General features: G+C 39.8%; 8 protein-coding genes across 12 annotated transcripts in view; 6 read left to right on the top strand and 2 right to left on the bottom strand.

Annotated features, from left to right (window-relative positions):
* ssh1a (slingshot protein phosphatase 1a) overlaps positions 1-17,307 on the top strand; it is a 59,266-nt gene extending 41,959 nt beyond the window's left edge. For both annotated transcript variants that reach the window (XM_026939581.3, XM_026939582.3), the window contains 11 exons: positions 845-966; positions 3,855-3,923; positions 4,620-4,685; positions 6,785-6,979; positions 7,340-7,433; positions 7,749-7,877; positions 8,008-8,054; positions 8,229-8,375; positions 8,813-9,013; positions 9,324-9,966; positions 10,235-17,307. In XM_026939581.3, coding sequence (XP_026795382.2) covers positions 845-966; positions 3,855-3,923; positions 4,620-4,685; positions 6,785-6,979; positions 7,340-7,433; positions 7,749-7,877; positions 8,008-8,054; positions 8,229-8,375; positions 8,813-9,013; positions 9,324-9,966; positions 10,235-11,296 — 2,775 coding nt within the window. In that variant the 3' untranslated portion in view covers positions 11,297-17,307. The remainder of the gene's footprint in view (positions 1-844; positions 967-3,854; positions 3,924-4,619; positions 4,686-6,784; positions 6,980-7,339; positions 7,434-7,748; positions 7,878-8,007; positions 8,055-8,228; positions 8,376-8,812; positions 9,014-9,323; positions 9,967-10,234) is intronic.
* A 7,539-nt stretch (positions 17,308-24,846) lies between these two features.
* Positions 24,847-73,515, top strand: coro1ca (coronin, actin binding protein, 1Ca). Of its 2 annotated transcripts, none has more exons than XM_034298934.2 (11): positions 24,847-27,421; positions 46,222-46,418; positions 59,847-59,969; positions 63,444-63,573; positions 64,229-64,410; positions 64,678-64,797; positions 65,445-65,549; positions 65,974-66,119; positions 67,146-67,203; positions 68,902-69,156; positions 69,862-73,515. In XM_034298934.2, exons 1-11 carry the CDS (start codon positions 24,853-24,855, stop codon positions 69,979-69,981), a joined length of 4,005 nt encoding a protein of 1,334 aa, XP_034154825.2. In that variant the 5' UTR covers positions 24,847-24,852; the 3' UTR covers positions 69,982-73,515. The 2 variants fall into 2 exon arrangements, with proteins under 2 accessions (XP_034154825.2, XP_053084799.1); XM_053228824.1 differs by lacking the exon at positions 24,847-27,421 and adding an exon at positions 28,126-28,283.
* Positions 73,516-73,664: 149 nt separating this feature from the next.
* selplg (selectin P ligand) lies at positions 73,665-77,482 on the top strand. Of its 2 annotated transcripts, none has more exons than XM_026939660.3 (2): positions 73,665-73,830; positions 74,335-77,482. In XM_026939660.3, exon 2 carries the CDS (start codon positions 74,344-74,346, stop codon positions 75,307-75,309), a length of 966 nt encoding a protein of 321 aa, XP_026795461.3. In that variant the 5' UTR covers positions 73,665-73,830; positions 74,335-74,343; the 3' UTR covers positions 75,310-77,482. The 2 variants fall into 2 exon arrangements, with proteins under 2 accessions (XP_026795461.3, XP_026795462.3); XM_026939661.3 differs by having other exon boundaries at positions 73,665-73,843.
* A 1,491-nt stretch (positions 77,483-78,973) lies between these two features.
* On the top strand, positions 78,974-84,912 carry tmem119a (transmembrane protein 119a). Of its 2 annotated transcripts, none has more exons than XM_026940103.3 (2): positions 78,974-79,170; positions 84,137-84,912. In XM_026940103.3, the coding sequence occupies exon 2, from the start codon at positions 84,150-84,152 to the stop codon at positions 84,822-84,824; it is 675 nt and encodes a 224-aa protein (XP_026795904.3). In that variant the 5' UTR covers positions 78,974-79,170; positions 84,137-84,149; the 3' UTR covers positions 84,825-84,912. The 2 variants fall into 2 exon arrangements, with proteins under 2 accessions (XP_026795904.3, XP_026795903.3); XM_026940102.3 differs by lacking the exon at positions 78,974-79,170 and adding an exon at positions 82,014-82,101.
* Positions 84,913-88,576: 3,664 nt separating this feature from the next.
* LOC128317351 (leucine-rich repeat and transmembrane domain-containing protein 1) lies at positions 88,577-91,888 on the top strand. The gene is made up of 3 exons (XM_053229250.1): positions 88,577-88,615; positions 88,784-88,805; positions 89,216-91,888. The coding sequence occupies exons 1-3, from the start codon at positions 88,577-88,579 to the stop codon at positions 90,541-90,543; spliced, it is 1,389 nt and encodes a 462-aa protein (XP_053085225.1). The 3' UTR covers positions 90,544-91,888.
* On the bottom strand, positions 91,360-93,537 carry iscu (iron-sulfur cluster assembly enzyme). Its single transcript, XM_026939615.3, has 5 exons — positions 93,384-93,537; positions 92,778-92,891; positions 92,554-92,664; positions 92,322-92,400; positions 91,360-92,165 (listed from the first exon to the last, which is right to left on the bottom strand). Exons 1-5 carry the CDS (start codon positions 93,483-93,485, stop codon positions 92,077-92,079), a joined length of 495 nt encoding a protein of 164 aa, XP_026795416.1. The 5' UTR covers positions 93,486-93,537; the 3' UTR covers positions 91,360-92,076.
* Positions 93,538-94,666: 1,129 nt separating this feature from the next.
* Positions 94,667-115,135, top strand: sart3 (spliceosome associated factor 3, U4/U6 recycling protein). Its single transcript, XM_026939800.3, has 19 exons — positions 94,667-95,122; positions 101,166-101,292; positions 102,154-102,261; positions 102,836-103,020; positions 103,213-103,318; positions 105,854-105,978; positions 106,079-106,234; positions 108,460-108,598; positions 109,202-109,309; positions 109,645-109,722; positions 109,952-110,010; positions 110,351-110,460; positions 110,711-110,823; positions 111,252-111,328; positions 112,013-112,181; positions 112,260-112,705; positions 112,950-113,102; positions 113,437-113,612; positions 114,777-115,135. Exons 1-19 carry the CDS (start codon positions 94,922-94,924, stop codon positions 114,967-114,969), a joined length of 2,829 nt encoding a protein of 942 aa, XP_026795601.3. The 5' UTR covers positions 94,667-94,921; the 3' UTR covers positions 114,970-115,135.
* A 1,712-nt stretch (positions 115,136-116,847) lies between these two features.
* On the bottom strand, positions 116,848-122,796 carry ficd (FIC domain protein adenylyltransferase). The gene is made up of 3 exons (XM_026939803.3): positions 122,653-122,796; positions 120,110-120,422; positions 116,848-119,688 (listed from the first exon to the last, which is right to left on the bottom strand). Exons 2-3 carry the CDS (start codon positions 120,378-120,380, stop codon positions 118,610-118,612), a joined length of 1,350 nt encoding a protein of 449 aa, XP_026795604.1. The 5' UTR covers positions 120,381-120,422; positions 122,653-122,796; the 3' UTR covers positions 116,848-118,609.
* Between the last annotated feature and the right edge of the window lie 20,846 nt (positions 122,797-143,642).

The following is a 143,642-nucleotide window of genomic DNA, read 5'->3' as shown; positions in this document are numbered from 1 at the left end:
CCGCTAGTATCTCCTCGCGCCGACCTTAGTGACATCAGTCGGCTGTCTTTTGCGAAATCTGCGATATACTTCATCGATATAGGAAAATATCTATCATTAGATATTTTTTTATTATCATCCTCAGATATGCATTGCCATATTGCACAGCCCTAAGTAGATATAATACATATAAACACATTTCCAAAAACATCTGCTATAACAAAACTGGAGTGTTGTAATGAAAAATGTAATATAATGCAGAACTTCTTATGTAATTGCTTTATCCTGGTCAGGGTCCCGGCAATGTTTTATGTTGTTTTCAATATTTAAATCAAAAAACATTTTTTTCCCCTTTATTTCTCCACACATCATGAGTGTCCTCTATGGCCATGTTTATATAGATATATCTGGATGTAGTGCTGAAACATGTGACCTCTACGCTCATTTTTTCATCTGCTCTTTATCAGTGAACAAACTTTTCCACCGCAGCCAATGTAAAACCTTTATCCACAATGTTAAGCCATTTAGTTCTGCTTTTTTAATTCACATTTCCAAATTTCACATAAAAGAGCTAGTTGGGAAACCTTAGATTTTAGGTAAAATATTAGATATTTTTAACCACAGTAAACTTCACACTTCATTCTTGGGCAGTTTCTGTGTATCATCTAGGTATTAATAATACATTACATCTCACTGAATCTCCCAGTGTGAACTAAAGTGCATATAAGTAAGCAAGAGCGAAATCAGATCATTCATTATCCAGATATCGCTAATGGGATGTTTGCTGTCTACTGACATAAGTGGCTGTTTCTTATTATCTGTGTGTGTGTGTGTGTGTGTGTGTGTGTGTGTTTATGGGTGGCAGGCGGTGCGGTTGGAGAGCGCTTGGTCAGATCGTGTGCGGTACATGGTGGTGGTTTACACCAGCGGCAGACAGGACACGGAGGAAAACATTCTGCTGGGGATGGACTTCAGCAATAAAGACAGGTAATCACACACACACACACACACACACACACACACACACACACACACACACACACAGGTTTGCCTTCAGAAATACTTTTGCTCAATGCTAACAATGAATAGACTTCATCGTACTAGCTTTTGCACATTGCTGACCATGTTAGCACTGTTTTTTCAGACTTTCCTTTGTATTAACAGCACTTTTCTGTTCTTCTATTGGCCAACTGAATCACTGACAAAAAAAAAAAATCAAGGAAAAAGCACACACAACATTTTCACATTTTCTCTGTCTTGTGTTTACTGTCAAGGTCAGTGTCAACCTTTTCCCACCGTCAACTTTTTTTTTTTTTCCTTTTTCCCAATGGTCAAAAAAAACACTTTACTGCAAACTTCCATGATTAAGAACATACGCAGGTGTAACCACTCACTCATTACCTGCTTGTTCTCTGCGACTCCTCTGCATGTTCACAGTCGGTGCTTGACCACACCTTTCTGCCACAATGATCTAAACATTTGTGTAACTCTGTGGATGAGGAAGTTTTGTGCCTTTGCTGTAGTTTTGGAGACAGAAAATTGAGAGAATTGGAGCTCCTTGTGTGACTTGACTGAATCTTCTAGATTACAAAATTGGAATAATGACAAAATATTTTCGACTCGATATGTCGTATATCTTCTTATATTTGCTCCTCTGTTCATGTTTTCCATGCACACTCTGCTGGAACCAAAAAAAAGCTAACAGAGGCATTTTTCATTTATGAAACTTTCCCTTAAGATTACATGAAAACATGCACTGATGTCAAGTATGAAACAAATCCAAGACCAGATGATGCATGAATTTTTAAGCTCAACTTCGACCCTAGCCTTAGAGTCCAAATCCAAAGCCTAACCCCACTGCTAGATAAGAACAAGGCTAAAACAAGATTAGCGTAGTTTTGCTTAACTAATAATGAATACAAATTTCAAACTCATTAGCTACCAAAAACCAAGACCTAATGAATAAACAACTTTACGCTTGCTAGCAAGCTGATTATTGTAATTTCTCTTAGTCCACACTAGCTCAGTGAAGGTGTATCTCAGACCTGACTGAAATCAGGAAGATGAACCTGGTGGTTTGAGTTAGGTTCTGCTGCTACTTCCTCCTCGGTGAGACAGACCAGCTGAGCTTTACTACACTGCGTTAATCTCTGTGGTTACGCACTCATCAAGTCTAACTGCACTCAGACGCTCTGAGTCAGTGTGATGGGCCGCTCGAGCCGACGACGCGAACAGCTGCGATAATAGATCAGTAGCAAGACTTCACATGATTCACTTCAGCTGAAGTCATGAGCATTCAAGTGAAGAGAATCATGATGGAGAAGAGTGTAGATCTTCTGCACCAAATAAGAAGAAAAATACTTTAAATTCCACTTTGTAATTTCTCTAACCTTATGATTTACTAAAAATATCTTGCATACGAAGCATGCTTTTTGTCTTTGGAAGTGTCTTACTTTGCAGTGTTTGTTTGGTGGGAAAACAAATTAGTCAAATATAGTCAAATAGCCATGAATGTATTTGAAGTTTACATCATTAGATTTACACTGGAGCTACAAAGCTAGCATAACTAACAAGTAAGCTACCAGTTTGACCTGTTAAAGGTCACTTCAATAATCTTTCAAGCTGCACTGCATCTATAACATCTTCTATTAAACTGTAGTGATAAAATATCAAAACACAACAGAAAAAATGTTTATTTCACTATTTTTATTCACTCATGTCCATTGCATTATCCAAAACTTAGTAACTTTGAAGAAGTTTTTAAGCTCTACCCACTTCACATTATAACTTACATGCTAGTTTCCTTTTTAAATCTTACAAACCACACAGTAAGCCACATTGTATTTGTAAAACTGTAAAACTGTTTTTCCTCTAATTCAGTTGTTCTCGATACCCAGAACCAAACATTTCCCAAAATGTTGATTATTATTGGATTTACGTTAGATTTTTATACTGAAAATGGCATCAAATATTTTTATATTTTATACAGCACGTTTTCTTGATTAAATAAAGAAACCAAGTAATGACATTCCAACACACCATGCTGTTGAGAGTGTCTTCTCAGTGAAGTTACATTTGAATTAATTTAGTTAATTTTAATTAACATTTTAATTCTAATCACTAGATTTTTATGTAGGTTTTATTAAGTATGCAAAATTCCAATATAGACAATCTTAGGCAAAGCTTGTCTGGTGTTTAAAAAAAAAAACCCTGTTAATAATGCCTTGAATCATCACACACTCGCCTCAAACAGGTGTGTCGAGTTGCTCAGTGTCTCAAACAGGTTTGTGTGTATGATTTGTGACAGTGTGCGACACACCGAGCTATAAAAACGAACGAAAGGATGTCACAGAGCTAAATACAAACTCAGCGAGGAGGCGTGGTGCAAAGACTGGGCATGTAAATGCACGTTAAAGATAGTGATAGTCAAAGTGATAACGTAATATTCCAGTTCACATTTGTGATGATTTAGACGTCAGGTTTGTGCGATGCTAGAGTCTATAGGCTGTAAACTTATGTTACGCGTTAGCTACATTTGCCTCAAGAGGTGTGGCACCCAATAAAAGTCTCGGGTGGTTTTTACTTATATGATGTCGGTTAAGAAGCTCGCAGGACAAAAAAATATAAATAAATTGAAATTTGTTTATCTTTTGGGAAACAGAATCTTTAAAGTTTGTTAGAAAATAGCGTGAGCAATTACGAACAAAAATAACGGAAGTGGGCGGGATTGGGATTTAAAAAAAAAAAGCTTTAAACATCAGACATGTCTTGGCTGAACAACTATATTCAGGGCAATTACAGTGTTTACGTAGGATGTTTGCAGACTGAAAGAGTCAGAGTTGGGTAACAGTTGTGTTTTTTTTTTGTCCTCACAGTAAAAGCTGCTCTATAGGGATGGTTCTGCCTCTTTGGAGCGACACAAAGATCCATTTGGACGGAGACGGGTGAGTGCATCCTCCCCTACTGGTCCAAACACACAAATGCAGCCTCAGTGTGTGTGAATATTGTAGCAACCGTCACCAAATGTTAAAAACGTTTTTTAGAAGTCAGTCATTCTGTCGTCTACAGTTAGAGCACCAGCAGTGTTTTAATGTGTATTTTATTTGTAATCACAGACGTAGCATCACAATGATTTTGGAACAAATTGAGCAACTGGTGTTTGAGCAGGATATTCAGATTCAGAGCTCTGGTTCATAAAAGAATGTCTTAAAAAAAAAAAAAAAAAAAAAAAAAAAAAACAATAATGATGATGATGATGGTTATAAATCTGGGTAAAAACTGTATATTAGTTTTCCATTCCAGGGAAGTTAAAAACAGATTCATCTGATTTGGGATTTGAAATCGGATATTATCATAATATCACTCATATTCTTACTCCTATAACATTTATGGCCGAAAAATAAGTAGTTATGTAGTGCGTATAGATAAATAAGGTATTATCCATGTTTCTTTGTTGCTATATTACATACAGTATTCATCACATTAAAGGTGTTTAGGAAGAGAATGTAAGATGCCCATTAATTGTATGCGAGAGGCTAAACAGGAAGTCAAAAATATTTATTTTAATTTCCAATCATTCAAGAGGAAACGTTAAGCTTTCGAAGTGGATCGGTTGTTGACCTTTGTGTTCCCGTCTGCAGGGGTTTCAGCGTGACTACAGCAGGACGCACACACATCTTTAAACCTGTGTCCGTTCAGGCCATGTGGTAAGACACACTCAAAATCTAGCAATGTAGGCTCTTATTGTCCCCTTAATGGAACAGTTCAGTCAGAAATAAATCCTGTACTAGGTTTTCCCTGATTGCTACTGGTAGCTGATAAGCTGATAAGATTGTTTCTAGTTTTGTAAAATAGCAGAATAAGTATACTTAAAAAAAAAACATTAATGGAACTAAAATCAGATAAAATGTACAATTTGTCATTCATTAATAGATTAAAAATTAATAGTCGGCAAATTGGTGTGGTATAAAAGAAATAAAACACATCAGGACGTGCTGTTATAGGAAAATAATCAACAACAAGCTGGTGTTACTGTTACCTCCCTGAAGTTGATTACATTAATATAATAATCCAGTATGAGCTATTATATTATCATATACAATTCTGCCTTCAGACTTCAGGCCTCCAACCTGAGTGTGATGCTGGTGCTGAGGAAGAACGTGATTCCTTTTCTCACAATGGAGAAGTGACAGTTTTGTGACGTCATTTTGTGCATTTTTCTATATAACAGTGTGTTATAGAGTGTCAGAAACCACAACCTGTTCTGTTTGGAAAAACATTAACATGCAGTTTGCAGACATGCTAAACTGGTAGCTATAAACTTCCCTTACTTGTTAGCTACAGTCGCTTTTTAAGTCTAGTGCAAAACCAGGAAGGAGCAAACTTTGGATTTGACTTATCGATTACAGTTGGGGTAAAGGGAAAATTAGGAAAAGCATTGCGTTAACCCTTGACTGCCTTCTGAATGTAAATTTAGCTCAGAAAGGCAAGAAGAGTTTTAATATTATCGCAGATATTATCGCAAATATTCAAAGATCAACAGGAAATTTGAAAGCTGGTCCTACTGCATTCATAGTCATATTTATTTGAATAAAAAATGGAAGGTGATACCTCATGACACAGCAGCATTGTTGTTCTGAGAAGCTCTGGTTTCATGTGGCCAGAGTGTGAATAACTCATTTCATTACGATGGAAAAAGGAAGCGATGACGGTAGATACGCGTGCGTGCTTTCAGCTGATCGTGGTCATACAGAAGGCCTTGTTCAGGTGGCTGGGTGGGTCAGGAGCTTTATTTCTGAGCACACACTGCTTGTTAACACTGTTGATCAGATCTACTGAGAGATTCACCAAACTCAGCCATTGGCTGCCACCTGTTGGTGGGTGTGTGTAACTGACATTGCTTACTGATGAGATTATTTTGTATGCACTTCACGTTTTCCTCCCAGGTTCTGACTGATGGAATCGAATAGAGGAGACGTTTATTTTTATAGTGTTTTACAGACAGTGCACTTACCCTAGTGATTTATGCCAGCTTTACACTGTATGATTTTCATCTCCATGTTGTTGTCACAGACAAGAATTGCATGTCATAAAATAATTCTGTATGCGTCTTAATATGCATAATGTGATTGGCTCATCTGCCAGTTTAGTGCCTTTGCGGCCAAAGACAGCCGACGCCAAAGTTCTGGCAATGTGTCAGAAATGCTTGAGTAAAATCTCAGGATGTGAGTGCTGCTCCAACACTCATCTAAAAAACCACCAATAGCAGGACTGCATAGAAAAAAAACCAGCAACGGCAAAACGTAAACGAAACATGCTAATGGACTGGAAACATATCCTTATTTTAAGAATGTTTCTCTTTACGTGTCTCTGTTACATGTCTCCTCTGACTGATGACGTAAGCAGAAATTTGCTTTATCATTAGAGGATCTTCGTCGTATAATCTGAAATGGAGAACATGTTAACACACAGTATGATATACAATTCAGCCAAGATTTTTTTACAGTGTGAAAAGTACTAGATTGTTGATTCTAGGCTTAAGCCCATAAATGATAAGACAGCTATGGACAAAAGAAACCTTGAGAGGATTTAGTGGGAAGTTCAGTCTAATCTGGACGGCACTGTGAACCATTAATTTTATCTGAAAGTAAAGGAATTGATGTTTATATTGAGTAATGGTTAAACGTATACTTAGAAGTATGCGTATAATAGACAGATTGGCCATCGTCAGGTGCAGGTATGAGCGAGCAGGATGGGAACAGTCCAGTTTCCGGTCTCTCACTCCTGACCTTTGCGCTGTTACCAGGTCGGCTCTGCAGGTGCTGCACAAAGCATGCGAGGTGTCGCGGAGATATAACTACTTCCCTGGCGGAATTGCACTCACCTGGACGGGCTACTATGAGAGCTGCATCTCCTCCGAACAGAGCTGCATCAATGAGTGGAACGCCATGCAGGACCTGGAGACGCTGCGACCCGACTCGCCCGCCATGTTCGGAGACAAGTGAGTTCTTAATCTTACCTTGATCTAACCTGATCACTTTGTTCTTTGAAGAGTGCAATGTATCCTCAGTATATTTCAGTATATTTTAGGGTCTCGTCCACTGACATACACTAAGTTTTTGGTAGTAAAATTTTCTTTTCTTTGTCTAGTTTCTTTGACATACTGTGACATGAAATAAGGTAGCTGAATAAGCGGAAAACTCTCAAAATAGATCCCGGATCAATCGCTCTTCAACCTGGTGCATGTGCTTGGAGCATAGCAGCTTGATTCTACGTATATCAAGTAGTTTTTTTGTAGCTTTTATCGTGGCTCAAACCGAAGCGCTTCTGTGATTTAATCTTCATCTGGCGTTCTTTCCAGGCCGACGGAGGGAGAGCGAACCGAATGCCTCATCAAAACCAAACTCAGGAGCATCATGATGCTGCAGGACCTGGAGAATGTGACGTCTAAGGAGGTGACGAACAAACCTGCCGTGTGTAGCTCTGTAATGTCAGAGTGAAATTCCTAGAATGTACCAAATGTCACACATTCTGCATAAAACATAAAAGTTTATAATTTATTTAGCATTAAATGCACTCCTACACTCTGTTAATCAGAGCACAGTACCTTCTGGCCAATCAGAATTGAGAATTTACAAGCAATGTTGTATAAATTTAATTAATGGTAGGTAAATAGATGTGCTCATGATTAGTCTAGCTATTGTAGCTCTAGTGTTAAGGATGTTTAAAAAAAACCCATTGTGTTATGTGTTTGTTCACACCTCTGTCAGATCCGTAACGAGCTCGAGCAGCACATGAACTGCAATCTGAAGGAGTACAAAGAGTTCATTGACAACGAGATTCTGCTGATCCTGGGTCAGATGGATAAAGCCACGCTCATATTCGACCACCTCTACCTGGTTAGTGGAAAAATTAAAAGTTTTAATGGCTTGTTAAACGTTTTAAAGTTAAAGGAGTACTAAAAATAACAATAATGCTGAAAACAATGTGTGTTATGTAAATCCTGTGGGTTTTTAAAATGTATTTTAGGGATCTGAATGGAACGCTTCGAATCTAGAGGAGCTACAGGAGACAGGGTGCGTTAAACTGTATGGATGTATAGAAACGACTTTTAATGCTGTCAGTGTATGCTCTTATAGCTTTCTTGGATTCTCCTATTAACCAAACATTTTAGTATGGATGCATGTTATGCAATATGATATACCCTGAATGGGACGCCCTTAATCAACACTGTAACGTTTTGTTCTTAGGGTGGGCTACATCCTAAATGTCACACGTGAGATCGACAACTTTTTCCCGGGGACTTTTTGTTACCACAATGTGCGTGTGTACGATGAAGAGACCACGGACCTGCTGGCTCACTGGAACGACACGTACAACTTCATCGTTAAGGCTAAGTAAGACGCACACAACAGTCAGTAGTGTTTTATTTTTGTTCTTCTTGTTGTTGTCGTTTTATGAAATTTTATTTCTCAAACAAGTTGACCTATCTTCACTATGTTACCACGTTTGCTAAAAAGCAGTAGCGTCAGTAGCAGAAAATGCGTAGAGGGCGATAGTTATGGAGTCAGGTATTGGTCATTAAGATACAATAAACTGTTGTGAACATAGGTGTGTTACTGTTTCTATTCATTATATGTTGGCAGAACAGTTAGGAAAAAAATCAAATGATACGTGGACAGAAAATTTAAATATACTTCAGTTTATTATTATGGTGGTATGATCATGTTTAACACAGTGACAGAATCAGTCCTTAGAAAGGTTTGGATGCTACTGTGTTCATTCCTTGGTTTTAATTTTTGTTTCACACTTTCTCACCTCTCTGAATTTTCAGGAAGAACCATTCTAAGTGTCTGGTCCACTGTAAGATGGGTGTAAGCCGCTCGGCATCTACGGTCATAGCCTACGCCATGAAAGAGTACGGCTGGACCCTGGAGAAGGCCTACAACTTCGTCAAAGAGAAACGCAGTGTCACGCGGCCCAATGACAGCTTCATGAGACAGCTAGCCGAATATGAGGGCATTCTGGATGCAAGGTAAGCATTTTCCCCACAGAGGAGATCTGCTTTACAATTTCACCATTCAAAATATACTTATGTAATACCAAAAATACCAAGCGTTATGACTGTTGGACTGCAGTTGGGCAGTTACATTAGTTTTTTGGCAGACCTTTCACTTTAATGAAAAATCTTTGTAAAGTAAGTTTCTCAGAAAAAAAACAATTCACTATTATGTTTGAAAAATGCCCTTCCATTATCATTTCCAGCATTAGTTATGTAGTAACCAATATCCATTTGCACAATATTTAAAAGGGGCAATCATGCAACTTTTGTAAATACTCTACAGCAAGCAACGTCACAATCGGCTGTGGCATCCAGACTCTGAGTGTGATCACCCTGACTGTCAGCGTCCGGCAGCACCCTGCTGCGCCGACTCCTCGTCCCCAGGGGCCGGTCCCTCGTGCTGCGAAGCTGCTGCTCACTCTTCGCCCCTTGCTTTGGAACTTGACCCGTCCAACCCCCAAAACTACAACTACTATTTCCGGCGTCTGTCGGACTCTGCGCTGGACAGCGAGCCGTCAACACCGGTGCGTATGCCGCCGCCGCTGCTGGATGTGGATCGCGTCTACATTGAGATCGAGGATGTGGAGCGTGATGCCCTGCTGGATGATGAGGCATTTGAAACACCCCGCTTCACCGCTCCTGCTGGAGAGGGCACAGCAGCACAGACTTGCACCCGTGGTGCCGAACCGTTGGAGGAGCTGCGCCTGCGCCTTGAGTTCAGCACTGTAGAAGAGGAAGATGAGGAGGAGGCAAAAAAAGAACAGGAGGAGATGCAGGCACTGGCCGAGGGGGGGAGGAGAGAGAGAGAAGGAGGTGTGGGGGGGGCAGAGTGTGAGGCGAGTGGCATCGATCTGGGTAACATGAATCACCTGTGCAACGAGAACTCCAACAACAACAACCACCTCCGAACACAAAACAATCTTGCTGTGAGTAAAGGTTTTGCTGACTTGTTTGATTTGTTGTTGTCTGACTGCTTTATGTCGTGATTGTAGCTGTGTAACAGAAAATATGTCAGAATTATAGTCAGAAAATGTAGTAAATATAATTTCTGTCATAGACGCTCCATTCCTCAGTCATTGTTCTGGAAGTTTTTTGTTTTAAAGACCCTAATTACTACAGACTGAATTTGGTTATGTGACCTTTAGCTAAAACATTTTTTTCAGTAATGTTCTGTTGTCTGGCCTTTCTGTATAGGAGAATACCCTTAAGAAACAGGCATCTAAACCCAGACCACTATCCAGCTCTCTCACAGCCCCCAGTACCGTCTCTAATGCCAGTGGACATGGCCTTGTCCCCTTACCCCTCTCTGGTGTGCCTAGTATCTCTGTCGAAGTGCCAGCTTGCAGCAGTGTTGCAGTCAAGGCCATCACACCCACGCGCCTATGGCCTTGTGGCCCAAACTGCAAGTGCACCAAGTGCAGCAAGACAGCTTCAGATTCGTGTGTCTCCTCAGCCATTCCACCCTTGGTGCATAAGGACAAGTCCGGAAGCCTGTCACAGAAACCTGATCTTCAGCAAACAAAGGATACAGCACTGGGGCAAGTGGTCAAAAGGAATGAAGTATCAGCAGGCAAGGACAAGGCAGAAGAGAGGTCTCCAGTTATTCCCAGAGAGGGGAGCTCGCAGCAACAGCAGGAGACACTAGACCAGCTCCATAGGTCCGGCCTGGTCAGGCGGCGAGCTGAGAGGCTGGAGAAACTTTCAGGCTTGTTCCAGGAACGTTTCCGCGAACACGCAGGGACTACAGCACGAGACTCTGCAGAGACAACAGAGCGTCCTTCTGCATCTGTCGAATCTTCATCTGGAATGGGCGGTACTCCAGCAGACTTTTGGACATCAGTGCCACCTGTAGCTGAAGACTCGGGAGCACTTACGCCAGTCTCATCCCCACACGGCTCCACGCTGACACGCAGCTCGAGCAGCGACAGCATCCGCAGCATTCGTGGAAAGCCGGGTCTGGTGCGGCAGCGGGCACAGGAGATAGAAGCGAGGATGCGCCTGGCCGGACTCACAGTGCCTTCCCGTCTAAAGCGCTCCAACTCATTAGCCAAGCTCGGCAGTCTCACCTTCTCCACGGAGGACCTGTGCTCCTCAGCATGCTCTTCTGACGCTGGCACCCTTCTTCTTCTCACGCTCTCCCCGGAGCCAGAGGGCACTATCAGTCCAGATTGGGACCGTGCCAATCTCTGCTCTGCCACTACAGCCATGGAGCTCTTCAGTCCCGGAGCAACAGGAACACCTGAGCCCAGGAGCTGACAATAAGGGAGGGGGATTTGTGCAAGATGATGATGTATTTGGACAAAGCTTCCCTTCCTGAAAACCTCTTTCTCTTAAATGGAAGGATTGGCCATCCGCAAATCGATACCCAGGTGGGGCGTTAGGGTTTGCAGTAAAAAGATCTCTTTAATGGGTGGATTGGAAAAGGCCCGGCTGAAGTTCCTGGAATATGTGTGGAAGGACTGTGCTTTACCCAAATTAAAATGTAGAGTTGGGGAAAAAACAGGGTTTGCAACACAAAAACTGCTGTCCCAAAAGCCTTTCCTCTTACTTGAGAGGATTGGTCATCTACAAATGGTGTCAAAGGGAACATCCTGCTGAAGTTCTTACAACTTGCATGGAAGGACTGCGCAGTAGATGAACTAACAAATAGAGTTCAGAATGAACAGACCTTTTAAATGCTGTGAATATTAAAAATATGCTACTCAAGGAAACAGGTTATCCAAATATTTCGAGAAGGCTCTTGTGGTTTTAAGGCTTTTGTTGCATGGAACTGAAGCTGAAAATGTGTGAGAAAAACTACGTGTACACCGAGTGCTCTTCGGCCAAGCGTCCAAGGAAACCATTGCTTTGGTTCCCCTTCCTGCTGAGCAGCCATATTTCACAAGAAATTGCTACCTGTTGTCTGTGCGTCTACACATCAAAGTCTGGTTCGGTGTGAATCCCATCTTCCTGCTTACTCACATTTTTGATGACTTTCTGGATACTTCTGAACAGCAAAGGGAAAGGGATTTCCAAATCACTGCTGGTTACTTAGTGTGTGCTGAGAAGTTTCTAGAATGGAAAAACACAATTCTGTTTCAATCTCTCTGCTGATCACTCTGCTCTGTATATCAACAGATGTTGCTGGAGATACATAGCTGTATTTTGCTCTGGTCTGAATTCCATGGTTCATTTTACCACTGAATGTTAACACTGGGCACATGATGGCAGTCTGGACTTGTTTGAAATATTATATTGAAAACACTAAGATGTGTTTGTGTCTGTGTGTGGGAGAAGGCTTTCAAGTCTTCTTAAGGTGTTTTGGAGAAACAGTGGTTGATATTTTGTCTCAGACCCTCATAGTGATGATTTCCTTGAATGCTTTAATATGGAAGCTATCACTTTAGCACCTTAGGGACTTTTTGGTATCTGTCAAAAATGTGATTCAGTGAGAACGCTGCATTTGGGGGCTACGTCAATCACTACGGTCATTTACCCCGGTTTTGGGTTAGATGATGAGAAACTAATCCTGGTTGTCATGTAACGTCCAGAGCTATATTTTCCAGCGGTAGAACTCTACAAGGGCAGCTCTTGTCAACCCTTAACTTGGCACACACTCAGTGTGTTCGCAGGTCTACTGGGTTATAGCACAAAATAAATATATGTCCTCTAAAATCCACAAAGCTCCACAAACACGCCTATGACGAACCAGCAATGCATATCAGTGGAGGCTAAAACATCCTATGAACGTGGTATAAGGATGTTTCTGGAACATCAGCCCCAGACAAGATTCCTGAGCAATCACAGTTACTCTGTATTCACACTAGCAAGAGAAAAAGCAGCAGGCATCCGTTCATTTTCATCACACAGGGTGTATGTTCGTCACAGAGTTGCGAATCCAGCAATAAGGAGGAGGGGGGGTATTTTATTTATAAATTCAATTAACATCTGGATTAAGATTTTTCTCAATTCGGCCAAACTTCGCCACGGGTTATCTGTCTGCCCACTTCTACTTCCTTACAACTTCAGTTCCTACTTGCATTTAGTTCCAATTCTACATTGATTGCCACTTGAAAATGAAATAGAAACTGAAGTTGCCTCAGTTCTATCTTATTATAGTATTAAATTGTGTTTTTAGCGAAAGAAACCCAGGGATTTGTATAAATTCTAGACTAGAGCATATACACTTTCATTACTTCCTTTTTCCAAGGAATAAAACACGACCCGGTGGTGATGCGTAGATTATTTTCCCATAACAGCAAATCCCTAAAGTGTTTTAGTCCTCTTATATCACAGCAACTTACTGTGACTTTTTATGCTTTTATAGTGTTTAACGTTATGTACGTGAAACAAGGTAGTTCCTGTTACTATTACTTACATTATAGAAGCTATAAAAAGTAATTCCCTCACCTTCTCTTGAAGTTAATAAGAAAAAACCCAGCTTGTCATTTAACCTAGAAACCACAAAACTCAACATCATGGCGGAAAACTTGCTGACTGTTACAAAGCGCTGACACTGGAGACTCCTTCCAAAAAAAAAAATGCTAAATAAAAATCTCCTTACAGAAAACTTCACCATATCAACAATTATATGTTTTTCTTTGTTAAATAGCAACAGTTTATTGTTAGATTTCGATTGTGGTGCGTCCACCATACAAGTTCCTGTGAAAGATCTGTTACTATGGAAATAATAACGTATTAGAACAAACACATTAATATAAACCTGTGGTTTGAGTTGCAGACAGAACTACTGACAGAGCTGCCGTTACCTAAAATTAGTCCACGCCTTCTGACCAATCAGAATTAAGAATTCAGCAGCACTGTGGTATAAGGGGATTTATAAAAGTGACGACAGTTGCGCTACACAACCATGAAAACATGGAAAACGCGGACCAGGAGTGACATCATTGACATGTTAGCTGCTAGTATGAACGCAGAGTAAGATTATAACGACTCTCTCCTTTGTAATACTGTACGTTTCACTTAGAGTGGAAGATTCTAGATGTAGTAAGCAGGTTCTAGTTACCGAATGGTTTCTTCAGATATTTGCCTTGATCTAGAAAGAGCCGGAAGGGTAGAGATCAAAAAGAAATGAGGTCTGTTTTCTCCTACTGAACAAATATAAATCGAAATTTCTATATAATTATTTGAATTTTTAAAGATGAATATGATTTGATCAAATCTTGGTGTGTTTTGAAATACATTTCAGACTTAAAAATCACAGACACACAAACACAACTATGTGTATGTATGTATGTATTGTGTGTGTGTGTGTGTGTGTGTGTGTGTGTGTGTGTGTGTGCGCCGTTTGTCTGTAATTGCATTCCAACATGACTGAGTTTGGGAGTTTGTTGATTTCTATCAGGATCATGTGATGTGTATCTGTCGTATGATAGTGTGTGCTGTCCTGAGGGTCTCAAAATTCCTGTGTGTGAGATCACAAGATCGACAGCCACACACACACACACACACACACACACACACACACACACACACAAACTCAGTTATACAGGTATTCTATGTTCCAGCACACTCATTCACCCATCACTATTACACACACTCATTCTCTGTCAGGTTTGTTCCCATTTTTTCAAATCAGTCGACAAGTTTCAATATTTAAGTACTTGAGTTATTTTTTATTATGCAAAATACCTTTTTTTTAAATCTTATTTTGTACATCTAACAATGCTGTTCTGTTGTATGCGTGTTTCTGACTGAAGTGTGTCTTGTATATACCTTTGCATGCGAGCGCGAGTGACGTCCCAAACCATGGACCGTGCGATTACTGTGAAATATTTATGAGAGATGAAAAGAAAAAAAAAAAACCCTTCCAAGTGTGTGAGTGCACGTTAGTATTTATCCATGAGCAGGCTCATACGATACACACACGCTCCAATCGAATGCACACGCATCACAATGCACTGTATGTAAATATGTTTGTAGGTGACAAAATGGCCGGTACTTGCATCCTCATTACAACTCTGAAGGGAAACCTTTGGTTTTTGGCTTGAAAAAGGCACTACTGTACACCTGCACAACAACCTGATATCTGAATTTTACTTCCAAATCCTGATATCGTACTGTTAAAAAAAACATCTTGGGTTTCCTGAGACAAGGTTGGGCTCGGATTCACCGAGGAAACATCAAGTTCACACGTCTGCGTTGCTGATCAAAGGAAAAGCTAGTGATTTTAGCGAAACAATATTACCCACGTACACAGATTGCAATCAACAAATTTGAATAAATTATAATCGATAGCTCCAAAGATTTCAAATTCCCATGGTTTTTTTTTTTTTTAATAGAGCTGAAGCATTTTAATGTTTATTTTCTTTTTTTTTTTTTTTTTCCACAGACTCGTTCGCAGTCTGTGTGTTTTTACAGCAGATGTGCTCCACATTATTGTGCAATTTCAGATTACTCATATTAGGGAGGAACTGCATTGACGCAGGGTGCTTGGCCCCCTTTTTTTTTTTTACTCATCCCCACAAACAGAAGCACTAGCGAGAGCTGCTAGTTACTGCCCATGATTTTAAAAGAATCACCACTCTGTTGTGTCAAATGATTATTATCAGAAATTTCAGCCATAGCTCTGTGAATTCTGTTTACAAGGTTTTTTGGTAACGCTTTACATGAAGGTTCCCTTAACTGGCGATATTTAACACATGAAAAAATGCAAGCTGCAGCATTAACACAACATCAGTAATATTAACGAAGTGGCTAACACTTGTATTAATTAATAAACCAAATAAGCCAAATAATCACCTGCATTAAACAGTGTTCATGAAATGAAGCCCAGAATGAATAACACCTGAATGAAAACACGTTAGTGTCTGAAAAGCAAGTTCATTAAGTTATCAACAGGATAACAGGGAACAGGGAACATTAAATCTTTGCTCTCTCATGTGGATTTTTAGTCAGACCAGGTTATTTCATTAACAATTCAGACAAATGTTGTTGTAGTTTGGTAACACTACTTACAGTTTATTAATGCTGACATTTAAGATTTGTTAATGTTTACTAATGGAACCCTAATGTAAAATGTTATTAGGTTTGGTTTCTTTGGCTGGTTGTGCTTTTGGACATTATGTTTTTCAAAAATGTACACTGATTTATGATTTAATCAGGGACAAGCCATTTCATTTTGTCCAAAACAAGCATTGTGGAAATCTGATTGATGAGTTTACTGATGAGTTGTCTGTCATAATCATCTTCTGGTTCCCAAATCTTAGGGAAAAACAGGGTCCTCACTTTTCCTAGGTGCAATGATGCAGAGATTCATTTCCATCCATCTTTCAGGAGCAGCTGCGAGACTATAGATTTGTGATTCCCGAGTAGAAGTGTTGAGGAAAATTCTGGGATGTGTTTTGAATTTGGGAACCTGAGTTTGATTTTCCTGTATGCCCTCTAGGGCTCGAGTGTTTGCGTTTTAACGTTCTTGCCAATCCCGTTCCACTGAGCCACGATTCATGCCAAGAGTGTCCCTGAACACCCTTCACCCTGACACAAGCCATTGCCATTTCGCCTCTGATGCCACTTCAAGTCAAAGGAGTTGCTGGTTCATGTCATTCACATTAGTGTTGCGTTATTAAAGTGCCTTATAGTGAAACACCAGAGGCATGGTTCAGTCTGTATCGTCCCTTCTGTTATGTTGCCAACAATTTTGTTATAAAGCTGTTCTCTTTCATTTTTGAGTTTTTATACCATTTAGGCTTGATTATCTGACTTTTTTTTAAAAAAAAATAAATCCTGGAAGAGAAAAACAAACAGCATACTTCTTGAGAAGAATTGTACACGGTCGTTATATATAGAGTTGCCAAGTTCTCACTCCAAACAGAGGACATTTTTAGCACATTCTGGCTCAGCCATGACCAAAGTTAAAGTAAATGTCCAATGCCAGTCAGTCAGTATAGACTTTATTTCATGAGGAAGCTAATTTAGCTCAGCTGATGCCACTTTTACTGCACCTTTGGGAAGAATGGTTTGAGTGAACAAGAGAGATTTCATCACTACATGAATCATATGTAATTTTGTGACGTATCTGGGCCTCCACTAAAGCAGCCATATCGTCGCTAAGGCCCTTCATGCAAATAGGAAGAGGTTGTGATGTGTACGCAATTCTCTTATTCACTACTGTTGCCATTAGTTTTGTTTTATATTTAAGTATGCAGTAATTTTGTCTTTTGTACCGCAAGATTTGCTGTAGTTCTGACGCATATTGCACTTTGTACATTTTGTGGAAATGATGTACTGTGTGTATATTATGGAAATAAACTTTCTTTTTCCATTCAGTTCTGTTCAGGTTTCTTTTTTTTTTTGTCAAATGTCACAGTTCACCTCTACAACAACCTGATCTTTGAATTTTCTTCCATGACTTTTGTTTCAAGCCGCTGTTAAAGGCAGACAAAAAGTGTAAAACAAAGTGTAGTGAGAGCTGCTAGGCAATGCCCATGATTAAAAAATAATTACACTCTTTTGTGCGAACTGAATACACCATCAGTAGCTACCATTTGTATTAACTGAAGTTTTTAAATAATAAAACAAATGAGACAAATAATCCCATGCATTACCCAATGTTCATACTAACAGTGAGTACAATAAAGCTCACAATGACTGACATGAACAGTGCCTTAATGAACGTGTTTGTGGTTGTTAACAGGTAAAATTCAGAACTGAGTTTTAATATTTACACCTGGAGACCAGACAGCAGTAAATGATCAACATTTAAGAACATTTAATTATTGCTAATTTTTAGCCTTTTAGTCCTGTCCAGGTTTCTTTCTCGGCAAATATTGAGATTCATAAGAATTGAGTTATCTGAAAGCCGGGGGTATAAATATAAAGCATGTTGCAGTACCCGATGTGTGTAGCTTCAGATTAGAGTTTCTAAATTACTTGAATTGCCAGTTAAGTGACCACTTGAGGGTGAATTTTGAACTTGTGCATGAGAAAGCCTGGATAGAAATAACATATTTATGAACATGTTTCATTGATAAATGCAATAAACGGTCCTAGAAGCAGATTTGGTTAAAAATAAATAAATAAATAAAAATAATAATAATAATAATTCAAATAAAATGGGTATACATTATTGGCTTTCATGATTCATTGCTCTTTTTTTTTTTTTTTTACAGTATGCTCTTTCAGTCATCGTTTGAATATTCAGATCTGATAGACATTGCCAACAATTTCCTGATGCTGTATGTACAATTAGTTTAAGAGTTTGCAGAACATTTGGAAGGAGACACACTTTCTGAGAGCACCCTGGCTCCACTTAATGCTGCTCCGACTCTGATTGGTTGGCTGGAGAAACCGCTTTTCTTCTCTCTGATTGGCTAACTGAGTCGGCATGCTTGGCACGGCAGTGTGGTTGAGCTCAGCTCAGCTCATGCAGCCACCGGCCACTGGCATTAATTAGCATGACATCAGTGTGGAAAAGCTTGTTTTTCCACATAATACTGTTTAGGGGAGATTAATGGACAGTGACTACATGGAATGTATGTATTGAGGCAATGGCTTGGTTTAGCTTGGGCAGATCTTACAGTCAGTGTTAGAATTGTCGAAAAGTAGCATCATGGGTTCCTGCAAAAAATATTTCCCTCTCATGAATTAAGGTTTTTCAAAAAATAAAAATAGGCTGAAACAGACTGCGCTGGTACACACCTAGAACCGAGAGGAACAGCGAGAGTGCTCTGCTTCCGTGGTGATAGTGAGAGAATCTGCTGGAAAACAGGAAATAAGAGTGTGCAATGTCATGACTGGCATGAGGATCACTATGGAGTCTTTCCCTCTCACAGATCATTGAATGGTCAGACAGAAATGAATCACTTTCAACACAAATGCAGTACAGCCTGACATGAGCTTGTGCCTAGTTTATAATCCCTGAAGGTCAACACATTCAAATGATGTCATTTCCTTTCTAACCCTCTCCCTAAATAAACAGATCCAGTTTGTGATGCCTCGAGGAGAGCCTTACATGTGTTTGTATTCACTAACGTTAGTAAGGATTAAACATATCGGAATGTGCTCTTACAGAAAAATAATCAACGACATGCTGATGTGTTGCAGCCTGACATGAAGCAGTTATCTAACCTCTCTCTCTCTCTCTCTCTCTTGAAGTTAATAATAATAATAAAAAAAAAAAGCTCGTCATGTTGCAGAGAAAACGCAGAACACAAACTCCACTGTCCTTGAAGACTTTACCATGACTGAAAATATTTTTTTTTTTGCTACAAAGTGCTGACCCAGGAGACTCCTTCCATGAACGTTAAATAAACTTCTTGTTACAGAAAGCTTCTCCATATCAACAATTACACATATTTTAATCCGCTTATTATTAGGTTTAGATCAGGAGGGTCCAGATTTATCCACAAATGTGGGTGCAGGTTTTCATTCCAATCAAGCAGCAGACACGCCTGATTCCACCTGTTTAATCAGTTGATCTTGGCTTTCAGTAGACTCAGGTGTGGCTTCTGCTTGGTCGGAATGAAAACCTGCACCCACACCGGCCCTTTCCTGATAAGATTGGACACCCCAGTTTAGATTATATGGAGCGCCATCTATACAAGTACTTGTGAACTAGTGTTGCTGTGGAACCGTTAATGCATTAGAATGAGCACCTTAATATAGACCTGAGATTTGTTATGCAACTGGCACTATTGTCAGACTTGACAGTAAGAATCAACATCCTTTAACCAATCAGATTCAAGAATTCAACAGCACTGTGGTGTAGTAGATTTTATTTATACCCTGCTTTTCAGTAACTCCATGTTTCTATTATTTGTCTATTGTTAGTTTTTCTGTAACGTTTCATGGACTGTCTGTTCTCGGCGCCTGCAGATTTTTTACCCGTCTCGAAGAAACACATCCTGTTTGGCCGTTGCTGTGGAGGCTGAGAGGAAAAACAGGGAGATTTCACTATGACTGTTGTAGCTGTTCTGTGTTTTTATTGCCTTGCAGTGTCAGTATCTCTCGCTCGCTTTTCCCTTCTGCGTTCACATTTTCTGTTCCATTTCCCTTTTCACACTACCGGCTCTCTCTTCCCACACACATTCCCTTTCTCTGTAGTGGGCTTAAACAGATTTAGGACTCTTGAGTGAAGACACGCCATGCTAAACACTTGCTTTCCAAACACACTCTCTCTCACTTCATTGGCAGAATCATTGTTTAATCCAGAGTGCACTGTTCTCTGTTCTGTGACACAAAAGTTGATTTGGTGCATGTTCAAAGAATGTTGAATCTCTGCATAGGTTATGATCTAGCCATAATAAAGTTAGTCATTCACCACATCGCGGTCTTGTGTCTACATACAAAGTAATGAATTAGCAGCAGACAGAACGATTTTCGGTTTTCCGCCATGTGTAGCCAGGAATAGAAATTCCATGTTGATTCAATAACCTTAATGGGTTGATACCACTGTAGCCGATGGGGGGATCTGGGCTTTTTGGCATTGTAATTTGGTGACATCATATGTTAGCAAGGGGCTTAATAAGATCCAAATTGTGCTACAGTATCCAAACACCGCAAAGACTGCATATGCCTCAACATTTTAACCAAAAGTCTGAAAGCTTTTATCTATCTATCTATATATATATATATATATATATATATATATATATATATATATATATTATACTTTAGGAAAAGACCAGGCAATGTTTTTCTAATCTTCAACTGTCCAGTTTCTGTGAATCTGAGCCCACTGTTGCATCCTGTTCTTGGCTGACATGAGTGAAACTTCACCTGTTGTAACCAATCTGCCTCAAGGTTTGATGTGTTGTGCACTCTGAGATGCTTTTCTGCTCACCACGGTTGTAAAGAGTGGTTATCTGAGTTACTGTAGCCTTCCTGTCAGCTTGAACTGGTCCGACCTTCATTCTCCTCCAGCCTCTCTCATCAACAAGGCAGAACTACTGCTCACTGGATGTTTTTTGTTTTTCATAGCACTCTGTTAAAACTCTAGAGACTGTTGTGCATGAAATTCCTAGGAAATTTGAAATTTCTGAAATACTCAAACCAGCCGTCTGGCACCAACAACCATGCCACCTCTCTGCCCTGTCCATCAAGAGGACTGGACCACCACAGGACTACAACTGACCAGGTATTAGTTGGACAGTGGACCATTCTCACACAGCACAGCAATGACATTGACACTGTTGTGTCATGCTGGGGTGAGAAACAATCCACCAACCAAAAGTATCCAACCAACAGCTGTGCTGTGGACAAACCTGACAATAATGAATGTCTAGAGGTCAATTACTATAAATAGAGCACAATCACATTTAAGACATTGGCTTGGCCAGGACCTTCATATGCTCGGTTTGAAGCCGAGAAATTGAGGGCACTTCAGGATCCCCATTAAGGGATCCCTAATAATATTTACAGATTGTGTCCAGAGTTTTCCTACTTCAACAAACCTCTCCTTCTGCTGCTGTGGATGGTCCCACATTGATACCCTAAAGATGTGCCCAATCTCACCTGACACTGTAGATTTGTACACTAAAAGAACTGCTGCTGTAATCATAACAACTGTCCTCTGCTTATCCTAGGAATCTTATTCACATTCTGCTCACACTGAACATAATTTCAACACACATACTGGTTGATTGTTTGAATATAATTTATAATCACACTAACTGATGTCACCCAAAAGAGGATGGCTTCCCTTTGAGTCTGGTACCTCTCAAGGTTTCTTTTCTACCAAACTTAAAAATGATTTATGTAACTTTTAAGGCAGAAAAATCTGTCTCTGAATGTTTCATAGATAGATAGATAGACAGCTTGGCTGATTGATTGGATGGATGGATGGATGGATTACTTTATTGATCCCAGAGAGGAAATTTGGGAAATTTACACAAGATATACACTATATATTCACATTTCCAGGATGAAATATACATATTAAAGGTACAAAAGTTAAGTGCACCCCTCCAGCAATAAGGAAAGGTACAGTTTAGTACCCTTTTTTATGAGAGTGTGTGTTAAATTACATTTCCCATCAGTACCAACTAATCAAGAATCAACTTTTGCCTGTAAGTTCCTGATAAAGGCATCTGATTGTAGACGAGAGTGACTCTTGGGCCTTGGCTCTGTCCTGCTCTCATCTGTAGAATGAATTCACAGAGGAAGAGGAGTTACTTATTTCATTAAGTAAAAGTGGGCCGTGACATCACAGCACAGGAGAGCAATAAAAATCTTTCGACGACACAGTTTTGAAGAAGAAGAGTACCAGGAACTCGGACCGCAAATCCAACAAAGAGTCGTCTTGTCCTGGTGGAGAGAGCAGCTCGGTTATTGAAATCCATGGTGCTCAGCGGTGAGTGACGCACACACAAATTTGGAAGGCATCATTACATTATTTAGGGATCTATTCTCCAACTTTACTTTTTGAATCTTTCTATTGTCTTCTATTTTTTCACTGTGAATAGATTAGCTTGCTAGCAATAGTAGAGAGTAGCTTTACTTCCCAAATTGTGTGTGGAAGCAGAAAATCATGCAGGCACAAGACGATCAGGTGATTTGCCTTAAGCCTGGGTGAAGATAGCAGGACAATGGTACAGTTGTGGTACTTCAGGATAAGAGATTGGCCTTGCAGACTGCAGATGTCATTTTTTTTGCCTTTCAAAGTTTAACAAATAATCTAAAAATAAATGTAAAAAGGGACAGAATTTCTGGAGTGCTACACTGATACTTTAACGTTTTTGCTGACTGGACTGATTTTGGGCTTTAGGGAAAAGCTACAGCTCAAAAACTTGTAAACATGCTAGCACGCCCAATAATAAATGAATGCTCCAGTTAGCATGACACAAATGAGTTTGCTGCCTGAACTGTACTAACTTTATTCTAAGAATAAACTCTTCATTTTTATGCTGTGAGAACAAGCTTTTAAAAACAAATGAATGCTGTCTTTACATAGATTTCTAGCCGTATTTGGCTTGGAAGTAAAATCATAACTTGGACCTTGCTAGCATTGTTTGTATATTGTGTTATTTAAAATATTTCTTTAAATAAAATTATGTCTCATAAACTCAGTGTCAAAGAAGCTAGCTTTCTTTGAGTAATGAGTACTTAGAAGACATGTTCCTGATTTTTTTTTGGCAGTATTTTGCTTTCAGTGTTAATTTCTACAGGATTACTGTCTTACAAAACTGTGTCCCTATTTTTGGTATGAACCTATGATGTACAAAGTATCCATTTTATAGACCTTTAAAGGAAACCTTCTGGACCACATTTGGTCTGTTGGATAAGTTTGGGTGCGGGTATAAGAGGTATCGGGAGGCACAGGGACAGGAAACACATTGTCAGTCTAGAACATTGCCTATTGTATGAGTCATTCCTGTTCCAGTGTGTCTCTCTTTCTCAGCATTGTACCATAGTATCTGGTAAATATGTTACTATTGATGCAGCCTGTAAGACCTTCAGCTTTTGCAGATGTGGAAAATGTAAGTATTAACCACAACAAACTGTAATAGACTGATATATCGACCTCCAGGGATGAAATAATCTATCTAAGAGGAGGGATGACACTAAAATAACACAAATGATGGATGTCTTTCCCATTCACGCAGGTTAGTGAGTGCAGATAAGAAGACTAAAATAAACCTTTTATAGTGAATGGAGCTTTTGGGGAAATGGTACCAATGAGGAAGAATCTTCTAGAAAAGATTTCAAAAGAGTACACGAACTCCCTGCTGTAGGTTAAAGTCAGTGTGCGTCAGGAGCCTGACGTGTGACTTGTTCTTCTTGTTTTCCTTGTTCTCCTCATTCTCCTCATCATAGGTTTGTGAAGAGTGGTTGTGTCTGAGAGTTGAGATCTTTCTATCAGCAAAAAATACTGACTGTGTTCTCTACTTAAGCAAGATTAAATAAGAGAATACATTTATAGCACAGAGGATCTTGATCTAATCCATTCAAATCAACACACAGTTTAGTTTTCCCATTGTGATTCGACTTTTATGATAATTCGCTGACCAAGTACAGATCCTTAAGGAATATAACTCTCCTCCCTACTCTGCTTTATATTATACTGCTTTATATTACAACTAAATGAGAGTTATTGTGTGAACCCAATGATGAATGCAGAAACCATGACTATGAGTGAAAGTGCAAACCAAAAGGCCCTATTTGGACTTTGTACAATATTCCTGATTCCAAATTCCAGCGCTAATAGATAACACAAATTACACATTCATATACACCAATGATAGATGGTTTTGGGAAAAATCTTTACTTTTACACTTCAGCTTTTATGTAACACTACAACACATTATTGCCTAGAGTTGGAACCTTGTGTCTGGTAGCACTATTAACAGCTTCACTGTTAAGATCTCCAGTGAAAACTTGTGACTTTCATTATCACTTTCCTGGTGATGTTGTTGTCCACATAACCAGCAGAATGAGCAATACTTGGCCATTCTGAAATGCAGTTCCCACAAAGATTCACATCACTGCTGTATAAGTCAAGCAGTTAGAGGAAAGTTGCATAGGTTTGGCAACAGATATGTGCACACTACTTTCTAAAATGCATTCAGAGAGAGAGAAAGAAAAATAGAGGTATAGAAAGAGGAGAGCTTAAATGAACAGCAGTTGTAGCAGTGTTTGATAATACCGAGAGGAATGATTTCCACATTCTAAGAGATAAGTCGAGAGAAGTATGAAATTGATATGGTTAGCCAACACTGCAGTGATATATGAAGAATGGGAGTGAGTATGGAGGAGTGGGGAAAGCTCAGCCCTGTGCGAGATATGGACTTGCAAACCTGCATGCCAAACTAATGGCATCATTTGCAGCGTGCATGATAGACCAGTACTAACACAATTTCTTTCCACAGAATGAAATGGGACAGAACCAAGGTAGGGTTGGGGAGCAACAGGGGACATTGGAGGAAAAGGAACCCAGCCCAGACCCAGGGGGTAGCAAGAAGGAAGGAAACGCAAGCGAGGTGACCTGCAGAGAGGTGGAGGATGAAGCGAGACTGGTTAGGGAAAGGCTGGATGTGAGCCCAGGCACAGAGCCAGCATCACCTACTCTGAAGCTGGATACTCACTCTCACAAAAAAGGGGCCCCTCCTATAGACTGGGAATGGATACAGGGAGGGGATGGAGAAAGAGAGGGAGGAAGAGAAAGAGGAGAGGGTGAGGGAGGCAGGACCGAAGTTCGAGGTTTGCAGAAGCTGTACAATATTAGAGTCACTAAGAGAGGCACGTTGAGCACTGAAGTGGCCGGGTCTTCAAAACCAGAGCACATAACTGTGACAGAAAGGAGCAACAGGATGGACCTGGAGAACTCAGTGAATGACAGTCAAGAATGGAAGGTAATTCATAAGGACAACATCCAGGACCTTGCATGGGACTCATCTAGCAGAGTGGAGAATGTTGATTTTCAACAATCCAAATCATCAGTCAGTGAGGAGAACAGTGTCACTTCAGAGGTTACAGGCAGCCTTAAGAAACAAGATGGAAGCAGCATGACCGATACTGTGGCTGTTCCTGGCGTCAATGCCTTAATCGTCACAGAGGATTTACCTGATGATAATTTTCCATTTGAAATGCCTATTCCGAAGTCTGAGGCACCAACCAAAGTCACAGAGAAGAACAATCTAGACACACTGAATGCTCTATTACAAAAGAATTTACCTGGAGAAAATCCACTATGGCAAGACAGACCTGCTGCCATCTTAAAGTCCTGTGAACCAAGCTTGGCTGAAGAAGACAGAGGAAAATTATCACTTTCTACTTCTTCTAGAGACAACCTACCATTAAAATGGAGATCAACCAAATCTGAATGCCAGGAGAAAATCACTTCTATTGAACCAGGTAGTTCAGGAGTACAGGAGCATGCAGCAACATCAGAACAAATATATGGAACAGAGATACCATCTCTTGCAATGATGTTTGACCTGTCGGATAGATCGGAGCTCAAAACAACAGAGATGTTATTACCGAACAGTGGAGATGTCTGTGATTTTGCCACGACAGTGGAGAGCAAAATCAGGGATAACTTTGGAAAAATAAAAAAACACCATGCTACAGGTAGTAATATAGAGAGTAGTGACACAACAGAGAAGAGCATGACTAAACCAGATTCCTCAGTGATGGCACCTTTGGGCCTTGCAATCTACAAAGTTCCAAACGTGTCAGGGTTCGAAGAGCTACCCGAAGAGGAGAAGCACTGGTCTATGCCAGACAAAACTGACATCTCATGCAATGCAGGAGGAGTGTATAAGGAGACTGAAGAGTTCCCTCCTGAACAAGAAGATAGAGTTGATTATTATCCCCCAGCAGAAACAGCCAATATCCAAACTGAAAAAACTCCTCAGCAGTTTTTGGCAGTGGTGACTGGACAGTCAGAGATGCTGTCACTCCCTGACATAACAAAGGGCAATATGCGTGAAATGGATCCCCATCTGGCCTTGTATGCAGCCATGGAATCTAAAGATGCTCTTGTTAGGGAGAGTGAAATGAGAAATCGAGACATGTTTTTGGTTAAAGCCACGGAATCAGAGAGCGACTGGGACGAACTATCAGACAAAATGATGTTTTCCAAACAAGACAGGGATAAAGGAAATACTATGGCAACAGAGAAAAACTTGGAGGAGCGATCAACTGTAATGTTAGAGAAAAATACCGACAAATCCTTTGGTGAGATGACATCATCAAAGAGGGACAGAGACAACCAGAGTGTCGCCAAAAACCTCACTTCAGTTACTGATATTCATCAGCAAGCATCTGTATCCATTTCTAACTCCAAGCTCGAGAGCACTGCAGGTCATGAAGAGGGCAGGCAACTACTGTCACTTGTAGAATCAAAGATTTGTGTACCTTTGACTGAAATTTCAAAATCTATGGAGTGCCATGAATTAAAGGATATGACAAATGAGACAAAGCCTTGCATTGAAGACCCCATAAAAGCATTCACTATTCCTTTCAAGGATGGATGTGGGAGTTCTGTATCGCAGATCCCTGGGATTGATAATGCCACCACTCCTCTAGACGTGCAGAATCCCCCGCAAGTGTGCTGTATGCAACACAATACAGGCCAAAACAATCCTCCACCGCAATCCATTGGACAGTCTCATGCTTCTGACCGTGACACTATTATTCTAAGCCAAACTGACCAAAACATCGAAACAAGGAACGATCAGACTCCTGTATCTGCTCAGGGTGGCGTCCCAGCAAGGGAAAAAGCAGAAAACCCTCCAAAAGGCAAGCCTGTGTCTGACCTGATAAAAGAAACCATCCAGCTGCATGAGAAGAGGAAGGAGTGGACCAAACCTGCCGATGCTAAAGCTGATGTGGTCTTGGACTCTGCACAGTCTGTCAAAGTGGCACAGATGAAGGCAGCATTCGACTCGCCAAAAAAGTCACTGGATAAAGGTCTGGAAAAAAAACCTTCAGTGAGGAAAGGTAAGAGTCAGCTTTTTGGAGCGCATGAAACGATGGAAATGTTCCTGAAACAATGGAAATGTAATGTTGTAAGAGTATAATGTTGTAATGTTTTTAAGTCTTGAGTTGTTATAGTTGTTTCCACTAAATGGAGGGGGGACGAAATGGTGTCTCTGTGTTAAGTGTCTGTGATGATACATAAGAATATAGAAATCCCTTCATGAAAGCATCTTAATTAACTGTTAAAACATCTTAAGATGTGATTTCCAATAGTAGATGGAACTGTATTATGAGCAGAAACTGATCACAGAGCAGTCCAAAAGTGTTACTCTGCTGTTTGGTGTGCAATCCCTGGATTTGGGAACCTGCATTATGGTGCCATCTTGTGGGAAAAGTGAATTGACATCATGTAAGGTACCAGATCTGTGACCTACGCAAATATGGCATGGGGGGAAAAAAATCACAATACAAAATACATAACTAGAAACGACAATATTCTTTGAATACAGTTACACTCTACAGTTAAACCAGTGAGGTTTGGTGTAATCACTGAGTATAACCAATGAAACCTTTCAGAGATCACGAATCATTAGATTGTTTAAAAAAAAAAAAATCTGATATTTACAATATAATATTATAGCTTAATGCTGGGCGGAGCTGTTAGCATTGTTGTGATTGGGTATTCAGATGGTCAGTTTTCCCAATTATGGCGCTGTGGGGCGGGGCATGGAAGAGTGGGCGTGGTTTCCGGCCTGTAGGCTCGGGAAGGCGAGTCAGCCGCGCCAGAGGCAGGAACAGGGGACTGCTGGAAAGAAAGGACACTGAAGCTGTACATATTACACACTTACCGCTGGTCAGGGATTTTTGTGCTCTTGCTGAGAAGGTAAGATTTGTTTTTTTTTTTTTAAATGTTACTGGATTGTTGATGATAGAATTGTAAAAGCTGATCTGCAGTGTAGCACAAAGTTGCACCGATTTACAGGCCTTTACAGACTCCTGCATAAGATCTGTCTTCAGTGCTACTGACTTTTCCTGTTCATTTGGTTTTGTAGGAAAATTCTGTTAAATCTGCAGATTTAAGAAGCTGTGCTTTCTGTTCATGTTTATTGCATGAAGCAGCTGATGCACATGAGGTCGGGTTTTAATTTAAAGCAAGTCTGATGTGGAATTCTGTGATTTGGCGAGTTGTGTGTGTGTGTGTTTTTTTTTTTTTTTTTTAAGGAACACACATCTGCTTATCAGCGTTCATTCAAACTGAGCTGCCAGTGGGGCGTTGTTTACCAAATATCCCCATCTATTGCTTCTTGATCAGCATTTCAATTCACTGATCATCTCTGATCAGCTGGAGGAATACATGTTTTTCATGAAGAATGCTTGTGAATAGATATGCTTACTACTTTTCCCTCTGTATGCAAACATACATGAAGTAACATGCAAGTTCGCCCCACTTGTCTTTCCTGTTGGTGTAGTTTTGCTTAACTGGCACCGTTTTATGCCTCAGTGTGCTTCTTCTCACAGTCTTTCGATTAGTTCGCCTAATGAATGCACCGTGTGAGATGTTTTTTTCACTCTTGCTGTGGTAATAATACTGGAAGATCAGCAGGGTTGGAGCCTCACCCATATGGGATCTCTGTGACAGGGAGAGAGAGAGAGAGAGAGAGAGGTGCTGGAGGAATTGTGTGGAGGTTTATGTAGAGTTAGCTGTGTGTTGAAACACGCTGAGTGAGTTTACATTCCCCCCCCATGCACATGTCCTGGCTTGCTGAAAGCGGGTGCATGGGAGGCTCATTGTGGGCTGATAAGCGCGCGCTCTGGCTGCATTGAGCTCATTTGGCGCAAATGCAGAAAGAAAGAGAGCGAGGCTGCGAAAACGCGCGCGCCTCTTCCGTTTGCTCACGCGCGCGCGCGTGCTCAGCTTGTACGCTGTTTTTTTGTCTGTTTATTCAGTTTATACGCTACTATTTGTTGTTTTTTTTGTTGTGTAGCTGTAAAAGTGAGCACTCACTCTCCAGTTTATGGCGTTTACGACTCTCCCAGTGTGTGGGCTGTGTTTTAGACTAGATTCACCTCATCACAGCTACACGCTAGCCACTCCTTGGTTTTGGGTCTTTCTCTCTCTCTCTCTCGTCCTCTCTCTCTCTCTCTGTACTCGAAACCGCACTACCGTACTAAATATTACAGCTATACAGTTACTACATACCATTTAGTAGGCCTATTTACTACGGTACTGTGGTTTTCGGATGTAGCCACAGCGACCAGGGTGACACTGTCGTGAAGCGGTGTCGTGAAACGTGGCGGTTTCCTTGGTTGCCCGCATTTCCGGCTTTGTCAGTTTGCCTTGCTGATGACGTAGCCGAGAACAGGGCTTTGATACACAACCTGGGAAATTCCTCATCCACAACAAACACACACTGAGTGTTGAAGTGAGGTAGTGGGGATGAGGGAAAGACTTCCAAACTATCACAAAATGGTGGATACATTAACAGAGTGTTTATTTTGTCTCTGTGGTTAGTACTTTATGCTGTCAGCCAGCTCTACCTTAATATTATAAATAAAGGGAAAGGTTTGACAGAAGTTTCCACTTGTCCCTAAAGTGGTCAATCAGCTAAGAAGTGTTTGGTGACGGATGTTTATTTCTTTAGTTTTGGACTACAGCTACAACCCTAGTGTAGTTAACAAGTCATTAAAACATCTTGTCACTCAGCATCTTTTCTATAAAGACATTCACGAATCTTCATAGAGCAGTAAAAGCAAAACACATCATCAAACCGAAAACTCAACAGTGAATCAGAAAACACCGCAACAAAACCAACAGCTGCTTTAGAAACACAACAGAAATTCAGCAAATGGAACAACACAATTACAAACACAACAAATGCAGAACTGCAACAGCGAATCAGAAAACACTGCAACAAAACCAACAGCTACTTACGACGCATGACAGAAAATCAGAAAACGTAACAACAAACCCAAAAACACACCAGCAAATTCAGAAACCCATCAACTCAAAAGGGAAAGCGGAGGTCCTTACTGAACATCACATGCTCGTTGCTGATTGGATACAGCATATCACAAGGAAAAAGAGTTGCACTTTCCCAGTCTGTTATCTAGTTAGCCTAATGAAAAAAAAAATAATGTGACGTTTCTTAAGTTAATATAGCAAGGAGTAATCCTTGCTTTGAATTACGAAACTGTCTTTAGGTGGCTTTTCAGTGTTTGCATGCTCATATTAATGTGGACAGCATATCTAAAATAACATTATATAAATGCCCTTGATAAATATAAGCATGAAAAAAAAGCATCAGTAGGTTCATTTAGGCTCTCATCTTCTCATACGGAAAACATCGTCCTTTTATAAAATAGCATGAATGGTTTGTATTTAGTGATTTAAGTTCACAGTGGAACTGTGTACACTTCTGCCTTTAAACGTTGGAGGCGGGGCTAATGAGACCCAACTGCGATAAGGGAAAAATAAATAAATTCCAGTTGGGAAAGATGGCTACATCCGTAAACATTACAGTATTCAGCTAGATGATGATGTTTACACAGTGTCCTAAACTACATCAGCAAGTCTGCATGACATTACTGAAGAACGGAATGTGGTTTGAAGCTTTACACAGAAAATGTTGGGTGAACTTAACGTCCATTGTTTGTTAGCTATATTAACTGAGTGTATAGTTGTGTAAATGAGATTTTTTTTTTTGCTGATATCAAGATCCAAGATTCATGTTAGCTTGGGTTACTATGTGCCGTGTGGCGTTTCAAAGGTTCTCCCTGCGTCTCTGTAGGTTTTCTCTGGGTTCCCTGGTTTTCTCCCACCTCTGAAAACATGCTGCTAGGTGGATTAGCTACACTAAATTACCCCTAGGTGTGAATCAGTGTGTGAGTGTGTGTGTGTGTGCATGGTGCCCTGCGATGGACTGGACTGTATTCCAATCTTGTACCCAGTGTTCCTGGGACCGGCTCCAGATCCAGCCAGAACCCTGACTAGAATAAAGCTCTTACTGAAGATGGATAGATGAATGAATGAATATGAATTATCAGACAAACAACAGTGGTTGTCATAGAGATGAATCTTAATATGGTCATGTTTGGGTGGGATGTCAACATGCATCAGTTTGCGTCACTGATTGTGTGTGGCGTGGTGTGTATTCTTGGACGCGTGTCTTTGTGCAAGGCGGGAAATGGGTCGGTTGGGTAAAATTAGATGTAGGATGCAAGGAAGCGGCTGTGACACTGGGAAGGATGCCGTGTAGGGTGTGTGCGAGTGACTGAGTGAGTAAAATGTTCTGCAAGACTGCTGCTAATTATGTCCATGCAAAACATTTGGTGAATTGAAAAGTTGGACAGTTGTAACCTCATTTTGAGGAGTCTTGTCAAGTAGGTCGTACTATGACTGCATCATTGTCTGGCATGTGTCGATATACAGTTTTCATGACTGTTTATAGCATTTATAACACAAGTTATAACAAGAATCAATGTGGTTTGTGGATAGTCCACAACTTTTAAATGTTTCGATAAAATGATAAAGTATGATGTGCCATTCTTTAAAAAAATAAATAAATGTAATCATTGGTAAATTGTTGTGGTACAAGACAAATAAGATGCTTCAGGACCTGCTGCAATATGAAAATATCTCCACTTTGTATCAAACCACATCACACCTATACCGTTGATTATCTTACTGTAACGGCACATAATTGTTTTATTCCTGATTGCAAACTTCATCTGCATTTGAATGTGCTTTAATGGTTTTATATCCCACGGTCTGTTCGGTGTGCCTGGAGTATCTCCTGTGAGCCGTTATGATTAAAAATTAATCCCGTTTTATGGTGATATTTGCGGCAGAGAGGAGACGTGCATAGAGAGGGTCTCATCACAGCCTGCGTTTGTTTGATTTGGCCTGGTTTAAGTGGCAGTCGTTAGCTGGTACAGTCAAGATGTGCTGTTTTGCTCTGCCAGATCATTCACAGCGAACCTGATAACACTATCAGGTTTGGTGCTACCACTAACATACTCTTAAAACTGATTGATTAGCATTAAAAATACTGTTAAACCTTTTGGGTTTACATAGTCAGTTAGCTATTTCAGTAGGTTTATTTGACAGTTGGAATTTTTGTGATTGGTAGACTTGCATGCCATTGTTTAGTAGAGGAAGGTGTGTTATGTGTAATCTACATCGACAGGAACTTAAATTTTTTTACTTCCTTTTCAGGTGAGGCAAAGACAGTATCAGTATGAACGCTCTGTGGAAATGATTGTGTCTTTAGTAAAGTGTTTGACACATTGCAGCCCCGCCATCCAGCCACATTGAGTCATATCCCATTGGGACGTTTTACTGGACGCTGCACTAGAACTTGTTTTAGCTGGGATTCCTGCACTGTTCTGTCACACAATTAAGTTAAGTTACTGTTTTCATGTTGCCAATGACAAAAGGCAGGATTTGCAGACTTGTCAAAATTTATGCATTTTGCATGAGCTTCCACTTTTTAACATCGGAGAACGCCAGTTCTCAAATCTAACACTTTACAAATAATGTTAATGGTGATGATTCCTCTTCGGGGGTTGGCAGGTCTCCAATTTGGGATTAATGCATGTTGAATTCTTATGTTTTGAGAAAAGTGTTGTTTCTGCCATTGTTTCTGGCATTTCCTTTGCTCTGTTGGATCGACTTTGCTGTTATTAAAAGTATTGTAGTTGTAACTATGAATGCATTTATCCTGTTACTTTTATTGGATATCGGCCTGACACCGTGCTCCGATAACAACATCCTATAACGTATGATACTATGTGACATAATCCTAGTTTACGCTGTCGTGCTATGAACAGACGACACAAAATGACAGCCATCTGGATGTACTGCACGAGTAAAGATGGCAAGCAAATTACGCTCTGTGAAAATAGATAGTGGAGGGACTACTGCATCTTCCTATAATGCAAGTAACCCGATGAAACATTTTATGGCATTTATGGCTGACCTGAGCATGTGCGAGCACGTAACTTCTGCGAGCACTGAGCACTGAAACACTCAGACTTCCTACACTTTGTTCATGAGTCAAGGTGAAATTCATGGCTCACTCTGTTAAAGATACAGTTTTAAACACCGTAACATCTTGAACATAAAACTCAACAGAACATGAACCGAGCTAGATAAAATTTCCCATGATGTCCCTGTTTTCTGAATACTACTTAGGTAGGTTAAACATTTCAGGATCAGTAATTGGTATTGAGTACCAAAAACATGTACTTATACTCTGTCTGCAGCAGTTGGTATTGATGCATCCCTAGTAGAAACGGTACTGCTCTTTGGCAGTAGAGTTGAACATGAGGTTTTTTTTTTTTTTTTTTTTTTTTAGTGCAGGTTAATGACGATGGGAATTGATAAGCTTCCTGAAACTACCAAATCCATACTTGACAATTGGGCTATTTATAGAGAGACACTGTTGATGCACGATGAGTCAGTCTGAACCTGTGCTCCTCCCTTAGCCGCAAGCTTTGATTTTGAGATGAATAACACTGACATGGTGAGCTCTTTTTTAGGAATAAGAAGAGCCATGTTTCAACCATTGGGGGAAGCAAAAAAAAAAAAAAAGTAAATCGGGCAGTTCTAAATGACTAGTTTTATGTGTTGGATCGTTCATGGGTCCAGGCTGGCCGGCTGTAAAGAAAGGCTGTGGCTGTTTATGAGGAGTCTGTGCAACAGTATATTTAAAAAGAAATAAAAACAATTATCAACCTTATTACAAAGATTGTGGGAAAACCAGCTTTGGAATTGTGCCAGGTCGTTGTATTTTCATTTCACTGTAACTGCCTTGCCCTTTGTCATGCTTTTTTTTTTTTTTGCTATTATCGCACTACTACAGTCTTAGAGGAAAAAGCTTCCATCTTGCACCTTGATGGGTTCTTTAGTTTGTCCCTCTTTCAGAGCTGAATCATTCAAAAATCTGAATTGTTACCCATGTGTCTTATTTTCAACCTTTTTGACCTGAAAACATTAAATGAAAAGGTAGCTGTGAGACAGACAGTTAGATTAGTCACTTATTCCTCAGTATCAGTTGTGTCCATTGTAAAGTTTATGACTTGCATAAGTCTGTTGTCCTGGGAACAGAAATACAGAGTTGCTTTAGTTTGACATTGCAGTCAAAATGGGCCAGAATAACAGAACATACACCACATACCACAGTGCAGTCCTTGTAATTGTTGATATGGCAATGTTTTCTGAGAGAAGACGCTTATTCAGCATTTTTGGAAGGAGTCTCCAGTGCCAACTCTTTAAAAAGGTATGACGTAATTGTTGGCAAAAACTGTAAATGATGAATAAATCAGTTTGGGGTGTGTTGCGTTCGGAAAATAATCATCTTTGGGTTGGTAACAGTAAACTCTGCTTCTTGTCAGACACCACACCATCCCATCTTTGATTATTTTTCTATAACTTAATAATCTTCATCATACTACCGTTTGAATGGGGAATCTTTTATAGACTATACAAATGCTGATTAAAATGCAGTCTACCAAGGTATATTGAACACATTATGGAAATATGGAGGATATTTTGAAGAGTTCATAATATCAGACTTTATTAATCATTAATTGAAACCTGGCTAGTTCTAGGATCTAGGCTGATTATTAACATTAAGTGGCCAGCATCTTCATAACATCATTATATGAGGAGCCAGGGAGCAGTAAGGGCTTCTTTACTGACAATCTCGTTCCAGTACTCAAGCTTTATGGATTTTATAGTGGTTGAAGCACTATGGCATAAGTGTAAGGGAAATGTGCTTGGGCTGCTTAAACATAACCATGTATGGTGGTAAAACTCTCTGAGCCCAAAGTGAAATTAAAGAAGGCGTTCTGGCTTTCTGTGAATGCAAGTGAGAGCCTCTCTCTCTCTCTCTCTCTCTCTCTCTCTCTCTCTCTCTCTCTCTCTCTCTCTCTCTCGCTTCCTTGCTCAGAGTTATGTCAGAGCAGAACAATGCACTGAGGTTTTTATAGCAATGAAGAAAAAAAAACCCAACACATGCTGACCAGTGATGGCTGCACATTTTGTGCACAGTAAGAAAGCGAACTCTTCCGAACTCTTTAGTGCTTTCTGTACTTGTCCATGCATAGATTGTCTGGCACTACCTGCTTCCCAAATCCAAAGTGAGGAATAATAAATGAAAGTCTCTTTCATGCATACATTTTTAGGTTAAGTGTAAACTTGCGCCAGAGATGAAATCCCTGGAAATCGACCAGGTCAAGACCTCATCTAGTTTTTGGACGCACTCATGTGTGAACAGAAGCCAATACATTACCAGGGAAGACATTCTGACCCCTTTTTAAGGTGAATGATTTGAAACATTAGAACCACAACAACAGGAGGAAAGCCTAAAGTTTTAAAAAAAAAAAAAAAAAAAAAGGCAGGAGTCTGGAATTAAAATGATTCAGAAATAATGGCATGTTGGCCATTCATGCCAGGGAAGATTATATGACAAATGAATGGGACTCTTACAGACTGTAGTCATTTATGAGCTGGAATTCAGCCATTTATGAATGGAGTGTAAAAGAGAAGACACGTGATGAACTAAACTTTAAACAAATTCCACCAAATCCATTGATCCTTCCAATGATGCAACCATATTAGTATTTGGTTGAGCTTTTCTTATAAGGAGAATCACAGATCTCTGGTTGGATCATCGTTAAAGGACAGTGTCTCACAACTCCCCACATCCCTGCAGATCAGTGATGCCACAGTACTTACAAAGCTTCCTTTGTGTGCTACCAAATTCAACTGATGAGATGGCCACACATACCACATACTAGCTGTGGAGGTAGCATCTGTCACTTATTCTACGCTCAGGAAAGAGTAAGTTGGCAGAAATATAAAGAAACCATCCTGGAACTTGGCTTTTACTCTTGATGATTAAGTGGAAGGTTAAAATAAGGTCTTGGAGCAAGTAGTATTCCATTTTATGACCTCTGGTTAAAGATGAGTATATTCCAATATGGCCAACTGCACCACTGATCTGGCTGAAGTCCCCAGTTCTGCCTTCAGGGACCTAGCGCAGTCCAAATTTTCTATTTACTCCAGTCCTCAACATACTTAAATAGCTGTTTCACAACCCTCCATTGCCTCCATCAGTTGTATTGAATGCTGTATTTTGTGTCTTCAGGAACTGGAAGGGAAAATACTATTAGAAAACCAATAATAATAAGTTTATAGCTTCCTTGAGACTGAGATTCGTGCCACAAATCGGGTGTATTGAAGCAGGAATAACACTAACCTATCAGTGTTGTGGCCTTTCAAGCCTGGAAACTTCACTCCTACTATAAAGCATTGGGTTGGATATGTGTACAATGGGTTGGATATTTGTATAGCACTATGCACACACATTCACACACTTCTTCACACCTAGAGGCAATTTAGAGACCCCATGGGATGTGGGAGAGACCTGGAGAACCCAGAGGACACCATGCAGACAAAGAAGAGAACAAGCGAAACTCCACAAACATGGTAGGCACCTCAGGATTGAACCGAGAATCCTGGAGTGGTGAGGCAGCGACCCTACCTGCTGCGCCATGCTTATCAAAACAAAGTCCTAATTTTGTTTTAGATCTTAGCAGCCAGGCCCCATGGTGTGAGCATATTGCATGTGACGATGGGATGATGAGAAATTGTGGAAGGAAATTTGGGGACGTCTGTGCAAATTTTGTGTTTTACCCCATTCATGATGACATGAATGATGCGAGCTAGCCAGGAAAAATCATTTAACATAACCTTACCGTAACGGTTTGTTTTTGATAATTCGTGGTAGTAGAAAATTAATGGCAGGTGGATGGGGGGAAAAAAGTCAGACATCAGTTTACCCTATAATTACCCTTGGCTTACTTGGATTTTTCCAGGGAAATGCATCTCCCATGGTGTCATCTAAGGCCTCTAACCAAGGTTTATCCTTCCTTTTTGTCCTTCATTTTGTGGCCACTACATGTGTTTACATGTCTTGTCCTTAAGATTGTAATTCTCTCTTGTTAGGTAATGTCTTGGTGGGTCATCTGTGAGGCACTATGCTGCTCTTCTGACTTCTCCCTTGAAGGCCCCTTATCTTAGCCAAACAAGTGCTGGGGAAACATGGGAAGGGAATGTTGTTTGGTGTTTCTGGTGATCCAGCCTTGCTAATTTATACAATATGGGGTTGATTCATATGGTCCAGTTTGGGTCAGATCATGCATGTTAGACTGGCCCTCATTTTTTTTTTTTTTCCTGTCACGGTCTTGCTTAACCAGATGAACGTGTTTAAACCTGGTTTGTTTATATTAACAACAATTCACTTTTGTTGAGGGAGACACTGTTTTCAAATGTATTGTTGTAAAGAGCTTTACTTTATATTTTAATAGTTTTAGCTGTAGAACAGGTTTGAGCCACTTGCCCTATTGTTCCTCTTAAAACTTTCCACATAAAACCATCCTGTGGCTATTTGGCGGCGGTGCGGGATTTCATGCTTTAGTATCCAGGGTCTTCAAAGTACAAGTCTAAAATATCTGTATGGTTCTTCTATGGAAAGTGACTGCATGGTTTTGGAACACAATAAAGCCCTTTAACCAGAGAGCTGCCTTACGAGCTCAGAGCACTACAGGAAACAGGAAGCTTATAAACCATCCCTAATTTGGAGATGTGGTCAGTCTGAACCTATAGCCTGTTAAACAGCCCTCGGGTCAGCAGAAGCTTTTGACTTTTAGCAATGATTTCATTGCCTCATGCTTTTGTCAGGCGTTGATTAGAATGTTATTGCGGCACTCATGCCCTGCTATGAAAGCCATAGTAAATGCCTGTCAGGGGACAAGTAGCAAATACTATTTCCTCATCAGGTGACATAAGACCTAGAGAGAGGGAATAGAGTAATTTCTCACAGAAATCAAAGCGTGCATTCTCGAACACACTAAAGACATTGACACTTTCATGGTTTTCCAGTTAAGTTTCCAAATTTAAGCAGCTATTTGAACAGTTATTTATTAGCCTTTAGATGTGTGAGATGTCTAAGGTAACTTGCTTTGAAATCAGGACTGAATGAACGAACTGCATGTAGTGCCACGTTTCTTAGGTAACCTGGTCGTTAAGTAAAAATGTATTTTTTTTACTTCATTTTCAGTGCTAATTGCAAGAAGAATACATTTAGCAATAATTTTGTAAGTTAAATATTGGTAGGCTGTTTGTCAAGAATTGATGTAATACATTATCGTTTCTATAGTAACAACTTGCACATGGTCTGGTATGGTGGATGCTCCATATAAATAATTTGAATATGAAGTTTTCTCTGTAAATCTTATGTTTTTGACAGACACGAACTTGTTTCGTGGACGTTCCACAACATTAAACATTACTATACCCTGATAACAAGTATGACGTGTCATTCTTTAATAAATTTTTGTAATTGTTATCAACTTGCTGAGGTCTAAGAGGAATAAACCACTTTGGGATGTACTGCATAGCAAAACAATCATCTTCGAGGTGGTAACAGTAACTCTGCTTTGCGTAGGGCTGCATCACATCACACCATCCTATAACAACAAATGCTAATGAATATACGAAACACCAAATTATTGAAATAAATTGTATAAGGTTGAAGTATCTGCTTATACATTATAATTACATAAAAGTATCAGTAGGTTTGTGAAAAACATAAAAGTAGTCTGCTTGAAAACGTATTGGCTTTCAAACCTGTTTGAGTTGTCATCTGTTAGAATTGTAAATTTGGAAGCTGTACATGGTTTGGTATGTTCAGGGATGTTTTATTTCTAATTTTTAAAAAAATCAACATAATTAATGAGGAGCAAAAATGGAGGGAAAAAAACTGCTACAAAAATTGTTAATTGTTACAGTTAATTCTTACTGTACGTTAACAGTACTGTGCATAAGATTTTGTGTATATACTTACAGAAGTTCTGACACCTGATGCTATTCAGTACTCTCACCCAGCCCAAATATTACATCCTTTGTGAAAAATTTACAGTCTACTGCCAGTCAAATCCCATCAAATAAACCTAACGGACCAAAGGTCAGCTGGCTACTGGCCTGCTTTGCTCTAATATTAGTACGTGTGCCTGTGCAAGTGAAAATCCCTTTCATTGGACATATATCTTTAACCCAGTCCATACTTTTCAACAGTCTCACCAGTGACTAAGTGAGGATTTCGATTAGTGCACAGTCATCCGGTTGGGAACTGATATTGTGTGGTTTGGCACAGGATCCATGCAGTTATGCTTTTTGTGCCGCGTCTCTGTAAGGTCTTCATTGTTACCTTTTTAAAGCCCATTTACTTACCATTCAGCGTCTGGCTTGCACGAAATTCCTCATCGTAATTCCTCAGTGTATGAAGCAACTACAATGCACGGCCTTGTAGCCTGTGGTTATGACAGGATTATGTGGTTGGATTGCATTGTGGGGTTTATTTTTATGAGACCTTGGGTTATGTAAGTGACTCAATTGCTCGTCTTGCAGAAGTTTCCATATTGCCTTTGTCTGGTGAAGCAACATAGTCTGTGTTTTAAGGCTGATCTTGGGAGATATTTTTTATTCATTAACACAGTGGTAGGTAGGTAACTTTTAATAACTTTAGAAAATTGTTGCTATAGCAAAGATTGGTTCATGTGTCTAGGAGGTGATTCATTCAGTGGCATATTTTGTATACACTCATATCTTGAGCTGAATGATTGTAATTTATTTCCCCCTTTTTTATTATTATTATCTTGCCCTAGATTCATCCCACGGGCTGCCGTCTCTCTAACAAAAAATCCACTAACAGCATTTTTCTTCTAAAGAAAACCCCTTCAGTTATAACCAGCAGTGTCTCCTCAGAGTGTTTTTGCACATAAAAGGTCAAACTCTCCACTATTATTTTTTTTTTCATAAGTAATGCCTGCTGGGAGATTGGGTGGACGTTGCTAAGCAGCGTCAGAGTGTTGGTAAACACTGGCTGAAGTTCCATGTGTGTGTCTTGGCATGGCCGTTCTGCTCCACGCTCCGAACGTGAGGCTCCGGTGAGTCAACCGCTGCCAGTGAACACACTGACCTGCGATCAGGCCAGACCTCAGTCCAGTCTGCTTGTCTGCACTCACCCGGGCATGATGCGCATCTCCGTCAGAGTGGTTGTCCTTATGTCTCTCTTTCATGCTCCGTCTCCCTACCTTATCAGACGTACGCCTGCCAAGAATGATGTGGCTGATGTTGAGCCAGAAAAGTAACATGGTAGCTTGGTGTCTGCTTCTAAGAGCAGCCATGCGAACAAACTCTGTCAGTAACCCAAACTAAATTCAGAAATCATCTCTCTTCCCCATTCCTGTGAGAAGTCGGGTGAGTTCCAGTTTTGCAAAGACTTCCTGGCAATCCGTGCGTGACTGTTAACTGTAGTTTGCACCTTCCTGTTACTGTGAAAGCATTTGACCTTCAGTTCTTCAACATCTTTACACACCCTATTATTGCCACTGCATAGTACCATAGGCCAGTTTGGTAAATGGGTCACTGATCACCTTTATGGAGAAGGCTTTGTACCTCTTCTGTAATACACTCCATGTTGTTGATTATAGGGAGTTTCCTCCATGTTGAACCGAGTTGCGTAAATGAGCTGAAACTGCACTGCTTAGTGCAAGGGTGATGTTTTAACGCCCTGCATTAAATGGTCATGTTTAAACTAGTTTCAGCCTCTGATGCTCTCTAAGCGCCTGATATTTTCATTTATGTTAAGTCATTTGGCTGACACTTTTTTTAATCAAAAGTGGCTTCCAGTTGTCAAGCCCCCGACAGTGACTATGTGGCAGAACTCACAACCTTCCAATTAGTAGCACAAAGCCCGTTGTACACTTGTCTGGCCATACGCTTCAGAATCAACGTTCTGCGATCTGATTGGCTGCACTGCTGTGTATACATACTTCCATTGCTTGGTTCCCAACAGGAAAAATAGAGTTTTGACACTATAAGGGAACTTTTCACAGATTAATGGTGAAAACTCTATAGTAACTACTTGCGCAGAGAATAGTATGGATTTCAAAATGTGTGCAATTGTTAACGTGGTGAAGTTTTCTGTGAGGAGATGCTTGTTTAACATTTTTGGAACGAGTCTCCTATGTCTGCGCTTGGTAACAGTCAGAGGGAAAGCTGTTTAAGTTTTCCAGCAAGAGAAAGACTTCAGGACGGAGGAGGTTGTGGTTTCTCGGCAACAAGATTTTATTTTTTTTTTCCTTTTGAAGTTAAGAAGACACGAGAGCGAGGCCTGTGAGGGAAGGACTGCTTCCTTATGTTATAACGTAAGTTATAACAGAAACAGACTTGTTGCATGGATGTTGCAGAACATTTAACGTAACTGTAAACAGAATAAATGTGTTTTATTCTTTACTTAGCGAGGTTTTGTTTGGAATAGTTGAGTAAACATGGTTGATGGTTTCATAGGAGGAGGCTGTTTGACTGAAACTGCAGAGTAGGGGGTTCTTCAGTGATGTACGAAAAATCTGGCTTGTAAGACTATGTTTAGTAATTTACTTTCTTTTTTTTATGAACATATTTAGCCATGTCACAGTCTGACAGTCAGTAGATTAAATGCAGCAAGTCTTTGAAAGCACCATTATTGCTCGATTAGTGTGGAAATGAGGTGACCTTTAGAGACTTTTTTTTTTTTTTTTCTTCCCCCCACGTCTTATGCATTATGGGATTTGGCCACTCGTAGACCTCCTCCCTTCAGACTTCCCCAACTGGAGTTCTGAAATGTGCAAGCTCAGCACACAACCCAGGCAGCTCTATTGTTTTAGCATTAGCATGGTGGTGAGAGGCTATGAGACCAGATATTTGCTTTAATTGAGCACGTTTGAGACATTTGCTGGAAAACATTTTCGGTTAAGGATACTGTGATTGATCTTCTTTCTAAATTGTGTAGGTGTGTTGTAGCACCTGCTCAGGAAATTTTGAATTATGCCGCTCAGATTCTCTTTTCTTCGAGGCCTTAAAGCATGTGATTGTTCCTCTGTATATGTTCACGAAAGAGTGCCATGCAATGGATTGATGGTTTTTCTTGGTAATATGTTTGGCAAGACTGAACAAGATCACACCCTCAGAGAAATGACTGCTCCATTTAAGTGTTTTTTCCTCCCTCCTATCCTGTAGCAAGTACCAGTACCCAACATATTTCTTTCTTGTGTTTTTTTTTTTTTTTTTTTGGAGGGTTCTTCTGTGAATCTTCACTAGCTTGTCCTTGTGCTCAGCATTATTTTATGAGCTGAAATAAAAAAGGAAACAGGTGTAAAATTGAAAACAGTGAATCCTGTCTAAAAATGGTCATGTTGCCAGACCTGAACTTCTCTTTGATTTGTCACGTTTCTGTAATTCTCCAAGTTCCTCTTGTTGTGTTCTGCTTTTTTGGGGTTTGTCATGTAGCTGTCTTTTAATGGGATCAGTCATGAGGAAACAAGGCTCTGAAAAAGGTCAGAAATGGGAAGCAACACTCCTTTCATTTGCTTGGAGTGTGTGTGGTATCCAGACCTGCTGACTGAGCCACTAAGAGCAACCTTTTATTAAAGGAGAGCTTTTACAGTAAGGCCCTTGTGGCAGGCCTGCAGTGGAGACTTGAGAAGCACGAAACTAAAGGTTAGAATAAGGTCTCCGCTGTGTGCTTGGCTTATGTGTGTTTTCCTTTAATAAACCATTGATTGTTTTAGAGATGAAACTTCAGTGGTAATAAAGAAAAACCCATTCCCTTTTACCTGTTGCTTGTTTATTTTCAATTGCCTCTGGGGCCATATTCCGGAAACGTGCTAACTCTGAAATCTTAGCTGTTGTGTAACCATGGTGATTACAGTTAGGATATCAAAATGCACAACAGCTATTACTCCTTGACTCTTCTATACCTGTCTGGCGAATCCCCTAAAAGTGACTTACCTTGTTTTATACCTCAGTTCTGTTGAATTCTTGATTTTGATTGTGCAAGTGGTGTTGATTAATCTTCTACAACAGCAGCTCTGACCGTAGTTTCAACTGCGAGGCAAATCACATGTTGATATTAATGTGCTTGTTCTAGTATTTTATCGTTTCTGTAATAATTTTGTGGTTTCTCAGTAACAAGAGAGGCTCCATTTTGGGGCTTATTAACTTCAAGGGGAGGGGAGAATAGAGCCTGGTGAGGGAACGCCTGTTTATAGGTGCTATAATGTTAGTGGTAATGGACTTTCCACAACATTAAATGTAACTATAAATTGATAAAAAAAAATGTATTACGCACCATTCTTTTATTTAAAAAAAAAAAAAAAGGGAATCGTTTGCATATTACTGTTACCAGCTTTGCATCAGACTACATCACACCACCCATTGTGTTGGTATTATCATTTTACTATAATACCAGGCCCCCAAGTTGTTTATTCCTTACTTTCTACCATTAGCTGTCTTCTTCTTTTCTAATGTTATCCTTGCTCTATAGCCAGCTGTGCAGCATAACATTAGTTGGTGTACTAGCATCAACTAGCATATTATTCCTATTTTGCCTTGGATTTAGAATTAGGGTGGAACTCTGATATGTTTTCTGTCTTGTTGTGGTACTTCAGGCAGGTGTGACCCCGGTAATCGTACTCAGATGTGGACCAAAACAACTGGTCCAAGAGCGCCTAAGTGAAGTGGTGCAGTGTAGCGCAGTTCAACCGTAGTGAAAAAAGTGATTTGATGCAGAATACAATCCTCCCTACTCCCTAGCTTGAAATAATGGCTTTTACATGCTTTATAGTAGACTACATTTCAAATGGGATTAACCACATTGGTTGCTAGGTAACAGACATGACAACTGATTAGTGGCTAGTTTGGGATTTCCTAGGTTCTGAAATCAAGATAGGAGTTCCTCCTGAAGTATTTCACTTGTCAGGTCTTAACTTGGGAATTAAGATATGCTTTAGAGTTACTTCTGAGTTCTGGATCCATGCACTAGGATCTGGAATAAGAACTGCATCTGGTGTGTTTCCCTGTTTTGGTACATAATGACCTAGAGACTCGCTCAGAACACAATAAACTGCCGAAGTGAGACGAGAGCAGCAGAGGCCAGCAGCTTGGCATGTGACAGCATGTGAAGGTTTTATCGAGAGACAAAGTCCACATTATCTGCCTGAGTCACATTGGCCACCACACCCGGCAGCAGGAACCACTTCCTGTATTGGTGTCTCCCTTCCCCCTCCCCTTTGCAGCAGTGAATGGAACCCAGTGGAGTCCATATCCTCATTTTTGTCTGGCACCATCTATGGTCAAATAAAGCAGATTCACTTCGATCCCGTATAAATATGAGATGATACTATTTATCTGAAGTAGCAGAAAAAGACCGTGTGACTCAGTCGTGTCTGGACTTGGGTCAAGCCTGTGCAGTTATGTGATTTGCTAGAATGAAATGATAGGCTTATGTTTGACATTTTTTCACACCAGGGAAGTGCTAGTGTTCACTGGGTGAGACAGTGTGTCCAGACCCTAGGGTGTTGTTTTCCGTGTGTACCCATGCCATATTTAATTTTACTTCTAAGCTGAGATTTTCTTGTTCCCTTTGCATTGCTTCGGGCAGACCTAGTTGAACATCACTTTGCAGGATTTGGTTTTAGTTTTGGTAGTTTTTATCAAGTTAATGTAGTCATAATGTAAGACATTGGGCTAGTGATTGGAAGATCGTGAAATCCTACCACTTCCAAGTTGCTGCTGTTGGGTCCTTGAGCAAGCCTGTTAACTTTCAACTGCTCAGTTGCTCCATGTTCAAGGTTTAACAGATTTGTACTATATTTCTGTTGGTAAAAAAAGCTGTATACATGGTACTTTGGGTGGATGCTCCGTTATATAATGAATGTCCTTGGCTGAAAATGTCACTTGACAGACCTGTTGCCCCAGTGTATGGTGTGAATTCGCACTCGCTCAAATGTGTAAATAAAAATCACTTTGATGTACCAAATGGTTGATAATCTTGATGAGTCACAGCTGTCATGTCGGTCCACGAGAGCATCTGGATGCAGAACAGTTTCACTTTAGAAGCCAGCATGTGTAGTCGCCTTTAACACGCCTCTATCCTTGTGTGATTCACTGGAATGAAATGTGCTCTCTATATGCGAGGGCTGCTCATAGAGCTGTGGTTCTTCTGGTCCAGGATATATTTGAAATTCCACCAAACTTGTTTTCTTTGTTCATATGCAGAAGTTCATAGGCAATCATAAGCAGTGTATGATACAATAATGTAGAGTGCAGAATCTCTAAGTAAATGAGTTAGTGTACTGCTCATTATCCTGCAATGGTAAAAGCATGTTCACTGATAGTGTGTCCAAAACCACACGTTAGATGTCTTCATGTGGATCAGTATGTGTGCTATGTAATTGTCTGGAAGCTATGTACTCTTGTGGATTCTGGGATTCCATGAATGTCTCGTAGACAGGCCCATTAGCCATTTCACACAACTACCACCATTCATGGGGGTACAGATGACTATAGTTACTGCTCTCCTCCAAGTGTCTTTAGTTGCTTAGCTATAGATATGCAGACATTTTCCTTCGAAACCTGCAAAGCCATCCAGTGCTAAGCAACAGAACACACTTGGAGGAGAGCAGTAGCTATCCTCATTTGCACACGTGACCTAACAGATGTCCCTGATTGGTTAACACCTTACTAATTGGCGAGGGAAAGACGAACTCCATGCTTTCCTACAAGAGAGATGGTCCATTTTTTCTGTCTTGGGCCCAGTCAGGATTTTAGTTTGAGATGTGGCAGTGAAACCTTTTGGGTATTTCCCACTATTTCCACCATTTCTCTGCTTTCTATCCGATCTTAAAGCTAATCTCTCCCTCCCCCTCTACAGATATGAGACGGGTGGTGCGGCAGAGTAAGTTCCGGCACGTGTTCGGCCAGGCGGTGAAGAACGACCAGTGCTACGATGACATCAGGGTGTCTCGGGTGACGTGGGACAGCGCCTTCTGCGCCGTCAACCCCAAATTTGTCGCCATCATCGTGGAGGCCAGCGGTGGCGGAGCGTTTATGGTTCTGCCTCTTCAAAAGGTAAAGCCTGGGGAAGGAAATTACAATGTGCATTATGATCTAATGATCAAAAGACAAAAATTCATGCTAGTTTGTCACAGTTTTGTAGAGATGGCTTGAATGACATGGCCAAGTAGACAGTAGAATCCGTTTTTGCATTTCACATGTTATGTATTTGATTGATGCTTTTATTCAAAGTGATACAATCCAGACCCAGAGCTCATTAATTGCGGGTCTTGATCAAAGGCCGTCACAGCTATTCACTCACTAAAACAGAACCCTTGAGCTTGAACTGTCCCCCAGGCCAGGCAAATGCACAGTGTCTTCTATCAGATCTCAGTTCACTTCAGAACTATTGAAATATTGTTCTTTTTTTGGTGTATTGTATATTGTATATATGTCAGTAAATCCAGTGTATCTCAGTGGGAGCATCAGCAGCAGTATTATTAATAATAATAATGATGATGATAATAATAATAATAATAATAATAAAAAGAATCTCTGATTACGTTATCCTTTACATTATCTACCATCCTTGGTCTTTATGCTTCTGAAATCAAAATAATGTGTTTCAGAGCTTTTTGTGCATGTCCCATAGTCTTGTGGACACCAATATGATGTCTAGCAATGAATGTCTAGGAAAAAAAATTGTTTTGAAGAATTTTTTCAATTTTTTTATTTTATAGTTTGTCACGTTTGGGAAACTGATTAAAAGTTATTGACTGTGCATCCTGTACTAGAATTGAATTTGTCCAATTAAATACTCTTTAGAATAGAAATGTCTCACCCTGCAGGCAGATGTCCTGCTCTACAGTAGCAGCATGTTAGCAGCCAGCATTGTTGGTGTGTTTTGAATGTGCATCTTAACATGCACTATTCCCCTTTCCAGCAATCCCTTGGTTGAGGAAAAGGTGGTTGATGTGTGTTTTTTTTTTTTTTTTTTTTTTTTTTTTTTTGGAAGAGGGTGGAATTTGCGTAAGTTGGTGACTACGTGACAGCCATTTTACAGAGGAGTGTTTTACCATCTTGGGGCTGATCAGTGCCACAACGTCAGTAACTCAGATTGTTCAAAAGCACAGTTCATCTTTATACACCATCTGGGCAGCTCCACCAGTAAGCGTAAGTAATATCATAATGTTAGATACCAACCTTGCGTCTCGCCATCACCATCAGCGCTTCTGAGAGTCGACCTCAGCTCAAGCATGTATGGCATAACTCCAGAAACACTCAGCATCTTGTTGTTTTTGGTATTGGTTGCTGCTATTGGCTGTTATGCAAATCGGTCAAACACGCCATCACTCCGACTTCCTGTTTCAAAAGGAAATACATCAACATACAGAATCAAATCATAGCTCTCAAGCTGTTTCATGGGGACTGCTGCTGGCACGCAGTCCTCCATGTTTGTTTTTCTTGCTGCTTCACTTGCCACTTGAGCTGCAATCTGATTGGATCCCATATGATCACGTGCAAAATGTGTGTGCTGGTGGTTGAGGAGAGGACAGCTAGTGTGAAAGCAGCCCCCACCTTTCCACTGAAAAGATGCTGTGCTGATATCAGAGCCTGTTCTCATTTCCCACTTCTGATCTCTGTGATCTGAAATCCTCCTCTTTTTTTTTTTCCATGTCCCTTGCTGGCAGAAACATTATCCTTTCTTGATCGCTCTCATCGACCTCTAGTCATATCCAGAGTGCTGCCGTATTGACATTTTTCTGTGCCTCAGCAGAGGGATTGTGTGATGTCTGTCACCCTGTGATGTAAGCGGATCACATGTCCTGTTCACCAGCAAGACAAACCGGTCTGCTGTGCAATACGAGCGATGGGCCACTGACATCATCAGGGATCCTTTAACCCCAGAGCTTAATTTTCCTGGCCCTTTAAACCCCAGTGACCTTCTGTTGTCTCTGCTTCGGCCTGTGTCTGACCTTTAGAAGAGCGGGGAAATCTGTCCAGCTTTATAAAGACGCTGGATTTGCTTACAGCCGCACCAGATTTTACTGTGGCCTTTACGCTTTTGTGGTGTAAACATTATACCCATATTGTTGTTGGCACTCATGGCTCCTCTTACAGTTAGATATAAGATTGGTCTTGGATCAGTGTAACGGGGAACTGCTTCAACGGTGAAGTTTCACTAACGGCACTTTGCCTCTGAGGGACCTGGATGTTTACAGGTCTATTTAAAAGGCTCAGTAAGTGTGTACTGAAGTGGTTTGAATATTACTAGTTCAGAGATGACCTTATTTTCCTTTTGGCCTACTGATAATCTGAGAACCTGAAAGAACTGCTAGTGTGAAACCCTTTTGCACTGAAAAATTACCCAGCTTGTACAAGAGCCGTCCTTATTTCAGTGCAACAGAGACGAGTTCAGGTGTAACATTAAAACGCAGCTGGTATGAAATGAAGAACTGTTGCCATGGCAACATCTCTAGCTAGTCATTTTCATGGCTGATTTGGTAATCAAGGCAACAAAAAAAATCTTTATTTATAATTTATGAATCAATGGTAGATTTATGTGAAATGAATCAATGGTGCAAGAAGGAAAAAAAAACATTTTACTGTTAATTGCAACTAAATTTGAGATATAAGTAAGGAATTAAACACTCGTGCATTAAATAATCAACAGTGGTGTGGTGTGATGAAGAAGCATTACTATTAGCACCCCGAAGTTGAATATTTTCCAATAACAGCATATCGTAAAGTGTTTTTTTTCCTCTCGTACCACGTCAATTAGCTAATTATTAAAATTATTTTATTTATGAAAGAACAACACAATATACGTTTTATCTCTATGTAGTTACACTTAATGTTGTGGAATGTCCACGAAACAAGTTAAGTAATGTTATCACTTACGTCATAGCAGCTATAAACAGTCGTTCTTTCACCAGTCTCACTTTTTTTCTCTCTCTCTTGAAGTTACTACGAAAAAAATAGAGCGGTCGGTTCACAGCTAGGAATTTGGATGCTGTTTCAGTAAACGTCCATGAAATAAAAGTCAACGTGGAAGGATATTATCTTCTTTATCCAGTTAAGCGTCACTGCCATGTGGCAGGTTAGCTTGACTTTTAAGAGCTTTTCCAGAGTATGGAAAGTAAGGTCTTTATTCGTGAAGTGATTTTATGCTGCGAAATAAATTTTATGCTGGAGATTAAAAAAAAATAGAGCTAAAATCACATTTTAAGACAGATGTGGACAAGCTGAAGGAGAATTGTTTTGACCCTGAGAGGCCATTCGGTTTAGCCACACAGCTGTCGCTGATGGTGACGGAGTCTCAATTTACAGCAAAGCGTCAAAACTGTGGCCAGCGATCAGAGGATAGTGGGGAAACAGCCATGACATTGGAGACATATGGCACTCAGACAGCATACTGAGGCCTGTCATTAATGCCTTAAATGCTTAAAAACCCTAATTTGCTTGTTTTGTCAAACTTAACTAGTTACATTATCCTGGATGATGTGTACATGCCAATATGGAGGTTGTTAGTCTTGTCTTACAGCTTGGGTGTGTTCAGTGTGTTTGCTTTGTGTCGTGATTGAAAGTGGAGTCGGTGAGTAATGTTTTCATCAGCACGGCTCCATGTTCTGACAGATGGGTGTGTGTTTGGAGTTCTGTTTCTGCAAACTCTTGTGCTGGTTTCTAGATGAATTCGGCACCGAAAACAACGTAAACCGCAGGTTGTTTTTTTTTAAACTTTCTGAATCTGCCGTGTGTGTGCGCGTGTGCGCGTGTGTGTGTGTGTGTGCTTATCCTCTCAAGAGCAAATCAGTTCATCTGACTGTTGTAATGAAGTCAAGGCTAAAAAGACCTCATCAATGAAGGGTTTTTTTTTTTTTTTTTTGGAGGAGAAGCTGCATGATTGTAGCTTTGTAGATTTACTTTCTGATCTTAACATTCTGTTTTTTTTTTTCTTTTTTCCTCGCCCCCTGCTCCTTCTTCTTTAGGATGTGTGTATGGTGACGTGAAACATGCAAAAATGAGTGGGCTCGTTATATCTTGTTTGAACTTTCAGACTTTCAGGAATGAGAAGCTTTTTTGAGAGTGCATGGGTTCGTGCAGGATTGCCCTGCTGTTAACCCAGTGCTCATCTTCTCAATTCTAAATTCTCACACACATTCTGTGTGTGTGTGTGTGTGTGTGTGTGTGTGTGTGTGTGTGTGTGTGTGTGTATGTGTGTGTGCATCTGTCTGGAGCCCATCTGGCCCTGCCGTCCTGCTCTCACTAGTCTTTCTGGCGAATCTTTTGTTCCCACATGTGCGTCCCAGGCCTTTGTCTACAGCTTCTGTTCTGTTCTCCGGCTCACGCATTCACACTCAGCGTCTCTCACTAGGAGTCCTGCTGCTGTAAGCCTTATTCATTCCCAGCTTCTGCTTTAACGTGTCTAAATTACATGTATAAATGATTACATCCTTGTTTTAGACTTTCCACAAATGAGAAGGGCTGAATAAAATCTTTACTGTTAAAGAACGCTTCGCTTTACCCAGTTGGCTGGTTAGGTTTTGGCCGACTGTGCAGATTTTCTCAAACTGTGCACGGCGCCATGAAACTCTTATACCTAGCTTATAAAAAAAAAAAATAATAATAATAATAAAATAAAAATACTCAGACATCAGCCAGCTACTGTAGAGCATAGACGAAGTAAGGAAGTCACTGGAAGGAGGATCTTTATGGTCGTTTGTGTGTAAGGAATAAAACACTTGGGAGCATAATGTTTATAATAAAATGATCTTAATAGTTCTTTTCTGATAACAGCAAGTGTTTTATTCCTCTTATACCACAGCAGTTTGAAAAAGTTTACATTTATTTATTAAATAACAACAAATCATTTTTGTTTGATCCATTTGTACTTTATATTATGCATGTTAGTTCCTGCTATCACTTTTGTTATAGTAGCTATAAGCAGTCGTGCCCTCTCCAGCCTCTCTCTCTCTGTCTCTTTATTTATTTATTTATTTATTTATTTATTTCTCTCTCTTAAACTTAATAAAACAAAAAAGTCTTATTACAGTCATGTTACAGAGAATCCTTAAAGTCCAAAATCCTCCATCCTGAAGACTTTCCTGACACTGGAGACTCCTTTTAAAAATGCTAAATAAATATCTCCTCTCATAAAACTTCACCATAACAACGATTACTCGTTTTTAATCCGTTTATGTGGATCGTCCGGCATACGCACATGTATATGAACAGTGGGGGGAAAAATTCTTTAATTTTTTGTTTCACAAATGTAAAAAATACAAAATTTTAGCTTCCAAATAAGTTTGTAGTTCTTTTTTTTTTTTTTTTTTTTTTTAAAGTAATAAAACTTACAAATATTTTTCAATATCTGTAATAAATAAATAAATAAATATATATATATATATATATATATATTTTTTTTTGAAAAAGTGTAATTTTTTTAATGACACATTTTATCAAAGCTCTTAAGTAATTATACAATATTTTAAGATAATGTAAGATTTTACGTCTTACATTGTAAAGATTTAATTTTTTTTTTTAAAGCTATATTGAATTTTTTTGAAGATGTATATATTTTTGAAATGATCATGATATCAATATTATATTGTCATATTGCACAACCCTACTGGTGAACAGGCGTGGTAGATCTTGGATGACTCCCAGCATGGATTATTGTTCACATTGCATGGTTTAGTCTTTAATGCAACTCTAGCTGGACAAAAGCAACCACTGTTTATTGGTTTGTCTCCTAGACGTCATGTCCAGTGTGCAATTTCTGCCTGTAGTCACCTTTCAACCTTCAGCAGCACAGGCAGAGCAGACGGTGGCTTTCTAGGGGGGATATTGGTCGTTTATGTGTGTGTGTATGTGTGTGTGTGTGTGTGTGTGTGTGTGTGTGTGTGTGTGTTTTTTCCTCTGTGTGTAGGAGGCTGACTGGCATGACTCAGCTCTGATTATCCTTCCTGCTTTTCTACACACTGTGTCCCTAGTGTGTAACTGTGTGTGTAACTGTGTGTGTGTGTGTGTGTGTGTGTGTGTGTTAAAGTGAAGAAATCACCAAACGGTGCTGGACTGGAGCTGGCCTCACCTGCTCTAGCTTATCCCGTCCTTTCTGTCTCTCTTTCTCTCTGTGTCCTAATGCTCGAGTGTGTTCTATTCTCTCATTATCATATGAAGGAAACGGCAGGAGATCCTCCACTCTTTCCCCTCCTCCGTCCTCCGCTCTCGCATTCCTGCTGTCCATTCAGACCATGAATGAAGCGGTGAGAGAAAATGCTTCACACATCCTCTGTCTCAACACTATGTTGTTTTTTTTTTTTTCCCCACAATGAGATGGAGCTCAACATCTCTGGCTAATTTTGCGCCGAAAATCGAGTCCCATCACCTTCCTGATTCCGTACGAAATGCTTTTCGGCAATCACATTTCGTTGCAGGTTTGTAGTGTGTAAGGTCAGTGTTATGGCCTCGGCTCTTCCTGCTAAGCCAGCAGGGAGGAAGAGCAAGATGGAAAGAGGAAGAGAGGGATAAGACGGAGGGAGAGGAAGTGACACTCCGGTTTGGTCAATGTGTAGTCCTTCATATATCCTGTTTTAAGTCTGCTTTAGGTGACGTGTACATATAGGAACTGTGTGTGTGTGTGTGTGTGTGTGTGTGTGTGTGTGTGTGTGTGTGTGTGTGTGTGTGTGTGCACGCACGCACGCACACACACACACATGCACAAAACATGCCTGTGGCTCATAGCAATTCCTGACGAATATTTCTGCCAGAAGGCAAATATCAAAAAGCAGTCTCACGTGTGTGTGTGTGTGTGTGTGTGAGTTACATTTATAAACTGCATAATTAGTTAATCAAATGTTGGCTATGTTAGTACTAAATGGAAATTGAAGCGGAAGGAAAAAAAGCTATGTTGTGCTTCATATTATAGTGTGTGTGTGTGTGTGTGTGTGTGTGTGTGTGTGTGTGTGTGTGTGTGTGAGCGACTGCACGTGTCATTCTCATTCCCAATCTGTATTCCAGCAGCCTCTTCCTCCTTTTGCGCTCTGGAGGCCACCGACTGCAGATTTTACCATATATGGTCATGCTCGGCTCCCCGCCTGTCACTCTTCCAGCCCGGCTTCCTGCTGCCTCCCCATTGGCTGGGCTTCAGGGCAATCGACCAATCAGAGCCCTCAGGTCCTCTGACAGGGCTGAAAGGGTGCAGTTTGGGTTTTTTTTTTCCCTCATTTTTTCAAGTCAAGTGTTTCACTGTATCTGGCTGGAGCTCTGCCCACTCTCCATGCAGGTCAATGGGAGACGAAATGCACGTTATTTATTCTGCCCTCATTCAACCGTGCGTGCGTGTGTGTGTGTGTGTGTGTGTGTGTGTGTGTGTGTGTGTGTGTGTGTTATAGTTTGAATGTATGAATCAAATATGGAGCAAGGAACATGCAGCCATGATTTATCAAAAGAAATCTCTCTCTCTCTCTCTATCTACCTTGCCTGTCTGCCTTTCTTATCAGTCTTTGAGCAGCTAATTGGTTGGTTTTAGGTCCAGCTTTAGACTAAATGGCCTCTGGCTCAGCACACACACATGCCAGGAACAGGATATTTGCAGTGTAACCCACTGAACCATGATAAAAGTTCACTAGCCTCTGTGCGGAGGCTCATTTGTACACAAAATGCTCTATGGCTGACTCCAAAGCAGCATCCCACACGCATTCAGGGCACTGAACAGGGCGTGAGGTGGTGGTGTTCATGCTCTGGGTCTGAAACAGGCTGCGATGAAAATCATTATTCATGGTCATTTAATATTAACCATGTATTCACTGATGAAGCCCATAACCAGTGTTTTTTCTTTTTCTAGCTAATGTATTTTTTAAACAAATATTTTGTGAACATCCTGTTAATGTGCATTTTTTAAGGTACAGAAATTGTATTATGTTTTTATGCTTTGATCTTTTTAATAATAATAATAATAGTAGTAGTAGTAGTAGTAGTAGTAGTAATAATAATAATAATAATAATAATAATAATAATAATAATAGTAAAACTTTGTTTATATATCATCTTTAATATGTTCATATAAAATGCAGCTCAAAGTACTTTACAGTCTGGAACTAAATAAAGAGAAATGCTGAATAATGAATCAAACGTTTGTCAGAAAATGAATAAAATAGTAAAATACTAATGCAATAAATAATAGCAGTTACATAAAGAAGAAAAACAATATGTAAAATAGTACAAATAGAATGAATATACCATAATTAAAATAATATTAAAGTCTTAAAGGCAAATAATAAAAACTAGGTAAATGCTAAAATAAACTTTTTAAAATTATTTTTAGTTTTCGTACATGGAATGTGGAGAAGGTGAGCACTAGCTGATCTTAATTTAGAATATAATTTATCAGACATTCAGAGATGTATGAAGGTGCGAAATCATTAAGAGAAAAATTAAAAAACGAGTAATAAAATTTTATAGTCATTTCTAGTGATGCTAAAACTGGTCTAATAGGATCTAGTTTTCTAGCACATGGTAATATTCTCACTGCTGGATTTTGTGCAAGTTGTGGTAATGGTTGTAGTAGTAGAAATTCTTGTGAGCAGTGCATTACGTTAGTGAAGACAAGAAAAAAACAAAAGCATGGATCAATTTCTTGGCATCTTGTAACTGGAGATAGGGCCTCAGCCATGCTATACGCCTTAGAAGAGAGAATATAGGTTTAGTAATGTTATTAATGTGTGGTTTAAAAGCTGAATCTGAGTCTAGAATTACACCAGGATTTCTAATTTCATTTTTGTCTGTAGAGAGAGATTTCCATGTCTGTTATATCTTTATCATCCATCTTTTTCTCTTTGCTTCACAACCAGCGACAAAGTATTAAAATTTGCTATTCATCCAGCCAACACTAGTTACATCATCTGGCGTGCAGATATGTGTAACTGTGTATCATCAGCATAGCTAGGAAAATTGCTTCTTCTATTGCTTCTTAATAATCTGACCCTATGGCAATGTATACAAAGAAAATAAAAGTCCAGAGCCTTGTCTGATGTTCATCCAGACAGTTAAATAGGTAGAAAACCAGTTGAACACAGTCGCATAAAGACCATCCCAGTTCTCAAGCTGTTTAAAAGTGTTCCGTGATCTCCATGTGTGTCAAATGCAACTTTATATAAAATATATGATAATAAAATATGATGTACCACAGCGACATTGAAATCTCACCTCTGATTGGTCAGAAGGTGTTGATTCATTTTATATGCTAGTAGTTCCAGCTGCAAGGCAAGTCACAGGTTCATATTAATGCGCTTGCTCTAATTGGTTATTATTTCTGTAGTAACAACAGCAGACGCTCGTATAAACGGATTTTTAAAATGTGTAAAGGTTGATGTGGTGAAGTTTATTTAGGATTTTGGAAGGAGTCTCCAGTGTCAGCACTTTGTAAGTGTAAAGCTGTAAGTTTAAATTTTCTAGCACAGGATAGACTTCAGGACAGAGTGTGCTTTGTGCTTTCTCCGTAAACAGAAGCTGCATTTATTTGTTTTGTCTGCATTTACTTATTTTTTGTCTGCATTTATTTATTTTTTGTCTGCAGTTATTTGTTTTGTCTAACTTTAAGAGAAGAAGAAAGGAGAGGCTGGTGAGGGAACCATGTTTATAGCTGCTGTAATGTAAGTGATAACATAAGGAGGTAGCTTGTTTTGCGGCTGTTCGACAACATTAGATGTAATTATAAGCGCATAAAAGTATGACATGTTCTTTAATATATAAAAACTTGTTACTTTGGTATAAGAGGAATTTAAAAAAAAAGTCCTACAGAATAATCAACTTCTTACATTAACGGCTAAGGAGTCGATATGAGAACATAATGTCTGTACATGCGTCTTATATAATATAAGCGATGATGTGATTAATTTTTATGACTACTTGTAACAAATAGGTAGGTGTATAGATAACATGAATTAAAAGAATCATATAAATATATTAATATAATAAGTTATGTTAAATTAATTGTAATGTCTGATGCTATCAGCTGTCCTTTTGAATTCTGTGGGTGGAAACGTGGCTAGCGAGTCCTTATCCTTACTTCTCTCTCCGCTGTCCTCGTCTTGAACTCCTATACGGGTGTCATGTTTGTTTTTCTCCCCTCACGCCTTGGCCTTAAAGCCTGTTTTCAGATCGTTAAAATGCCGAGTGACGACCTCCTGCTCTCTGCCTGAACCTGGCGAGCGGAATGTCAGATGGCGGTGATGTCCATTATCTGTGCGATTCTCTTTACCTGAATGAATCTCTTCGTACTCGGTCTCTTTCATTGTAAAGGCTTCTGATCAGGCAAGAGGAAATTTCACACTGACGTTTCAGATCCTGCAAAGTAGCCAAAAATATTGCAAGCAATAATTAGTGTTTGTTCAACTCTGTTCAATTCTTAGTTTCTCATTGATCAGAAGGTGTTGATTGATTTTCTTTACAAGTCTGATCAGAGTTCTGGCCACAAGGCAAATAGCAGGTTTATATTAATGCTTTCGTTCTAATACCTCATCATTTCCATAGTAGCAGCTCACTCACAGAGACTTGAATTGTGCATGTTTCTGTATAATCGTTGATATGGGGAAGCTTTCTGTAAGGAGATGTTTATTTAAGGAAGGAGTCTCCAGTGTCAGACAGAAAACATAGCATTTTTTTTGTTTTTTTTTCTGATGACCTTTTTGTTTTTTTTTACCCCTTCTTCCAAGCTAAAGTATTTCCAGACTTAATTCCCTGGGCATTCCATTTTAATTTTACAGAAGCATGAAACCTTAGAAGGAAAAATGATCAGGATTTTTGTATCCATCATGTCTGAGAGCTCACCTATTAGTATTTAATATTTTAGCTAACCTGTTTTTAATACGAGTGAGCCTTTTGGATGGCTGTTTGATCTGTTTCTCCTTTTTCGGGTCCACCAGCTGACTGATTTTTCTAACAGTCACGCTGAATTGTTTTTGTTTGTCAGTGCTGGTGCCAGTGTCCTCTTTTTATTTTAAGGCTGTTGTGTGCAATCAGATTTGTGTGTGTGTGAGAGAGAGAGAGTGCGCGTGATGCTGTATTTCTTAGTTTTAAATAGAACTGGGATTAGTTGTGCTCCTAGTGATGTCATTATGCAGGAGGTGTGGCCTCTGTCCACAAAGGAGCAGCCACAAACACACACACACACACACACACACACACACACACACACACACACACACACGTTCTCCTGCAGCTGCCGACCGCCTAATCACCTGCTCATGCACTTTCACACTCATTGTTTCACATGGGGATAAAGGTTAAAAGGTCATGACCCCGCACACCCAGAGGGCACTGATGTCATCTGAAAGTCAGCCGTTGGGGAGCAGACCTGCGACTTCCTTCCATTTAGTGCCTTTCAGTGTGTGTGTGTGAGAGTGAGAGAGAAAGTGTGTGAGCTTGCATTGGTATAAGCTACATAGATTTTATGAAGGCCATTAAGTAAGAGAGTAAATAAGGACTGATGCTAGTTTTGTTAGTATGAACTAACGCACAAAAGTGTCCGAATATCTGAAAATAATACAGTGAACAGCATGACGAGAACTTTTTTAATCATCATTTTGTGTTTTCATTCATCAGTATCAATGCACTGATGAATTCTGACTTTAAAATTGGATTAATTTTCTAGAACAGCAGCTCTGAATGTAGTTCTGGCTGTAATTCAAATCATTCTGGAGTAACAAATCATTCACAGGGACTTCAGTGTTTGCGGCTTGTTCTATAGCTAATAATAATTGAGTTGCTAAAAACAAAGAAAAACATAAATATGTTTTTTATATGATTTCATGACGCTTTCTGTAAGCTGATGTTTATTTAAATTTTAGGAAAGGAGTCTCCAGTTTCAGCACTTAACAGTAACAGTCAATTAGTTTGCCAACAAAGAAAAGTCTTTAGGACAGAGGACTTTATATTCTCAGTAACATGACAAACTACGTTTTATTAATTAATTTATTTATTTGTCTTATTAACTTTAAGAGAAAGTAAAAAGAGAGGCTGGTGAGGGAAAGACTGTTTATAGCTGCTACAATGTAAGTGATACCTGTTTTACTCCTTACATATCGGGACAATTTAGTAGGTATGTCCTCACTTGTATCATGACTGTTCCAGTATTTAAGCTACAGAGATATTGCCTGCACATAATTACTAAATGACTGTCATTGTGATTTTATTGAGCTAATTTTCTCCTTGGCTGCTCCCAAATGTTCCGAGACTACCACTGTTACGTCAGTAAGGTTAGACTGCACCTCGCTTACTGTTATCTCTGTTGAACACTGTTAATTAAACATTTCCACACCCGGCAGCCTGTGAATACTTTCTGTGCAAATCCGTGTCGTTGTTTTATTTGTGATTATCAGTGCAATAGCAGCGTGCACACTGCATACTATTATAATTAGTGAGGTGTTGTTTTTTTTGTTTGTTTTTTCTTCCACTAGATCTTTTTCTGAGTCGTGTGTTCACTCCATATGAACAGCTCACTGTTGTGGTTATTGTTTTCTGACACACGAGTTGTGTTATGTTTGTTTTTATGTATGGCGGAGCTCGTGGAAGTTAAAAGTCGATGCTAAAGTGTAATTACGGTGTAATTTTAGACATGCAGAGCCTTTTCTTAGGGAAATGTTGCCATTATGCCTTTAAACTGTCAGTAGAAAAGGTAGCTAGGTAGCTAGCCTGCAGATGATTAGCCTCAGTCCAGTTGTGTAGCAATAATTCTGTCATGAAAGTACATGAAACTGCTTGAATGGTGAGTGTATCGTGCACGTTTTCTCCGTAACCGTGGTACAATATAGATAATTTTACGCATTGTATATTTTATTGGAGGAAAGTCCTGTGTTCAGCCACGTGCAGATCCTCACGCGTTCCCTACCGTAGCTCTCGTTCACAAGTTGTGCAGGAATGTGAGCTTGAGCTCACGGCACAGGAATGCCATCTGTAATTCAAATGCTGGAAACCAAGGATGAAAATGAAAACACTGAGCATGCAAATGTAGCTAACTATCATAGTGCTACAAGCGTAAAAGATGCTATGACATTTGTGCTGGCAAATCTTCTGGCTGTTGATTAACTTGAACTTCATCTCCATTCTGGACCAAAACAGAGTGTGTACTGTGTAAGAGAGGTTACTGCTGCAGGATGAGTTTCCCTTCTGTCAGAGTTGTATTAGGAGGGAAAAAAAAAAAAAAAAAAGAAGCAGTAACATACCTTAGAATGGAAGCTTAGGCATGTGAAAAATATGCCAATATTAATAAAATTATTATAAATTTAATTCTCTTGATTAAGACATTCAAAGTACTCTGGTGTGTCTACCACAATTTTGTTAACATGCTGCTCAATGCTTGTCTTTCCGTCACAATTGTGTGTGCTTGTACATTTGTGTAAATATTAGCTACTTCAGACAAGAGTAGGATTTTTGTGATTTGACATTGTGCTTAATCATGCTTTATTCTCTCCTGTCTCTCTCTCTCTCTCTCTCTCTCTGTAGTCGGGTCGTATAGATAAGTCCTACCCGACAGTATGTGGACACACAGGGCCAGTGTTGGACATCGACTGGTGTCCTCACAACGATCAGGTGATCGCCAGCGGCTCAGAGGACTGCACCGTCATGGTAGGATTTTATTAATTATTTTTTTTAAATACGTATTTATGTAGTATTAAATCCACATCCTTTTGGTATGGTATACCTGATACAACAGCAACACTCTCAAGTTTCAGTCCAGTCTTGTATTCAGAGGCCAATATTTTTAACAGTAAAAAAGAAAAAAAAAATCAATATTAAGTCAAATATACTTGTTCCACCTTTATCTATTCTTTTTTTTTTAAATTTCACGTTCAAAGATGCTGGGAAAACTAAGACGCGACCATGCTGTGGTGCCACCCACTCAGTTTATTTATTCTAGCATTAATGGAAGCATGAGTCATTAAAATAGCAGCAGATGATCCTGTACAGTTCCTTGCTTCCTGCTTTAGAGTGATTAATGTGCCAGAGAATTTAAAAGGCTGCCAGTGTTTGTAGGATAGTAAACTTGAGCATTATAATAAATGAGCAACAGTTTGAAAACCCCTGCTTGTCAGACAGTCTGGGCGAGGCCTAATATTCTAATGAGCATGCTTGATTGACATCCCTTTATAATATAATCCAAGGTGTTTGCATCCCTATGTCTACCAACCTAGACTAAATAGGCTATGCTCACTTGATTTGCTTTTACTCTGTTGTAATTTTGCATTTTTTGAAATTTGGGCTGCCAAACATACAAGAGGGACAATTATAGACACTGGAAAGTCACTAGTTTTTCCATACACCATGCTAAATCATTACCATGATTAGTCTTTAGCTTTTCCAGCTACACTGATTATAATGTTGTACATATTTAGTATGTATAATATGTATTGAACCATTTTATAGTGTTATGGTAGTGTGTAGAGTAACCTTTTTGTGAATACACAGTCTTCCTGATCAGGTTAATGCTCTACTGTGCTGAGATTAGGTCAGTTAGCTCGCCAACACAAGGATCTTATGTTTCAAATTTTATCCCGGAGCATTTGAGTATAGCAGATTGTGATGGTCCTGCTCTCCCACGCTGGGTTTATTAGTCACAGTGATTTTGTGGTATGCCACATTGCTCTCACTTCCCTTCTGGAGCGTCCAGACTTCACCCAGTAAGGCAAAAACAACTTGTATTATCCCTCAACCCAAGCTGTTTCTGCTGCAGGTAGACAAAAAGAACTAATGAGCTAATATGTTGATCTGCCAGAAATGATCTTTTGAACTGTTTGGCTTTTTGAAATGCTACTGTGTGTGTTTGTGCAATTTTAGTGTAAAATTCAGTCATTGGTTATGGATGGAAAAAGCTCAATTTAAACTTCCTTCATTTTAGGTAAAGACAAATACGTTGTATGGAAAACAGGTAAAAAGGCCTGGTTTGGAATGGCCTCATTCCATGGCCTATAGTTTGGACAGACCCTATCCCATGACCTTTAGATTGGACAGACCCTATCCCATGGCCTTTAGATTGGAATTGTCTCATTCCAAGGCCCGTAGTTTGGAATGGTGACATTCCATGGACTCTAGGTTGTACTAGTCCCATCCCACGTTCCCTAGTTTGGAACGAACCCATCCCATGACCTGTAGTTTGGAACGGTCCCATCCCAAGACCTGTAGTTTGGAACGGTCCCATCCCAAGACCTGTAGTTTGGACCGGTCCCATCCCAAGACCTGTATTTTGGAACGGTCCCATCCCATGGTCCCTAGTTGGGAACAGTCACATCCCAAGGCCTATAGTTTGGACCGGTCCCATCCCAAGGCCCGTAGTTTGGAACGGTCCCTTCCCAAGGCCTGTAGTTTGGCACAGCCCCATCTCAAGACCTGTAGTTTGGAACAGCTCCATTCCATGGCCTCTAGTTTGGAAGGGAATTATAGTGTTAGGGATGGGGATTAAGGCATCCTGATAATCAGATGTACATTTTCATTACATTATGTACTGCATTATACTGCTCCTGTGGAAATATAGATTTATAAACTACTGAAAGATATTGTACATATTGTAATTACAATACTTATGCTGATCAGGCTGGATACACTCCTGTCTTTAACACTTGCAGTATTCCATTAGTTATTTTTTACACTTTTTATTTGTTTTTTCTAGTAATGTCTAAGTGTGTATTGCAACAATGCATCAGCAAAACAGCTGGAACCTTTAAAAGTCCCCAGACAGTGATTTGGGACAGCAGGTGTCCATACACATCTGTCTCCCCATTCTTTCACTGTGTAACATAAGATCAGAATAATTAGCACAGGAATTTATAACCGTACGATAATATTTAATCCGTACTTTGAAGATGGAGCAGAAGTTGACATGGCCAACACAGGATGAGCATTTTAATGGAATTTTCTCTCACATCTTTAACTGAAATGTGAAGCCAGGGTGAACGGGAGACGTGCTGGCGTTGCAGAGACTGACCTAATGCTTGGTGAATGTCTGAAATAATGTAAGGGGTGTGTCTGGGAGGTATAGAAATGGTATGATGTGGGTGAGAGGAAGATGGAAGCGGGGATTATAGAAAGAAATGGTGAAATGGTTACTTACAGAAGAAGAGTTATTTAGAGAACAAAAAGGGAGGAGAAAGGAGACATATGGTCCAAAAATGTCTGCACTGTTGCTGTTGCTGCTGCTGCTGCTGCTGTTGTTTTCATTTTCATTATCATCCATTTAACTGCCAAGTGTTAAAAACCGGTGGAACAAATTGAGATTAATCTCTTTGATATGAGATCAAATTTCCTTCATGATTATACAATATTTGTGCACAAAAAAGCGCTGATCTAGGGCCTGGTTTTGTGACTAAGCTTAAAAAACACTGAAAGATCAGCACAGATACTTGCAGTCTGCTTCCCCCTTAAGGCTCAATGATGCAAGTGCAAAGTCTAAACCTCTGATGTCATTTAAAGGTACTTTGGGTAAGAATAATTTTTTCAAGATTAGATGTCTAATGTTTAGGTGGGTTCAGCATGTCAGTGATTCCCGCCCATGTTCATGAAGCTCCGCCCCCAGGATCTACAGTGGCCCATAGAGTGTCTATAAAATGACTGACAGGAGACGCATCCAAACACAAACGAGCACTCCAGACTGGAAGTCCTTTTCCAAACAAGTTTTCTCAGCGACTTTATAAACTGTTGTTAAGGCCATGATTTAATCCACTGTTTTTTTTTGTTTTTTTTTTTGTTTTTTTTTTGTTCTATATATTATCCAGGTTATTTGTACAAGTAAGGAATAAATACAAACAAAAAATGCCTATTGCACCTTTAAGTCAAATTGTCAATTTTCTTTCTACTAATTTATTGCCATTATTCTTATTATTATTATTATTATTGCTGAACTTTACATCTTTACAGCATTTTTTATTCTATTCAATATTTACTTATTTAGTTTTGTGTATATTTACTTATTATTAATTATATTTACTTTATTATTTCTAATTGTTACTTCTACTTTCTCCAGTTTGCCTTGCAAGATTGATGATGTCCATCTTTGTGCTGTATTAAACCATGGTTCTGGTCTCATTTTTGGATCTCGTCTTGTTTCAGGTGTGGCAGATCCCCGAGAACGGTTTGGTGACCTCCATGGCGGAGCCTGTGGTGGTGTTGGAGGGCCACTCCAAACGGGTGGGCATCATCACCTGGCACCCGACGGCCCGCAACGTTCTGCTCAGTGCTGGTGAGTGACGGCACCCTGTCCCGCCCTCCACCCTGTCACCCTCTCCATCACTTACGCTTACTTTTCGTGTGTTAAAGAGCAATCCATTTATAGTTAAGCTACAATCCAGAGCATCCACTAAGCAAGTCACTGTGTGTTACTATAGAAATGTGTGCTAATGTGTTAGAACAAGCGTGTTAATATAAACACGTGATTTGCCATCACATCCCTGTCAGAGCCATGCTATTAGAAGTAAAAAATAAATAAATAAATAAACAAAGCACTGACACTGGAGACTCCTTCCATAAATATAAATGTTCCTTACAGGAAACTTGAACATATCAGCATTTTTCTTTGTTAAGTAACAACACAATTTTTAAATTCTGGTTATTATTGGATAAGTTGTTACTATATAAACAATAATATACAGTATTAGAAATGCTGTCAGCTGCTGTTAGAAAATTAATCAACACTTTCTGCTCAATCAGATTTACGAATTCAACAATGCTGTGGTGTAAAAGAAAAAAAACCAACAAGAATATAGCAGTTGAACATGTATAATATTACGTAATGCTAACCGGTGTTTGTTGTTAACACATGACATGTGAGAGCAGTGTGGCGGTTCTGGGTGATCTTGTGTTACACATTTTACATTGGTTCTTCATTTTTAATTTAGGTTGCGATAATGTGATCATGATCTGGAACGTGGGCACGGGAGAGGCGCTCATCACGCTGGAGGACATGCACCCAGACGTCATCTTCAGCGCGTGCTGGAACCGCAATGGCAGCCTGATCTGCACCGCCTGCAAGGACAAGAAAGTGCGCGTCATCGACCCGCGCAAGGAGGAGATCGTTGCGGTACACGCACACACACACACACACACACACACACATATGCGCATGACTGCTTCAAACATACACAAAGTGTAAAGATATTATTGTAAAAATCCATCAGTGTGTGTCAGGAAGAGATTTGAGTTGTGGGCCACAGTAATTTAGTTGCATAGAAAAGATTGTCACATCACACACACACACACACATCTGCATGTATTGTGTGCAGTCCTGTCTGTGTATAAGCAGGTTTTCAAGTGTGTGACTATGCACGTTTGTGTGTGTGTGTGTCAGGAGAAAGATAAGGCCCATGAAGGAGCGAGGCCCATGAGAGCCATCTTCCTGTCTGATGGGAACGTCTTCACCACTGGCTTCAGCCGCATGAGCGAGAGGCAGCTCGCACTCTGGAACCCGGTACAGTAGTTTACACACACACACAGCACTCAGTTTATACACACACACACACACACAATTTACAGAAATGCATCTTTGTCCATTTTATAGACACCAAAATTTAGGTCCAAAGCTCATTTTGCCTTATGTGTGAATGAATAAGGTTATATAATAAATGTAAGGTTATATAATAAATGTAATGTATTCGAATTAGGCTTTAAGGCAGTCGACATTTAAATGAGGATGATGTTATAACTGTACTGTGGCCTCTAAAACTCAAAATGGAGCAGGTCACATGTGGATGTGGCTCTGTTGGATTACTGAGTGATACAGCGGGGAAAAGGAAAAAAAAAAATTCCACCACACTGCAGTGTTATGTTTAAAAGGAGAAAGTAGCAACATATTTGACAAATCTAAGAGATTTACAGCTGTTTTTTGTTTTTTATTAGACACAGATGAATCAAGAAATGAAACGGTGCGCATCCTTAATCGTTGGTTCAAGAAGTGACGATATATAACGCACAAAGAAGTCCTGAATGTACAGTAGAACCCAGAAGTGTGAATTATAACACTAATAACCCCAAAATGGCTGTTTCTGTTTCATTATTTACAAGAATAAATTTTAAAAAAAGTGTGGAATGTGACATTTGGAATTTTTTTTTTACCAGCAAAACATGGAGGAGCCGATTTCAGTCCACGAGATGGACACCAGCAACGGAGTCCTCCTGCCTTTCTACGACCCTGATACCAACGTGGTGTACCTGTGCGGAAAGGTAAACATTCTCCTAGATCTTCCAGAGTCCTGATTCAGGACGTATTATTATTATTGTTCCCTTTCCATCACATTTCTTTTATTTGCATGTGTTTTTTTCCCCCAAGGATTAGGCGGTAGTGTGTGTAGTGGGTAGGAGTGATGAAGCTAGTAGCTTGTTGTTATAGTGGCTTCTTTGTTCAGAACTACAAGAAGGACTTGATTAAAGTAATAATTGAGCAAGGAAAGTTGATTATTTTCCTTTAACAGCACACCCTAAAGTGCTTTATTTCTCTTACACGAACATTACAACTTGTATTCTAACTGCTATAATGAATGAGCTTCACTCATCCATGAAGCTGTGAAACAGTTCATCTGTTGAAGTTAATACGACAGAAAAAATGCTTCCTGTTACTGAGAAGTCATTACTTTTTTCTTTTTGTTAGGGTGACAGCAGCATCCGCTACTTTGAGATCACTGACGAGGCGCCGTACGTGCATTACCTCAACACGTTTACCACCAAGGAGCCGCAGAGGGGCATGGGATACATGCCCAAGAGAGGCCTGGACGTCAACAAGTGTGAGATCGCCAGGTGAGACGAAAACAGCAGGTTTTTTTCCCCCAGTTGCATTGCGTGTCGCAATTTCACTGTTTTCTTACTATTGGTAACACCAGGAGTGTGATTATGCAAGAAAAAAACAAAACTAAACAAAATAATCAACCACTCTGACGTTGATTATTTTCCTATAACGGCATGGCCTGGAGTGTTTTATTCCTCTTACATCACAGCAATTTTCCAGCATTTTTAAATGTATTAATTATTATTTATTATAGTTACTTCAGTGTAGTTGAATGTCCACCAAACATGATAGGTGAAGTGATAACAGAAACTATCATTATAGCTGTTATAAACAGTAACACTTTCACCAGCTTCTTTCTCTCTCCCCCTCTCTCTCTCTCTCTCTCTCTCTCTCTCTCTTTCTCAATATTAATAAGACCAAAAAACACAGCTTGTCATGTTAACGAAAAACCAGAATGTGCAAAGCCCGCTGTTCTAAAGACTGTCACTGACACTGGAGACTCCTTCCATAAATGTTAAATAAATGTGTCCTTCCAGAAAGCTTCGCTGTAGAGATGCTTGTTTTTCTTTACCTTAAATCATATGAATTATTGAAGAAGCCGTAGTCCACCATGTGATTGGCCCCTGAAACCATAAGGTCGATTATTAGAGCAAGCAAATTAATATAAACCTGTGATTTGTCTTGCAGAAAGTGAATCAACACCTTCTGACTAATCAGATTAGAGAATTCAACAGCGCTGTTTTTTCGAATCCAAAATACTTACCAAAAAAACTAACACAAGACAGTTGTATTTGTGCATCTATTAGGAACTCACAGGGGTGTGTGTGCGTGCGTGTGCGTGCGTGTGCGTGCGTGTGCGTGCGTGTGCGTGCGTGTGCGTGCGTGTGCGTGCGTGTGTGTGCGAGATCGTCCTGTAGGAGGCAGCACATGCCTGCATTACTCACTTAAAATCCCATATAGATTTCTTTTAGCTCATTGTTTATCTGCATTGCTTTTGTAGTATAACTAAAAACCTGTTTGTGTGTGTGTGTTTTCAGGTTTTACAAGCTGCATGAGAGGAAATGTGAGCCCATCATCATGACAGTGCCAAGAAAGGTGAGTCCTTCTTGCCATGTTTTGCTGAACGATCGTCTAACAGTAGTCACTTTGGCACACTGGCGTACAGTAACTGACTGTAGCGTATCTGATTAATACTCGTACTACTCGTTTAGCATTCAACACAACACTGTGATCTTTGCTTGCTTGAAACACAGGATATGAACACCAGGTCATTTTTACATTTCTACATTGACTAGTCGTCGCTCAGTGAACTAATGAACTTCAATGACTTGAATTAAATTGGCTATGGTATAATTGTGAAAACACTAAAATGTCTGTTTTAATGTCGTGACTTTGATTAGATGTCTCTTGCATACTAGTGTCTAAGCATCAGGGCATTTCGCATTTAACCCACCTGTTTTATTTGTTTTATTATTATTTTTTTTCTTAGTTCTCTCCCTTTTCCAGCGTGGACAAATCATAAATTCATTAGCTAGCCCACTACACAAGTAGAATCTCCAGTGTTGTGTTGGGGTTGCCCAGAAACCAAACTGACGAGGCTAAAAATGGAAATATGCCGAGATACATAGCTAGTTATGTGCATTAATAAAGACACAAGCAAGAATATAACACGTCTTTAACTTTCCTGAAAGTTATGAGAGCTTTATGCAACATTCTGTTTTGCTCAGTTTTCTCAGTGTTTACACTTACACTATATGGCCAAAGGTGTGTGGACACCTGACCATCACACCCATATGTGGGCCTCAAACTTCTGCCCCAAAGTTGGAGACACATAATTGTCTAGAATGTCAATTTCACTTCACTGGAACTAAGAGGCCCAAACCTGTTCCAGCATGACAATGCCCCTGGGCACAAAGCGAGCTCCATGAAGACATGGTTTGCCAAGTTTGGTGTGGAAGAACTCGAGTGTCCTGCACAGAGCCCTGACCTCAACCCCAATGCACACCTTTGGGATGAACTGGAACACTGACTGCACCCCAGACCTCCTCACCAACATCAGTGTCTGATCTCACTAATGCTCTTGTAGCTGAAATCCCCACAGCCACACTCCAAAATCTAGTGGAAAGCCTTCCCAGAAGAGTGGAGCTTATTATAGCAGCAAACAGGGAATAAATCTGGAATGGGATGTTCAACAAGCACATATGGATGTAATCGGTTAGGTGTCCACATACTTCTGAGGTGCGTCGCACCACTGTGAAGGGACTTTTTTTAAAATATAAATACCAAATGCAATGTTTGTTTTGCAAAAGACGAGAAGATTGGGCAACTATGATAAAAAAAAATAATCTACTTAATCTACCGATTTGTCTGCCAGTGTTTATTTTGCATGCGTTTGCCACTAGGTGGTGGAGGCATTATGTTTTCAGGATTCAGTAATATCTCAAGAACGAATGCTTGAATGTTTGTAGGATTTATACTGATTTATCACTGCAATCAGCAGATGAACTGACTAGATTTTGGAATTGATCTAACCAGGGTCAATGTCACAGCAAGGTCAAATGTCTAAAGTTTTTCTTCAATAGCTTCCTTTCTGTTTAAAGGGTGTTTTAAGAGTAAATTAGTAGCAAGAAGGAACTGACTTGTTGGCGGTGGAGGCTTGACACTGTTGGCATCGAGTTCGACTTGTTTGTTTAAATATTGCATCATTTTGTGGTTTCCCTTTGCTTTGAAACAGCGTTATATAAGTTATTGTAGTAAATTAATTCGCACTTTTCCTCCTCTCTCTCCGTTCAGTCGGACCTGTTCCAGGATGATCTGTATCCGGACACGGCAGGGCCCGACTGCGACCTCGAGGCCGAGGACTGGTTTGAGGGCAAAAACAGCAATCCTGTCCTGATCTCGCTCAAGGACGGCTACATCCCGGCCAAGAACCGCGACCTCAAGGTGGTCAAGAAAAACATTCTGGACAACAAGCCCAAGCCCAGCAAGAACGCAGAGAACAACGCCGCTGCTCCCGCCACCAAAACGGCCAGCGCAACTGCGAGTGTCGTACGTTTCTCACTTTTGTCACTCCTTATCATCTGTTCTGATCAGTTTTAATGGCTCACACTTGTGCTTATTACTCATAACCACATCTTCACACATGTGGTTTACTTATTGCTTCAGATGCTCATAAGTGCTGAACTTTGCATTTGGTGCCATAATCCTCTATGAGTTTGAAACATGGAGACAAAGATTATTTAGTTTTACATAAATGTATATTCAAATATCCACCCTGGAGATTTGCTCCTTATAGAATAAAAGGCTTCGGAAAATTTTTCATGCGTTACAACTGAGCCTTCTGTGTTTTTTTTTCCAAATCACAGCCACTGCAAACATGACTCCGCCCACCATCTGTAATGACAGGAAAAACTTTACTATCTTAACTTTACTATATAACATCCACCATACAAGTTACCAAATAAACAATAATGTGTTAGAACGAATGCGTTAATCTAAATCTGCGCTACTACAGCTGCACTGTCGTCTGAGCTGCTGCTATAGAAAATGAATCAACACCTTCTGACCAATCAGAAATAAGAATTCAACAATATATACTGTGTATGTATTTCACAGAGCTTTCACACTGTTCTTCCATACACAGATCACACCTCAAGTGAAGAATTTCAGTTATTAACTGATAACACAGAAAACTTTCTTAGGCTTTTTAAATGATCATGTTTAGATTCTGGTCTTTTTTTTTTTTTTTTACAGAAAGGTGAAGCGAAGTTGGACGAGGTGCTGAAAGAGATCAAATCCCTCCGAGAGCTGGTGAGCTGTCAGGAAAAGCGAATCGCCAAGCTCGAGGAGCAGTTGTCCCAGATGGACGTCTGAAGGACCCAGTCCCTTTTCCCCTCCCCAGCTACTGTTCAGGAAATTCTATTGGCCAGGTGGGCGGGACTAGTCACTGCCAGTCACCGCGACTTCGTTCCGCCTGAAACCTGCCCAACATTCCAAGATGAACTTTTCTTTTTTTTTTTTTTTTTTCCGTTCTTTTTTTCTAACCCCTTGAACCAGTTACATTTGCAAAATGACAGCGGCAGAGAGACGAAGCATAGGTCTCTCTCAAAAGCCAAGAATTTCTTTTTACTAAACCTTGTTCCAAAAGTGGCACTTGTGTTTTATTTGGTGTTTTCGAAAGTTGTTAAGCATTCATTCTTTTCTTAGAGTCCAAAAAAAAAAAAAAAAATCGTGACCAATATTCCAATGTGAAGCATTCGCTGAACTTGTGTGCTCAAATATTGATTTGCATTCAGTATTCAGTATTGCATTCCTCACCATCCCTTCTTCTTTGTTGCCAAATTTTTAGAGGAGGCTCATATACGGGTCTCCTTGACAGTATTTGACCATTTGATGATTTTTTTTTTTTTTAATACACTTTAGTCCACTTTGTACTAATAAGGGACATTGCAATAGGCTGGTAATGCAAGTGAGGGGATTTATTTGATTTATCTGACCATTTAAAAGGTCTCCGTACAAGAAATATTCATGTTTGAAGCTGATTTTAACCAAGCAGGCTGTACGTACAGATTGACAGAGGAAAGCAACATCCACATATTGAAACAGTTTTATGTTTAGCTCGATCTTTATTCAGAATTCTGTTTAAACATGAACATTTAGAGCATTTTTTTTTTTCTGTTTGGAAATGGTTTGTATAGTGGTGTAACTTTTCAGCATTGTTATTCCAGTGGCCATGAACACTGTAAGACAGTCTTTGAGGTCTGTCTTTTCTCATCATTCCAGACGCTTCCCTCTTTCCCAGAAAATCCCAGTATCTTCTCATTATCCTAAGTGCATGGAATAAAGATTTTTTTTTTTTCTAATTTCTCAACACATTCCTGGATTTCCCCCAGTCTTGTTGTGTGTCTTCGGTTATATAGTTGAATTTAGAGTCTTAGAAGGAAGAATTGAGAGGAAATACCACATCATTGGTTTTCCACATGATATTCCAAGTTTAGAAATAGTCAGCAGCACTTTTTTTTTTTTTTTTTTTTTTTTTCCTTCCCCAGGCATCTCTATGATTCAGTTTTTACATTTTACATCGAATCAATTCTGTTATACAGACAGGGCCTGATTCTGGATCAAGCCTCTTTAATTAGTTGGTGAAGTGATATTTGAACAAAAGAACACCAACATGGCCAACTTTTTGTTTACCCTTAGCCATGTTAGCATTGTTCATCAAGCCACCCTTTTCTTTCACTTTTTTTTCTCCCCTGATCGAAGTATTACCATTTGTAACTCCAAATTTAACCTCATAAGACCATTATCTCAGAAATTCAGTTCCTCAATATGTTTAGCAGAAAATGTTTGTGTGGGCGATATCAGCGGAGGTCTAGACTGACACCCTTACCCTACTCTTCACTTCCTGTTTCCGTTGTGCAGGAAGTGACTGCCCTGCTTACTTATCCATGCAAAACCAACTCTTTCTAAGGGTGTAGCTCAAGTTTGTCTAGACAAAGTCCTATATTCTATATCCTAAAGTCTGCTATAACTGAAGAGTAACACACTCTGACTCAGATTCAAACATGCTTGATGGGCGAGGTGCTCCAGGGTCAGGCGAATATAACGGTGATTTCACACTTGGCTGTTTTGTTTTTTTGTTTTTTTTTTTTTCCTCTGATGCAGAAAAAGCATTGGCCAGAGCACTGTTTGGCTGTTTGCCCTTGCTGTAGCTTTAGAGGCAGAAAAAAATCAAAAGAATTTGAACTGCTTGTGTGACTCTACTTCATGCAACTACAGTTAAAGTAATACATCATATCATGTATCAGTGAATGTCCCAAAAATACACAAGCTCTTATTGTTGGTTATAGTGGAATATTAGTAATGAAACATTTTCCATTCAAAACCTCCTCATATTAACTCACTAACGATCATTTTTCACTAATTTCCCAAGTTGTGACCAGACTGATTAGGAGGTTAAAAAAAAAAAAAAAAAAAAAAAAAAAACAGCAAGTGTGAAAGCACCCCAAGTATGTTTGTTGTAATTCGTGTAATTACCTGTACGGCTAACACTCCCTTTTTCTTTTTTAATCTTTATGTTCTTCACTGAGGAACTGAGAGGTGTACGCAGGTGTTTTACATCCTCTTTATTGTTGCTCACACCACCTACAAGAAACGTACAATACTTTTCTCTTTCACTATGTCTTCATTCGCACACAGTTTTAGATCAGAAGATTTTAGATGGGATTTGGTTGCGTAGAGAGCTTTATTTACATGTGCTAACGGGGTTATCGCAATGAGGAGAGTGAGCTAGTGGAGGAGAAGTTCAGGAAAAATAGATGTGCCATTTTTGATATGCTAGCTAGGTTTTTATGTAGGATGCATGCATGGAAGAATGGAAAGATTTTACTGGTTAAATTGCATCTGAATTGGTAGATTGGTGTAAGATGGGAATGATGTGGAGGGCAAGCGTGGTAGGGTTTGAGCCCAATTTAGTGTTGTTGCCTTTTAGTTTGTAGCAATTATGTCTTTCATATAGAATTGAGTTAATGCTTTTTATACCATTTCTTGATTCTGATCAAAAGGTCAAAAGGTATTCATTGGATATAAAGTATCATTTGTCATTCTTTAATAAAAAAAAAATAGTTTGCATTGCCAAATCGCTTTGGGGTCAAAACAGTAAGTCCACTTCACACACCCCAGTTGTTGATTATTGTCCAATTATAGCATGCCCTGTTGTGTTTTTATTCCTCCAAAACCATTCCCTAGGGCAGCGGAGAGCAGTTTCAGGGTTGTAGTCATTAGTTTCAAGCTAAGAAAAACATTGAACTTCACCATCATGTGGCTCTACAGAACATCACCCCTGTTTGAAATGCTAAACTTCAGGTGGTTAGTTAGTATTATGCAAATATAGCTTCAAGAATAAGATTCTTAAAGATGTATTGGCATCACTGCTCCATTGGCTTTTGGTGTGTTAAGTGTAATTAATCAGATTAATTGGATTTGTGATTAATCGTACCACTAGGACACCTTGTTGGTTGGATCCCACTGGCTCAATTGCTAGTGTTAGCGAAATCAAACTTACTAGGTTTCCCATTTAACTAAAAGTGGAAATTGTGCTTTATGAAGGTTGTAATGGTTGATTTTCCTCCGAGGTTATGGAGTGTTTACACGTGTTTTGGTGTTGTGGTGTAACAGAGTAGGTGACAGACTCAAAGGATTTTTGTAGGTTGACGAGAAGCTCGAACTAGAAAGCTTGGCGTATGTGATTTCATGAAATGCTCTGTAAATAACTATACTTTTTATTCCAATGCTGCCTCTGTCAAACTGCATAAGAAAACGAAGCCATAGTTTCCAAAGTCTCCCTGTTCACTTTAAATGGAACATAAAGTGAATAAACCCAATAAAATCTGAAAAAAAAAAAGATAATCAGCCTCCTTGTTCTTTGTCCTCCCATTTATTTTGCTTCCTGTATTTGCCTTACATTTGAGGAGGAAGCTCGATGGTTGCATAATTAGCTGCCGTCACTGTCACTTGCTTATAACTTGTTGGATTGGGGAACTGCAGCTGAAACTGACTCTCTTTAAACTGACTCCTGTTTGCTCGTACGCTGTTTGCGTCACAGTTTGAAACCTCAGCTTGGTCTGACACTGAGGCAACTTCCTGCACTTGAATTAAACGGTGAGAAGTTTTTGAAGCGGTACAAGCCATTTGAGTCGGAAAGGGCTGCCAACCCAACATCAGGTATTTATGCTCAGTACGTGTATATAGACTTACTTTTATGTTCTATTATGTAATCTGTAATTGGTACCTGTAATTGATTTGACAATGATTTGATGTATGGAAGAGATTCATATGGTTAAAGTTGAAAAAAGTACTTGGGAAGGAGGTAAGATATCGTTCTAGCAGGCAGGAACTTTGTAATAAATACTAACGCTGTGACATTTTTCTAAATTTTTGTCTGAAGGCATATTCATAGTTTGAAACAGGATAATTGAGTGATGTACATGATAGACTCATCAAAAAGGTAGTCTGTAATAGGCTAATAACACGTGGTGTGCACAACAACAGAAATTCTACTTTACATGAGCCAAACATTGTGGTTAAAATCCACAGCGCAAAAAAACAACAGGTTTTTTTTTTATTAAAATGTCAGTTTTGAAGATATAACCTGGCAGAAATGTCAGGATCAGTGTGTGTATCTTATGAACTCACTTTCCAAGTTGTGCTTTTTCTTTTGCTCTACAGCTAATAGCCATGACTAACAAGCTCGACTTGAGGTCATTTCTTTTTCTGCTGGTTGTGAGCAGCTTGGTCTCAGGCAGACATTTACTTGGTGTAGAAGAGAATAATCCACAAAATACAACAGTCTTCAACTACACACAACATAACAATGAAACTGAACTTCAGCCCACCAGTGGACCTCCACAGACCACAGATATTAGGGAAGAACGGTCTACTGCAGCTCCCACACCTGGCCAGAAGACTTCAGAAATGGCCCATAGCCAACTGCCACAGGGAAATGGAACTTCTGGAAACCTAGAAGGAACTGAAACGAACAGCACTAAACACCAGTCACCAGGTAACGAAAGTTTGGCAAGCACTGAAAGTCCTCCGCAAACCCCATTTCCTGAGAAAAATGGCAGTTCAGACCCCACAATGCCAACCTCTGCTCCCACATTTTCTGCCTCAGTGGGACATAGAAAAGAAGCGAATGCCACAAATTCTGTCCCTACAGTGGTGACGACGCCTCATATGGGCACAGATGGATCTTCCAATTTGACAACAACAGTCAAGCCAATGGTTCAATCAACCACAAAAATAAGTACCACTCGGAATCACACGCCAACTAAGCCACATAGTACCCAAAAACCAGACGAATCAACCACCAAAGTTTGTCCTACAGCCGAAGCAAAAGGGGACAGTCTTGTGGGTCGGTGTCTCATTGTCATCGCCAGTTTGGCTGCTCTGGCGACCATCTTCATCATGACCACCATCGTCTTGGCCACAAAGTTGGCAGGCATCAGACACAGGCACAGGGCGAGTCTGCTTCACGAGACGGAGATGATCTGTATATCTGCCCTCATGAATGATTCTGATCATCCCATCCCCAAACCGAAGCACCCTAAAAGCAACGGTGCGCTGATCCCTATCACTGAGGATGAAGACGGTGATGACCTCACCCTCAACAGCTTCCTGCATGATACGGAAGGTGTGGCATAGATATCACTCAAATCTTAAACCTGACAGAAAAACAAAACAACAAAGTGTTTGCATTGAGGATGAAGATGGAGTTGATCTCACCCCCTCAATCCTTCCTTCCTGATCTGAGGTGTGTGTGTGTGTGTGGTGAAGACATTACCACTGGCTCTTTGTTTTAATCCATGTTTTTTTGAATGCTTTTGAATGTTACTGTTAAACAAGACTGGAGAACTTTGTAACCCTGATAGTTTCTCAGAAAACTAGAGACTCTCATAGCTTGAATCATTTCTAGAATTCTCAGTCTACAGAACAAACTGGGGGAAATGCCCGCACTTGGTCTATGCCAAATCTGTCGTATACTGATGCATAAATAGAGATTAGCTTCCCCTGGAGGCCTAATCGAAGCTGGTTGTCGGCACCGATGATAACATTTGTTTTTGTATTGGTGTTGCATAGGAAGAGCGTGAAATTTTTAGACTGACAAGAGGAAGAGGAAGTGCGTTTTTAAATATAGTTGTGCGTCTATGTGTGATGGAAGATCTGCCTAGCGACTGCAACTTTGAACTGTGGCCTTCTTTCAAGCCAAACTGCATCAGCATATCTTAATTCTGAAGCACTGCATGGTACTTCAACATATTCATGAGTTCATAAGTACTCATACCCATCCCATATACCCATATTTATACATGTAGATAAAATGAACTGCTTTACACATGTTCTTTTATAGTCCAGTTTATAAGGAAGCTCCTACTCAATGACTGTACATAATAGACTGAAATATCATTTACCGTCATTCGTATGTTGTAACCCATTATTTTTTTAATCACAAGTTGACTCATGTATTTTGTACAGTTGTGTTCCTGTTTCCAGTCGCCTCTTTCATGATTCATAAGTTCCATACAGCATGTCAGGTGCTGGTTTGTTATGTGCAAACGACAGCTTTCTGAGATCTCTCTTAGCGGTGTGCATCAGGACAAGGATCACGTTGAACTCAACAGAAAAGTCGCACAAGCACGTGGTCAGAGATTGTGCTCGGAGATTAAGCTCAGGGAACAGAAAAGAAGAAGAACTACCATTCATTAGCATGTGGTGTTCTGCAATGCTATATAATGCATAATTTGCCATGTTCATTCATCTTCAGTAACTGCTTTATCGTGGTTAGCATTGTTTTATGGTTTAAATGATTGTTTTATATTTTGGGAAATAGAACTAACTTGCCAGGACCTGCAGGACTGGGCGTTAAAATGGTCCGAATTTCTTCAGGAACCAACTAAAGTGGGATAAATGAAACAGCCCCATGCATACCTCTAGTGTTTATTATAAAACAGTCAAGTAGAGCTGAGATAGTAACAGGAGCAGGCACTAAGGAGACCTTGTTAATACAATAAGCAATTTTTTTTTTTCCTTTGGACCCAAAACTCAAGAACAAGTACTTTAGGCTGCATCTTTGCACCATCAGCCTCATTTCATAGAATGTATCGAATAACAGCCGCTCTTAATTTCTACATTCATTTCCTTTTAATAAGCGCTTTTTCCTGATCCACCGGTCCATCGCAGGATGTTTCTCACACACTCATTCACACTTGAGGGCAATTTAAAGTAGCCAATCCATCTACTGGCATGTTTATGGGAGGTTGGAGGAAACCCACACGGACACGGGGAGAACAAAACAAAACTACACACACACACACACACACACACACACACACACACACACACACAGTAACCAGAGCTCAGGATCGAACCAGACACCCTGGAGCTGTGAGATGGTTTCTTATTTATTGCTATATCTACAGTATATTTGTTAATATTCTCCTGAGTTATTTTAAAGTCTATTTAAACATGACATCCTTTGGCACTTTTAAAAGTTGTGTGTTTTTTGTACAGGCCACAGAAGTCCAGTACAGTCAGTCGTCTTACTGCAACCGTAGTGCACAAAATACTGGATTTAAATGGACTTTAACAGTATGTGACTTTTTTGGTGTACAGGTATTAGGTTCTAGTATTAAATCTATCCCGTTAAAGTGGCCTCTGTGTGAATAGCGAGTAAATTTTTTTTTAGTTCTTTATACGTACTGAATGTTCGGAATGTATGGTTGTAAATGTTGTAACTGTACTGAATGTTCGATTATCTTGTATGGTAAAAACCATCAAGCATAAATTAAAGTTTCAGCCTTTTTACAGACAACACAAAGTCTTTTATTTTGTATTTATTTATTTATTTATTTATTTTTGTGGAATCCAATTCAGCACATGAGATTTTGAGTTTCAAAAGTATCTAAAAGGACGTGAGTTCAAATCGCTTTTGGGTCCCTGATTAAAACCATCACGAACATTTAATTGTTCATCTGCCAGATAAATGGATATAATTTAAAAACAGATGTGTACAGGAAATCTAATGATTTAAAAATAGATTTGTGTGATGTACAGGTAACTTCAGTCCTCTGTGCATTTATATATACAGTAGTATACAGTAGCCTGTAAGCTGTACAGTAGGCCTGAAGATGGGAGGTTTATTTTAAAACTTGTGCATACACGAACTGTGTGTGTGTGTGTGTGTGTGTGTGTGTGGCCAAGAGGCTGTAATCACAAAGGCCTGATGAGAGAGAGCAGAAACCAGGTTCAGAAATAAGAGCTACACCCAGCGCCCACAGAGCCTCACCCATGGGAGGTGCGCACCACGTCGGACTTCAAACTGAGCCTTCAGCAAATGGCCTAACACATTGAAAATACTTTTTTAAAAATAATAATAATAATAATAATAATAATAATAATAATTGCTCAATATTACAGTTCAGCTAGGAGATGTATGGAATTTTATATAGTGCATGTGCTGAACGCTATGAGCAGACCAGGCAATGAGATATACATACACAAAGTACGTATTTATGCAAATACATTTGAGTTATTTGAGATGTTAGTGTGCATCTTGCAGGAAGTTAAGTTATAAACTGCCGAGTTATTAAAAGTGAATCAAGCGTATAATGCACAAGTTATATAAGTAATTAATCACTAATTTAGAGTATAAGTGCCGTGTTCAAGAACATGAATAAGAGTTTGTTGTGCATTTAGTTAACTAGAACTTTAGTGTGCATTCAGTAAGATAAATAATTACTACATGTATTGATTGATTTCTACAACAGCAGCTCTGTGCTCATTCTAATACGTTATCGTTTCTATAGTAACAGCTAATCACTGGGACTTGATGGTGGATGCTCCACTTAAACAGGTTAAAATGTATTTTTGGATGCAGTCTGCAGTATTAGAGGGAAAGCTTTAACTTTAAGCTTCTAAGTAAGTCCACTTACAGGACGTAAAGGATCTTCTGCTAATGTCTTGGTGCCAGATACCACAGCACACCTTCAGAGGTCTTGTGGAGTCCACGCCTTGACATGTCAGAGCTGTTTTGGCGGCACAAAGGGGAGCTACACAATATTAGGCAGGTGGTTTTAATGTTATGGCTGATCAGTGTGTGTGTGTGTGTGTGTGTGTGTGTGTGTGTGTGTGTGTGTGTGTGTGTGTGTGAACTCATCTATGAATTTGCACACTATCATTAGTGGACCTTGTCCGTAAGGAACAAAACCAACCCACCATACCATCTTTCCAGAGAGAGGAGGAGGAGAGTGGAGGGAAGGAGGGAGGGAGATGTTCACCACACAAATGAAAATGTGGGTTTTTTTTCTTTCTAAATAATCTTTTTTTTTTTGGGGAAACCTACACATAGGCACAAGCTGCTGTGCCACTCTCAGTGCAGCACAGAGGCAGCCGGTCTTCCTCACTTTCTTTCTTTCTTTCTTTCTATCTTCCTTTCTCTTTATTGCCTTGTGTACTGGAGTGAGTGTTGGGAACTCTGATATCCACAGAGAGAACATCTGCACATCAGTAAGTGTTTTTTTTCCTCTTCAGATGAATGCCATTTGGTTTTATTTAACCTTTTCTCTAAAGAGTGCAATAAAAAAAAATATCATTTCAGATCATTACAGAGTTTATTTGCAGTAAAACTATTGGAATCTGCTTATAACTTTAACTGCTTTAAAGCCCAGATTTTATTGTGGATCAGCAGCAAAAGTGCAAAGGCTTTTTTACACTTAGTTTATTTTAACTTATTAATTTCCACCCATACACTAAATACAAATTGAGCATATTCCCAGCACTGTTATATTCTTCCAGTTCCTATGTTTCAATAATTTATATTTTGCGTTGTAGCTGTTATTCTGGGTTAAACGACTTGTAAAAACAATACCTGGGTCTTCTGGGTTAAATACGTGTGTAGAACAAAAGCATCTGTTGGGTTAACTTCCGTAAAGCTACATCTGACCTTGTTTAAGGAACAATAATCATAATGTCTGTAAAAGCCTAATCCACCTATTTTAACTCACAAAGCAAACTATATATCTAATGGACGCTTTTCCTCAGTTAACTCGCTTCTGAAATCACATTTATTCTATAAATACATTATAATTCTCCTGGAAAGTATTGTTCACATAGAACGTTTCTTTTAGATGAGCTATAATTCATATTATACAGTTTTAACTCTCTTGTTGAGCAATACATTTGTCCTGGATTACTTTCTTCTCTCAGGTTCTCTTAGGTAGAGCGAGAAATCTGAGTTAACGCGTTTGGAGAACCATAGCATTGTTGACTCAAATGTCAAATACTTACTTGTAGAATTACAATTCTGAATTTATCTTATTTGTAGAACGATGTCGAATGATATTTTACCTCGGTTAACTCGCCAGTAGGATGATAATTCTCATGAGTTAACTTGAGAGATTTTTACCTTGTAGAATTATAGAATTATAGAGTTAACTTATAGACTAGAATTATAACTTTCCAGGGTTAACTCAGTTGTAGAATAATCTTTTACTTAGGTGAACTCTCTTGTTGAACAATAATTCTCTGGATTTAACTCACCTGTAGAACTTATTCTTGTGAAATATTGATTCTTCTAGGTTAAGACACCTGGAGAATGATCATTCTCTTGGGTTAAATCACTTGCAAAGAGATTTTACAAAGGAAATTTCTGGCCAAAACACAAACGAAATTGAAATCTGTCTGTACTAGTCTTTTTTAAATGACCTATTTTAAATAACCTACTCAATTACATGTTATGGCAAAGATTTTTATAGGAATACTATTTCCTATGCCATGCTAGTTTTTTCCCCCCCACAATTTCTACACCCATGCATTTCATCTTGCGCTTTGAAGAAGAGTAGGCCTTCATCTCCTTTCTAAACTACGCTGCATGCCCCACACTCCGATCGGACTGGAATGACAGAGCTGAAAATTTCAGCATGTAATTTAGCTCGGTTCTTTCCTCCGGTTTTGGACTGCGCTGCATTCAACATGCAGGAGACACCCACACATTAGATCCAGGAACTCACAGCAAACCTCTCATTAGGATCTGGTTTACATCTTACATGGTCTTTATGGCTAATTATTGGACAAGAAATCTAGGTAGATTTATAAGTATATTTATCTATATGGTCTCAGTAAAGAACCATAATTGTTTTATTCATGTATTATAGTCTGAATGTCTAAACCACACTAAATATGTGGACGGAATTGAAATATGGTTTGACCTGAATAGTTATGCTTCCTCTTTTCAGCAAGCCCGAAACTGCACTTCTATTGTACCTCCGATCTTCTTGTTATTGCTCAGATAATGTCACTAATGCATGCACTGTATCAGTATGCACATGTTAAGCATATACAGAAAGCATGGACTGGGATTTCTGGCATTTGATCTTCACAAACATACAATACAGCAGCTGCGCTTAGCTTTTTACAGTGCACTGTGGTTGGACTGGAGCTTGGTTTGGAGAGCTGAAATAGTTCCTCTGGTCTGGTTTATTGCAACTGAACTAAAATAGCAAGAAAATACATGCTGAAGACAAAAGTCTCCCACACTGTCTTCTCTCTCTCTCTCTCTCTCTCTCTCTCTCTTTCTCTCTCTCTTTGTCCAGCTGTCTCACTATCTGTCTGAAAAACAATTGAGGACAAAGAAAAGAGAAAGAAATCACTCAAACTTTCCAGACCCCACGCATTACATTTTTTTTTTAAACTTCCTACAGTTTTAGAAGAATTTTGCCTGCACAGTTTAGAGCAAACAAGTCGTTTTATATAAAAGTGTATAAAATGTCTTGTTTTTCCCCCCCCTGAGAACTGTGTACTACTCTGCACAATCTACTACAGATAAATCTATCCGTTTATCTGTCTGTCTGTAGGTCTCACTCTGTTTTGTGTGATGAGTGGGTGGTAGCAGTTGGAGGGGAAAAAATTACAAACCAGGCCTTGACTTGCTCCATCTCCACCCCATATAAGTAATGGTCTGCAATAACTAAAATAGATTTAACACAGAGCGATGAGGAAAAAACACTGTGCATGTTTTAGCGGATGTGCCTTTTAGCGGATAGATTTTATCTCCTTTATATTTTTTTCCATTAATATGAAACTTTATATAAATAATTCATTTACAGTGGCTTGAATAAATATTCACCCCTTTGCACTTTCTTACATTTTGTAGTTTTACAACCCAATGAATTTAAAAAATAATAATAATATTGAAGAGCAGGAAAAATTAATATAATTTGCAAAATTATTTACAATTTTTTTTAAATGTAAAAGTTGTAAATGCATAAGTGTTCACTCTCATTGCAGTGAAACTGCTAAATTAGTTGAATAGAGTCCACCTGTGTGCAATTAAAATGTCACATGATCTCAATCTAATCCATTTATTCCTGGAAGGCCCCAGAGGCAAACAGCATCATGAAGAACAAGGAGCTATCAAAACATGTCTGGGACAAAGTGCTGGTACAGTATCAGTATCCCAACATTTGAACATCCTATAGAGTACAATCAAATGGATTATTAAAATTGGAAAGAATACGGCCATGACTCTGCATTGAGTAGGTTGTCTTGTCTTGGTGAGGAGGGCATTAGTCAGAGGAGCAACCTAGAGTTCATGGTTAACTCTGGAGGAACTGGAGAGATCCATAGCCCATGTGGGAGAAGCTTTTCACAGGACAACCATAGCCCAGAATGGTGAGATGAAAGCCATTACTGAAGAAGCCAGTATGAAGTCCCAGTTGGAGTTTGCCAAAAAGCAGGTTGGAGACTCAGTAAATGTGTGGGGAAAAGGTTCTCTGGTCTTTTTGGCCTATGTTTTGCAGAAACCCAACACTGCTCATCACCCTGAGGATACCATACCCACAGTGAAGCATGGTGGTGGTAGCATCGTGTTGTGGGGAATGCTGTTCAGGATGAGGGGCTGGAAAACTGGTCAGGGTTGAGGGGAAAAATGGATGGAGCCAAATACAGGGCAATCCTACTAGAAAACCTGTTCCAGTCTGTAAAAGACTTGAGACTGAGGTGGTGGTTCACCTTCCAACAGGACAAAGAACTTAAACATACCAGTGCTAAACTGGAGAATGGCCCAGTCAAAAGCCCAGACCTCAATTTGATTGAGAATCTGTTGCAAGTCTTGAAAATTGCCATTCATTCACAATTTTTATCCAATCTGACAGAGCTTTTGGCAATTTTGCCAAGAAGATTGGGCAAGTATATCAAGATCCAGATGTGCAAAGCTGATAGCGATACATCCCAGAAGACAGCTGTAAATGCAGCCAAAGGTGGTTCTACTTATGTAACCATCAAATGCCTGGTTTTTTTTCTTGTTTATTTAACCTTTGTGCCACAATACAATTTTTGCACCTTAAAATGTTAGACATATTGTGTGAATCAAATGTAAAAGAAAATAATCCCAATTAAGTGCATTTCATTTCCAGGTTGTAACACTACAAAATGTAGGAATGTTCAATGGGGTGAATACTAATACAACGAACACTGGTTGCCTTATATAATCAAAATAATTTTTTCGTGTTGAGCCCATGTGCTGTTGGGATGTTACTCTCAGAACCAGATAAACAGATTTTAGATGATTCTTTATCCTTCCTGTGACTCAGAGGAAAATGTGTTAAGTGGTTAAGATCATTATCTAGCTTATATATGGGAGATACCAATAATTAGGAAACATGGCCTACAAAAAGGCTTTAAGACATGCAATGGGATTTTGAATTTATAAAGTGAGTTTTGTAATGCTCTTTTGTTTATACATCTATGTTAAAATTAAAACAGCTCACTCATTCACTCATTCACGCTCACTCGCTCCAAGCGCTTTATCCTTAGCAGGGTTGCGGTGGATCCGGAGTCTATCCCAGATCAACAAGGATTTCTTGACTTGTGCTTATTTAAAATTTCACACACAAATGAAGTAACTCGATCAGATTGAGTTCTTTAAACGATGCTTAGTTACTCATAACTTAATTCTGATAAGTAAATATGACATTTAAACACATTTGAGTAGTGACTACACATTTATTTAGTCATTTCCACTGCTGCATGATTACATTTTGAGATATTAGAATTGGAGTAAGTTTACTGCAATTGCTCATAGTTGTTCATATCTGTCTGATAATATTCACTTTTCTGTAATCTAAAGGGCCAAACATTGGTCTACAAAGACAGAGGGGAAGCAGAGAAGCCACAAAGCATTTCTGAACTTCTCGTTTTCAGAGAATGGCAGATATCTTCTAACAAATGATATGTATCTACTGATTTTTGTTCTGAGTCCACTGTTTATGTAGAGTATAACCACGCCCATGTTTAAGGATAGAAATATTTGTCCACGGCCACTAAAGCACATGCTGTTGTCAGCGGTTACAACATAAAATGACGTTATAAATCATGTAGCATCTTTTTTTTTTTTTCAAATGGGGGTGGGGGATGCTTTCTAAACTGATAATGCAATTTTCTAATGTAATATATCCTTATCTTTTTCTTCTTTCAGGTGTAACATTACCATGTCGTCCATATGTCCACGTCTAGCCTTTGTGCTCCTCTTTGCATTTTGGAGCTGGAGCTGCTCTACTATGGCGTTCCCTTTTAACATGTCTGTGGACGGCAGTGGAGATGAACAGGAACTGATTTTCCCAACGTCTCGCACCACCCACTTCCCTCCACCCTCACCCACGCCTATGCTTAGCATCACCACCACCTTCATCCGCATCAAGCACTTCCTGTTTCACGAGGTGGTGGACTTCCTGCGTGAAAATATGCTCCTCATCATTGTGGTGATGTCGCTGCTCATTGTTATCATCTTCATTGCCTGTTGTGCCTCAGCCATGAGCCACAAGCGCAAACTCGAGGCCTACTATCCTCCCAAGAAACATGCACCCAGGAAGTACATGGCTGTACCAAGCAAGGGGGCAGAGCAAAGCATGATGGAGCCCCACAATGCCACCACGAGCTACCTGCGTGCACCGTCTAAAGCTCTAGTGGGTGATAAGGAAGGAAAAGATCCTAGACCAAAACCGAAGGAGGTGCAGAAAGCTGAAGATGTGGAGGAAGTAGAGGTGCAGAAGGAAGAAGAAAAGAAGAAGAAGGAGGAGCCCAAGCCAAGCACATCCACAGCAGGTAATGGCCAGGCACCTGTGTGTACTTGCCACCTGAGGAAAGCAAACCAAGCCTCACATTGAGAAAACAGACGGGTTGTTGAGGAATGCCTCTCTATAAAAAAGGACTTGTGGATTTGGACTCGTTGCTGGGAATAAATGTTCCGATACATCTCTTGTTAATTCATTGGATGGAGATACAGATAAGGGACCTTCTGCTTCTGGGATGTCAGTTATTCGACCTTGTACCAAGCAATTTGTTGAAACTGAAATGGATAAGATCAATCATTTATACACCAACTGACACAATGCTATTCCTCGATTTGAGCAAAAGTGTGGTTACATCCTGTCTATTACTGAAAATGGTCTCTGCTTAATAGTGTAGTCATCATCATGCTAGTGATAATGATTGCTCTCTGGCTTCATCGCATTGAATTCTATGTATTTATCACAACACCCTTTTTCTAAGATACTTGTCAAATACATTGAAATGCGTATTACCAAATAGAGAAAATGGCAATAATGCTTATTTTTAATATTCGGGTCTGGGATAGTCTTAAAATAAACGACCAAGTTTATTCTTTTGGAAATCATTTACTGTCTGAGGTGTTTGTTACCAAAAACTAGGTGGAGTATTAAATAAGGAATAAAACACTTAGGGGTGTGCTGGTATAGGAAAACAATCAACGACAGGGAAGTGTGATACTGTTATCACCTCAAAGTTCTTTTTTTTCTTTGTTTTATTCCTTTTATTACCACAGAATTGTTTTTTTTTTAAATATTAATGAACCACACATTGTACTTTTTATCCATTTCAAATTACATATAATGTTTTGGAACATACATGAAACAACCTCTTTTTTCACTTACGTTGTAGCAACTATAAACCATCGTTTCCTCGGCAGCCTCTCTGTTTTTCTCTCTATTAAAGGTATACGAGACCAAAAAAAAAATGTAGCTTTTCACTTACTGAGAAACCACAAAGCGCAAAATCACCTATCCTAAAGTTTTACCTCTGACTGTTACAAAGTGCTGACACTGGAGACTCCTTCCAAAAATGTTCAATAAAAGTCTCCTTACAGTAAACCTCACCATATCAGTGATCATACATTTTTTTTTGTTAAATAAATGTGTGTTTTTTTTTTAAAAAAAATCTTTTTAGATTATGTGGAGCATCCGCTATAGAAGTCCCTGTGATTGAGTTGCTGCTGTAGAAGCAACAACGTATTTGAAACAGCACATTGATATAAACCTGAGATTTGCAGCTGGCATTACAGTCAGACTTGCTGTTATAGAAAGTTAATCAACATCTTCTGACCAGTCAGATTCAAGAAACAGATTCAACAGTGCTGTGGTATAACTACTCTTAAGCAATGTGTAATTATTTTAAGGCTGATATGCTTCTAAATGTGTGCTTTGCCTTTATAGTTTATATGACTTGAAAAATAAGAACTAGACCTTGATTACACCTTATAATTTACATGAAATCATTACTATGCAAAAAAAATCATTACTATTGGCCAAATCACTATCGTTATGTGGTGCATCTTGTTTTCAGCTGTTGTAAATGCTAAAGGTAAAACCTTAAAGGTGCTGACTTTGGCAGTCTGGAAACGTGCAATTGGACACAATTGCTGGGGATGTGTGTGTATGTGAGTGAGGGTTTTTCTGGTTTAAATGCATCTCAGACCTCAAGGATATAAACCGTCTTGGGTCTGTTTACACTTTCATATTTATGTGGTTAAACCCTATCCGGATATGACCCTAATACCCAAGACACATAATCTCACCAGGTGTAAACAGGGTCATTGTCTTGTTGTTTTTATCAGTGCCTTAATCCTGAATATTTAATGTATTCAAAATTGTATTGTCTTGTTAAGTGGCTTCTGGCAACTGCTTAAGTTATATCTGTTATCTCAGTTATAAGTATACTTTGTACTACATGTTACATTAAATAATTTTGTTGGCTGTGATGCACTTTGGTCTTTATTGTGTAAAAAAACAGCACAAATTACCACTGACCACCAAAAAAATAGCTAACTAAATAAAACACTATATACAATTTAACAGGGCTGGCTGGTATGAATGAGCTATCAGAGCTAAGCCCCCGTCTTTATTGTCGTAAGTACACCGTAAGATAAAATACATAGAATGGTATGAAGAAGAAAGGCTGGGACTGATTTCTTTTGTCATGGATTCAGCCTATCCGTGACAGTTGTCAAGTGATTACACAGAGCGAAACACTCCCAAGATTCGATATCCATTTGGGCTGAGATTTTTCAGCCCACTTCGCTGACACATCCATGACACATCATCCAGCAGTGACTGAAATACAGTTGCGGGTATAATGAATGTAAACAAGGTGGATTTTTTTTTTTTAACCTGAAAATGCCTTTGGAGGAGAAACTAAAAGTAGATACAATATACTAATCACAAATTGTCCAATTATATACAAATTACACAAAAGAACAGACAATAGAACTGTACGATTAGGTTTTTTTTTTGGGTTTTCCAGCTGAACTTTTCTGTGTGCCATGTTTGGTATTCAGAGAAAACATGATATGATCCCAGCAGAACATTACAAATTTGAAACACTTAAATAAAAAATTAGAAATCATGAATTCAGCTGGCTATCTGCCTAAGTGTGTGTATGTGTGGCCAAGAGGCTGTAATCGCAAAGGCCTAATGAGAGTGAGCAGAAATGGTTATTATTATGCCATCAGTGAGACCTTATGCATTGGATTTTAGCTTCCAGTCTAATATAAAAACCAGTCAACAATGCATTTTAACAATAAACAAAAAAACCACAAATAATGTAGTGGAATACATGAGCTTTTGACGTCAACCAGCCGTAGATGTGCAGTTAGGAAAGTCTTGGCACTGATAAGTGTCTCAGCACTGTTCAAACTGTTCTGGCCAAAGCAGTGCTGCAGAAAGGGCCCTATTGTCACACACAGTCTGCTATACAAAATTCAATCAATATTTCAAAAGGCCATTACGAGAGCCGCTGTACCGTGTTGTTCTGAAAATAGGTTCGAGTCAGGTCTCTTAGATTTGGCCTTGAACTGAAAAGAATACACTCTCAGTTTGGCTCTTTCAGTCTCTCAGTCCTCTTTGTTTTGACTGATGGCGGTTTGGGCAAGAACTTAGAATGTGTATATTCTCTCAGGTGGAATATGGCCCCCTTGCTGTCATTTGATGTTTTGCTTTTTAACTTCTGTCGAAGCATGATCAATGTGTCTTTTAAATTTTAAACGCAAAATCCATTCAATCACCTCTTCCGCATAATGCTACACTGATGTAAAGTATAAAAGCAATAAATTAGTAATCGCTGAATAATTTACTCCGTTTACATATGACACGACTACGCTCCCTGTAGATCAGTATCAGAGGAAAATGCAAATGAGGTTTATAAATGAAAACAAAGTCCCCATTTCATTGGCACGAGGTCACATGTTGGCGACTTCTAGAGTAAACCAACGAAAGCGTCGCTGCAACCGGAGCCCCTAAAACAGCCTCAGCCTCCAGCTCAAGTTGCCCTTCTTTTGTACCTTTGGTGCTGAATTATTTTGGGAATCTGCCACCCTTTTGCACCCGCCCATTCCTCAAAGACTTAGCAAGGAGCTTGATCAATTTTTGACCACATATATTAAAGTTACCATATAGCTTAGATATGGTCTTCTTCACAAGACTACCCTAATGACTGACTCAAAGAACAACTGGACTATTGGTGATCCTCAAAGCATGATATAGCCATTTGTTTTGGAGAAAGGTGCAATTCTGAATTTTAAATCCTGTATATGTTGGGCTTTCACAGTGGTAGTAAAATCAGCAGGATGACACAGATCTCACATGGCGAAGAAGACACAAAACAGGTAAGACAACACCTTAAGACTGCCATTAAAGTTTGATGGGCCGTTGCCTGGAATTGTCTGAACACAGAGCAGTGCAGTTTCTGGAAACTTGTTGAAGAGTGAGAGTGATGACTGAGAGATGACTGGTTCCATTAGCAGACTGTGTGTCTCGTCCTGTTGGGGAAACAGGAACCAGGAGAGCATGAGGATGGTGAGTGAGTGGTGAGTAGCTGTGGAAGTGTTACACCTGTATTGGCTGTGTTGAGCATCTGTATTTGATAGGAAATTGGCAAGTTTAATGTAGCTAGGCTGAATCACTGATTTTTGTAAACTGATATGGAATGTCTTATTTTCATACTCCCTGTCACATCTCTCTTGTTCCTACTGTTTTGTTGAGAAACTTTTTGGCAAGTAATATCTCATCTTTTAATTAAAATTCAAGAAATAATTGATCTACCCAATTAAATACTGTTTACAGAGGTGCGAGTAACTGTTTCCTCTCCATTCTGTTTTTCCCTCTTTCCTATCAGTGAGCCATGCGCCTTCGCCTCCCCCTTATTCTTTTGCTCTTGTTCTGCTGTCTTATCACCTCCCTCCCACTCCTATTCTCATGCCCTCCAGGGTGCTGCTGTCCTCGCCCAGGTGTTCTGATCCTGTGTGAGTCACTGGGCCTCCATGTCCTCCCTCGCTCTGTCCCCCTCACCACCTCAGCTTTGTCTGTGGCCCGAAACCACCTGTGCAATGTAGACAATGTTCTGTGGCGGTACTCCAGCCTGCAGGAGTTGAGCCTCAGCCACAACCGGCTGGATCGCTTCCCCCGTGGGCTTCCACCGAGCCTGGAAAGTCTGCAGCTCCAGGAGAACCGCATTACATTCATCACAGCTGGGGATCTAAGAAACCTTGGGAACCTGACACGGTTGGACCTGGAAGACAACCGCATTCGGGCCATCCAGCCTGGGGCACTGCTCAGCCTGGCACGGCTGAGGATGCTGTCTCTGAAGGGGAACCAGTTGTCAAGTCTGCCTTCACACCTTCCAGGTTCACTAACACACCTGGATGTGTCTGCCAACTGCATTTCAACATTGGATTTGCCTTCGCTTGCTGTGTTGGTTAACCTTCAGGTCTTGAAGATCAACAGCAACTGCTTGCGTTCAGTGCCTGATCATGCGTTTGATGGCCTACCCCGTCTCCGCTCTGTGGAGCTGGCTAATAACCTGTGGGTTTGTGAATGTGACATCATGTACCTGTATCGGTGGCTGCTGATGGACAGGTTACGCATGGCATCAGATCTGGTGTGTGCAGCACCATTACACCTGGCACACAAGCTTCTCCTGACCCTCTCTGTTGTGGCTATCTGTCCAAGAATCCTGAAGCCTGGTGAGAGATTAGCACCAGTCAACGCTTCCAAGGTGATGCTGGGGAATTCTTCAAAAGAATCTTCAAATCCTACTTCTGATGTAATCAGAACTGTGAGAACCTCCTGTAGAAGCTCTCTTATGAACTCAAATGGAAAGCTCCCCTCAGCTGTTAACCATACAGCATCTAGGTCTCATCAGGGGTCAAACCAAACCTCTTTGGAGGGGTTAAGCTATGAACAGTGTTTGTTACTAAACTCCACTTACCTTGTCCCTCAGACAACCCAAACACCCCACAGCCCGACAACAGATGAGGATCCTGGTTGTATGAACAACACAACCAACATCCATAATGGTTTCGTGAGCACTTTGGCCCCTATATACTCCACCAGTGAGGCAGGAGTGCAGGTTGAGGCCACTCCTCGAACCTTGACCCAGTCAAATAACCCAGCACTTGTGACACTACTCTCTCTGCTGTGTGTGTTGACAGGACTACTCCTGCTAGCTGTACTCCTGTTGCTGAGGAGCATCTTGTGGCAAACCCAGAGGGTTGCTCCCCTTCAGTCCTCAGTGAGCAGTCAAAGGAACTCTTAATGCTGTCCAGTTGTTGGCAGTTAGTGTCCAGCAAGGTTTTTAACAAAGTGAGACTTCTTGGCTATCGATGCACACTACATCATTAATAAATAGTGTTATGAAGCATAATTAGGATTGTGAAAGGAGGAGAACTCTGAGAATTGGAGTTCTGGGTGTCTTCTGGTTTATGTTAGTCAACATTCCTAGAATTTCAGGAATGGTCTTTCTCCCAAACTTGGATTAATTCTTTAAAAAGGCAATACAGAAGAATATTCCTATTGGACAGTAAGGGGTAGATTATTATGGTAATACTTTACATTAAGGTTCTCTTAACTAACATGATTTTTGCATTAGTTAACATTAACAATGAACTTTAGCACTAATGCACCATATGTAATGTTAACAAGGCAACCAATTTAAGGCGAATTAATTGAAGTTTGTTTTAAAGTTAATGAAATACACTTGCATTCATTAATGTTTATGAAATCCCTGACTAATCAACGTAAATTAGCAACAATTACAATTTCAGCTAGTTCCTAACTGTTGATAATTTATTGCTCTCTGGCCCAAGTGTAAATATTAAAACTTGCTTCAGGCTCAGTTCTGAATTTTGCCAACAACCATCAGCATGTTCATTAAGATGTTATTCATACTGGTCATTGTAGCCTAAACATACTTATTGATGGTATCAATACTGGGTAATGTGTGTGCTGATTATTTGGCTTATCATGTTCATTGTTCATGTAGAATCAGAAAAATAATCAGTGGAATGAAAAACCCTGACTAATATCATTGGTTCAGTTGTGTTACTCTGCTGAAAACAACCCCAGGCAAATGCATGGTTTTACAATTTTATTAAGCTTAAACAGTAGAATACAGCATTAGATTATTTTGATTAGTTGTGCGTGTATGACTGCAGATTGATAACTGCCATTTTTACAGGACATTTAATGTAAACAAATATACAATTTTGACAAACTGACTCCAGGCTTTTTCACTGTGTTAAAAATAAGCAGACATGTACTGTTGTAATGGTCTTTTAGTGCCCGAGATCAGAGATACTAAAAATACTATATACAGGATCAGTGGAGGTGATAAGCTTTTCTAAACATGTGTACTCAAGACTAAATATCTCATATTTCTTGGTTTTGATGAATCCCTGCTGTTTTGCTTCATGGATTAATCTTTGTCTGCAAAAAAAAAAAAAAAAAGACAGACCAAATTCTTCCATCTTTGTGCGTGATTCAGAAAGACATTACGAGAAACCCACCACCCTTTCACACATCACTCCAAACGAAAACAAACAAACAAAAAAAAAAGCCTCCTCTCAACACCTCACAGCAATCATGACAAGGCAAAGACGACATTATCTGAAACCCCTCAGCAGAGGATCTACATATTCAGCAGTAGTATAGGAGGTGTACTACTCAGAGTATCCTTACTGTAATGATGCTACTCTAAGGATATGTTTGGTTTCGGGCAGTCTGTGTTTAAATTCTGCAAAGATGTCAAACCATTTGTTTGCACTGGAGAGAAAAATTTAAAGAGTGTGGTTTAATTTCTAGTCCCCGCCACTTTCTCCTCGTCCTTCTGTTTGAGTCTGTAGTCAGCCAGCGCGGCCTTGATGGCGTCCTCTGCGAGCACTGGAGGAAAATAAACGGCACTGTCAGACAGGGATTGGACAATTCTCCTACAGCGCTTAAGATGAGGTACAAAAATGGGACCCGTGTAATAAGTAATCATTACAGATAAACACAGTTGTGCCACTGCGTGTTGATTGAGGCTTTGCTAAAGCTTACTAGAGCAGTGAAGCTTCACCGGTGGAAGACACAGTTCCTTGGCGATGTCTGTGTTCTTGATTTTCAAAGCTTCATCAATCTAGTGGAGAAAACAGAAGCAAAAAAAAAAAAGAACACATGGCACATGCAGGTGAGCGCAAAATGTTTAATACCCTTTGGACAAAACACACACACACACACACACACACACACACATATATATATATATATATATATATAAAACAGGACATACCGATTTGCCTTTGACCCATTCTGTGGCCAGGGAACTTGAAGCGATGGCTGAGCCGCAACCGAACGTTTTGAATCTGGCATCCACTATCTTTCCGTTCTCATCAACCTCGATCTGTAAACACAAGAGTCACTCCTGGTCACATGCTCACACACATACACACACATACACACACACACACACACACACACACACAAGCAGCAGTGACATGGTCAAATCCAGCTTACCTGCAGCTTCATGACATCCCCGCAGGCTGGTGCTCCCACTAAACCGGTCCCCACATTCTTGGCGTTCTTATCCAAGGAACCAACATTTCTTGGGTTCTCATAGTGATCCACCACCTTCAAAATGTTATCAGGAACGAACAGGTTAATAAACGATGACTTTCATAAACACAACACTGCATGAGGGGGCGCCAAGTGGGTGAAAGTTTGGGCCGAATCCCAAATGGCCCCCTACCGGAGTTGTAGTGCACTAGCTAGGGGAAGAGTTACTTATCATTACTTTACACTCCGTTATAAAGGGACTAATGTGGGATTTGGGATTCAGCCCGAGCGTAATTAACTGACGGAAATGTTTACAGCAAAACTCTTGAAGATAAATTAACTAAAACTTAAATGTAAAGTTTTACAATGTATGTTTGTAGAGTTTGTGACATTGTGTGCTCTTCCTATATTAGCTAACTGTGTGTGTTTTAATGCTAACTAGAGCTAGCTCCGTGAAGTGCTACATAACACTTCAGCTCAGCCTCGGTGTTCGGGCCTAAAAGTTCATTCTGGCTTACAGAAAGCCAGACTTAAAGCAGTTAAACATGAAGTGAAATATTCACTCACTTTTTTATGGTAGCAGCAAACAGCTTTAATCTCCGGCGAAGTCAAGCTTCTGCCGAGAAACGCGAAAGACCCGAAACAGCTCCTGACCGACCTGAGCGCCATGTTAGCCGTGACGTCACCCAGAAGGGGCGGGTCCGTATGTGTTGACCAATAAGCGGTGGATCCCCGCGGCGGGCAGCAGGGGGCGCTGCGGAGAGTCGACACTCAGACTCGGACTCGAGGTGTGTTGAGAATCGATAGAGTCGATTCTCCCGAGTCAGTTGCACAAATACTCAGGTCTTGATTCCCAAACTAAAACATAACACAAGAAGGTCTGGGGGAAAAAAAAAGAAAAGGGTAATAGTGAGCTGCAGTTACTGTACATATTATACTATTACTACTGACAGTAAGACTAAGGGCAGTGGTAGTTCAGTGGTTGGTCTACTGCTCAGAAGGTCATGAGTTCAATCCCCAGCACCACCAAGCTGCTAATGCTGGGCCCTTGAGCAAGGTCCTTAATGCTCAGCTGTATTTTAAAAAAAAAAAGATAAATGTAAGTTGCTCTGGATAAGGGCATCTGCCAAATGCTGTAAATGTAAATAACAAGAATAATAATGATCTTTACACATTCTTCAACTTTGTGTGATTTTACATCAGTTGTTCCTTATGGAAGCTCTGCGCTGCCACGCAAGAAAATAATCCCCAAATCCTATCAGTATCTCCTTATTCAAAGAAACATCTCGTTATTATGCAAAAAGCACCTCATTATTACAAGAAAAGCATCTTGTTTTACAGAAAAACATCTTATACAGAGAAACATCTCATTATGAGAAAACCATCTCCTTATACAGAGAAACCTCTCATTATTACGCAAAAAGCATCTCCTTATCTTGTTATTAAGACACGAACATCTTGTAATGAGACAAATATCTTGTTATTATGAAATTAACATCTTATTATTATGAGATGAGCATCTCGTTGCTATGAGACAAACATCTCGTTATTGTGAGATAAAACATTATAAGCCTAATAGAAACTCATGTTGAAAATGCCAGATGGCACAGTTGACAGAATTAGTCAAATTTTAGAATCGTGTTTAATTCTTGGCTTAACTACAATTAAGTGTGCTGGATATTCTATTCTGTCCTTTCAGACCTGATTTATAAAACAGCAAACAGCCTCCTAACTAATGTACTCTAAAGTGAATGGTATGATTCCCCCTTCCTCACTGAATCAATTTCACTGCGCAGAGTCGACTCCAAGTCCTGGCTTCTAAAAGCTCCGAATCGGAGAGTCGACTCAGTTTGGGTTCGACTCCCGGCGCTGTTTTAACCGCCGCTCCACTGAGTTGAGTTATCACATCAGTGTTAACACTTTCTCTGGCAGAATGTTAGTGATTAATGACTATCCTACAGTATTCTCCCGTTCATAAAGAAGACATTTCATGACATAGGCTCAGAAAAAAACAAGCGCAGGTCTGGTTTTTTTTATCTGTAGCTCATTGGATCAGGCTGTAGCTCGGGCACGCGCATCCTGTTACCAGGCAGATCCTCGCAAACATGGCGGCGACTGGGAACGAAGCTGAGACGCTGTTAGCTGATATCAAGGAGGAGGAGGAGGAAGCCGAGGAGATGGAGAGAGAAATGGAGTCGGGAGAGGAAGAGGCAATGGGCGTCGAGAATTCCGAAGATGAAGAGGACGACGACACGTCGGAGGACGAGCGGGAAAATGAAGCAGAAATCCAGCGCTTGGAGGAGCAGGTAAGCTAGGCTAAGCTAAGCTAAGCTAACTAACTAACTAGCCTGCCTTCAGCTATGAGAATGAATGGCGAAGCCCGGCTAAGCTAGTTAGCCGTGGTACGCAGTTGACCAAATAGTAAAAAAAAAGTGTCACTGCTTGTCAGTTTCTGTTGCTGTTTTTAACGATGGAGATATTTTCAGTTATTGTGCGCTCAAACTTAGGTTTGGAAAAAGCGTTTAGCTGCTAATTAGCATCACTTTATGCGCAAGCTAACTGTCTCTGTCCAACTTTAGTGTTTATTTTTTTAAACACAGAAACAGAATAAATGTTCAGGTCGATAAAATGCTTTTGTGAATATGTATGAATGTGTAATTGATAGGCGGAGTAAAGGTGCTAGCTGGCTGAGTGAGACGCAGACAGGCTTCCTAGCTGAGGAGCGTGTAGTCAAACTGCGCGCCATGCCGTGGGCGGCTGCTTCTCATAAGCGCTCAGAGCAGCAGCTGCTGGACCACAAACCCTTATTCACACACGCATCTGATCAGATTAATCACTCAGAGAGGTGTGTCGAGGCGTCTCTACAGGCTTTACTAGCGACCCGCAGTGTATTGCGTAATATCCTTTAACACAGGCGCATTGATTGCGATGAAATTGTTATGAACCTCGTTTTTTTTTTTTTTTTTTTTTTTTTTTCCTTCTTGCAAGTCGTTGAGATCAGTGTCGCGCCGGATGACGTCACACGCTAATTTGCATACCGTCTTATTCATTTGCATATCAACTTACAAAATGAAGGTACATGAAGATGGCAGATTTTCATCTATCATCGTTGTCATCTTTGGTCACGGCACCAGGCACAATCTAAACTTTTACGCCTTTACAAAATACTGTGCTTTCTGTCAGGAAAGACGGTGAGTGTTAAAGGTGCAATAGTTTGTTTTAATTTTCATGTTTGTTCGAATAACCTTACAGAAATGTAAAACATGATCAGAAATAATGTAATAACTGTGACATTCGATTCAGTACCTGCTGCTCGGCCGTTGACGCAGTACGTACTGATCAGTACACGTGTGTAGTATGAATACAATCTGGACATATAACATCCGCCATGTCGGCATTGTCATGTGACCTACGACGTCATAGTAACCGCAGAAACTTGAAGATCCTGCCAGATTAGAGCATCTGTTTATTCTTGTTGAAACCTTCCTCAAGTTAACAATTTACTCATACGCCTTATTGATGCACTTAAAAAGAGCCGATGCGCTGCCTTCTGCCATTTTTGATTCTGACAGCTCGTCCGCGCCAGTCCCAGTGCCTTATGGGATACCGCCGTGTCCATTCCTTCCATACTGCAGAATCTCGGCGGAAGCAGCAGGTCTTCCGGGTGTTTCCCGCCTACTGACTTAGGAATGCTGGGAATTCGGACACACTACTCCTTTGGCGTCCTGCTTTTCACCTACTGTGTAGTTGGGTAACAGGGACAAACCCTGTTTGTGTTTGGATGGGCTTCCTGTTGTCATTTTATAGACACTCAACTTGACAGACCTCCGTAAGTCCTGGGGCGGAGCTTCAGGAACATGGGTGGGAGTGGGAGGCGGGCTTAAGGGGAAAAAACATTTAAATGTGCGTTAGGTAAAAATGATGATGATGATTATTATTATTATCATCTTATATTAAGTCTGTAATTGTTAGGTGGGTTTGACATTTGAATGGCTCTCGCCCCCCCATGTTTATGAAGTTCTGCCCCAGGATCTGCTTCGGCTCGTAGAGTATTTATAAAATGACTGACAGGAGGCGGATCCAAACACAAACAAGCGTTCTGGACCAGACGTCAGTTTATCAGTCGAGTTTTCTCAGTGACTTGATACACCTTTGCTAAGGCCATGGTTTAAGCCATTGGTTTGTTTCTCTTATGTTCCATCTATTTTCTAGGTTATTTATACAAGTGAAGAATAAAAAAATAAATTATTGCACCTTTAAATATCAATGATTGGTTGTTGGGAAACAGTAGTGATCACTGATTGGTTGTTGGGAAGCAATGGCGATCAGTGATTGGTCTGAAGTAAACAATGGCGATCAGTGATTGTTCTGAAGTAAACAATGGCGATCAATGATTAGTCATAAGTGTAACACAGTCAGGCATTACACACTGATGGTGAGTCAAGCGAGCCTGCTGTCTCAACTCGTATAACAGCAGCTGTGATGCGAGCTGGAAAGCCTTATCGAGTTCAAGACAGTCACTAACTTCTCCTCAAAAAGTCACTAGATTTCTCAATATTTTTAAAACTAAAGTCACTAAAGGGATCTAAAACGTCACCAAATCTAGCAGTAAAGTGTCTAAACTGGCAGCACTGGATGAGATTTCCTTCAGATGTCTGCTCTCTGACAAGCTCATTCTGGCTTTGCAAGATTATAACAGCAAAATACGTCCTCATTTTGTTTATAAGAGTTTAATACAGCACGATTGCCATATGGAGATAAAGAGAGATTATTTGTTTCTCTTCTTCTGTGCGTGGCAATCATCGTGTGTGGTGTAAGCCAGAAAGAACAGGGTGGTGTGAATATTGTCCTATAACAGCAACACGCAAAGTGTTTTTTATTCCTCTCTAGTCAGAGAGCAAAGAAATTTACCAGAGATTACACTTTTTATTAAATAAACGACACATACTTTGTAAACATTTAGTTTCGTTCCATGAAACTAGTTCCTGTTGTCATTTATCTTAGAGCGGATATAAACAGTCGTTCCATCATCGGCCTCTCTTTTTTCTCTCCATTGAAGTGGAAAAAAAATAACTCGGCTTGTCACGTTACTGTCATGACAAGATTGACAAAATGACAATCTTTATTATTAATCTTATGTAGAATGTCCGCCTTTCAAGTCGCTATGAATGAGCTGTCACTATAAAGATGATGACATATCAGTACAAGTGTAGTATAGCAAAATTAATCAGCACCTTCTGACCAATCAGATTTGAGAATTTAACATTGCTGTGGTGCAATATGCATGAATGTACTGTTTAAAATTAGTGGCACTCTGAGTCACACATCTAATATTTCCTCTGCTCTAGGTTCTGTCTCTGACCTGCTGACTTAATCAGTGTTGCTCCGAAGAGGTGCACTATAGCTGTACACGCAGAACAGTGAAGGATGAAGTCACATCTGTAGGTTTTATAGTTTTTATCCTGGTGGGTCTGACAGCAGCACTGGTTGAACTGGAACGGCTGTACGTCTCTATAACGTCACATAGAAAAGAGAATATGTGAGGCAGCCTAGAAAATCCGTCATATGTCAAACTTTAGAGATTTTCCACTCTCTATATATAAATAGCTCTACTCTTTTGCATGTTTTTCAACCTCAGGTAAAGTTCTGCATTATACAGTGTGAAATGGAGAAAATTGCGTTTAAAGATTTCATTCTGACTGCAGCACAGGAGCATCGCAGACATTTTGACAGCTGCTATCTGATTCAAATCTGAATTGATTAGGCTTATGTCCATTTCCCAAAGGCACATATCTATCCAACAATCAGTTGACTGACGTATAACATTCACTCTGTGAGGAATTTAGGCGTGTTTAGGCGGCTGGAGAAACAAAGGAAAATCAAGCTGTTATATAATCTGAGCTTTTACTAATGAACGGAATGAAGTGATCACAAACGACACATTTTTGCAAGTCTGCGAATTTAGTCTTGACCATTTCCCAGCCACCAGCCAGCTCTCTCCTATCATACAACAGCTACCAACCCCGGGGAGGATGAAGCCTAACACGTGCTTCCTCCGAGACTCAGCCAGCCAACTGCATCTCTTCGAACTGCTGCTCATGCTGCATCACAGGGCGGCGTAACAGTTGGAGGAAAGTGCTGTCTGCCCTCTTCCGCATAGCCGAGCTCACAGATGCCCACGATTGGCTAGTGTCCCTGTGATTGACAGGGAAGAGAGAGTGTTACACCCCTCCATTCAGCACTGAAACACAATTGTCATAAAAACAACTTTTTAAAAGAGATTTTTAAAAAAATCTAAAACAGTTTATTAATAGAGTGCCATTAGGCAAGGAGAGTTTTGTTAGAATTAGCTTTAGTAGTGAGACTCTTGTGCAGTTTTTTTGCATTTGCCACGGAACAATTTTCTTTTCCTCAGACTTTTGATTCACAATATTGATAATAGAATATTCTTGCTGTTCTTTGCAACAATAATCCACCATCATCTTCATGTCTAGTCTTAATTGCAGTCATGTACGTAATTTGTACCCACACACGATGACCAAGTGTGGACCAGGATGTATTATCTGTAATAAAGCCTCTGTTGCTTATCTATTATTAATTCATGCGCACTGAGAAGCAGTTTTCTTTTACATGGTGATTTTGTCATGCTCTTTAATACGCTTCTGATTTCACTAAACAAACATGAAAGCAGAGTGCCGTGGCGTTGAATGGTGAGAGTCTGATTGGTCTCAGACAGAAGGCTGTGTTTGGAGCGTGATCTGACCAGAGTCTGATCTTTTCACTAATCACAGCTCTTCTGCCCATGCTGACAAACGACGTGTCTTCACCTTTTAGCTGCATCTGTGAAGCTAAACACACCCAAGAGCTACACGATGATTTTGACGTTATAACTTTGTCTTTCAACAGTAAATGAAATACTAATAACGATTATTAAATCAGAAGCCTAGTCATTATTGTATAGTTGGAGAAATGCTTATTCAGGAGTACAAGCCTGATGATCCTAAATTCTCTCAGAGTGCGTTATAGGAGAGCTCACAGGTCACTGTTGCGTAGACAAGCACGAACAGGTTTATTGGTAAATTGCGTGTAGGAGCATTTACACAAGTAATATATTGTTTCTTAAAATCCAGTTATTTCATATTAACATTCACATCCTACAAGACATCCTGAGTTTGTGTACATGTATATATAAGAACGTTCACTAACGTAAACCTCGATTGATCAGCTTCAGATAGTTCTTAAAATTTTATACTTGGACCATGTGAAGGTTAAAAAACTTATTTATTTCAGCTGTATGCATGGATTTCATGAAACTCACACGTTTCATATTAATGACTTGAAAGAAAGCAATCCAAAAGAAATCCATAAATTAAGATAAATAAGACTAGCCATTCTATTGGACAAAAGTAATGGTGCCCTGTAAAAGACTCAAGAGTGTGTGTTTGTGTGTGTGTGTGTGTGTGTGTGTGTGGTAGCTGATGTGCTGCAGTGGCTGAGCTGCATTAGTGGAAGATTTAGCACATGCCGCGTTTAGGAGGTGCTCTTTCACCGTTTAGTTGTATTTATTGTTTTTTTTCTATTCGGTGAGCTTTGCCTTTTATGGAGTTTTGTGTCACAAAAATTGTAAACCTATTTACAGGTTATTGGAATTTCTCAACATGTCGCATGTGTATGAAGAAAATCAGCCTTTCCGAAACATTTGTAAAATATTGGGAATGTTTAGTTTGGTTTAGCATACGAAAACATTTCCATGCAATTTTTCTAAACTAAAAACAAATAAAATAACACAGTTAGTGAGATTGGATTTGAGGCTTTCAGTCTTTGACTATACCTTCATGTTTGCCACATTTATGCAGTATAACTATTACTATGAAATAGTCTGCTTCTTTGTTCCTTTGTGTTTATTAATGTAATGTGGTAGCCTGCTGTTCGGAGACATCAGCACTACTTCACAAGTAATTAGTGAATAATTGCATTCTGGTTTAAGCTTGTTATTATGCCACTTTCCAAATTGGCTTTTGGGCAAGTGGCTTGGTGGCGCAGCAGATAGTGTCCGATCTTGTACACAGTTACACAGTATTTGTGTAATTTTTTTTTAAGTAAGTCTTTTTTTTAAATTGTGAAAGTGTTTGGTATTTACGATAATGGCCTTCTTAGTTAATCATTGTGTTTAAAAGTGATTTTCTGAAAGTTTGCAGATACATTTGACTGAACGTCTTTAAATCAATGATGTAATCAAGACAAATAAAACTCTTTTTCCCTTCGGATTACTGCTGTGAGTCTGCAGATGGTTATAGTCGTCATACTGTTTTTCACTAACCTTTTGCCCTCTCTGTCGTGACCTTGCAGCTGTCGATCAATGCATTTGATTATAATTGCCATGTGGACCTGATCAAGCTGCTGAGGCAGGAAGGGAAGCTGTACAGACTGCGCAAGGCCAGGCAGAAGATGAGCGAACTCTTCCCTCTCACTGAAGGTGAGCGCCGGATTTTCTGCCATAATTAATAAAAATAACGTGCGTTTTTAAACTAAGTGTGAATTACTTTGAGACTTCGGGTGTAGGTGATTTGCCCTCATATATTTCATATATCACGTGTTTGTAAAATGGCTTTTGTATATTACAGGTGTATAGAGCTTCAGCGGTCTCTTTTTGGGTTCTTACTTCATTCTAAACCAAATTATAACAAATACTAAAACTGAACATTTGAAAGTGCGAAAGGATTTAGTTATGTAACTGTTCATTTGTTTGGCACAATCACACAACTGCCTCTGTGAAATCTATTGTCACGGCTGGTCCTTTGTTACTCTGAAAAATGATTTTTGATTTTTTAGGACAAACTGTTCCTCATAAAAGATTGCTTCTTTTTTTTTTTTTTTTTAATAAGTGATTTGTCATGAATGGTAAAAGACTTGCGTTACATGAGGTTTATATAGAACACGAATAAATTAGTGAATGTCTGCTGTACTTTTTGTATCACTGTGGGTGGTTACAGTTTCTATTCCTGTCCAGCTGCTATGCTAATGCTCGGTGCAGAGTTAAGTTATTGTTCCTCAGGGTGCATTCATTTAATGTGCTTGTGGGACTCTGAGTCACACATCTGAAACTCATGAAATAATTGAGCTTGTTATGAGCAGGTAACATAGTGCAGGTGTCACTGGAATGAAGAAAAAAAACTGCTGCCACAGATAGCATTTTATAACTCAGAATGAAATTATAATAGGACTGTATGGTATAAGCAGTCATTCTGTACTGTATCAGATAACGTGTATGTATGTTTTTCATATGTATGTTATGTTGCATTCCTTCACTGACGTCATGCTCTGATTGGCTGCTCAGAGATCTGGCTGGACTGGCTGAAGGACGAAATCGGCCTGATGGAGGGTGACGAGGCCGAGCGTGAGAAGATCTACGAGCTCTTTGAGAAAGCTGTAAAAGACTACATCTGTAAGTGTGGCCCCGTTTCTATAAAATGTCTGAATGAACAGTAATCTGACTCGCACGCTCTTCTGGTAGCAGTTTGGAAAAACTCTTTCAGTTTTTACATTTTTGTGGCTTTATTTTTTACCCCCATCTGCCAGTTAAAGCAAACAGCTGGCAAGTTGTATATAACCGACCTATTAAATCCATTGTCTGTGGATTTATGATATTACACGTTGCTCTATATTTTGAGTTTCTAATCAGGAAAAAGCCATCTGTGGTGATGGCAAAAAGAAATTCCATTAAAAAAAAAATCCATGACTCATTGTAGCTTGTGATCTAGCAGATGTTATTGGTAGGTTTCTTTAAAAAAAAAAAAAAAAAAAAAAGACTGGAAGGCTTATCTGTGGTAGAAAGTGCAATGTAGCCCCAAGGAGAAGCTGCTGTTTCCCGGACAGCAGACAAGGCAAATAAAAATAGAAAAGATAGATTTTAAAGACAATTCTTCCAGAAATAGTGTGACATTGCAGGAGGAGGATCACTGCTCTTTATGTTCACAGTATTATTGTGGGCTTATTTTTATTCACTGCATCTCGTACAGGTCCTGATATCTGGTTGGAGTATGCACAGTACTCTATAGGTGGCATGGGCGCTGAGGGAGGCATCGACCGCGTGCGCACCATCTTCGAGAGGGCTCTGACTGCTGTGGGTTTGCACATGACCAAAGGAGCTGCGCTCTGGGAGGCCTTCCGGGAGTTTGAGATCGCCATCCTCTCCACCCTGCAGGTATTCCAAATCTGTTGCTTTACACAGAGTAGGAGTGCAGAAAGTAGCTATCCTTCAATGCAAGTTTTTGCATGCAGGAAAATGTGGATAGAAATGTACCAGTTTACGGTAGGGAAAAATAGCTGATTATGCAAAGATCCTGCTCTCTGCCACGAGGGATTAAACATTAACATGCTCTGCTATCTGTTACAGCCTCCCCCTGGCAGTATCTCGAGTCCTGAGCAACAGGAGCAGCTGAACGTGCAGCTCGACAGAATCCACACTCTCTTCAGAAGGCAGCTTGCCATACCTCTAATGGGTAAAGAGGTTACCTCCCTTTCTGATTCTTTCTTACGGGTGGATTGGTCCGTTTCCTATTCCTTTACATCTCTTATCTCTCTTACACGCAAACACCCCGTATCCCTGTCTTCCTGTATGCCTCTGTCTTTCACATATTTAGTATCAGTCCATCTGCTTCTGTCGGAGAGAATAATGAAATAATGAAGCAGGCTGGACACCCAAACAGAGCTATAGTTACATCTCTGATAAATATAATGCACCAGCTTCCCAGTTTGACCATCTAAATCAGTCCAAGACTAAGCTGGAGTCTGGATAAATGTGACACAATGACACATGGTACATGAGGAGTAAAAAAATAAGAGAGAATGAAATTTTAAAAAAATTCCATACAAAAATCTATTCCATGTTATTATATTTTCACTGTGAAAACTCACTGCATCATAAGTGTGTGGTTTCAGCTTTTCCATGCAAACCTACACATGCGCATGTGCTATAAGGAGCCAAGAGCTTCCCACCCACTCCACCTGCGCCTAGCCAGATGGTCTGGCTGTGTGTGTGTGTGTGTGTGTGTGTGTGTGTGTGTGTGTGTGTGTGTGTGTGTTGATGATAAAAAAGGAGAAAGCCAGAACTGCTCCTTCTCTCGCTGAACAAAGCCAAAACACATATTATGCTCCTGAGCAGCTTGGCTCATTTTTCCCTGGCTTTTATGCTCTTTTCTAGGAAATCCATATTTTCCTGTATGGCTGTAGTAACCTTCTTTGGTGCTGCTGTGTTTCGTATGACCTTGAAACGAGAACAAGAATTGCATGCATAAGAGAGAGAAAAAATATATATATATATATATATATATATATATATATATATATATATATATATATATATATATACATAATATTTATGCAATTATCCAATCAGCCAATCATGTGGCAGCAACACAGTGCATAAAAACATGCAGTTACAGAGTCACTGAAACTGGACAGTTGAAGAATGGAAACTGAATTTTTTCCCCGTAATCATCACCTAACCAGTTTCGATGACTCTGTGCCCATGATAGCCTCAGGTTCCTATTCTTAGCTGACAGGAGTGGAACCTGTTGTGGTCTTCTGCTGTTGTGGTCTGTGGCGCATCCACCTCAAGGTTCGATGTTTTGTGCATGCTGAGATGCTTTCCTGCTCACCACAGTCGTAAAGAGTGATTATATGAATTACTATATCCTTCCTGGCAGCTTGAACCAATGTGGTCATTTTCCTCTTACTTCTCTTATCAACAAGGCGTTTCCACCCACAGACCTGTCACTCACTCAGTGGTTTTTGTTTTTCACACCTGTGTGTAAACTCTAGAGACTGTTGTGTGTGAAAATCTCAGGAGATCAGCAGTTTCTGAAATACTAACACCAGCCCATCTGGCACCAACAACCATGCCACAGTTAAAGTCACAGAGATCACACTTTTTCCCCATTCTGACGTTTGATGTGAACATTAACTGAAGCTCTTGACCTATATCTGCATAATTTTATGCATTGTGCTGCTGCCTCATGATTGGCTGATTGGACAACTGCATGAATGAGTAGATGATGAGTGCGGTCAGAGGAGAATGGTCAGAGTGGGTTAAGCTGACAGGAAGGTTGCAGTAACTCGAATAATCACTCTTTACAACTGTGGTGAGCAGAAAGGCATCTCATAAAATCTATGCAATACATTGAAACTTAATGCAGATGGGCTACAACAGCAGAAAACCACACCGGGTTCCTCTCCTGTCAGCCAAGAACAGGAATCTGAGCTCACCAAAACTAGATAGTTGAAGATCTGGTCTAATGAAACGCCACCTGGCCTGATGAATCTCACATTTTCAGATGGTAGAGTCAGAATTTGGCATCAGTACCAAGAATCCATGGACACAACCTGCCTTGTGTCAGTAGTTCATGCTGGTGGTGGTAGTGTAGTGGTGTGGGGAATGTTTTATTGGCACGCACTGGGCCCCCCTTATTAATCGAGCACCTTTTGAAAGGAGTAGCTTATCTGAGTATAGTTCCTGTATAGGAATAGTTCCATGTGCATCCCTTTATGGCCACAATTTACCCATCTTATAATGGCAACTTCCAGCATGATAATGCACCATTCCACAAAGCACACGCTGTCACAGATTGGTAGAGAATGTCAAATGTCTCCACACATAGAAAAACTGTTAATTATATGACGGTTTGATGATAGAAGAAAATGGTCCACATTGACAGAATGGTGCTTGCTAGTAAGCCCAGTATCTGTAGTTGAAAGTGAAATTCCCTTAAATGTAATTTCTGTTTTATACGAGCTGTAAATGATGGATTACGGGATGGTGTAGGAATAGATTATGCGAAAACAGTGTGGGTTAGAATAGATGAAAGCTAATGGCGATCAGTTAGAATAATTTAATGTGTATAATTCAATTGGTTCGCATGTCTTTTGAGGAAAAATGCTCACATACTGAGATTCCCTGATCCTAAAAACCGAAGAGTGAAAGAATTTTTGGTTTTGGTGCATCGAGTGTATTTTAATAAGCCTTCTTTGATATGTAGATATGGAAAGCACATACACTGAGTACTCGGATTGGACGGACGAGGGGGTGCCGGAGACAGTCACGCAGCACTACAAGCGAGCTCTGCTGCAGCTGGAGAGTCGCAGGTCTTATGAGGAGGCTCTGGTATAACATGCATCATATTTCTAAAAATGGGAAGGAAAAAAAAAAAATTGCAAACTGTCCACCATGTTCACATGTCTCTGTGCTTCTCCCTGTGCTGCAGTTGGTGTCGGAGCCGCCGAAGCTGGCGGAGTATCAGAGTTACATAGAGTACGAGATGAAGGAGGGAGACCCTGCTCGAGTTCAGATCATATTTGAGAGAGCGCTGGGGGAGAATTGTTTAGTTCCAGACCTTTGGGCCAAATACACTACTTATCTGGTAAGTGTTAGAACCTGTAGTGTTTATACACACAAAGGTGATACTTGGTGACATTGTCGTACTTACCGGCTTATCGCATCGGCACTAACACCAGTCTAGTCAATCAGACTTGTCTTCACACCTTAGCTACACATGGGGGATGGAGATAAAAAATAATCGATTTTAGATGCATTCTTTATTGAAATATTCTGCACTGAGCCACAATATCATAGTCAGAAACAAATCTTTTTGGTTGCCAAATTCCTATGAAGGTTTAACTAAAGATGAACTTGTATTGAAATTATATTTAAATGCATTTGAATAGTCATTATTCTTTAATTATATACTGATATAGACAGAATAAAGATCAGTAGCACTTCACTTTTCATTTGCATAAACCACACAAGGTGAGAGTTGTCACATACCTTTTGTTTTTTTTTTTGTTGTTTTTTTTTTTAATCAAACTTTTTATCAAATTCTTCACTTGTTAGATGTGATTTTTTTTTTATTTTATTTTTTTAAAAAGCCATTTTGAGGCTTACTTTAGGCCCAAATGGCTTTCCATCATTACTGGAACATCTTAAAACACAGTAAAACAGCTTTTGAGATCCAGCCACAATAGAAGAATGCCTCTAGTAAGTGCCTGTTGAAAAGCGCCAAGTACTCAATCAGATTGAATGTTGAGGTTCCTAGATACACCCATCCCATTTGCACTCTCTTTCAGTCACGCACATCCAGTCGGTATGCCAGGCTTTTTTTTTTTTTTTTTTTTTTTTTTTTAAATCATCTGTGCTCATGCCGCCTGCTGCATCTCACTCAATTTATTCAAGAGCATTTTAATGACATGGTAATGAGATGCACTAGGCACAAACGCACAACGGCCCATTAGGGGCTTTAGCACAGATGGAGAGAGGAGAGAAGGGAGGGAGAGATGACGAAGAGAGAGCTTCAGGTGGAACGGAGCAGGAGGAAACACTTCCCTAGACAAATAGAGGGAAAGCTCTTTCTTCCATGTTAAAAGCGAGAGAAAACACCTTCCAGATGAGCAGCCAGAGCTTCAATTTACTTTTTTTTTTTGTTTTTTTTTTTTCCGGGCAGGGACTAACATTGACTGCTGCGTTGAGGACACTAAATCCAAGCCTCACACAGTGGCTTTTAGGTTTATACAGAAAGGTTCTCTAGTGGCTGATGTAGTGCATTAAAAGCAAATGTGTAATTAAATCCACTGTTGCATGCTTGTACTCTAAGCTGATTAAAATGATGCCAGCTGTGCATAACTGAATTATATGCTCTTTTTAACTTTAAACACACTTTTCCTTTTTTTTTTTCCCCCCTAATGGTTTCTTCTAATATATTTATTGCATGGTGCCTGATGAAGACCACCTTCGTTTAAAACAAAACAAAACAAAACAGGCATATAGGTCAGACTAATTTCTGGAAATAATAGCTGCCTTGATATAGCTGAGTGGTGTAAAATGTTTTTAACTTTAATTGTTCAAAAATAATAATGAAGAAATGCATTTTGTTTCCCCTTTTATGTTCATCAGACCTCAAATGTGCTTGACAATGTGTGTACCTCTGTAGTGTTTCTCTGGGAATACACATTTTAGACGGCTTTGAATAAATACCGATGCATGTCAGACTTATTCAGTAACGTGAGGCAGATGCTGGAAAAGAATGCAAAAAAAAAAAAAATAAAATCTGTAGTGTGGTATTTGGAGAGCAGCACGTCACGTACATGTTGCAATCACTGTCTCCAAAACTCTAAGATGTTTTCGGAAATTTGAGAATTGGATTTCGTTTTGAGACAAACAGCTTTATGTCACAAGACGACAGGGCTGAGTTCCAGGACTTTTTATTTTAGCAGAAAGCTGGCTCCCTCTGCTGGTAGACAAACTGAAGTGTTGGAGTACAGAGACTGCCAGTGATAGCAGTTTGAAACCCTTGTAAAGTGACTTGAGCAGATTGTATTAGAAGGTAGTGAAATATATGAATGCTTTTGAGACGTATGTGGACATGGAGATTGTCCTAGATGCCTTTTTCATCAGAACGTGCATGTCTTGTTAGCCAAACTAAACTGATAACACTGCATCAAGCACTGCTAAAACGCACACTGTGATCCGTAACATTTTCTTAAGACCACTCGGTCAATGAAATGCTTGTGTCAACTGTGATTTCCTTAAAAATGAAAATGATCTCTTAATTAGTGTAATTTGTAAGGAGTTATTGTAATATCATTCCTCCAGGACCGCCAGTTGAAGATCAAAGAGCTGGTGTTGTCCTGTCATGAACGGGCAGTCCGGAACTGCCCCTGGACCATGGGCTTGTGGAAGAGCTACCTGTTGGCTCTGGAGAGACACCACGCAGAGCATCACATAATCTCTGGTACTGGATTACTAAAGTCAGAAAACAATAATGTACAGACAGGTGACAAAGTAAAGGGAAACGTAAGGTCCTGGGTCACCATGAGCCACCAGAAGAGCATTCAGATTCTACAGTTCTCTGGAAATGTACTTGAACACCATTCTTCTAAAATATATTCTTTTAATTAGTGCTTTGATGATGATGATGGTGGTGGTGGTGGAGAGTGTCACTCCAAAATCTCCTCATAGGTGTTAAATTTCTGTTGAGATCTGGTGAGTGTGAAAGCCAGAGCATAAGATTTACATCATTTTCATTTTCATCAAGCCATTCAGTTAGACCTCATGACCTGTGGGTGGAGGCGGACTCATCCTGGAAGAGGCCACTCCCATCAGCATAGAAATGTTTCATCAGCAAGATCAGTCAGAAGAACTTTGTAACTGAGAAGACAAGTGAAGCCAAAAATATATTAATTACATAATTTTTTTTCCTTTAATCTGTCACCTGTGTGTATATTTTTGAAATATTAAAGCATATTAATTAGTGGTGACATTTCCAGCAACAGCGATTTAATGCGTGAAATATCACGGATTGCTATGTCTTACTTTTAAATTTGTTTTTCTGTAGATGTGTTCGAAAAGGCGCTGAATGCTGGCTTCATACAGGCCACTGATTATGTAGAGATCTGGCAGTCGTACCTGGATTACCTGAGGAGACGTGTCGATTTTAGCAAAGGTGAGAAGACGACTCTGCAGTGCATTTAATAAATTCTCCTTCAGCCCTAATGTAGATTGACCAAGGCATGTTCAGTCTCTGAAGATCTTTCAGGCTAATATAACAAACGAGCAATGGAAGTCTGTCTCATCAAAAATCTAAATCTGGACTGAATCTGGAATGAGATGTTCAAAAAGCACACATGGGTGTGATGGTCAGACACTAAACCTGTCTTGGTTGACTGACTGCGTTTAGGGCAAGTACACATTGTGTTAAAAAAAAAAAAAAAAAAAAGCAGCTTCAAAAAAAATTGTATTGTTCACTCCAGTATTTTATCGACTGATAATTGATTACAGAGGGGAGCAGAGAGCTAGAGGAGCTGCGGGCAGCTTTCACACGCGCTCTCGACTACCTGAAGCAAGACGTGGAGGAACGTAAGTGGTGTACTGTATAGATCCAGAATAGATCAAATTCACTGTCTTGCTAAAGCAAATTCAAAATCTTTCTTTGTTATAATCAATTTTAATGGATAAAATAAATATCATTATGACAAACCAAATGCAATTTTTTTAACCATATTATCTGTTAATCACTTAAACTGACTCCTATTTGGTATCAGTGCAGCTCATGATATAGTTTACATGATATACCATCTGGTTACAGGGTTTACTGAGAGTGGTGATCTGTCCTGTACAATAATGCAAATCTGGGCCAGAATAGAGGTGAGCACAAATCACACGTCCACCAATCTAACATTCTCTTAAGATTAAACTTAAAACTAAGTTAACAAGTGACTTTCATTTTAAAAAAAACCCTGATTTTTATAAATTATTTGCAGTATTTGCATTTTTGATTGAACAGAGCTGTATATTAAAAATCAGTAGTACACTGGGAGAGTAATTTTACAAACGTAATGGTGCACACTTAACTGTTTATCTTCACTGAGAATATTTTTTATTATATTTTATTATCTATGCGAACAGGATCCTGCATGTCTTACAGCTTTGGTCGGACCAGGCTTTAATTTGACCTTTCTAATTTACTCTTTGCTCTCTTCAACAGGCTTTGCACTGTAAGAATATGCAGAAAGCACGAGAACTGTGGGATAGCATCATGACAAAAGGGAATGCTAAGTACGCCAACATGTGGCTCGAGTACTACAATCTGGAGAGGTCAGTGTTGTACAGTCAGTAACGTTGTTATCAAAATCAGCAAATCAGAAACGATGTATCAGTTCTAAGCACATTATTCCTCATCATGTCAGCAGCAGACAATAAAAACAAAAGTACACAGCTCTGAAATAACTTTCATTATGCCCCTTCGTTACTTTCAGTGGAACTTTGTTACTGAAGTGTTTAGTTTCTGGATTTATGTTTATGGTGATCAAAGTGCAGGTAATGTTAAAGTCGTATCTGTTCTCAGGTCGTACGGAGATGCTGCGCATTGTAGGAAAGCTCTTCACCGAGCAGTGCAGTGCACGTCAGATTATCCAGAGCACGTGTGTGAAGTTCTTCTCACATTTGAGAGGGTTGAGGGTACGTGCTACAGCATTCAAAACAAAACCTTTGAGCTCTTTTGGCCAGCCTTGGACTAAAAGCCAAGACTGGGATTTTATTGTTTTGGAAGAAATATACATTTAAAAAAATTACCTTTCTCCTATCCTCTATCATACTTGCTTTCTCTTCTTGTCATGTCTCTGCTTGTCTTTTTTCTTCCTGTGCGTTCTCTTGCCTTGCTTTCTCTTCTTGTCTCTTTTCTTGTCTATGATCTTCTTGTCTCTTCTTGTCTTATCTTGTACTTTTTACTTCTATTTTTCTCAGTTGTTCCTTCTTTTACATCGCTGCCTGTTTTATGTATTGTATTTTTAAATACGAAAGTTCATTTTTCTTTTTCCTCCCGCTCCCTTTTTTTTTTCTGTGCTGCTTTCTGGCTTTCTCTAACGGCTTACTGTATCCATCTGCAGGTTCCCTGGAGGACTGGGATGCTGCTGTACAGAAGACCGAGTCTAGACTGAATCGAGTGAACGAGCAGAGAGCGAAGGCAAGAATCCTATTCATATGTCCTGTTGTGAAAACACATCCTGTTGTGTTTGTCCCTTTGGAGTGTAGAAAATTATTTATTTGCACATCATTATGGAAATCACATTGAGGCCTCCATAGATGTTTATCATAAAATAGCTTCCCCTGCTCAGGTGTATGTCCTTTCACTTTTTTAATGAAGGTGTTTCTGTAGTACCAGTACGACAAAGTTTAATACATGCCAGATGTACTGGGCTGCTTGATTAAGCTAATTGAAATAAGAGAAGGTGATTAATGCAGTAATAGACTCTATGAGAAGTCGTGTGTCCTGCCCTGAGTGGAGATGAGGCCAGATCAGTCTCTGTTTACTGTTTTTACTAAGGCAGGTGCATAGCTGCATCCATGTTACCGATCTGCCACTTACAGTTGAAAAGAAGAAGCAAATAAGATCATCTATCAGTGAAAAGTGATAACTTAGTGATGCTAAACATGAGAGGCTGTGGTAGGGATGGATGACATTTCTTAATCTGTAAATTATTCCTGCTTTGAATTTTTTTTAAAAGAGTAATGTCTAATTGGTTTAATATGTGCGCCATTAATCTCTGAAACCATGGTTGTGCTGTGAGCATCTTTCTGCCAGATGCGTCTGGGGAAAGCCGTGCGCTTTTCACATTGGATCTTATATCTGATCTGCGTTTCTATACAGGCAGCAGAGAAAGAGGCCCTGCTAGTCCGGCAAGAAGAAGAGCGAGCCGAACAGCGTCGCAAAGCCAAGGCCGAAAAGAAAGCACAGAAAAAGAGCCAGAAAACAAACAGAACAGGAGACAAGAGGAAGGCAGAAGACGTGGGTGAAGATGAATGGGGAGAGGAGACTGGTAAGGGTGGTAAAACAATGCAGTTTAGAATAAAACAAACTATTATTTTAATTCTTACACTTGTACATGGTTTTCCAGAGCGCAAGAGGCACAGAGGTGAGGAGGACGTCTCAGAGGAGCAGATGGAGACGGAAAGCGGGCTGCACGGGCGCCGTGCTCCTCCGCAACACAAAACAGAGACCCCAGCTGCCCGCAAAAACCAGCAGGTGGTGACAGAAGTAAAAAATACCCCGGCCAGAATGCCAGATGAACGCAGTGACTCAAACAGCGTGTTCGTCAGTAATTTAGCCTTCAATCTGGAAGACCCCGAGGGAAAAATGAAGGCTGCGTTTGGGAGCTGCGGCACCATCGTGCAGGTGCGACCAGTGTTTACTGCAAAGGGCGCCTTCAGAGGATACTGCTACGTGCAGTTTGAGGATGAGCTGGCCGCTCGGGAGGCACTGAAGCTGGACAGACAGGAAGTGGCTGGGCGGCCTATGTTTGTGTCTCCCTGCGTAGATAAGAGCAAAAACCCAGACTTTAAGGTATGTACAGCACTTAAGGGGGGGGGTTATTGTATTAAGTTGTATGTTTTAGGAATGCACAATATATTATAGCAAAATGTCAGATGGACATGTTTTGCTTGGATGTGTGGAATTTTTGACAGTGTGTTGTAGCTTAAAAATCCCAATATGTGTAAAGCTGACGTGTGACACTAGGGAGCAGTGCAAAGCAGTATAGCGTCAACTTGAATTGTTGAATAATTTATTATTTCTCTGCTTTTGCTAGGTCTTCAAGTACAACACATCGTTGGAGAAGCACAAAATATTCATCTCGGGGCTGCCTTTCACCTGCACTACAGACAAGCTGGAGGAGCTGTGTAAGGAGCACGGCACGGTCAAAGCCGTCCGCCTCGTCACCAACCGCTCCGGCAAACCCAAGGTTTGGGTGCATGGTTCTGTTTCTTTTAAAATACATTCACATTAACAGTGACTATACGAAGGCCATGATGACCTCGAAATGAAATGTTTAGAAAATTTCCTATTTCTCTCCTCCTTATTTGCATTCAGTGTGCACAGATATCTGCAACCAGGAGTATCACCAAACATAGAAAAAAGTTTTATGGCTCTATTTCCCCAATTGATGAATGAGATGAATATATATGAGGTGCTTCTGTTGGATTTGAAGACGACAGCTACTAAATGTTTCTGTAAATATATTTATAATAATCATTTTTGTTGATTTGACTCACCCGATTTGTGTGTGTGTTCTGCAGGGCCTGGCCTACGTGGAGTTTGAGAACGAGGCGCAGGCGTCTCAGGCCGTGTTAAAGATGGACAGGACGAAGCTGGAGAATCACACGCTCTCTGTGGCCATTAGTAATCCTCCAGCCAGGAAGACAGAATTCACACCAGCTCTGGGCGGCATGATGCCTCGCCAGGTTCAGGGCAGGTGAGTTACGACAGCACCTCCAAGTGGAGAGAGATGGATTTGTCACTGTTGATACTGGATGTGTTGAGTATGTAACCATATAATGTTTAATGCATGTGCAATCCTGAGCTATCGGACTTCGCAAGGGCAGATCTCGCAGGCTCTCTGTGAAAGAATGCGATCATGTGACCAGTGTGCTCTCAGTGTGAACTTTATGTCCAGTCTAGTGCAACTGCATTACATGCATAATTAACAGAATGCTGATTTGCACGATTTCCACAATGCACATAGTCACATTTTTGTATCATGATGCGTTGCCTCACCCCTAGTTATAATTGCTATAAACAGTTGTTCCCTCACCTTCCACTTTTTTCCTCTCACTTGAAGCTAATATGCAAATACAAAAGGCTTGTTATAGAAAAAATCACAAAAACCTTTACTATTGACTAAGGTTGCACTTTTCTTTCACATTCTGAAGAACCAAATCTGTATTCTGAAGAAGCGAATCAAATTGTGCATGCTAAGTTGACTCAGATGGCCGACATGCAAGCCAGCTGGCTAAGGCAGAGAGAAGCCAGTAAACTAACACGTCTGCGCCAAAAACAAAAGATGTTCTCTCACGTCTGCAACTTGTCCAAAAAGTGTGGACATATTTTGCCTACGTCGCTGATGAAGACGAGCAGCCAACAGACACGACAAAACCAGTGTGCAAATGTCATGCCATGTGAACTCAAGAAGCTCACGTGTTTAGAGTTCCATCGCAAATAGGATCTCGCATGTACTTCAGAAGAAGAAAGAGACCATGTTTGAAATATTTAGTTTATTATGTAGTAATTTTACTTGCTTTATTTGTCAAGGTTTCATTTAAAAATCAATTTACGTTCAGACAACAGAAGGACTTTTGCCAAAGTATCATTTTGGTATCGAGAATCGTGATACTACATTTGGTATCGGTTTCGAAGTCAAAATTCTGGTATTGTGACAACACTACTATAGACCTCGCATCCAGAACAAGTGTCCGAGTGTTAATCAACACTCTCTGACCAATCAGAATTGAGAACTGAACAGCGCTGTGGTGTAACAGGCTTTATTATGACATATAAGACTAGCAGTCTTGTATTATAATGACCATGGCTTAACCTTAGGCAATTTTTTGTTAATTGAGATTTTATGTTATGATTTCAGTCGTGGAAAAGGACGCACGCAGGTGTCTTTACTCCCTCGCTCTCTGCACCGTCAAAACACACCACAGGCGAAAACGGAGAACGGCACCGCAGCCAAACAGCAGGATGGCATGAGCGATGGAGTGCAAGCCGAAAACCCCGGAACAAAGCCCCTGTCCAACGAGGATTTTGCAAAGATGCTCCTGAAAAAGTGAGGGGAAAAAAAACCGAACACAACCTGTTAACTTGCCTTGTGTCAGAAGCCATTCTGTGTCCTTAATGCGATAGAGAGGAAGAAAAGCAGTGCTTTACGTTCTTTTTCCTGTAAATACATGAACCCACCCATGTTCTATTAAAAAAAAAAAAAAGGTTTTAACAGTATGTCCTTGACATGAGTGCTTCATTTGTTTCTTTGATCATGATTGGGTTTGGAATAAGAAATAAGAATTGGGGATTTTCTTTTGTACATGATGTCAAATAATCCGTGTGACCCTTGTTGTTTTAAAATTAGGCATATGCAAGACCTTAATATTTACTATGAAAGTATAGTGTGTTATAAATTAGAAACCTGTATGTATTTGCCATCAATTTGCTGTTTTGTTTTTTTTTTTTCTTTTTTTCTATACACTGCTTTGGTCCGGAAAGGAAAAAAAACAAGAAAAAAAAAAACCCTTTTAAAAATGTGATTTGTTAAGCATAATTTATTTGCAGCGCTAGAACCCTGGGATGCTCATTGCGTTGAGAGTGAAGAATCCAGAACACGGTTCCTAGACAAGACTCCTTTTCTGGATTCGAAGTTTGACTTCTGTAATTAACATGTTCTCAGATAACTAGATAAAAATAAATAAGTATTTAGTAGGATCTTGTCAGCCGTTTTTATATCCAGTACGTAACTTTGTTTTTCTCTGGAATTCTTAACCGGTAGTGATGTGTTCTGTTGAGCTCCTGGTGTTTTCACTCTGAAAACATTTTATTTGCACAAACTTCTCAGTTTGTTGTATCATGTAAGTCGGGCCCTGTTTTTTTTTAGGATCATGGTTCCAGATGGCTGACACAGTAGTTCTGCCTTACCTTGTTGGCGCAGTACTGAGAAATACGACCTTGGGTTTAAGCGAGGCAAGAATTTCTGTCCCATTGCCAGACTGCACAAATCTAGAACCTGATTCAAATTTGAGATTGGATCAGTACGAGTTCTATAATTTGTCTTCATAGAAACTGAAATGCCGTTCTCGCGTTAATCGAGGTCTGGGGTGCGATGTCATTGGGTTAGGTCTGGATTTCTTCCATCTGGCTGTGATGTTGCCTTAGATCGTTCCCTGTCTCTGTGGAACTGAGCGTTTAAAGTGATTAAGAATCTATGCAGCTGTTCATCGCTAGAACCTTCCATATTAGTTTGCCTAAATAATACCCGCTCCCTCTGCCATACTGTACATATACACCATGCCATTTAGTATAAGTCATTCTGTCAAGATGAAAATGGAAGGGTCGAACCTTTAACTGAGTATTTATTATGTGTGATGTATATTATTTTTAGAATTCCCCCCCCACCAGTCCCTTTTTATGGAGTGTTTGTTGAGTGTTCGCCTCCCTCGCTGGTAGGCCGTACCCGTTTTGTACAGCGTTTGTATATTTCGATCTGAAGGAATAGTAGCTCTAAATATTTGCTTCTGATCACCACAGTGGCCTAAATAGTAACGAGAAAAGAACCGTGCTGTTGCAATGTCTTGTTCAACTTGTCTGTATCCTAATTTCTTTAAAAAGTATTGTTCTTGTTAACATCCCTAGAGTGTCCCTTTTTTTTTTTTTTTTTTTTTGTCCAAATATGTTTACCTGATACGTTTTCCGTATCATTTAAAATTGTATCACTTTTTTTTTTTCCTCCATAATTCTTTTCCTTCATTGTTTCCTAAATTGTTTATTAAGAACAATTAAAACATATGTGGTCATTAAAACAGTGCTCGGTTATTTTTCTGTAAGGAATTAAACACCGCTGTTACAGGAAGATAAGCTATGATATTAATAATAATGTTATAATAGTTGGTTATTTTCCAATAATACTTTCTCCCACAGAGTTTTATTCTTCTTATACCAACGCAATTTGCAAACACTAACCACTTTTTTTTATTCGTTAAAGAACAGCTCGTACTTTAAATGGATAAAATGTTGTGGAATGTCTGAAAAACAAGTTCGGTATAGTATCACTTGTTATAGTAGTAGCTATAAACAGACTTTGTCTCACCAGCCTCTTTTTTTCTCTCTTGTGATGCTAAGACAAAAAAGTAGGAAAAAATGGAAAGTACAAAGCTCTACATCCTATAGACTTTTTTTTATGTTGGAAAACCTTCCTTAACTTAGTTATAGCTTTATGATTTAGTGTTACAAGCTACTGACACTGGAGACTCCTTCCAAAAATATCTCCAAAAAAAAAATCCTCAATTACAAGCATTTTTTAAATCCTTTTTTTTGTGCAGCATCAGTCACATGTCCCTGTGTATGTTATTTCTATAGAAATGAAAATGTATTGACCAAACAGAACCGCGCACAGCACAGAACAGTGCTCTGGTAAATGAAACTATATTTGTGTATGTATATGACAAGGAGAGGACAATAAAAGTGCTGAGCTCAATAATTTAATCATTCTTTCACACACACAATAATAAAATAACTTCAAGTCCGTAAAATAAATAATGTCACTCCGGAAATATAAAGTGCTTCTCGGTGCAAACCTCCAACATGAGGCACAAAGTGGTACTGTGGCTAATATTGTCTATAGAGCTAAACGTAACCTTACGAAAAAAAGCAAATACCACAAAACACTGTCCACTCTGTCAGGTCTTAACGAATATTGAAATGGCACTTACAATGAGGAAAACAACGCTTACTAGCTTTAATTCTGTATTAGCAACATTAGCATAACTTTTTTTTTTTAAAGATGGTGGTGCTTCTGATTTTAGTTCGGACATCATTAAGATAATGTCTCAATGGCACTCGTATAAGAATGACTACTGGTAACAAATAAAACAATAAAATAATGACCTCAAACTGGAATTTTGCCAAATTCCTTGAGAAGTCAACTTTGTCCAAAATTTTAAATAATTCTTTGAAAATCAAAAATAAAACATAAAGGGAAATTTTAGGTAAACACTGCTAAATGGCTAACTATTAAAAGGTTTAGTATTGGTTAAAATAAATGATAGCCAAAAACCACCTCAATTATCAATACTTAATTAACACTCAATTAACACTGACATTAACCAATTTTTATGCATTCCCAATCTAATGGACCACTATGATAATAAAAAATTCAAAGATTAGCTGCTATCACTAAAACAGGAACTAACTCAGTGACAAAATGGGAAAAATGCAATGGAATAGCTTGAATGTAACACAGGCAATGATCTGACATTCTACATACCAACTGTATCTAATATTTTTCCTTGAGGCAGAAATAAAGTATTTGATTAGATTTTCTCCCAAGAACTAGGAAAGTCTCAAGAAAAAAAAAACAAAAGAGCAGTCCTCTGTTAAAAAAGTATCTATGAATCATATTTGTGTATGTCAGAAAGAAATAACTAACCTATATGTAAATTTCAGACTATTGTAATAAATTATGCAAGATTCAACTGTCTCGAGCACCAAACGATCAGGAAATTATTAAATGGCAGCATGATTCAGGCTCAGAGTGGTGTTTTAAGTGGCAGCTGGACTGAACCTTTGTTTCCACTAAACACTAGCATATCTGACTTAACCAGTTAAACTAAGTTGATCTTAGATCTAAGTTCATCGAGCAGACCGAGGAACCAAAAGTGACCAACGGTCATTATGACAGGACTATTCTATGAATCGCTAATCACTTCAATTATGCACTGGTATAGTCTGTTTACAGTTAGGACAAGCCTGATTGCTAGCATCAGGCAAACCCACTGCATGTTCAGTGGTAGCAATGAGCAGTGTGTCCAGTGTGATCTCCGTACACTTGGCAATAAACCGAATGAACGGCCGAACGTCACCCTCGTTAGCTGTGTCCAAGGCGGCGTAATACTCGGCCCTTTGCTCTTTCCGGATGGTGATTGGTGGGTAATTTGCCTGCATCAGCACTAGGTTCATCAGGAGCCTTGATGTCCTTCCATTCCCATCTATGAATGGGTGTACGTAGACGAGTTTATAGTGGGCCAGAGCAGCAAATTCCACCGGGTGAAGGTGCAGCGCTTCATCTGAATTAAGCCACTGTACTAGCTCCTGCATGTGCCGCTCCACATCGTTTGGATGCGGTGGAATGTGGTGGCCTACAAACACTTGGCTAGCTCTGAATCGCCCCCCTTCCACTGGATCAGTGAATCCCAGCACTCGCCGATGGATCTCCAGGATATCATTGACTGTGATAGCACCAAGGCGCGACAGTAGCGTGGTGTTGATGTACTTCATGGCGGCATCGATGCCAATAGCTTCATTCTGCTCGTGCAGGCTCTTCCCTGGCACGGCGTAGCGCGTCTCAATGATGTGCCGGATCTCAGACAGAGTCAGCGTGTTGCCTTCGATGGCCACCGTATGGTAAATATGGTGGTAATAAGTCTCCTCCAGGATCCGACGAAGAGCGGAATTGCCTTTTGGGATGGCCATAAGACGTTGCACTTTGGCGTCGATGATGCCAAAGTGACGTTGGTCAATTTCCTCCACTAAGGGGAGTGTGCGATCACGGCTCACCAGTGCCCTCTGGTGGCAGGGTGAAATGGCGAGTGCTTTGCTGTACAGATGGTCAGCCTGGACCACATCCTTCTCCTCTTCTAGGATGGTGCCTAGCTCGGTGAGGGCATCCACAAAGTCCGGGTTCATGTTGAGCGCGTGGACGAGAAGTTTGTGTGCCTTCTCCCTTTTTCCTTGCTTCTTCATCTCCAGGGCCTGCTGGAGAGCTGCCTTTGCCTCCAGCTGTGACTCTGTGAACAGAGATTCATGAGATTACTTTAAATAAGATACAAAACAAAGTGCTTGTGCTTTTCCACCACAAGACAGGCTGTTCTTGGACAACAAAGTCTGTTTGCTTCCAGTACCAAAAGGCTGCTGGTCTAGAACCAAGAACTGGTGATGTAAGGGACCTAGGTGGAACCTACAGTTCAAACCTGTGCGTCCTTTGAGCAACTCAGAATAAACTGTAAAGAATGCACTCATATGTACTAACTCTCTATTTGATTGGTCAAATTAATTCACCAGAAACTTGGAAAGAATCTAGGAATACCACAATTTGGCTTTTCTCTTCTCACATACACATGATTCATTTCACACAGGACTTTATCACCTGTTTGAATCAAATGATAAATATTACAATAAGGAAACCAAAGTCTTCTTTCTCCACCTTACCTTTAGTGGGCTTGGGCTTTTGAGGTAGGAGCTCAAGCGCAGTGTATGGTACAGTGAGGCTGGTCGAGTGCCCCACAGCCCGATGGGTGTTGCCCCACAGTTGGCAGCGCAAGAGGGAGATGCCTTTCAGTTTGGCACAGCACTTCTCCTCCACACCCACCAGAGGTAGCAGCAGGACCAACACTGAGCCCAACAGGATGAAGAGAACAGGCCCCCAGCCCCATAGCAGAGGACTAGTGCTGACGTGACGCAACACCGTTATCGCTGCCATCAGTCTAGGTGTCCTGCTTTACCGAGCCTCATGTCCAGCATTCTGTGAAGGAAAGCAGAACCGTGTGTTTTTCAATGCAACTTATGGTTAGTGTTTCTTAACACCTGCCAAAGGTGAGTTGAGTACCTGACTCGAATTCATCAATCTGATACCAGTCTGACCCCTATACCAATCATGGACAAGATGATCCTGAAATGCTTGTTATTTGCTTGTACCTGATTTGACAGTTTCTGAGTTGATCCAATACCATATTTTATGTTATGAACATCATATTTTGACTGACGTGCCACAGATCTTCCACGTGAACATAGGACAAAACATGGTCAAGCACTGATGTTGGGTGAGGAGGTCTGGGGTGCAGTCAGTGTTACCACTGGAGTTCTTCTACTCCAACCATGTCTTCATGGAGATCACTTTGTGCACAGGGGCATTGTCATGCTGGAACAGGTTTGGGCCTCTTAGTTCCAGTGAAGGGAAATTGTAATTCTACAGTGTACAAAGACATTCTATACAATTGTGTGCTTCCGGATTTGTGGCAACAGTTTGGGGAAGAACCACATACGGATGTGATGATCAGGTGTCCACAAACTTATATAGTGTGTGCAAAAAATATATAGTGTATACAAAGAAAAACACGCTTAGTAGTTCAGCTGCTATATTTTGTTTATAAGATGAACCATCTCAGTTTCTGTAGCAGATGTTTCTGTTGTTCTTGTTGCAGCTTATCACATGCAGTATGCAAATGATTTAGCTGAAGCCAGCTGTACAGGAAAGGAAAGCGTTTTCAGACTTTCATAGACCTCTCTGGTCTGAAGTGGAAAAAAAAAAAATCAGCAAAGGAAACAGAATGTTTAAAGATGATTGGACAGAGAAGAATGTTTATAGACGTCTCATCCGTTCAGACTCCATGGCTCTAGTCAAAAGTGGTAGTGTGAAGCGCCAGTGAGAAACAAACAATAACCACTTCATATTGTTTTATTTATAGCCGTGAACTAATCGCTACTGGTTAAAAGCATTAAAAGGACCTTGAGGGAATTAATTATATGTACCACCACCAATGAATACTGTTTAGTTGAATATACTGCTGCTTTATAAACTGTTGTTTATTGATAGAACATTGAATTGGATTAGTTTATGGATGCAGTAACTATGAAGATATGATGTAATTATTATATAAACGAGTCAGTAGTATTTCCCTAAAGTCCTGAGGATTCTCCTGAGTGTATGTGTGTATATATATATATATATATATATATATATATATATATATATATATATATATATATATATATATATAAATATATATATAAAATATATACAGTCAGGTCCATAAATATTGGGACAGTGACACAGTTTTGGTAATTTTGCCTCTGTACACCACCACAGTGGATTTGAAATGAACCTTTTATCTCCTTAATTTATCATGATATAAGGAGGAAACAGGCCACAGCTGGCCATGAAACTGCTTATCACTCAATTGTCCCATTACTTTTGAGCCTGTGAAAATGGAGGAACTCTGTAAAAAATGGCTGTAATTCCTAAACGGTTAATGCAATATTTTTGTTAAACCCCTTGAATTAAAGCTGAAAGTCTACGCTTCAGTCACATCTTGACTGCTTCATTTCAAATCCACTGTGGTGGTGTACAGAGGCAAAATTACCAAAACTGTGTCACTGTCCCAATATTTATGGACCTGACTGTGTGTGTGTGTGTGTATATATATATATATATATATATATATATATATATATATATATATATATATATATGTATATGTATGTGTGTGTGTGTGTTGAAATATAACACAATTTGTATTTCATTATATGAAACCACTACCACAGTTATAGTGGTTATAGACTGTATTTATGTGAATCAGCTGAAGAGACTTGGCTGCTGTCTGATGCAACATATTCAGCTACTGTATAACACCAGCAGGATATCACACCATATTACACCATAAATTAAATAATTAGCTATTTCACAATGTATCGATAACCTAGCTATTGTTTTTAATACATTTGCATTGTTTAATCTAACGCATTACCTGCTAGAGCTACTACTGATGCTCATAAAGAATGTGTTCAAACCCGCACACTACCGCACTAAACAGTACACACTAATCTCATCTCTACCTGTGGAATCATACTACTCACAAACACTACTTAGTACAACAGTAGGCAAAGTTAGACCTAATTTAGGCGCTAATTCCTAACAAATCGATATTGTAATTCATCAAATAAGAGTTAATTTCTGCGTAGCATCACATGCTTACCTTTACATTGAAGAAACAACTCCGGTTTTCCGAAAAAAAAAAAATCTTTATCCTCAGCTACGTTTGTAACGCTGCTGTCCACTTCCGGGAAAGTGACGTAGCTTTAAACGCCAATGCGATTCGTTGTATATATGTGGAACCTGCTCGATGATTGGCTAATCCCAGACTTACGCACATCTAAGCAGCAACACGTTTAACTGATCGTAGGGTCTTCTGATTGGATAAAAACAGTTCTGGTTTGCTATTGGATACGAACTGCTCAAATACACGCCCTTTATGAATAATCGGTTAAACGAGTTATTAATTTTTTTAAATAAATGACTAAATATTAAATATTGGTATAACCTAGACATTCATAGTAAACATTAAATTTTTTTTATTGTTGAGTTGTTGAGTTGTTGTTTTATTGTTGATATATATATATATATATGTATATATACACACATATGTGTGTGTGTGTGTGTGTGTGTGTGTGTGTAAAATTAATAATTCAGTAGTTTTAAAAGCTACTTTATTAGGTGCACGCCTACAACCATTTCATCATTTACTATGTAGACACTATATAGTGTCACTATGTACTGTATAGGTGTATGACTATTGTAGCTCATCCCCCATCTAAACGGCAAGAGATCACCAGAGGACCACAATCCAGATGTTATGTGGGTGTTGGATTATTCTCAGCACAGCAGTAACACTGACAAGTTTGCGGCGCTTGTAGGAGGGCTTCAGGCACGAACTGTAGATTTTCCTGGCTGAATATGTTCCTCTGGTGTTATTTCTGCTCTGGTAAAGGGGCGGTGTAGGGGGGATATCCTGTGCTCTGTGGTCTGGTTCCAGTCAATTCAATTCAATTTTATTTGTATAGCACTTTTAACAAAATAGAAATAAATGGATTCACAAAAAATATATTGTAAATATGTGAATTTATCCCAAATGAGCAAGCCAGAGGCCACGGTGGCAAGGAAAAACTCCCTGAGATGATATGAGGAAGAAACCTTGAGAGGAACCAGACTCAAAAGGGAACCCATCCTCATCTGGGTGCAACGGATAGTGCGGTTATAAATAAATCCCTTCTATTATTGTGTACTATATGGACAAATAGTGCAATTGTGCAACCAGTAAATCCATTACAGTTCTTGCAAGAAGTCCGGTTGGTGAAAATCTATCCACTGTCCACTGATGGAGTCCTGAGTACGAAGGTGCTCGTGGCAACTGTAGCCACAAAGCCACTCCAGCAATCGCAGTCCCAAGCCATTACAGTACAGCTCCCCATATGTGATCCCCAAGCCATCTCCACAGCCCCCAGGTGGCACCATCCCCAGCAATCCAAACAGTTCTTCAGGCCGTCCATATGGGGCCACCCCCAGCAGCAGCGAGTGAACTCACCCGATGAGAACTCCAACCAGAAGTAGGGCATCAAGATGGGTCAGGCAGCGAGGAGGAGCAGAAGGGGTCAGGATCACTGGCATCTCAGAAGTAGCATGTGTAGATCAACAAAGAGTGAGGGAGAGAGAGAGATGGAGAGAGAGGGAGAGATTGTTAGGTAAGCTTTTGTCGTCTAATGGCTAAGGACAATGTACAGGGACTAAGTGGAAGGCTGTTCCATAACTGTGAGGCTTTGTAAGAGAAAGCTCTACCCCCAGCTGTAGCCCTCGCTATTCGAGGTACCAACAAATAGCCTGCACCTTGTGATCTAAGTAGGCGTGGCGGATCATAAAAGACCAAAAGTTCGCTCAGGTACTGTGGCGCGAGAACATTTAGTGCTTTATAGGTCAATAGTAGTATTTTATAATCAATACGAAATTTGATTGGGAGCCAATGCAGTGTGGATAAGATAGGGGTGATGTGGTCATATCGTCTGATTCTAGTAAGGACTCTTGCTGCTGCATTCTGGACTAACTGGAGCTTGTTTATGCACCTACTGGAACATCCAGACAGTAAGGCATTACAATACAGTAAGGCATTACAATATTACAGTCAAATCATTTGTACAAATCATTGTAGGTGAGTGTAGGATCTGAAGTGAACAGGTAAGGAAAGCAAAGAAGCCATAAAGCTAGGAATCCTGCTCCCAGACTTTGCAGACCCAAGTTAATTACCACTTGTTTACTGATTGCTGGATTTCAACTGTCCTGTGAACAATCAGCAACTGACAGGACATCCCTGACCAGAGGACGAACCCTCTCAGCCAAGAGGAACCTTTGTCAAACTTATTGATCTAGGCTGTTGGCCAAGACCACATGGCTCACCCAACACGATGGTAAAATTGGTAAGGATGGTAAAATTGCTAACTACAGAAATGATGTTAACCCAAGGACCCTCACCCAAGGACCCTCATGGAATGAGACCTTTGTTCTCCCCAGGAACACAAAGTTCACCACCCTTCACACATTCCACAGAACCCAGCCTTAACAGACTACATAAAGCTATTTTACATCACTTGTAAGGACAATGATTTTTAAGATGATGCACCATAGTTTGGAAACTTGGTGCCTCTTTTAATGTCATTCCGTATATGTATCATGCTTATAGCCACCAGGTCATTATGATGCTTTTTGATTGTTTAACAGGGATCATAGGGTTCATTTGTGTATCAATAACACCAGGTATGTCATGTTTGGTATGTGTGTGATCGCTATTGAATTTCCTAAGGGTTGGTATAATGTGAAGTTGAGTACAATGTATTATATGCATGTTACCAAATTCCTTAACAAAGTTCTAACTTAACCTTATGCAAAGTTTGCAAAGCACATAACTCAGAGACCAGAATGTTAATTAGTGTCAGAGGAGGAGCATACAGTTTACACCCTGCCCCAAGATCCTGCTGATTGGAGCAAACACTTTGGGGTCAGTCCAACTGGAAAGGGTTATAACCCCCTGACACAAAGGAAACTCTGAGTCTCATCCACCACATCTTTGCAAGAGTCTCATCCAAAACACCTGTGCAAGAGTCCATCAACATCTTCAGGGAGCCTCTACAAGGAGTTCTCTTCAACTAACAGCTCAAGAGAGTCTCCATCCACATCTGAAGGAAGTCTCATCAACCAAGAGCTTTAGAAGTTCATCACGAGGAGATCAAGCTTGCTCCGAGACTCCGCATCCAGACTGGTTCTTGCAAAGCCTCCAACTCTCGGCTTCACACCGTTGTGAACCATTCATCAGAGTTTTCCTACCCACCTACGAGACTCCGCCGGGTTCGCGCCTCACTCTGTTTATCTTCTGCACTGGTCTTTCGAGACGCTACATAAGGCCAACCAGACCGCCGACCAGTCAACATCGCCGGAAACTCCTTCCAAACGACAACGCAATGAGGGAATCCCTGGCAACACAAATGCAAGTATAGTACCTCCAGATTCTCGCTGAACTGGTGCATTATATACAAGTTTAAAGCCCTTCTAAACAAAGCGAATGTTAAAATTAAACTGATAAGTTGATGGTTCGTTCAGGTCATGGTCTGAGAAACTGCTAGAAACTCGGAATTTCATTCACTCTCTTTTCAAAGCCATTTTCACCCCTGTTTACATGTGTGTGTGTGTGTGTGTTTGTGTTAGATTAGTTTCTGTGTTTTGGAATAGTAATAAAGTCTCATCTGATTTTTAAAGGCCAGTGTCTTGTGTCTCTGTGCTTCAAATTTATTGCCTTAAACTGCGGATCTTGTTACTGTGCTCTTAATATAGTGTTTCACTATATTTAGGATATTATTGCCGGTGGCCACGGAGGTAATATCCCATATACAATTAATAAATACACTCATTTCAACTTATCGCTGGACGAATAGTTGATCAGCTATTAAAATATTAAGTTTACAAATTTCCCCTTCTGAGCTGATCTGCTAATCTCCTACATATTTTGGTGGAGAATACATCAGCTTAACCTAAATGAGCTAAATTCCTTACATGAGCTTCCATTTTAAAGCTGTTGATGTTTATAACAGATTCCTATGCAATGTGAACACAATGTTCCAGTGACTACAATATTTGACTTAGGAAACATAATTCAAATTCAAACTCAAATTTTGTTTGTCACACACACAATCATACACAGCGCGACGTGTAGTGAAATGCTTTTTACGACTGTCCGTGACGTAAAATAGAATTTACATCTAGTTAGAAAATGGGAAAGTATTAAAAGAAAAAAATAGAAAAATAAAAAATATAATGTGAGGATTTAAAGATGGTGGCAGCAACAATCTGATAAAGTGCAGATATGTGCAGTTGTTTTGTGCAATACAATGCCATGCAACATTAACATGAGGTAGTTGTATGAAATTGCCCACATATATAATAAATATTTATAATACAGGATAAGTATAATACAAGATAAAATGGTTACTGAAGATGAATGAATAGAAGATGTGTTAAGGAATGTAGGTGGTGTGGGTGTTGTGAAAGCGACTCCAAGCTCTAGGTGTTCTGGTCTGGTTCAGGGCCCGAATGGCCTGTTGGAAGAAGCTCCTCCTCATTGTCTCTGTTGGCCTTCAGGGAGCAGAAACCCTTCCCTGACCACAACAGAGAGAAGAGTCCTGGTCTTGGTCCAGCACTGCTTGCTGCATTTTATATTCTAACATACAATAATATATTATATTATTATATATATATATTGTAATATAATATATAATTTTTTTTTACGTTTTAATATCTCTAATTTTATTCAGTCTTATCTTTTAAGCTTAATATATTGCTACTTTACAATGACAATGACGCATTACAGTGATGAAAATGATATATGTACAAAAGGACATAATACAGGGCTTTTAAAACAGTTTTTGTCTCAGACTTAGAATTTTGGTTTATTTCTTTATTTTTATGTATGTATGTATGTATGTATATATTTATTTATTTATGTTGATATATTTTCTGTTTGTATTTACATCCTGTCTCCAAGGAGGCCTTCAAATTGCACAACAAACTATTTATTTTACATTCCATTTGAAGCCATGATCATGGACTCAATTTTAGTTCAGGTACTTTTAGTAGTTAGCATTAGTGATGATGTAGGTGATATGGGTTGCAAAAATGCTCAGCAGGGCCAATATAAATATAATCAGTGATCATTGATCACAATATTGAATGGGAGGCTAAAAAATTCTACTAACTTGGTGTGACCATTATGAAACCCTTAGGGTTGAGTCTTATAGCATCATCATAGGCTTATAGTTTTGCCATTTGTTTCATTAGGAAATTTGAACTGTGGACCAATGTTTGCTCAATCTATTTAGTTTTAGTGTCCATCTTGTTCGTATTGATTCTTTTCACTTTATACAATCACTGCTGAAGACATGTTATGGATGCGTCCATGAAGCGGGCTTAAATAAATTCACAAAAATTCACACAAAAAGTACAGAGGGCATTTCACTCTTTGTAATCACTAATTAAAAGACGTCAGCAATAGACTGTGAATCTACAGTCTGCAATAGAAGGAAATCAACCCCAGCCTTGCTTTTTCATACCATTTTGTTCATTTTTACTTATGACTGTTGGTGGTGCTGTTGTGCTTGTGCTTATCCACTTTAAACCATGTAACAGCAAATAAGATGATGTAGATGTCAAAAATGTACCCTCTTTTTTAATGTTTTTTTTAATTTTCTTTAAAAGAGAGGTAGGGCTTAGACCTGCTAGCCCATTTACACCAGCTGGCCCTGAATATAAATATAAAAAATAGATAAAATATTTTTATTCCAGTGGAAGAAAAAAAGGGAAAACATTAGGTAATGAGTGATAGACTATCTAATTGGGTCTAATTGATGTAACACTGTGGATAATGTAATCATCAGTATATACTAAATCTTCTATTGAACAGTGAACACTTTATGACAGGTTGAGCTGTTTTCTGAGACTTAAAACTTGGCACTGTTCAAATAAACCTGCAAAATAAGATCCATTGTATAAGTTGCCATTTGCAAAATGATTGGATGCAGACTGGTGACTCATTACAACTGTCAAAGTAGTTACTGACAGGGAATCAGACCCAAGTGGTCTGTCGATCGTGGCTTCTAAGAAACATTCCTATCTCCTGGTTAGTTGTCTCGATCTGTCCGTTAGTTTGAGGGTGATAGTTTATCATTAGACCCATCTTCTCCATGAATACTGTACATAATCTGGTGAATTGACGGCCACAGTTGGTGATGATGTCCTCAGGAATCCTGTAGTGGCAGAATATTTGTTTGAATAGCACCCTGGCCACCTGAAAGGCAGAGAGATCAGTTTAAATGCTTCATAGAAGTGATAGTGATAGTGGGGGATTCATTGAATGTTGGAAGGCCAGTCACAAAATTGACTGTCAGATGTGTGAAAAGGCCATTTTCATCACCATCTTGGATGTGGATTAGGTTGTATGCCCTTCTCCGGTCTAATCTGGTGAAGACACAGGAGTTGCCCAATTGTTCTATTGCTGATGGCATCAAAGGATTTCTTTTGCACAAAGAAGAATCCAGCTGCAACTAGTGAAATTGAGGGATGAAAAAAACCCTGTTGAAGCAGGGGGTAAGGGATGGCAGACAGAGAGAGCTTTCATTACAACTCGAGAGGGCTGTAGTTTTTTAACCAAGTTGGCTGCCAGGAAATTATTTGCTAAGTCTGAGGGCTAGGGGACGGGAGGAGAGACACACCTGCCTCTCATTTACAACAAGTCCCTGAAATAACCCCGACTTTCACACACACTTTGCCCAGTCTTGCTTAAGCAATCTTGCCTGTGTGAATCCATGCTCTTTGAAGGTTGCCTGACTTTTTGTCTGGTTTCGATTATGATTTTGGATTTGTCCATGTCTGCTTGATTGCCTTGTGATTGTCATTAAACCCCCTGCACATGGATTCAGCTATTTGCCTCAACTTGATGATTATTTTATTAACGATCAGCAAATGATCCTTTAACAAGTCACTAAAGCCTCCGCTGCCATATTCATACATGACATTCGATGTGTTCTTGGCTATGATGAAGCAAGCAGCTAGTTTTATGCAAGCTCAGAGACAAACGTAACTGGAAGCCAGTCACTCAAACAGTGGAGCAGAGTATTGACAGGAAGCACAGTGGAGTGGCAAATTTGTCCTGGCCTGTCCCAAAACAGGAATCAATGTTTAAAAAGGAGTAATGGACTTGTAGCCTACGAATTAGGGGTGTAATATAAAGCCACTCTCTATATCTGCATTTTTTAGTGTTTTTTTTTTTTTTTTTTTTTTTTTTAAATATGTGTAAGTATTTATTTTTAAACCTAAAGTGGGCATGGCCTAAACTGGAAGTTGTTTTTTTTTTTTTTTTTAAATTAAACATGGATCACACTACTCTGCCTTCCTACACTTGAAAGCACTCACTCTATGAACCCATAGATAGAAATGGCAGCACTGTCATGATTTGTGAATTTTGGCTCTGACTGTTCATCAACCACCTTGTGGGACAGTTTTTTTTATTGGTCACATACACAACCATACACACTATGACGTGAAGTGAAATGCTTGTTAAACTGTCCATGACATAAAATGTGAATGTGAACATAGAATGTACATAAATAAAATAGAATAGAATGCCTTTATTGTCATTGCACATAGTACAACGAAATTTAAAAAAAAAAAAAACATAATAAAACAACACACAACAAACAGCTCAAGAGTAATAAATAAATAAGATGAAATAAATAAGATGAAACGGCGAGAAGACATTGTATTGTACAGCCCCAGCTGTAAGTGTTTAGTTCTCTTATAGCACTTTGGTAGAAACTGTTTAAAAGTCTGGAGGTGTGGGCCTTAATGGACCTGTAGCGTCGGAATCTGGCTCTGTATATGACAGTCAGTGAGGCTTCCCCTGTGTCCTTATAATGTCCTGTGCTGACTTAATGATTCTCTCCAGAGCCTTCTTGTCAGCCACGGTACAGCTTTCAAACCACTCCAAGATGTCGTGGGTATGTCAAAAAGTACAGTCGCTGCTGTGCCTTTTTCACAAGGGCAGTGGTGTTGTTATGCCATGTGAGGCCCTGAGAAATGTACGTTCCCAGGAACTTGAAATCACTGACCCTCTCCACCATGTCTCCTTTGATATAAAGAGGAGCAGGTTCCTCCCTCTTCCTCCTAAAGTCTATCACTATTTCCTTCGTTTTGGAAGGGTTAAGTGCCAAGTTGTTGTCTGAGCACCATGCAGTGAGTTTTTGGATTTCATCTCTGTAGGTCGACTCATTGTTGTTGCTGATCAGACCCAAAACAGTTGTGTCATCTGCAAACTTAATAATGGTGTTGCTGTTGTGTGTTGGTGTACAGTCATGGTGAAGAGCATAAGGTGAAGAGCAGAAGACTCAACACACAGCCCTGGGGGACCCCAGTGCTAAGGGTCAGGACTGAGAAGTGATGAGACCCTAGCCTGTTAAGAAGTCCTTGATCCACAGACGTGTGTTGGCTGACACCCAGATTGCGAAGTTTAGACACCATTCTGCTGGGGATGATGGTATTGAATGCAGAACTGAAATCCACAAACAGCATTCTGACATATGAGCTGGGTTGATCCAGGTGTGTTAACACAGTGTGGAGGGCTGTGTTGATGGCATCTCCAACACAGTGTTAACTGTGTGTTAACGGTGTGTGTGTGTGTTCACTACTGTGTGTGTGCACTTGGATGGGTTAAATGCAGAGCACAAATTCCTACTTGGCCATACTTGGCCACAAGTCACTTCACTTCACTTCACTTCACTTCATTGACCTGTTGGCTCTATATGCAAACTGGTGGTGGTCCAGTCTGGGAGGGAGGGAGGATTTAATGTGCTTTAAAACCAGCCGTTCGAAGAACTTCATCACAGTGGTGATGAGAGCCACTGGTCTATAGTCATTAAGGCTGCTGACAGATGTTTTCTTAGGGACCGGCAAAATGGTGGCAGATTTGAAGCATGTGGGGACAGTGCAGGTAGACAGTGAGAGATTGAAGATGGCAGTAAAAACCTCAGTCAGCTGGTCCGCGCATTCCCTCAGAACTCTCCCTGGAATACCATCGGGACCGGCAGCTTTCATGGGGTTCACTCCACGGAGCACTCTCCTGACCTACTCTGTACTCACAGTGAGTGCCAGGTCGTTGGTGGATGGTGGGGGTGTGGCCCCAGACTCTGCCTCAGACACCTCGAAATGTGTAAAAAAGTGGTTGAGCTCCTCTGCCAGGTTACTGCTGGTGCTGGTGGGTGGATCTTTGGAGACCCTGAAGTTTGTGAGGTGCTGGATACCCTGCCATATGTGCCGTGGGTCCCCCCATTGAAGTGTCCCTCGATCTTTCTCCTGTATGCTGCTTTTGCCTCCTTTATGTCTCTCTTTAGGTTGGATCTGGCAACTCTGTATAAGTCCATGTTTCCTTTCCTAAAGGCTGAATCACGGTCCCTCAGTAGCTGCTTGATATCCCTGGTCATCCATGGTTTGCTGTTTTGGTAGCATCTGATCTCTCTCTCAACAGTGACATTATCAATACAGTTCTGAATGTAAAACAAAAAAGTGGATGTAAAGTCTGCTAGGTCCTGCTGTGCAAACAGGTCCCAGTTGGTGTGCTCGAAGCAGTCCTGCAGTTGTGAGATTGCATCCTCAGGCCAGATCTTTATGCTTATCATTCTAGGAATGCTTTTCTTAATGAGAGGTCTGTATGCTGGAGTGAAGAAGAGGGACAGATGGTCAGACTGGCTTAGATGAGGTCGGGTGGAGACTTTATATCCATCCTTGATGTTATTGTATACATGGTCCAGCGTGTTTTGATCTCTCATTGAACATGTAACATGCTGATAAACCAGAATTTACTTCTATACAGGTAGGAAAGGAAACCTATAAAAATATAAAAATGTGATGTAAGGGATACAAAGATCGGTGCAGATATATGAAAATGCAGATACAGTCAGGTCCATAAATATTGGGACAGTGACACAGTTTTGGTAATTTTGCCTCTGTACACCACCACAGTGGATTTGAAATGAAGCAGTCAAGATGTGACTGAAGCGTAGACTTTCAGCTTTAATTCAAGGGTTTTAACAAAAATATTGCATTAACCGTTTAGGAATTACAGCCATTTTTTACAGAGTTCCTCCATTTTCACAGGCTCAAAAGTAATGGGACAAACTAATATAATCATAAATATTAGGATTATTTTTATTACTTGGAGGTAAATCCTTTGCAATCAATGACTACCTGAAGTCTGGACCCCATGGACATCACCAAATGCTGAGTTTCCTCCCTTGAGATGATTTGCCAGGTCTTTACTGCAGCCATCTTCAGTTGCTGCTTGTTTGTGGGTCATTCTGCCTTCAGATTTGTCTTCAGTAAGTGAAAAGCATCTCAGTTGGGTTGAGGTCAGGTGACTGACTCGGTCATTTAAGAACATTTAATTTCCAAGCTCTTGGGCTGCTTTCACAGTATGTTTTGGGTTGTTATCCATCTGTACTGTGAAGCGCTGTCCTATCAGTTTTGCAGCATTTGACTGAATCTGAGCAGAAAGTATAGCTCTGTACACTTCAGAGTTCATCCTGCTACTTCTATCAACAGTCACATTATCAATAAACCCCAGTGACCCAGTTCCATTGGCAGCCAAACGTGCCCATGCCATAACACTGCCTCCACATGTTTGACGGATGATGTGGTATGCTTTGGATCATGAGCCCTTCCTTTCCTTCTCCATACTTTTCTCTTCCCATCATTCTGGTACAAGTTAATCTTGCATCAGAACTGGTCAGGCTTTTTTTAGAGGTTTTTTAGCAAAGTCTAATCTGGCCTTTGTGTTCTTGAGTGTTACCAGCGGTTTGCATCTTGAGGTAAACTATCTGTATTTACATTCATGAAGGTATCTCTTGATTGTAGACTTTGACAAAGATACGCCTACCTCCTCCAGAGTGTTCCTGACTTGGCTAGATGTTGCGAAGGGGTTGTTCTTCAATAAGAAAAGAATTCTGCAATCATCCACTTTAGTTGTTTTCTGTGGTCTCCCAGGCTTTTTGGTGTTGCTGAGCTCGCCAGTGCATTCCTTCTTTTTAAGAATGTACCAAATTGTTGATTTGGCCCTCCTAAAGTTTCTGCTATCTCTCTGATAGGTCTGTTTTGGTTTTTCAGCCTAATGATGGCCTCCTTCACTTCACTTGCATCAACATCTCTTTGGACGGCATATTGAGAGTTCCCATGAACAGCTACCAAATGCAAATTCAACACTTGGAATCAGCTCCAGACCTTTTATCTCCTTAATTTATCATGATATAAGGAGGAAACAGGCCACAGCTGGCCAGGAAACTGCTTATCAGTCAATTGTCCCATTACTTTTGAGCCTGTGAAAATGGAGGAACTCTGTAAAAAATGGCTGTAATTCCTAAACGGTCAATGCAATATTTTTGTTAAACCCCTTGAATTAAAGCTGAAAGTCTACGCTTCAGTCACATCTTGACTGCTTCATTTCAAATCCACTGTGGTGGTGTACAGAGGCAAAATTACCAAAACTGTGTCACTGTCCCAATATTTATGGACCTGACTGTATATGCAGTTGTTTGTGCAACGTCAGGCTGAGGCAGTGAGTGTTATGCAAATAAGTCCAACTCTAGTCCTATGTGTTGTCCTGTTTGAGGGCCCGATTGGCCTGTGGGAAAAAGGTCCTCCTCATTCTCTCTGTGTTGGCCTTCAGGGAGCGGAAGCCCTTCCCTGACTGCAAAAGAGAAAATAGTCCATTGTTCGGATGGCTGAGGTCTTTCACTATGTTCCTGGCCTGGGTCCAGGACCTCTTGCTGTTGATAGGCTGCAGGTCAGGGAGCTCAGTGTGGGTGGCATGCTCAGCTGACCACCCTCTGGAGAGCTCGCCTATCCTGCTTGGTGATGTTCCCAAATCTGTGAAGCTTCCTGTCAGGATTCTCTCGATGGTGCAGGTCTAAATGTTCCTTAGTGCCTTAAAGGACAGTTTAAAGTCCCTTAAGTGTCTAAGGAGGTAAAGATGCTGACGGGCCTTCTTCACCAGGGTGTTAACGTGCCAGGACCATGACAGGTCCTGTGTGATGTGAACACCAAGTTATCGGAAACTGTCCACTCTCTCCACTGGGGCACTTTTGATCTTAAGGGGGTGGTCCTCTCCTGCTTTGTGCAGAAGTCCACTATCAACTCCTTGTCTTTGTCTTGGCACCAGTTCTCCAGGCTTTTAATCTCCTCTAGGTAGGCCTTCTCATCATCGTCAGAGATCAGGTAAACCACAGCAGTGTCGTCAGCAAACTTGACAATGGTGGTAGAGTTGGAAGTGGACAGACAGTAGAAGATTCACTGAAACAGGGACGGGCTAAGTCCCAGGTCCTCCAACTTGGTGGTAAGTTTGGAGGGAATTATAGTGTTAAATGCTGAACTGTAGTCAACAAACAGCATTTTAACACAGTTTCCCTTCCTGATGACCAGATGGCTCAGGGTTGTATGTATGAGGTGTGTTATGCCGTCCTGAGTAGAGCGATTGGGACGGTATGCAAATTGCAATGGGTCCAGGGTGTCAGGTCGTTAGCGACTGTGCCAGGGAAAGTTTGAATATGTCCGTGAACACCGGTGCTAGCTGGTCAGCACAGGCTCTAATGACCCGACCCACTAGCGCCTTTAGCGCTGTTAGCTGAAGCCTTGAAGTGAACATAAAAAAAGTGTTCAGCTTGTCTGCCAGAGAAGTGGCCGCATTCACCATAGTCCATTATCGTTCTAAGTCCCTGCCACACGTTCCACAGGCTCCTAGAGCCACCCTATTGGAACTATGACTCAAGTTCTCATAGCATCGCTCTTCCTCTTTCAGTGGTCTGTGCACATTGAAGAACGCAGCCTTGTACTCGTCCATGTTCCCTTAACAAGCCCTGCATTATAGGCAGCCATGTGAGATCTCAGAGCATCGTGGATGGTTTTATCCACTCACGGCTTCTGGTTGGGAAACGTTCTGATGATGGTTTTGTCGACTTTATCATCTGCCTGTTTCTCAATAAATCCCACAACTGCTTCCATAAAGCATGAATAACAAAGCAGTTATATCCTTTGTCACCAGTTTCCCCGAGAACTTTATCTTATTTTATTAATATAATATAATATAATATAATATAATATAATATAATATAATATAATATAATATAATATAATATAATATAATATAATATAATATAATAATGTGGACTTGATATAGAAGGGCTTTTCTCATTTGTTCCTTTCAGATAGTGTTTTTATGTCAGTGAGACCGGCTTGCTTGCTGGCATATTTCAGCATGGAGAGCAACTTGACAAAACCAATTTAAACTGAAGTGCTATGTCATTTTAGTTCTTCTGTTGCTGTGATGGTGTCAGGTCATCTACTGGGCCTGGGAAGATTCTCTCACTTTTTCTCACAATTGTCATATTTTACAATATCATCATGCTTCACTTCTTCTGATGGAGAACATGCTGAGATTCTTCATTTTTCTTACAGTTAAGAGAATACTACATTAGTAGTATTAGCACTGCTACAGTGTTAACACTGATCTACTCCACACTTCAACTGTTATCTGTAGCTATATATTAAATTGAGAGCACAGATAATATTGTTTTTACGTCACTATGTTTTACAGTCGTTTAAACAGCTAAACTAAACCACTTCATTGTTCACTTAAAGAATTAGGCACTTTGAACGTTATTACTTCGTGACAGTTGCGTTCTACTGACTTGACTTGCTGACTTCAAGATTTCCAGAAACCTTTAAACAATGCATGAACTGTTCAATCCTTTTTACTATACTGTCATTCTCTGCATGAGAAGAAATGTGAGTTATTTCCTGTTCATTTCCTTGCCATGTGAGTTATGTGAGAAATGTGAGTTATTTCCATGCCATTCCTTCAAAGTGTAATGATTTCTTTATGTGGGAAGTATTTCACCATAAGTCTATCACCAGACATTGCCACTTTAATGAAGTACACTGAAATTTAATGGCACATATAAGTGTAAGGTTAAGGTTATAGTATAAACTACAAACATTTTTTTTTAATATCAGGCAGTGTAATGAGCACTTGTGATGTCTTTGGTGATGGTCAAAAAGCATTCTGCGCTTTTTAAAGTTTTAATCAATGATCAGTTTACAAAATGTACAGAACATTCTGTAGCACAACTGCAATCTTTTCGGTTTGGAATGTCACATTAAATAGATTGTGATTTTGTATCTTCTAGTCCCATGGTACCCAAACTTTTTACAATAGTGTACCCCTGCAAAGCCATTAAACATCTTTCTGTGTACTCCCTCTAGCTACATACACATATGGAACTGGAGCCTCACACAGACTGCAATTACACAAAATATATTGAAAACACGTATATTTAGCACATTTAGCTTTGCAGAACAACCCCTTTATATCAAACATGTTATTTGAGGCATGGAAGCGAACTTTTGGTCTTTTATGATCCGCCACGCCTACTTAGATCAAAAGGTGCAGGCTATTTCTTGGTACCTCGAATAGTGAGGGCTACAGCAGGGGGTAGAGCTTTCTCTTACAAACCCCACAGCTATGGAGCAGCCTTCCACTTAGTGTTCAGGGCTCAGACACAGTCTCAGTGTTTAAGTCTAGGCTGAAAACATATTTGTTTAGTCAAGCCTTTTGTGAATAGTTTTTTCTTAGGTACAGGGGCAGGTCTGGAGGGTTCACAGGCATAGAGTGTTGTGGTGAACTGGGATGTTTGGATGCTGTGGCCCCCCCACTCTCACGCGTTCAATCAGGTTTGTCGACGGTGGAGTGGCTGGCTGCCTTATGTCCCAGGGTGCCCTCATGTCTGTGTTAGCTTCTGGCTCTCCCTTTTAGTTATGCTGTCATAGCTAGTCTTGCCAGAGTCCCTGTTTGCACTCTGCACGCATTTGGTCAAGTACATTGTACTTAACCATTAGAGGACAAAAGCTTACCTAACAATCTCTCCCTCTCTCTTCATCTTTCTCTCTCCCTCACTCTCTGTCGAGCTACACATGCAACTCCTGAGATGCCACTGATCCTGACCCCTTCTGCTCTCCAGACCTGCCTGACCCATCCTGATGCCCTACTTCTGGTTGGAGTTCTCATCAGTTGAGTTCGCTCGCTGCTGCTGGGGGTGGCCCCATATGGACTGCCTGAAGAACTGTTTGGATTGCTGGGGATGGTGCCACCTGGGGGCTGTGGAGATGGCTTGGGGATCACATATGGGGAGCTGTACTGTAATGGCTTGGGACTGTGATTGCTGTAGTGGCTTTGGGGCTGCGGTTGCCATGAGCACCTTCGTACTCAGGACTCCATCAGTGGACAGTGGATAGATTTTAACCAACCGGACTTCTTGCGAAAACTGTGATGAATTTTTTGGTTGCACAATTGCACTATTTGTCCATATAGTACACAATAATAGAAGGGATTTATTTATAATCGCAATATTTATAATCTGTTGCACCCAGATGAGGATGGGTTCCCTTTTGAGCCTGGTTCCTCTCAAGGTTTCTTCCTCATATCATCTCAGGGAGTTTTTCCTTGCCACCGTGGCCTCTGGCTTGCTCATTAAGGATAAATTCATAGTGATAAATTCAAATATTTACAATATATTTTTGTGAATCCATTTATTTCTGTAAAGCTGCTTTGTGACAATGTCCATTGTTAAAAGCGCTATACAAATAAAATTGAATTGAATTGAATTGAATTTTCTAGAGTTGTCTTAAATATCTTTCAAAAAAAATCTTGAGGTTTATTTTTCAAATTAGCATGCTTTGCTTTCAGATTCATGTGCAAAAAGTCCAGTTTTAATATCACTTTTTAAAACTAATGGTGCTTGAATTCCTGTTCCATCCTTTTTACTATACTGTCATTCTCCGCATTCATTCTCACTGTTGTAAAGACACTCAGAAATCCACATCTTATCTCGATTCTCACTATTGAGGAGAAGACGTGTGAGTTATTTCCTGTTTGCCATGCCATTCTGTCAAAGTGTAATGATTTCTTTATGTGGGAAGTATTTCACCATAAGTCTATAACCAGACATTGGCACCTTAATGAAGTACAATGAAGTTTAATGGCACATATAAGTGTAAGGATGAGGCCATAGTATATAGTAGTATATAGTATAGTTAAGGTTATAGTTTTTATATCAGGCAGTCTTCGATCAAACTGAAATTATTGGGAACGTATGTCACAAAATATTTACTGTTAATGTAATGTTACTTTCTTTTTCCATTCGGTATATTAAAATGGAAATGACATTGTCAGCCTAAGCAGAACAAGCACATAAAGTAACATGCATGACTAACTCGAGAGATAGCCCTTGCTTCAAGTAAATGTAACATGGGAAAGACGGTTCCCTGCATCTCAATCATGGATGTAGTATTTCCTAGTTGTCAGATCATCATTCTGTAACGCAACTGCAATCTTTTGGGTTTGGAATGTCACATTAAATAGATTGTGATTGTATCTTCTAGTCCCATGGTTCCCAAACTTTTTACAATAGTGTACCCCCAACAGACATTAAACATCTTTCTGTGTACTCCCTCTAGCTACATACACATATGGAACTGGACTCTCACACACAGACTGCAATTACACAAAATATATTGAAAACATGTATATTTAGCACATTTAGCTTTGCAGAACAACAAACATGTTATTTGAGGCGTAGAAGCGAATGGATAACAAATTCAGTTGTTTGTATTGTTCGTCTCAGAGAAGTATGAACACAATTGTGCGACCAGCCCGGTAAGGTGTTCCTGAATGAAACATTTATATTGTCAGCAAGACTGAACTTGTTTGCTGACAGAAGAAAATGTAACGGCAAAAAATTCTCTTTATGTTTTTGTTGTTAATGCAGTTAGACCAGACAGTGAACTCTTCATTCATTGCCTCAATTTTGTCTTGCACATGGAATATAGTTTTGGAAAGGCCTTGTAATCTGAGGTTCAAATCATTCAAAAGAGCAAAAACATCTAGATAATAACCAGTTGTGTGAGCCACTCATCTAAATATAAACCAGTTGTGTGAGCCACTCATCATCGTGCAAGCGGTGACCCAATTCAAAATTAAAACTCCACTATGCTGTCCCTGTCATGGCTTTTGCTCCATTTGCCCACACATTTTGTGATATTACAAAGCTATCCAAGATTGTAAAAATGTCTTCCCCGTTATCCCGGCTTCCAGCGGTTTGTAGAAACCACGTCCATAATCTTCCATAATTGACCCTTCATGAATCTACCATATATATATATAGAGTCACAGGAAAAAGAAAGTACACCCTACTTCAGTCCTGTGTTTTTATTTATCAGGGTGTAAATGACAGTTGTGTTATTGTGTTACAACTCATGTAACAATAAAAAAAACACAGATTTCAATAGGTAGTCATTTTTTCCCCAAAAAGTAAACCAACATTCAGAAACCAGGTGGGTAAAAATATGTACCCTCTAATGTAGAACCACCTTTAGCAACAAGAACTTGAAGTAAATGTTTTCTGTAGGGGTTTATCAGTCTCTCACATTGTTTTGGAGAAATTCTGGCCCACTCTTCTTTCCAACATTGCTTCAGTTCATTGATATTTGAGGGCATTTGTTTATGCACAGCTCTCTTAAGATCCCACCAAAGAATGTCAATGTGGTTGACAGCTGGACCTCTGATGCAGTTTTAAGGCCTTTACTTTTCTGAAGTTGTCTGAGGCCCTGGAGGACTAGTTGTTTGTCCTTGTGCCAAATCAAATATGCGGACTAGTGTTCCGCTGTGGCGAATCCTAACGGGAGCAGCTGAAAGAAGAATCACAACGTTTTTCTAGAATTGTCTTAAATATCTTTTAAAAAATTCTTGAGGTTTATTTTTCAAATTAGCATGCTTTGCCTTCAGATTCCAGTGCAGAAAGGCTGGTTTTAATATGACTTTTTAAAACTAATGGTGCTTGAATTCCTTTCTCTCTGGTTTGCACTGTGCTCCAGCACGGCTTAATGAGAAACAGGCCTTTTTTGCTTTCGCAATCTGGAGCCAAATCTTGTCCAAAAGTGTGGACTGTTAGTTTCAGCGTTCCTGGGGTGAATAAGCAGCATAAGTATATCATGATTTAGTGTATTTCATTCCTCTCCTAAGTCAAAAATACTAGTTAAAAATATTTATACTGTAGTTTTAAATATAAAAGCAGAAAAAAGAAGAGATTCTAAAACAAAGAATGCATTTCCAGCTGCCCATTTCCTGTTTCTATATATAATTTGTGTGCAGATCAGTTATGCAGTTATGAGATTAAACACTGTAGCTGGGCGGTTTATTCACTACCAATGTATGTAAAGCCCAACGTTAAATGTTCTTCTTCATATCTGAGTCTCTTTGATGGTCTTTCAGCTTAATGCTTTTCTGTCAGGTGAAGGTGAGGTGGCTCTTGAAGTTCAGATTCAATTGCTTTGGTTTATGTTTATTCCATGTCTCCTTCTTTGTAACTTTCATTTGCTATACTTTTCAGTTTGTTTGTTTACTTCTTATTCATGTACCATTTTTTGTTTGCTGTGTTTAATATGTGCTCTGCATTTGTCCCTTTATTTTTACTATTGAATTAAATTATATAATAAATCCTCTTCCACCTCTATCCAAGTCTTGGTCTTATCCGTGTCAACAGACATGGATACTGAGGAAGAAATCTCAAAAACAATGCATGAAGCAGTTAGCTTCATTTTCTAAGATAGTTATTCACATTGGTGCTAATAATACTATATGCCTTCCAGGGTCAAATATAATTAAAATAGTATTAAAGATGTGTAAATGAATAAATTTAATCTATTTTACTTCGTCCTCATTCATTCTTCATCCTGATTAGGGTTGTGGCGGATATGGAGCCTAACCTACTAAAACTGGGGGTGAATCATGTTCATTCAGATCATTGGCACAGGTAGCGATTGTTGCTGGAGTGGTGGAATGCTTAATGTCCCAGCATGTCCTCATTCCTGTGTTACCTTCTGGCTCTCCGTTTTTAGTTATGCTGATGTAGCCCCCACTTACATGAGTCCCCACTTACACTCTGATCACAATATACATCCACTGTATGCTCTATATTGCACTGCTGCCTGATTTGAAGCTGGTGAAAGATCTTGATACACTTTTGCTGCTGTGATTCTTCTTGCTGTCTGGACAGATGACACTGCAGCATGGTCCTGGTGCTCTACCTGCTTCTGTCTTGGAGTTATTTGCATGCATAATGCACCACTGTACAGTGGAAACACTCGCCTGCTTACTTTGGACACTAGCACTTCCTTGTTGCTGCTGTGGCTCACTTTCCCTGGATACTTTAGAGACTGCCAGATTTCTGCAGAAGTCTCAAGGCTTCTACAATATGATTAAATCAAACTTCTTTACGTTTTCAAAACACATGCAGCATTGTTTGCCTTTACTCGTCTACTATTATATACTCTAATCATTTATAATGCCACTATGGGTTCCCATTTGAATCTGGTTCCTCTCAACGTTTCTTCCTCATCTTGTCACAGGGAGTTTTTCTTCACCACTGTCACCTCTGGCTTGCTTTTTAGGAATCTAGCATTAAATACAGATTTCTGTTAAGCTGCTTCGTGGCATAGATTGTTAAAAGTACTACATAAATGAAATGAAATTGAATTGAAATCCCATAATTGAAATGCCATAATCCTCATCAACACTCTTAATCCAGGACTGTTAAAAGCCTGGACAAGCAGACCCTCAGGGCAAAGCCTTTGCATCTTCATGTGCTTCTGTTTAAGGGACACTTTTATATTTCCCATTATGCCCTGATCTTATTACGCCCAGTCTGGTCCTGTCTTGCCTTTTTCTAGATGTCTTTCTAGGTGTGTATTAGTGAAAACCTCAGACTCTGCCTGCCACATTCATGCTTGTGTTCAACCTTTTATCTATTATGCACCTCCTTGTTTCCAGTAACTTTAATTTGCTGTTTTCTAGTTTACTTCTCTGTTTAGTTTGTTTACTTCCAATTGGCCAGTTATTCTTAACTTCAGTTTATTCAAGATTCAACTGTATTCTGCTTTTGTTTTTTGTTTTTGCTATTGTAAATAAATTTTCTTTCTCTAGTGTCTATTCATGTTTTTAATATCACTTTATAAGCTAATGATGCTTGAATTCCTTTCCTCCTGGTTTGCACTGTGCTTCAGCATGGCTTGATGAGGAACAGGCCTTTTCTGTTTTGGGAATCTGGAGCCAAATCCAAAAATATTGACTATTAATTTTAGCTTTCCTGGGGTGACTGTGATAGTTGAATCTGACTTGTTACATAAGACATGGGCAGTACAGGATGTAATCTGATCTCAGAGGAGGGCTGTCCATTTCCTGTTTCTCTATGTAGCTTTTGTGCAGTGCAGTTGTAATCTAAAAATCTTGTGTGCTCAAAATTTGAATTTAAAGGTGTTGTGTCTCTCCATGGATTTGCATCAAACACAAAAATCTGGTCTGCTTAAATAGTGCACTAAACACCCCAAACCTTAACATAACATGTGAAATTATGTCAGTTTACATGTCAGTGACAATATGACACTGAACATGTTTTGACAAAAAATATTACAGCAATATATTATATAACAAGTATAATCTCTTTATGAAGCATTCTGCTGTAATATTTTTTGTTCAGTCAACTGGTATTGCAATTAGATTGAACTTGGCCCTCCTTCAATCAAATTGCAATATTTTACCAGAATCTGATTTTGGTTAAGAGACTACTATATGGCCACTATATGGCCAATATATACACTATATGGCCAAACACTATATGGCTAAGTTTGTGGACATCTGACCACCACACCCATATGTGGTTCTTCTCCAAACTCTGGCCAAAAAGTTGGAATCACACAATTGTATAGAATTTCTTTGTATTCTGTATGTTTCATGCTGTAACCTAAACATCTTCCAGCATGAACATGCCCCTGTGCACAAAGCGAGCTCCATGAAGACGTGGTTTGCCAAAGCTGGAGTGGAAGAACTCGAGTGTCCTGCACAGATCCCTGACCTCAACCCCACTGAAGACTTTTGGGATGAACTGGAACTCCAGACCTCACCTACATCAGTACTTGACCTCACTAATGCTCTTTTAGCTGAAT

Source organism: Pangasianodon hypophthalmus, chromosome 24 (genome assembly GCF_027358585.1).
Source record: "Pangasianodon hypophthalmus isolate fPanHyp1 chromosome 24, fPanHyp1.pri, whole genome shotgun sequence".
In the NCBI taxonomy this organism is placed as follows: Eukaryota; Metazoa; Chordata; class Actinopteri; order Siluriformes; family Pangasiidae; genus Pangasianodon; species Pangasianodon hypophthalmus.
Note: the sequence above shows the minus strand (reverse complement) of the source record. Positions and strands in the feature narration are given on the sequence as shown.

Bases quoted from the DNA above. Each gene is read 5' to 3' on its own strand.
- coro1ca (XM_034298934.2), top strand. From the start codon at position 24,853: ATGGGACAGAACCAAGGTAGGGTTGGGGAGCAACAGGGGACATTGGAG. The intron at 46,419-59,846 runs GTAAAGCCTGGG...CTCTCTCTGTAG, and splicing joins TGGTTCTGCCTCTTCAAAAG to TCGGGTCGTATAGATAAGTC. The intron at 59,970-63,443 runs GTAGGATTTTAT...GTCTTGTTTCAG, and splicing joins CAGAGGACTGCACCGTCATG to GTGTGGCAGATCCCCGAGAA.
- selplg (XM_026939660.3), top strand. From the start codon at position 74,344: ATGACTAACAAGCTCGACTTGAGGTCATTTCTTTTTCTGCTGGTTGTG.
- tmem119a (XM_026940102.3), top strand. From the start codon at position 82,082: ATGTCTGGGACAAAGTGCTG. The intron at 82,102-84,136 runs GTACAGTATCAG...TTCTTCTTTCAG, and splicing joins ATGTCTGGGACAAAGTGCTG to GTGTAACATTACCATGTCGT.
- LOC128317351 (XM_053229250.1), top strand. From the start codon at position 88,577: ATGACACAGATCTCACATGGCGAAGAAGACACAAAACAG. The intron at 88,616-88,783 runs GTAAGACAACAC...TTGGGGAAACAG, and splicing joins GCGAAGAAGACACAAAACAG to GAACCAGGAGAGCATGAGGA. The intron at 88,806-89,215 runs GTGAGTGAGTGG...CATGCCCTCCAG, and splicing joins ACCAGGAGAGCATGAGGATG to GGTGCTGCTGTCCTCGCCCA.
- iscu (XM_026939615.3), bottom strand. From the start codon at position 93,485: ATGGCGCTCAGGTCGGTCAGGAGCTGTTTCGGGTCTTTCGCGTTTCTC. The intron at 92,892-93,383 runs GTGAGTGAATAT...AACATTTTGAAG, and splicing joins TTTGCTGCTACCATAAAAAA to GTGGTGGATCACTATGAGAA. The intron at 92,166-92,321 runs GTAAGCTTTAGC...ATTTTCCTCCAG, and splicing joins GGTGAAGCTTCACTGCTCTA to TGCTCGCAGAGGACGCCATC.
- sart3 (XM_026939800.3), top strand. From the start codon at position 94,922: ATGGCGGCGACTGGGAACGAAGCTGAGACGCTGTTAGCTGATATCAAG. The intron at 101,293-102,153 runs GTGAGCGCCGGA...TTGGCTGCTCAG, and splicing joins ACTCTTCCCTCTCACTGAAG to AGATCTGGCTGGACTGGCTG. The intron at 113,613-114,776 runs GTGAGTTACGAC...TTATGATTTCAG, and splicing joins CCTCGCCAGGTTCAGGGCAG to TCGTGGAAAAGGACGCACGC.
- ficd (XM_026939803.3), bottom strand. From the start codon at position 120,380: ATGGCAGCGATAACGGTGTTGCGTCACGTCAGCACTAGTCCTCTGCTA. The intron at 119,689-120,109 runs GTAAGGTGGAGA...CTCTGTTCACAG, and splicing joins AAAGCCCAAGCCCACTAAAG to AGTCACAGCTGGAGGCAAAG.